Consider the following 144,179-nt stretch of genomic DNA (forward strand, 5'->3'; position numbering starts at 1 on the left):
ACTTTCCCCGACTGCACTCGGTCCACTCCTTCACTCTGAGTGGTGACAGGTGTTAGTAGGATTGTGAAGTAGAGACAAGTATCTGAAAAATCTATTTTCTGTGTATATTTTAGTTAAAAACACTCAATCATGTATAATCACTACAAGTGGTTATAGAGATGTGTTGCAAAGGGCTCAGTACTCATGAGGATGCTTTAGAGCAGGGGTGTCAAACTCAAGGCCCGTGGGCCAAATCCGGCCCCCGACTCCATTTTATGTGGCCCACAAGAGCTTGCAAAGAATATCATACGTTCATTATACAGTTACATGCCACTTTACAGAAGCAGGTTGCCCATAAACTACATGTCCCACAATGCACCTCGTTATGTGACATGTGCACTGAAGAGACTTGCAATTATTTGCCCTAGACTTCTGCTTTCAGACGTATAGTTAATTATGGAGTTATTACAATTATATATAATAGTTATTTTATATTATATATATGTCTATTTATATAGTCTTAAAGTTACAACCGGCCCTTTGAGTGCAACCATAATGCTGATGTGGCCCGCGATGACATTTTGTTTGACACCCCTGCTTTAGAGATTATAAAGCCCTTTGAGACAAACTTGGATTTGTTTGAAAAATGGACATCTCCCCCCTAAGATAGACACAAGCAGAATGCAAAGGACTCTACAGGGATTTCGGTAAGCACATCTTGGGACAGAGTATAAAGTAAACCACGCACAATCCAAAAGATGCACACGCTTAATGCACTTTTTTATGTTTTAAAGGTCCCCTATTGTACTGTTTTTCATCAATATGTAATAGTTCTCAGATATATACAAAAGATGTCTTGGAAGTGTTTGGCTCCAAATACCAAACAGATCATTGCAGCATCCCATAATCCCCTCTGTTTCAGCCCTGTTTCAAAAGTTCTGATTCTCTGTCTGTTACTTCAGATGAAAATAAGGAGCCACTCCCCACGCCCCTCTGAGAGATATTTGGTTAAAAAGAACTAGGAGGAGATGCAGGTGATAAGGGGGGGGGGGGGGGGGGGGGGTTACCTTGGTTGGTGATTTAATGGTTACACAAGACAAAAATGTATGACATCATAAAGTGGCCAAAATCTGATCAGCTAATTTTCAGGTTTTTATATAAATGGATCAGGACAAAACGTGAGCAAATCTTTTTTCCTGAAACTTTTAGAATCTCTTCACACAGAGGGGGTCACATGTTTTTGTATAAAAGACATGAAAAAGTGGATTTTGCATAATAGGTCCCCTTTAAATAAACATGTAAGAATGAAATTAATACAAATCTAAATCCAGAAGAGAAGAAGTTAGTAGACCATTTCAAGCTTTGCAGGGTTTGAAATTCTCTTTTTTGTCCTCCTGCCATTTTGGAGGTGGATTCCAAATCTACCAGGCTCTGCCATTGTTTATTTTGGCTGGTGAGTGAAGCAACTCCAGCAGCAGCTTTAATATTTTACCAGCATTTGGCTGGTGGTTTGTTTTAATTTTCAACCTTCTGCTGTCGCTAAATTAATGAGCGTATCCTTAACTTTAAGTAGAAAAAAGCACATGTTGTAAAAACACTTTTAGAACATTTCTGGCTACTTTTAATATGGTAAATCATTTTATTTTTTATAAAGAACATTATCTCTAATTTAAATTGCTTCACTGTTCAAATAATAAGTTAATATGTGCCCTTGATTTCATACACATCGTCATATACATCCTTGGTAGTAGATACAACTATGACAATGTTTTTGGTGTTTAATAAACATTACTTTATAATGTTTATTAAAAGAGTGTTGTTTATTAAAATGGGTTTTGACTTTATTGTTGTGGGTAGAATCTGTTTCGGAGAAAATGTCAAATTATTTAGATGGAAAATATATTCGTAGCCATATTGCAGCGAACAATAAACCAGCACAAATATTTTCTTTTGATCACTTTAATATAAAACAATTGAACATATGTAGCTGTAATCTATATCAAATTGTAACATGTATCCTGTACAATTCAATAAATGTAACCATTTGTGTGGCTATATATAATAAACAAGAGCTTGACATTAAGTCAATGGTCATATTGCTGAGTCATTGTTAACATGTTGTTCATTACAATGACCCGATTATCATGGGCAGGGCCGTCCCTGGCCAACACGAGGCCCCACGCAAAGTTATATGATGAGGCCCTCTGTTTCACGAGCGTCGACGGGGGGGGGGGGGGGGGGGTTTGCTAGTGGAGCGCCGCATGCATAGTTGCGCCGTATTTTTGGTAGTTGAGGCACACTCCGCAAGATGAGGCCCCACACAGTCTGCATGATCGGCTTGTAGGGAGGGACGGCCCCTGGTCATGGGCACAAGAGATATAAAGTTCTGGAAGACAATATGGGAACTGTGCAATTAGACGACTTCAACCAATTAAATCTGCTGCCTGGATCAAGCTGCTATAAGCTTTAATCTGCCGCTAACTTTATCCAGCAGCTGTCTGACATGTAAAGGCCGTGAGAACTTGTATTTGATTAAATTGCACGTATTGTGTGCAGTTATCTATCCACTGGGTGGGAGTTGGGCCACCCTCCTCCCCTCACTGCTCGCCAAGATAAGAGCTGAAAAACCACAAATGTTTCATCTAACACCCGATCCACTCTCAACTTGTTCACAACAGAAACTTGTTGTACAGACGAGAGTAGGTGAAATTACATTCAATATTCAAGAAAGTCTGCATGACAATGTCTTTGAGTGATAAGCAACCGACAGAGAACGAGAGTCTAAAACGGAGCAAAGAGAAGCAAAAGAAGGAAGATGCCTGGAAACCAGATGGACCCTTTTTCTATGGTTTGTGTCTTAGTATAAGTGTGAATGCATTTGTGTATTTTAATATGTGTGCTAGTTTGTGTTTGTGACTATTTGAACTCTCGCAAACATGCTTATTGTTGTATTGTATCATGAAACAGGTAAATGTGTCTATCATAACAACCAGTTTTGGCTGCAGGAACAAAGATGACGCCTGCTGCTGTGTGCCGGTCAAAGATCAATCTTCTTGAAAAGATTATAATGTAACTTGTCCTTGCCTGTCTTGTTCTGCCCTAAAGCTGGACTCTCTTCCTGAGTCGAAGCAGCAGGAGATCCAGAAAGCCCTCCACCTCTTCTCCTTGGGCCCAACTCTGCCCTAGACCCTGCAGCAGGCCAAACAACACACTTACCACTTCTGGGAAACACAGCCTGTCCCCAGACTGGGTGAGAAGAGATAACTGTTCCAGCTATTGTTTGTTGGTGTCCTCTGAAATGAAAGCATTGGCTCAAATGTATAACAAAGGCAAAAGTAATATGCTTTTTTGCTTTCTGTGACAGAATAAGAAGAGAACGTTGATCCCAGTCAAACATTTGTTAGCTAAATATAAGGCAATAGCCAGCAGCTTTTCCGGGGACAGTCCCCGTTTGAAACTGTCCCCGGAAATGTCCCCGTTTTTTAATATACGTTAAAATACATAGCATGGTGAAATAAAAACGTTTCATGTCAGGAAACACTGGGTAAACAGACTGTGGTCAAGCCAGCCCCTACTTCGGAAAAATCAGTCAAGCCAGCCCGCACGTTGTATTGCGGTGCGCGAATACAATGCATTACGGTAGAGGCCTGTAAAAACTGCCTTCAAAATAAAAGCGTTTACTCGGTCAATAACAAATATACCTAAAAAACACACCAAACATATTCGTATATAGGCTACTGGATCTTAAATTAAGAAATATGTACAATATAATGTGATCAATAATACTTTAAAAACAAACTACGTATAACTACCACATTATAACTGAGTGAATGTAAAATGTAAGTATGCAGTTATGAAGACATATCTGACATTTCCACTGGATGACTAATTTCAATTGATGTTGACACCATCTCAGAACACTCCTAAAATAACATTACTTTCTGAAGCGCAATTTAAAATGTATGCTGTTTAAAATCTCAAATTAGTTCTATTGTCCATCTATATTTTGATTATTATTTAATGGAAACTGTCCAAAATCAAAGAGTCATTCGTTAAATACTTATTTCACTTCAGGGTGATAGCAGGAGACCCCATCTAGTCAATCAGAGAAAATCAGGACAATCTGATGTAGAGTTTCAAAATAAAATACTTTTGAAATCTCATATATGGGCTATCGTCCTTCTGTTTTTATACAAGAATAAATAAAAAACTGTCAAATGATCAAAGACTTATTTCACTCCAGGGTGATAGCAGGACACCCCATCTAGTCACTCAGAGAGAATCAGGACATTATGATGTAGAGTTTCAAAATAAAAGACCTTTGTAGTCTCATATATGAGCTATCATCCCTCTATTTTTAGATAAGAATAAAACAAAAACTATCCAGTATCAAAGACTTATTTCACTTCACGGTGATAGCAGGACACCCCATCTAGTCAATCAGAGAGAATCAGGACAATCTGATGTACAGTTTCAAAATAAAATACCTCTGAAGTCTCATATATGAGCTATGGTCCTTCTGTTTGTATCCCACAGTTAAAATGTTCGAATTACATTGAACCAGAATTGTCCCCCTTTATTCTTTAACAGTGAAGAAAATTGGATATGTTAATGATATATTGACCGCAAAACTCAAAATGTCCCCGGTTTTCATTTTGAAAATCTGGTCACCTTAACATAACCCTTAAACCGTAAACATTTATTTTTCTATACTTTACGATTTTGTTGTCAGGCTAGCTGTTTATCTTTATTCCAGTGTTTATGTTGGCCTACTAGCTGCCGTCAAAAGCTTTAAAAGACAGATTTAAAGGTGGGACCTTCTTTTTGTTCTAACTCTCCTTCAACAAGCACATTCATATTTGTAAAAGGCTAAAACGAGCTTTACAATATAAGAATATTTGACATTTACTGAGAGAAAAAAGAATAATGCAAACCCTTCCAAGCTACTTCTATCAATTTATTGGACACACAGTCTTACTTTTTTACAATCACATTAGAATAAACATCTGTGAGCAGACATGGTCTCATATTCTTCCCAGTAGTGCATGTGTATAGTAAGGACCATTAGACACAAAAAATACAAGAGGCACTCCTCAAACATTGCTCTGCCCTTAACTCTACTTCTGATTACAGCCGTTGCATACTAATTATTACAGAGCATCCATTTAAAAAAAAGCCATTACCAAAAGTTGATAAATCATTCACTGTAATTACAACATTGAGAATTAAGTTATGATTTACTTCAATTGTTTTTCTTCATACTTGTGTCCTCAGGTGACAGTGTTGAGACTCATGGTCCAATAGTAGAGGGTGAAGCCAGTGTGCGTATGGAGCCCTACTCTCTACCTCAAGGTTTATCCTGGGACACTTTGGACCTGAGCAACCCCTCTGTGGTAACTTACTGTTATAGTAGTTATTGTTACAACATTAGAAACTTGATCACACATATCTGTCTGATTTGGGTCTTTAAGATGTAAGGAACTGTATTTTTCTTAGTATGAGGTAAAAAAAAAAAAGACTGAAATCTTGGAAAATTCATATCATTTCAGTTGAAAGAGCTATGCACTCTGCTCGATGAGAACTACAGGGAGGAGGATGACAACACTATGAGATTTGAGTTCTCTTCGGATTACCTTCAATGGTAAACTTCAATGTATATCAGCAAAAATGTGTGTGTGTAACAGTGTGTGAGCCTTTATGTGCAAGAGTGTTTGAGTATGTATATCTCCCACATTACAGAACCCATCAGCCTAATATTTTTTTGTGCTCATTTATGACAGTAGCCTATGCTAAAATAACACTTGTGGTTGTTGTTGTTATTCACACATATTTTATTGACTGTTTTATCTTATCGAAAAACAAGTCTGTTGTCAGGGCTCAAAAACTGACAAACATGGAAAAGTTTGGTCTTATTTTCTACTAAAGTTAGGCACGATAGAAGATTATTAAACCCTGTTTTAGTTATCTTCACCACCATCTTGACTTAAAGGTTGCCGTGATTGACAATTAAGGTCATCTAGTGAAAATGACCATACTCTGTTTGAGCCTGGTCTTGAATTAAAACACCTGAAACCTCTCATTACAACTGCAACACGACTGTGTGAGTTGCACTAACGTATTTAATTTGTTTTGAGTCTAACAACATCCTTTTTCCCCACTCCACATTCCAGTCTGACCACCTGACATGCCGTTATCAGTTACAAGCCGGCTACTCTAGTCCCACCGCTGCCTTTTGCCTCTGTGATCTGCATAAACGGTATCTCTGCCTTCAGGAAACACTTACTTCAAAACATAATTTAGTTTGATACGAATAATTAACATTCGTATGGCAGGAACTGGCACAGGTATTTGGCCCTAAGGTTAAAGAAAGCTGCTGTGCTTATTCAGTTGAGTCATCTCGAGCTCAATTATTTTATTAGAAATGATCTCTAATCAGAGTTTGTTGAACTTCCCCTGCATGTTTTCACAGATTCATGTTGCAGACAATGTGATTCTCTTTCTCAGGGCTTTACAACCTCCTAACTGGCTGGCTCAGTGGCACTGCGGTGTGCGAGTAGACTCAAATAAAAAGTTAGTCGGCTTCATTGCTGCTCTTCCCGCAGATGTCCGCATTTATGAGACGTGAGTAGCTCATGAATATATGGAACGAAATGTGAAATATGAGCAGTATTAGTATTCAGAGCACTTTCTGACAAAAAATTAAGCAATTTTAACTGCAAGTGTCTCAATGCAAATGCTTATAATGTGGTGTCCTGCAGGGAGAAGCGGATGGTGCACGTCACATTTCTGTGTGTTCATAAGAAGCTGCGCCTCAAGCGGATGACTCCTGTTCTGATCCGAGAGCTCACCAGACGAGTCAACCAGCAGGGCGTCTTCCAGGCTGTCTACACAGCTGCCTTAGTGCTACCCACACCCCTGAGCTCCTGCAGGTAGTAGCTGATGCACAGGGTGGATTCACATTGATCTGAATCCACCCTGTGCGTGAAGCCACGATTAGCACTTTTAAAGACGCTGAAAAAACGTTTTAATATGGGGGATATATTCTCTGCCAAAGGTCACAAGAAGTTTGGTTATTTCAAAGGGCAGACTTTTGTTTATGTATTTGCTTTGTTTACTTGTTTAAAACAGCACAGTGCATTTGGAGGAAGGTGATGTAACATTTTAAAGCTGATCTAATCACACCAATAAGCAGATATGCATATAGAGTTAGAGAGCTAGAGTTTCTTTGAAACCCAAAATGTTTCTATGGTAATGGCACGGTGGAATGTCACTAAGTACATTACTCAAGTACTTTAGTATGATAGATTATAATATGTTATGATGCATAGCAGTATATACAGTATTTACAATTGGTTCCTTCTTTACCTGCTGCAGCATTAAAGCAATGAACACAAGAACAATTATAATACAATCATTCACTTGGTACTTTTGTAATCTTATTTTGTTGGCAACTTGAGTTTTTCTCTCGTAAGTGTGTTGTTAGTGAGTGTTTTTGAGAGTTTGATTTTAAGCATTGTTCTGCCTTTACTGTTCTAACCAAATAACAAAATGTTATCCTTTAGGTACTGGCATCGCCCTCTGAATCTCCGAAAGCTGGTCTGAAGCAGAACATGAGCCTGCAGAGAGCTGTGAAGTTCAACCGTCTGCCTGATGTGAGTGTGTGCTGCCACCTACAGACAAAACACATCAGTGCCAATACAGTCTGTCATTGGCCTGATATGACTTCAACTGATTGACGAAGAGTCTTAATACACAATGTTAAAGGCAAGACATAACAAGCAAAAAACAAAAGAAAGTTCATGCACTGGTACATTTTGAAGTGTTTGAACAATGTTTGCTTCCTGTTACACATCTTTTTTCATATTATAGGAAAAGAACAACCAAAAATAAAACTTTTCTTACAATTATTTTTTTCTTCTCAGACTCTAAACCAGAAATTACCACTTCAGTGACACACAAACCTTTCATTTTCATTCCTATCAATATTCTAAAGGTTTTCACAGAGACTTTTATACATTCATGGTGAGATTTATATACATTTGTAACCTTGACTATAATATGTCAACAAAATGAAACAAGAATTTTGTAACCTGTCTTTATTTAATGTTGATATTTATGTGCTGGAAATGTATGCAAATAAGCTCATATTTAATAAGAAAATGCCTCAAATAATTTACATTTTTAAACAGAACATTTCAGAAATCATGTAATATGAAAAAGAAAATCTTTATGTAAATGTAATCAACTGGTGGAGGTTTCATTCTGATATACATTAGTTCAAATGAAACCATTTTCTCCTGCAGTTTCTCCAACTAAAGAATTGGTTTTAAAACATCAGGAATTTGTGATGAAAAGCATCCATATACTGAAAGTCTGTTTTGTTTTTCCTCCTCTCTTCCAGGTGACAAAGACCCCAGGTCTGCGCCGTATGACTGAGGAAGATGCTGCGGGGGTTCACTCTCTGCTGCAGGCTAACCTCGGCAAGTTCCACCTCAGCCCCATGTTGTCTTTACGGGAAGTAGAGCACTGGCTGTTGCCGAGGGAGAATGTGATCGACACCTATGTTGCGCAGGTCTGACCTTACAATTTGTCGATTCAAATATTTAATTACTAAACGCTTTCCTTACAAAAAAATCTCTACTGCATTATTTATTAACACATTCCTATCCCTCCTCACACACAGGGTGATGATGGCACACTGACCGACATGGTGAGTTTCGACAGTGTCTCCTACAGGGTGCTGAATCATCCTGTGCACACTGACCTGAGAGCAGCTCATCTCCTTTACGTTACCTCGACCGCCACAGACCCGGTCGGCCTCATGGAGGACACGCTGGTCCTGGCTCAAACTGTGAGTGTCAGAATAATAACCCCCCTCATTTAAAAAGAGCTCAAGGTGTTTGACTTTTAACCTAACCTGGAAACATACGAATAACTTAGCTTACATTCCCTCCAATCTGCATATGTGAAGTTAAATAATCATTTTTAAAAGACACAATTATATGTATTAGCGTTCGTATTTCTGTTTAATAAGTGTATATTTGATTTACTATGATTATTAACAATTAAATGATGTTTTTCGTCACTGACAGAAACGTTTTGACATCTTCTTTGCTCTCAATGTGATGGATAACCAGAGTTTCCTGGAGAACCTCAAGTTCAGCATCAGTGACAAGAGCCTTCATTACTACTTGTACAACTGGATGTGTCCTACTATGAGCCCAGACAAGGTACTGCATAATGTAATATCTCCATCTGCCAAGAAACTTTACTATACATTACTATCATATTGGATTATTGGTCATTTCAAGCACTTCATTTGAGTGCAATTTAAATTACATAACTATCAAATCTCACCATTACTGAAGTGTTGGATCCAAGTAAGGGCCTGATTCAAGCAGGATAAGGTTTGATCAACTGTTTATTATCTTGATGTGTGATATTGTACACTTTCAATACCATAAAGTAAGACTGGTAGAAATTATTTTACTACAGCTTAAAAATCAGTAACCTAAAATAACTAGTGCAAACACAAACACTACTGTAAGTTTAGTGCAGGATAATTGTTGTGTTTAATAGCTGCCAGTCATCAGTAACTCATAATGGTGAAAGTAATGCCTGTATGTTTTTCAGGTGGGCTTGGTGTTGCCCAACTAACCTGCCACTAAAAGGAGACAGAGTGAAGAAGATAAATGGAACACAGTGATTTGCAGGAAATTGGGAATCAAACTGCATGCCCAGCATTGATGACGTCTAAAATGGAGAAACTGTAAAACTGAAACACACTAAAAAGTCAATAAAATAAAAATAATTCCATTTGTTTTCATCACCCGGATGTCAGCAATTTATTGGGTTCAGTGTTATTGTGAACTTCTGCGTGCATGCCACCTAATATCAAAGCTACCAATACTGATTTGATTAAAGAACAAGGTCATTTATCATTCTCACTTAATGCACATATAAGATCACAAACTGGCAGACGTCAACGCAATCATCTTAAGCCACATTAAACATCATGTGAAACAAAAAGCAATATGCATGCTTTTGAAAAATCAGAAAGCATGTTTTTAAAAGTGTAACCCCTTACACGCATTATAAAAAAGCTACCAAGACAAGATGCTTTAGTATTTAATGCTCTTACAAATATAACATCTGTCTCTTCCAAGTCAGCTTGTCACTCTGTCTTTGTGTAACTTTACATGGAGAAGAAGAAGAAAGCTGATCTATTCACATAATTTCAGAGTATCATGCTTATTTCTGACTGAACCCATTTTAGCGTATTTCTCAGAAAGAAAGAGTCATTTTTATCAGCAGGAACTGATTACTAGTCATAAATCCTCGAGGTAACGTTGTCTAAATACAAACAGCAGGGGGCATTGCGACCTTAACATTATTGCGATCCTTTTTAATGGTGTCGATAAACAACAACAGATGGAATGTAGATGTGGGTTTTCTCCGGAAGTTTTTCCTTGTACGATGTGAGGGTCTTAGGACAGAGGGTGTCGTATTGTCATACTGATATTCTGTACAAACTGTGAAGTCCACTGAGACAAATGTAACATTTGTGATATTGGGCTATATACATAAACATTGATTGATTGATTGATTGATTGATTGATTGATCACCTGCTTTGCATGTTATTGATGCGTTTGATAATCACAAACATAAATCCAGTGTGTGTTAGACAGAGAGCAAATAAAGCCATAGAAAGATAGATAACAGGTCGACAAATCTACCTTTACGATGCTTTCAAGGGCTGTGAAATAAATCCTGCTACTACGAATAGCCTGCAAGTCAAGCTAACACAACTAGAATCGTGTTATTGTACATGTAGCTCTCGTGTAGATGATGCAAAACGAAATACTTAACATTTTTACTGTCGATCAGTAGTGCCCACTGCCCACCCAGATTGTCCTTCGCCTATATGGTGCAAAGATACATTTAAGGGGTGAAACATTCTTCATTTGGAAATAAAGAAGAAAAAACGAAATCAATATTTTGTCCTACTTTTTTTGTGTGTAAAACATTGGATATTTTTTTACATTTCATCAAATAAAGCCACTTTTTACATTAACAGAATTCACATTTGAATATCATGCAAATGACTCAAATTATTATATTTTCAAAAGCTCCTTTACGTTTAAATAAGTAAGTACAAGAAGCCTATCTAAAGTTTAAGAATGTGAAAACGTCTCTAGAATGCATTTGAATGTTCACTTACAACTTTTGTTAGGCTGCGTATAGACCAGTCTATGGTATAGACCAGGGGTGTCAAACTCAATTTCATCGCGGGCCACATCAGCATTATGGTTGCACTCAAAGGGCCGGTTGTAACTTTAAGACTATATAAAAATACATATAAATATATCATATATATAAAATAATGTATTATATTACATCATTGCCTCTGCATTGGATTATCATCGGATAGGGTAATAACTTCATAATTAACTACATCTGAAAGCAGAAGTCTAGGGCAAGTCTCTTCAGTGCGTATGTCCCAAAATGATTTAAAAAGAAAAGCCACATTCTGGAGAAAAAATAAATAGAAGTGACATTTTGAAATAAAAATCTAATTCTGAGAAAAAGGAATTCTATCAAAAAATGCATATTTTGAAGAAAAAAAGGCAAATTCTGAGAAAAAAGTCATATTTGAGATGCATTGTGGGACATGTAGTTTATGGGCAACGTGCTTCTGTAGCATGTAACCGTATAATAAACATATTATATTATTTGCAAGCTCTTGTGGGGCCACATAAAATGAAGTCGCGGGCCGAATGTGGCCCCCGGGCCTTGAGTTTGACACCCCATAGACAAAGTCAACATTTGAATACCACATTAACCAGAAGCTCGTGAACGCACCACCTCCCTGAGTTTGGACCAATCAGAAGCGAGTAGTCATTTTAAGTTTGAAGTTACCGGACCTGTCTGCTGCTGCTCTCACTGTCTGCACCCTGCCCGGGCAGGACAGAGCCGTATCTCTTCGGTGAAGGATGGGTAGAGCAAGCTGAACTATTTAAAAAAAAAAAAAAAACAGAAGAAGCAAAGTGTCGATATATATCTATTTGTCTTTCCTTCTCGTCGAGGACTCGCTCGGGCTGAACGTTAGTGACGTGTTGCGGTTAGCTTTGTCAGGAACTTTACAAAACATACGTGCTGTTAAAACCTCAGTGTGCTATTTAGTTTGAACAGCTGTCTAACACGGCTCCAACAGTCTTATCTCCGTGGATGTTGTGTATGCTAACCTCCATGAAGAATTGCAGGTATGTTATGCACGACATGAATTGACAGTTTACGTTGCAACATTGTTATGATTGCATTGTTGCAGCGCATGTTACTATGAGGCACTAAATGCAAGCTTCCTCTGAACATATTTCACAGGTGTATGAGGAAATGCTAATCAGTGCGAGTCATATGTTTCGCTACAAATTGTTAAATTCAAGGTCGAGGAAATGTGTAGTTTTGTGTGGAAACGATGTCACGAAGTCTCAAGTCTGTCATTGCATGTGTCATGGTAGTTTCCAGCATTATTCATCATCCTAGCTCTTAAGAAAACAATGGTCACAAAATAAATGCATGCTTTTTGTCATGCTTGTGCCTTTTCCTAGCTGCAGCCTATGACATATATTAATACTCCATCGAATGCAATTGTTTCTGTCGCTGCTTGTGACATATCAATGGACAGAAAGACCACGCCAGCTGGTTTGATCCATTCACCCACTGTCTTCATTTAGAAAATTGGTCACCAGAGACATTTTCTAACGACTCAGTCCCTTTGCAAACAGTGACAGAGAGGAGTGAGCTGTCGGGGTTGAGTTCTGCAAAACCACCTGTGAAAACAAAGTGATAAGAAAGAGTGTGCGAGCATAAATGACTGTCACTCTATACCCTTATTTTTCAACTCCTACAGCCTACAGTAATGTCACAAGTTGGCACAACATAGTTTGGAATCAGAGTCATGTTTATCGGTGTCAAACTTCCCGAGCTATGCAAATACTTGCAAACTGCTTGGTTAATGTCGGTGTACATGGATGAGGCGTATTTGATTTTCCTTTGAGATGGTGGCGAATGTGAGGTGTAGCCTTTGTTTATTCAGGGTGTATTTCGTTCAGCAGTCATTTAAACTTGGTCTGGCTCTTATCACTTGTAAACAGGCTGCACATTCAAAAGCTTATGTTTAAATGTGCTAAACATAAGCTCACCAACATATGTTTTGGTGAGAAAAATGGTGTAATCTGATCTTCATAACGGTGTGTCTTCAAACTTGAATGTGTAAAAGTGCAACCATTCATTCGAAGAGTACGTGTTACTCTTGTTAAGCTTCATATCCGAGGGCTATGGTATTTGGGGCTTGCTAGACTGTATTTTTCCTCAATGTACGGCATCTTTATGGCCTCTGTCACAACAGGTTCACCTGCCTCAGCCAGTCGGTGTTGAGCAACAAGAAGACTGATGCATACCTTGATAAGACAACTCTATTTGTCAGACACTGAGCAAGATGACACATGTTACACTTTAACTAATTAACAACACCCAGCTTATTTGTGTTACTGTTGTTGTTGAGAAATAACAAAAAGGTAGTATTAACTCAGTACTATCTTGAGCAGAACAAGCAGGGTGTGGCTCCTGTCATGCTAACATACATTCTGCTGCTCTTTACCTGCCTCTCCTTTGGACCGTGTAAAGACCCCAAACAAAGAGACATACGCTCCATTGTTGTTGAACAGAGGTGAGTATTATGTGGTTATCATTCACCTGAACGCCTCGTGCCAGACTGGGGGGGTGGGTTTGTGTTGCCTCTGCAGGGATTGTGTTACCGTCGAGAGGGCTTTTGAGGTGTGGATGTGGGATCCTGCTGCAGTGACTGACTTGTCTTGATCTTCACTGGAACATCAACTTGTTATTCTTTAAAATAGCACATTTAAACTGTACATCATGTGTCAATGCCTGAACTGCTTATATTATGAGAAAGCAAGGAATGCAGGGGTTTTAATGACAGTGGTGTTGTTTTTTAATTCTGAGGACTTTTCCTCCCCCTAAAGCTTCAGATCAGTTAATTCAGAGGTTCCAAAACCTATTCTCCAAATAGCAAACTCCAAACTATAGTACATGCTCCTACATACACACAATTCATTGCTAACAACAGATGTACTCAGAATGTGCCAAGTTATGAAGGTGTGGGTGTGAGATTTTATTTGGTACGCTGAGTGAAGAGAGATCCAAAATATACACTTGTGCCTCAATTTAGTATTAGATGATCAACGATTTACTTTTGTGGACTGGGTATGTCATGCTTTCATTGCTTTTTACATTTTTGTATAGAAGAATTTCCCCCTAATCAGTCGTTCTGCACATTATGTTGTTATATAGATTAGTATATTGCACATTCTTCCACACGTGTTACTTAACAGTTAAATGACAAGATACTTGAGCTGCGAAACTTGGCTGCACAAAGTCAAACACGAGATCCACCACTCAACCCCATCCTTCCCTTCCGACCTATCCTCTCTCCACATCTCTCAGAATGGTTGGATGTCAGCTGCACTGCCAAAAGGTTCTGCCATACAAATATTTATACAAAGCAGAAGCGAAGTGACAATGTGAGCAATAGGAGCTCCACAGGGAAAGTACTGGGGGTTACCCTCAGGCTAATCTCCACTAAGACATGTTTATAAACCTAGCTAGCAGTTAGAGTGGACCGCTTCCAGCTTCGTCACCAAGACGCTAACTGTATTTGGTCAGCCACCGCACAGCGAGGTCCACTTCAATGACGTCGTTAACCCGTGTAATATTTGCATGGCACATAAACACATGGTTGTACTTCAGACTTTCATTTGATTCGCACACGCATAACCGTTTCCATGTGTAGGGGCAGCACAGGGCTTCTCTCCATGCTAGTTTTGACTTTGTTTTAGCTCAGTGCCAGAGCAGAATTTCCTCTGACACCATCATCAACTAAAAAACAAAAAGCCTCTGGGAAAAACACCAGTGTATTCAATCTCAGTCAAAACAAGTACGGTTATGAGCAGCTTTTTCTGTGCATGTCAACCAGGGTTTAGAGCCTTCATGCGCATGCGAGTGACAGATGTTGCCATGAAACCATCCATTAGTAAAACATGCACTTAAGAAACGCATATTTGTAAACTATATGTAGGGATATAGTCAGAGCAGTGTGGTTAAATACAGCAACATTTGAATCTATAAGGGGATGTAAAGGTTGCCTTAAATCTATCCTTAAGGACCAGTTTACCGAGAGTATTTAAATGGTACTGCACTCTTTCTGCCTGTTCTTAGTTTAATTGCCCATACATTGTGGTTTTAAACATGTTTGTGCTTTATCATCATGAATATGAAGCTGGTTAGCTAAACATAAAGACAAGATAAGGAGATAGCTATCCTGGATTTGTCCCAATGCAATACAATGTTCCTACAATGCATCTCAAACCAAATAGATGGCTTTTATTATTTTTTTAATCTAAAAAAGTCAAATGTGAAGCACATTAAGTCCTGATTTATGTGCTGGGAAACCTTTCGGCTGGGAACAGTGACTCAGCGGTTGCTATTCAATGAGCGGAAACGTAAGTCTTAATACTCCGCCACATAATCTCCAGAAACCAAACTTCGACTTTGGTATGGATTTAATAAAGGAGATATAAAGGGTTAATTAATGGGCTTAAGAGGTATTTCACCTTCAGGGTTCCAGCCTTGTGTGCTAAACTAAAGCTAAGCTAACTGGCGGCTGGCTGTACTGTAGCTCCATATACATACATTTAAAAAATAAAAAAAAAGATTTTAACACATGCATTTTCCTTTTCTGATATCATATTATATAAATAAAGGCATTATACATCATCTTTATGTCTTGGATTTCAACGTTTATATCTATTTTTCGCCATTTCATAATACAATTTCAAGGAAAAGCTAACCGCCTCAGTACCGCTTACCATAGTGTTCCTCCATGTGCGTCTTTTCCACTTACAAGAGTTTAGGTGGCATTACATGCTTAATACCCTTACTGTTAATGCTCCATCTCCCAGCCATGACCCATCCCCCTGCTGTAGCAGACCCCCTTCACTCACCCCCTGCCCTGCGGCATTCCAGCTGTCCAGATGGTGTCTGCTCTGCACTGTGGACACCAGCGAGGGAGAGCGAGAGAGAGAGAGAAACCCCACTGGCAGGATTCACCGGATGACAGCCCCCCCTCTCTCTTTATGTCGCCCTCACTTTCTGCTCACTCTTACATGGGGACATTCTGGGGATGAAGTCCATGTTGATAAGTTGTTGGCAGGCGAGAAAATGTCATTAGTTGCTAAGGCGAGACAGCTCAGTATTTACTCTGGAGTGAACTGAAAGAGGGAATCACTCATTTCTGTGTCCAACCCCAAGTGTTTATATAAGGAAGTGCATGCTTTTTACACATAAAGTCATACCACAGGCAAAACATGTGCGAAAAATAAGGATTCAGAGTAGAGTAATTGTTATGAACTTGTCTTCAGTAACTAGTCCAATTTAAAATCAGGAGTACATGGAATAGGAACACATTGAACAAAACATTAGTTCTACTCAAAGTAACACGCCTAGTTCCAGTTTTAAAAATAGTTGAAACGGCTTGCTTTGCGTGTTCGGGTGAATGCCTCGGTCAATTTGCAAATGTTTCACTCTTTCCATCAGAAGTTGGCAAATGTAGTGCACCTGAAGTGTTGCTGGAGTGAGGCAATGCTTTCCGTGTGTTGGAGTGAAACAAAGGGTAGCAATGGGTGTGAGGGTAGGGGCTTTAACTGTAGCTACTACGTGTGTGTGTGTGTGTGTGTGTGTGTGTGTGTGTGTGTGTGTGTGTGTGTGTGTGTGTGTGTGTGTGTGTGTGTGTGTGTGTGTGTGTGTGTGTGTGTGTGTGTGTGTGTGTGTGTGTGTGTGTGTGTGTGTGTGTGTGTGTGTGTGTGTGTGTGTGTGTGTGTCCAGCTAGATAAAGCCCCATAAACCCCACCCTTCCTACTCCACTCTCCAGCCTCCATGATTGCAGCCTTGTTGGAGAGCCAGTGTGTATTCCTGCCTGTTGTCATTCTTCAGCTGTGTGTGTCTGTGTGCACTTCAGTGTGTATTTCTGTGTGCGTTTGCTTGTTTGCCTTCCCATACGTCACATTTAATGGCTCCTTTTGAGTGCCGCAAACAGAAAGCCGGAAGGCATGGACAAAGAACTAGCTTGTAAAAAAAAAAAAAAGAAGAAGAAGAGGAAAACACAGATGCTTCTCTGTGTTAAACTTCATAGCTCTATTGAGTTTGAAGGATGTGTGCTCTTGTCCCCCTTGACAATGATTCCAAGGAGGGAAAGCATCACACTTTCTTCCCCTGGTGACAATGGTAGCTCCGCCTCCAGCAGGTCGGTACAGTTTTTACAGTGTCAGTTACTTCGGTAAAGCAGAGTGCAGGCATGAGTACCCGGGGGGTTGTTATGTCAACTGGCTCTCGGGTGACTGGCTGCAGTCAGCAGGACCTTTGGTAAAAGGGATTTCAGGGAGTTTGTGTCTGTGTGAGTAAGAGGGGAGAGAGAGGGGAGAGAGGGGAGAGAGAGGGGAGAGAGGGGAGAGAGAGATGGATTAGTCTCAGGCCCTGTTTTCGCCCCATTCTCGTCCCTCTGCAGCAGCAGCAGATCTCGCCCTACCCTCCGCCCCGTACCACCAGACTGGGGCCCCTTGGCACCCTGGAGACACTTGCCCCACAAAGCCATCACATCCACCCCCCACAAAAGCCCATTCTCTCCTCGATCCTTTCTAACCTCTGATCTCTGCAGTCCTCTTGTTGTTTCCACCCTTTCCTTTTCTGTATCCTCAACCAACCAAACTCTTCTTTCTGATTTTCCTTCTCCTATCGCCTCGTCCCTTTCTTCCACTTCTTCCCTGTTTTTCTATGCAGCTCCAATCCAGGGGAGAGTTGAATCATGTGAGTGATGGGCTTTAGCCATGTTAGACAGACGCACCCCCACTGTCATCCTTTGATGCTCTTTATTAGTGAAAGCCCGTTTCAACAGGATGAAGTGTTGTGAGCTTCGACAATTGCAATTGAAACGTCACTCTTCCAGAGGTTCCTAGGCAGTGTACTTAAACTGCCTTAAGTGCTCAATGATTGGTTTTAAATGACAAACACATTGGCCACTCAGCATGTGATTGATTGTTGTATGAGGGTAGCTTAAAATAATGTGACACACCCTGGACCCGCCCCCACTCCTTGGCTGGTTTCTGGTGCGTTTGTTTACCCGTATGGATCTGTTTGAAGCCAGTGCTTAATTTAAAAGATGGAGTTATTGGATTAGCGACGGGTGACCCGTACTCAGGCCTACATGCTTTCAGTCGTTGATCCCATGACCTGGTTGTAGTCATGCACACCCATGCACACAGACATGCAATATACACTTCACAAACCGTAGGACACTGAGACCGATGAGACCAAAACTATTACCTCTTTCCCGGACGGTAAAATGTTTATTTATGGTGCAAAGTTGTGCATTTTATCATGAGGATATATGGAGATTGCCATGTGTTTTGGCGCAGTGGTTAGAGCGTTGATCATCAGATCAAGGGCCGTTGGTGAACTCCAGTTCGAAACCCGCCTCGGCCGCCACTGCGTCAGGCCGTTGTGTCCTAGGGCAAGACACTCTACCCGCTTTTGCTCCTGTGGGTAATGTCCACAGTAATGACATTTACATGTCTAATATGTGTAATATGTAATTGTAAAGCGCTTTGAGCACCTGTAAAAGCGCTCTAAATAAAAAAAATGTAATTTATTATTGTTATGAGTTTTGACTATGGCATGTCTCCATGCTTTAATGTTCAAAAAGTTCCTTATTTTCCTCATGCTGCATGTGCTTCAGCATCTCTTTTCACCCTCTGTCTGAAACCATAGCCCAGTCTGCTCCGATTGGTTTGCTGACCGGCTCTGTTATGATTGGTCCACCGCTTAGAGATGTCCCGCCCCTTAGCCTATAACGTAGAATGTGTTGGAGCGCTAGCCAATAGAAGCGCAGTTGTTACGTAGTGATGTCACTAGTGAAGCAAACAAAGGAGTCCAATGGAGGCGTTTCCGGCAGGGGGGAGTGTGTGGGAGAGAAACTGCCTCTGGAGGGAACTTTGGGATCTTAGCCTTTCCGCAAAAGCTTCACTGATCCGCCTGGAGGTTCCAGCTTGGACCAAACCTCAAAGCAAGAAACAATCATTTTTAATTCACCCAGATTTCCTCTGCTTTAAAGATACTACCAGCTTTTGTTTGGCTTTATTGTCCCTGAGATTAGCTGAGAATTCCCCGAAGCTGTACCATCTCAAGAAATATTCTTTGGAAAATGTACTGCCAGTCCTTTTTTCCCTGCTATAGTGTCTTTGCAATCCATGCACTGACACCAGGTTTTCTCTGTGGAGCAAAGTTTCCACCCTCCTCTCTCAGGAAGAATGTGAGTCAGGAGCTCGCTGTGTCTTTAACGGCCTCCTCTCTTTTTGTACAGCCATGTTAAGTCTCTCTGATGTTTGCAGTAACTTTATGTGGATTCCTGAAGGTTTACAGTGGCAACAAGTTGTCCTAACACAAAGGTCCTGAACAAATACCGTACATTTTTTTTTTAGCAGTTTCAGGTGGAAATCTCTGTGTGGATAACTAAGAGTTCAAAGAAAGATAGGAGAAGATAAACTAGTCTAGGGGTAGTTCAAAGAAAGCTCACCACTGTCGAAACATTGGCCAAATATAAGTCCCTAAATGTTCTCTAAACAGAGCTTGCATGCACATTGTTCGGGGTCTCGGTCAATGAGGTGACCACTTTATCCCTCTGTCTGTTTAAGCTTCACTTTGAGGGTTACACACGTAGAGACATCTTCTGCATTTAAAACCCCCTTATACCTTTTCCATGCAAATCCGCTGTTTATGAGAAGCATGTAGACTGCATTCCTGACCTGTCCTCCTGTGTGGTGACGTACAGGTCAGCTTTTGCCTCCGGCGCAGATTTCAGTCTGGCCATTGTCTTGGAATGAATCAGCGAGTTCATGTATTTGTGCTAATCTGTCTGACATGTATTCTTTTCCCATAACAAGCCTCCCTTAGATAACGACATGAGTTGGTTGTGAGTAAAGGCCCTGACACACCTACCCGATTTTGGGAGTCAGAGGCCGTCAGAGGCAGTCGGGCATTCGCGGCGCCCTACTCAGGTTGGTGTGTCCCGCACCGGGAGGTCAGAGAAAGTCGGGAAACTAAATCACTCTGATTGGCTGTTCAGCTTAGCGAGTCTGTGCATGAGAAGCGAAGCGGAAGTGAGGGACCAAAACAAACAATTAAGAAAGCACACACAGACGGTTAATCTTTTTCATTTTCATCTCACCCGGACGCAAGAGTTTATTTTTTATGTTTACATGTTTTCGATCGACGAGAGAGAGTGAAAATGGAACCCAGACGCTATTTGTTGTTTGTTTATATCACGCAGCCTGTTCTTCTTCTCTCGGTCTATAGTCTGTCTTCCGGTTGTTGCCTATTTTGAATGACGAATACACTGCCTGCTGGTAAGGACAGTTATTGGCACTCGTCAACTGAAGTCTTTGCGGTGTGTTCGTAGGCGGGCAGCGCAGGCGACGTAGCGGACGTAAAAGTCGGGACGCCTTCGGTACGCGTTCTTTGGTCTCAGGTTGGTGTGTAGCGGCCTTAACAGTGACATAATTAGGGCTGAACGATTAATCGATTTTAAATCGAAATCGCGATCTGAAATGATGCGATTATCAAATCGCAAAGCCTGCAGTCTTTTAAAAATGTTTTTACTTTTTTGTTTTGTTCTTCTTGTGTGTCAGTCATCCACACCAATCAGCAGTGCTGTGCTCCACATGTACCAGCCATTAACCAATCAGAAGTGGCCCATGGTAGAAGGTGATAGACAGATTGATCCAATCAGCTGCCAAGTATTTTTGAAAGTGCCTGCCTTTTCCAAATGGCTTCCAATGGAGCTTTAGATGGTTTGGTGAAACAACGCATCTGAGTCAGGTTAGTGATGCTCCATCACATGTTTTACATCTATTACAGGGTGAATCTTAAACTGAAGCTTGACTTTAAAGCAACCCAACGGAAGTTTCATGTAAGTTTAGTTCTTTCACTCGTAGCTCGGGCTGCGGGGGTGCTAGAGACGGGAGCATGTTGATGCGACCTTCCTAGTCGGAGATATGGCCGCATTTTACAATAAACTTAAATTCGGTCGCTTAAAAACAAAATATCGCAAATCGAATCGCAATCACAATATTTGTCAGAAAAATCGCAATTAGATTTTTTTTTTTTTTAAATCTTGTAGCCCTAGACATATTAGTGACATTTCAGATGCTACAGTTCAATCGGGTGAAGAAAAAGAGTCCAAATACCATCCATCAACAAATTGTAAGGGATAATAGTTTAATTGTCCAACTACCGGTACTCCAATAGGAAATGCAAATCAGACCAAACAAACATAAGCATTGACAGTTCATGTGTATGACTGCACTACAGTTTATAAAATGATACTGTTAGATACAATTAAGTTTAAACATCCATTAAATTAAACACATTTGGAATAGCGTTGCACCATATTTGATGTTGAACATTGCAATAATGATGTTGCAACAAATACAACGATATTAAACTGACATAAGGTCTGCCTTTCTGATACTGATACAAAGTTACAAACTGCTTGTTCAATAGAAAACTGACATTTACATTTTAATGTTCTTTACTCAATTAGTCTGAAAACTGCGGGTCTAGTCTTTTACAGTGTGAGTGACGATGGCGAATAAATGTTAAAAACTAATTTTGAACCTTAAGTCAGATACTAAACTGACTGGCTGTTGGTTGTGTCAGAAAATATCTACAGGGTTCATTGAATAAAATAAAAAGAGCAAATATTCTCACACATTTGTAATTGTCTTTGGAATGTCTTGGCTTTTGCAACTTCTGCAATTGTGGTATGTTGCATTTGTCAGTCGGCCTAGCACTGCTATTATGCAAAGTAACCGCTTATAATTGCTGAAGGGCTTCACAAAGATGTAAATATTTTAAAAGCGGGCCATCATAGAGTACTTAGGCTTTGGAAAGGAAATGATGACACTAAATCCGATACTGTTTTGAGTGCAGAGGGGATGTCTGGCTGATGAACCCACTCAAAGTGTTCTCACTGCCCTTACCCTTGCAAGAGTTTTGAACATTTGGCAGCCGTATGAGTAACATTTCCTGATTTTAAATGAGTGTTTATGAAGAAGGATACGGGGCACAGCAAGGAAGTGACACTCTTGACCTTTGTTGAGACCGATCTTCCTCTCATCGTAAGTAACAACTCCCAAAGGGCCACAAAAGGTCAGAGAACGCTCCGGCGATTGGAACCAGAGGACGGTTTGTTTACATGCCCTGAGGAGCAGAAATAGTATTGCCCACATGAATTGGCAGGTAGTACCGGTATAACTACATACTCTGCAAGAAATGCGCACTGTTGTTAGAGAAACAAAAGAAATGCATTTCCTTTGTAGTCTTTCTTACACTCCCTCAACAAACCCCTAATTTATGATAAATGTAACTTTCTCACCTCCTTTATTCTGAGCCCCCTATCAAGGTTTAAACGTCTCTCTCCACTTGTTTGTATTTCTAATGTGATAACCATAAATACGTGAAGACACCTCGGGGTGTTTTTTGCAGTGTAAAACGCCTACCAGAACAAATATTCCCCGGCGAGTTCACATTAGCTAATAAAATTGATGATTGTTCATGGATGGCTTCAGCCCCCGTTGTTGCTTAAAATAACAGCCGCAGCTTCCAAACAAAGCAGCCTCGATGTTCTGGGTCTCCACGGACAAGCTTTAGCGTACTCTAACCACTCCTTGTATAGGTAGTGACCTTGGTGAATTATGTAAGTGTGTGCACAGTCCTGAAATCAACATCCAAACTCTTTGCCTTCATAAGGCAATTTAGACTTTGGAGTGACATTCAGTTTTAACCCTAAAACAAGTCAAGTAAGATTTCTGCTTTAGGTTTTGGATGAGGAAAGTTGATTTAAACAGTTCAGGAAGTGTCATAGTTAACTGCTGCCTTAATTGTAGATATATATTTTTGGCGTTTTTACCATGAATTTACAACCAAAACAAACCTTATTTTGAAAATGTTTAGCCTGACAACCCAACAAAGAGTAGAAGTGTTTTGCAACTCCAGGAACAACCTTTTTTCTTGTTTGGCTGCAGAGCGCTTGAAGACTTGAAGCTTCAAGGTTTAAAGGATACACCACTGCCAATACACGATGTATGATATTCATTTGGTTTTCATATTATCCAGTAAATTCCTTTTTAAAATGCTTTAGAGCTGATCCTGGCTTTTTTTTCTAGAATGTTACTCTCCGGCTCAGTTTAGTTGGCTATGGTTACTTGTCGTGGGACTAGCTGCAATCCAAGTGCTGATTTGTTAATTTAACAAACAGATGTTGAATTTATATCTCCATAGTGTTGGAAATCTCCTGGCTTTATAACAGGGAGCAGACGGCATGTAATGGTCCAGCAGAGTTACACTTTATGGGTAGACTACATGTAAACCCACACAAGGGAGCCCCTGTTTAGCTCACCACTGTTGTGTTAGGTGGCGGGGGGACAGCAGAGGTCAAGGTGAAGAAAGACACACAGCAACACATATTCCCCGACATATACACTTATTTCCTGTGTAATCTTTCAAAGCCATATTTTCTTAAGGGGACCAGGTTCTGGTTGGACTTTATAACCCAGCAGGTGGTCCGGGGTCAGGAGGGTACACTGGAGATTGGTTCAAGCTTGTCATCATTACAGGAAAGGCTCTTGGAGTCAGCTCATTTATTTCACCTTATAACCAGACTCGCCTTTCTATTCCCTGTTGCCCTGACACATTCTTCACTTTCCCTCTTTCTTCACTCATTGCTGAGATTGTTCAGACATCAGTCATTTATATGACCTTCCCCCCTTCCCCCAGAACCCATAGGATAAATGCTTAAAAGATACCAAGGGGCTAATTGAACCCCCTGTCCATCTCTAGTATAAATACACTTTCTTTATTCACTTTTTAACAGTTTTGTTCTCCTTAGACAGAAGCATTGTAAGCGCACTTGTGAACATGTGTGCTTGCTGGTGTAGAGTATCTAATACTATGCACACGTACATTTTATCACTCTTGTCAGCTGGCAATGAATTTATGAACGTGCCGTTTTGAAACCTCTGCGTATCCACATGTGTGGTTTTCGGCTGTGTGAATAAATCATGGGGGGAAAATGAGCTCACTCAACTCATGATCTTTTTTTTACCTACATTTTATCCAAAGTTGTTAAATCGTACACGTTGTTATTGGGCTAGATGTGGAGAGGGGTAGATGTTAAAGGGATTATCTTATTCAGAGAAGCTGAAGCCTGCCCCAGCATGCATTAGCTGAGAGGCGTGCGGATAGATCTCAAGACTTTCACAGGGCTAACACATGCAGATATACAAACACATTCACACTTCGGCTTGGATTCAGCTTGTCTCCTGCGCTGTGTTTGTAGTAAATACAGAATCATTACGAGGTGGGAGAATGTTCAAGAGGTGATTGGCCCTGGCACAAAGCTTCTACTTAGTAAGGAATCAAATGGGATGAAGATATTCTTTGATGTGTGAGCTTTACTTGCACTCCTCCCTCTTTCCAAGTGAGTCCATGTAATAGAGGTTATATGAGAGTCTCACTGTGGTGGTCCGCTGTGTTTGAGGCGAGCTGGCTGACATCATCCCCACAGGGGGGGGGGGGGGGGAGATTGGGGGGTGATAGCCGGGGCAGGGCTAGCTTGAGAAGTATATGCCCAACCACATCTAGTTGTACACAGTGTGTAAAGAGATGTACACCCCTGCCTGTCGTCTGAAATTCTACTCAAACATGACACACTAACAATGTCTTCCTTTCTTGTTTGCAGCACTGACATGATTTTAATGGAGTGAGACACTGCTGTCAGAGGGGATCTACAAGAAAGCTGGTCTACAAATCTGGGGTAGGACAATTGAGGAAGCAACTTGGAATCTTCTCACCTGCATTTGACCCCTTAAACTGCATTGAACTCCAACGATGGATGGACTAGACACCTTGCAGAACTCGGCCCTAGAGACTAAGGCTGAGCGCATCGCTCGGTACAAGGCAGAGAGGAGGAGGGAGCTCGCCGAGCGCTATGGCAACGCGGACGAATTCACCTCCAAATATGTCCGTCGGGACCGTAAAATCGGAGACGCATCCGAAACGGGGTCATCCGAAAACAAGGAGAAGGAAAAGTGTGAGGATAACGGATCAGAGCAAACATACACCCGGAGAGGTGTGAGGAGTAAAGCAGCAGAACCGGAGCATACTGAGGATGAGCCAGTCAAAGAGAAAGAGGTCACCACTCGCCTCAAGACGGACACGGTTTCATCCTCTAAAGCAGAAGCTGTCCCCTCCGTGAAGACGTCCTCCCGCTTGAGGTCAGTTTATTCACATTGTCATAGACAAAACACCTATGTTTATACTGTAGTTCAGCCACAGTGTTATTCTTTTTGTGACATACACTTAGCCATAAGACACAAATCTGTTCAGTGCCAAGGCTCACGTCTCAGGAGTTTAATTTATAAAATGATGATATGACAAAAGAGGTGATTACCGTACTTTTCGGACTATAAAGCGCACCTGCATATAAGCCGCAGCAGCTAAATTGTCCGTCTGTCTTGCTCTCGTTCTGTCTCTCTGTTCTCGGTACACTTTTACTTTGGCGCGCGACCTGTCTCACTCTTTTCCGGCCTCCAGCTTTTCCTGCTGGAGCCCGCCGCTTAAAGGTGGCGGGCGCGGACCGGTCATAGAGCCCATAGCGTTAAAGGTGGTTAATTGTACCTGTAAAATCCATAGATTTAGGAGGTTCCCTAGTGGCCGTTAGCTGTACAAAAAAAATGGGGGAAAAAAGTCGCGGCTTATAGTCCGAAAAGTACGGTAGATGTGATTATCCATGTCCCTATCAATGGTTTATCCAGAATCTAGAAATGTTTTCTATCCACCATTTCTTTCCCCCTTTTAGCAGCTAATCATCATTTGCAATGTTATTCTCTGATAGGCTATAGTATTACTTTTTTTTGTATATACATAATTGTTTTCTCTTTTTAGTGAAGTTTTTTTACATAAACCCAAAGTTGTTTTTTACCTCACTTACTGTACACATGTAAATTATTATTTTTCTGACATTTCCTCAATAAATGGTGGAAATGAAACGGATGATATGCTTGTATGCATCTCAAGTAAAGTACAGGTCTTTATTATATATTCTTTAAATTGGAACATAATGTTCAGGTCCCTAGAAATAGCATAGTTTAATTAACTAAATTAGCTCTTCTACTTCATCCCCTGATTTAGACTTTTGCACTATTCGTAGTAAAGGGACTATTAGATTACTGTCAGAGAGCTTGCTGGCTCCTAATGAGTTAGGAGGAGGCAACCAGTCGGCACATTGGGAGAACACTTAGTTCTCTTGTTTGAAGTAAACACGGCCGCCAACATTTCCAAAATTGGCCATGAGTGAAAACCAGCGGACTGCCCCATTTATTTTGCCCTTGTTTTGCTGTGACGTCGTGCAAGCTGCTTCTTCTGGTTCACTTAGCAGTCAGGATCTCACATGTTTAACGTGTGTGTGGGTAACAACCCGGTACTGTCACGGTGACCTCAAAGAGTTTTTCTCATTAAGTACCAAGAATGTTCTTCTTCTGAATGTTGCACATAGATGCACCAAAACATGTTCAGTCGTGGGTTTTTGGGATGTTTGAGCTGTGATCAAGCCGAGGACTCTGATGCGTGAAAACAGCCAGACTTGTCTGTTCTTGAAAAACAGCCTGAGGGAACGAGATCATGTCAGAAAGTGGGGCTTAAAGGGGGGGGGGTGGTGGTTATTAGGCTCTGCTAGATCGTCATGCCCTGCGTCTAATGAAGCACGATGTCTAGATGGATGTAAGCAAAGATTTGATAGATATGTTCGGCCAATTATATGAAAGGATTGGGAAAGGCTTTTCTTGTGTTGTAATAGATTTCTAAAGAAAGTATGTGCAGCACGACATGTGTTAGCAAATCTTCCCTTATCAGGAGTTCTACTTCATTCATCATTGTTTTTATGTTCTTTATCTCCCAAAATCTTATTTCCAAACATTTTTTAACAAAACATTTTTTTTTATAAATTCTTTGTATTTACAAAGGGCTTTCAAATGTACTCAAAAACACTCATATACGGGTTAACATTTATAAAAATAATAAAAACAACTCTATCAATTACACAAAAGCTGCACTGAAACGGTTAGTTTTGATTTATGATTTAATGCAGAATTAAGTATTGAATTTATACAAATCTTTCCAAACATAATAATTATGCCTCATTGTGGATATGGAGCAATCTTTAATTTGTGTCGTTTTTTTGTTGGTTTGTGCCCATAATGCAATGGGGGAAGGAACTGGTTTGAGCCACAACACTAAGAATATTTCGCAAACTACAGAGTGAAGTCACACACAAAGTTATGCACTACATGTTTTAATAACAGAGAACAGGATAGTGGGTTGACGTGTTGACACGTTTGTCCGTCGCGTTAGCTTCTAATCTTGTCGGTTTTGTTATGACGTTCGCTGCGTGCCTCGGTCCAGCAGTGCAGTCTCGTGTTTGACACCCTCGTGCAACACAGAGTTAAACAATGAGGCCAAACACTCGAACATCAACGGTTTATTTACACGTTATGTTTCACCTTCAATAAGGAGAGAAGTGGAGTTCTCTGTTTTTTTTATTTGGCATCCTTATATATACATCTGAAGAGTATATTAATACAATATATTTCACATTCCTGGTAGACTTGCATGTGCTTTAAGATTAGAGGCTCACAAGTATTTAAGAGCACAAAGGAAACTGGATCTCAGCTGCTCTAGAGATAACGAGAGCTGTCGACAAGTGCATCAGCCGTAGACAGGCATCCTTCCCTGTGAGGTTACAGTTGAAGGGTGACATTCCAAAACACTGCGTCTTCATATTGCAATTAACTGTTGCCTAAAATTCACACTTTATACCTTCATATTTTATTTAAGAAAATACATATTATGTCACTACAAAACGTATACCCTAAATGTTAAAGTAAAGTTAAAAAGCTGTTTTCTGGTTTGAATCGCTTTTGATATAATCCAAAAGCGAGATGCTCGGGTTAGGAAGACCTTACATGAATGCATGTTTGTGATACAAAAAATGCAGCTGATTCTTAGAACAAATTTCCATCTATAGTGTGAAGGATTTGTTTTTCTATTTCTGAGTTCAACGCTCGGTGGGTCATTTCGCATGTATCCTAATCACCAGCTACTGGCATGTTGAGGTTAGCCAAACACCAAACGGGACTACATGGGATTGGGATAATTATGGCTTCATGGCTGAAGCGTGATACCGCTGTTCTACCTGCCACAAGAAGAACTGAGCTTCCTTGCAGTTAAGCGCACAAATTAGACACATTTAAAAGGAAATCTTCTAACTATACCACAGTCTTGATTATATCCCTTTGCTGCCTCTCTCACCTGTGGATGACAGGATGTACTACTAGAACATAACAAGGACGTTTACTCTTTTTAATTAATGACTCGCCCGCCTTGATTTCAATGTATGTTTAACTTTTCCCTCTACAACTTCCCTCCCTATTCTGTCTGTGGCTCTTCTGGTCCGCTCTTCTTCTTTGGTTAGTTTGTATGGCAGCATAGGGCCAACTTCTGCAGCCCGCCCCCCTAAAGCCTCAATGTGGGTGGGATTGATTAAGTGTCTCTGAGCCATGTGGTTGCACAGCAGTGTGTTAAAGCTGGATTTTTAAAACTAGGTGGCACCAGTCAGCCTGAGACTCGCCATGGTCCACACTCAGACTGTATTTAGAAGCCGAGCCTTAAATGGGGAAAGTTGTGTAAACTAGAGATGATCCGATCACGTGATCGGGGATCGGATCCGATCACGTGATCGGGGATCGGATCCGATCACGTGATCGGGGATCCGATCACGTGATCGGGGATCGGAGCCGATCACGTGATTTTCAAAAGATCGGAATCGGGAGAAAAAAATCGGGGATTTTCTTTTTTTTTTTATAAAATATTTGTATTTTATTTAATGTTACAAAACAAAAATGACCATGTTCACGTCTTAAAGTCATCCTGAGGCCTTAGTTTTGGTTTAAAATTACACAACATCATGTATGTGTTGCTTATTTTGGGCTTGTTTTCAGACCTGATTTCTTATTTCTCTGAAATCTGGCAACAGAGTGGGCGCAGTGTCTACTAGTAGCAGTAAGCTAACGAGAGGCTACGTTCAGCTGGTGACTCAGGAGTCGGGACGGAGAGAATGTCAGGAGTTTGGAAGTATTATGAAATTGAAAGCGAAGGCAGTGTAACAGCCAGATGCAATGTTTGCAAGGCGGAGGTTCCGCGTGGTGGAAAGAACAGAGCTACGTTCAACACGACCAATCTAATACGCTACCTGAGAAACAAACACCAACAACAACACAGCGAGTACACAGCGGCCACTCAGGTAACGGCACTGAAACAACCGACACTTTCAGAGACTTTTAAAAGGAAAGAGAAACTGCCCCAGAACAGTGAAAAGGCCAACAAAATAACAGCCAAGATAGCTGAATTCATCGCGTTGGATGACCAGCCGTTATCTGTTACCTTTTTGTTCTCTTAATGCATTGCATACAGATCGGATCGGGAAAAATCGGTATCGGCAGATTGTCAAAATCAAATGATCGGAATCGGATCGGGAGCAAAAAAAGGTGATCGGGACATCCCTAGTGTAAACATTTGAAACGTTGTGTTTATTTTGCACAGCCACAGATTGCTGAATATTTCATTACTTTAATCATTGCTCTTCAATTTGTAATCTTCCTTCCCAATTTCCATTCCAACCATATTCACACGCCACAAATACCTTGGGGTGGCAATTTGAGATTTCCCACTGTATATCGTAAAGCTGTACTGAGGCGTGCCAGCCAAAAAACTGACAAAATGTTCCGAGGTATCCAAACCCCAAGCCCAAAATGACTCTTAATAATATGCTGCTCTAAAAATGACTTTTCAACACAGTTTTGGGATTTCAATATAACACCAGTCCAGGAAAAGTCAGACGATACTGAGTCAGATGCAGTACTAAATGACATTGTTTATTCCCTACATCAGCGGTTCCCAACCTGTGTCTGCGAAGGCATTTTTGTTTTTGTACAGGCTAAAGACACAAACATGGACATAACAATAACATATAGGAGATGACATTCCCATCTCAGACAAAAACAAAACAAAAACAGAAGAAATAAAGATACAGTCAGTAGGATCACTTCAACATTTCACAAACACAAATAGGTTGACAACCAAAAACCACCAAAACACAACATGGCCAGCATATTTATTGTTCCTTTAATCCCACTCTTCGTTAGAGCCAATTATTTCCCATTTCATGGCGTGTTGAGCCACCCTTTGATTTTTTGTGGCAATCATTTTTTCCAAAATAAATTGTATTTTTAATCTACTCTTCAAACACCTTAAAGGTGGTGTAGGTATTAGGTAAGTTTGAGAAACCGGCTCGAGATACACTTTTTGTTATATTCCATGGAATGCTCTTAACATCCCGATAACAATGAATATCTCAAGTGCTTTGACAAAAAATCCATAAAAAAATTTCATCTGTGGAAGCCGTGGCGCTGTAAAAAGCACGACCAATCATCTGAGCCGGCCTGGCTAAAGTAACTGGATGGCCTACCTGCCTGTCAGCCTTCCATCTGTGCACAAACTTATCTCGTGCCCTCATTGGTCATGTGCGCGTTCGTGTGTGTTGGAGGAGGGGCTCCGTAAGGAAGTGGCAGATTTTCTACGGCTGTGTATTTTCAAATTCTAGCGCACTCAAGCTGGTTTGTCCAAAATTACCTACCCCACCTTTAGATTAAGATTACTCCTTGATTGACTTTTAAAAATATGTATTTTAGCCTGAAGAATAGTTGTATTTATTAACTGTGTGTGGTCTACATCTCAAAGCCCAAATAAAATATTAAAGGGTGTAAATGTAAATTCAATATTTGCCGCAAATCATTTGCAAAACATTAGGATTTGTGTTTAAACTAGGGATGTGAATTTGTAAGCAAATGTATATTCGACCCCCAAATAAAGGTTAACCGATTAACCGAAATGTACATATCCTATAAAAAAATTAAAAAATGACATGTTCAAATAAGTATAGAAACCAAGTCGAATTTGTCAAATGTATTGAACTGGTGATCACAGTTTGAACAGTTGACAGCTATAGGCCTACAGCTTTCATGCTTAAAACATAACTTGGTTTTTAAATTAAAGAGAGATCATACACGAACGGGTTAGGGTAACGTAACCCTATTACCACAGAGATCAACAACCTATAACAGGGCCTATGCACAGAATGCAGCTATTCAATACTCATTCTTGTTTAAGAATATGAGCATGTCTACATGCTTAGCGGTGAGGCGGGTGCGGAGGCGATTCACAATCAGGCCAGCTGTAGAGAAGACCCTCTCAGCTGGAATTTGGGCATAAGATGAGGTTTGAGTCTGAGTGATCTGCGTGTAGGGAGGGGCAGCAGCCATGTCATTGGCTAGAACGAGCTAGATCTGATGGATTTGGACATAAACGCGAGTGAAGTATAACCGGACGCGAGAGAGATCAGCACCTGCAGCTCTGCCCGCTGTGGGGGACCGGTGAGCGGAGCAACACACACCTTTAGACCTAACACATTTAGCTATTGCACTGTCATATACATTGAATTATTCCATTTGACAATATGTAATCAACTTAGGCACCCCTCCCAAAAAAATAATAATTCATAACTCATATTCCTGAATAATTTAGAATATTCGATTATTCGTTCCGATCCTTAGTGGAAACATTTTCATTATTAAGATTTATTTTAACCTCTTTTCCTTTCTCTTTCTTGATCCTGCTTAGCAATGGCCATTACATTACATGTTGCTTGTTAGACGCTTTTATCCAAAGCGACTTACATACTCAGTACTGTGGGCAATCCCCACAGGAGCAATTTGGGGTGAAGTGTCTTGCCCAGGGACACAACGACATGCTGACTGCAGTGGGGTTTGAACCTGTGGCCCCCTGATCCCAACACCTACGGACAACCCACTACGCCACACGCCTCCGTTTACAGTCCTTGACAGCGGTCTGTTCTACTGTATTTACAACGTGTCACATGTTCTGAATTGACCAACCATAACTTTATTTAGCCTCCGTATTGTTTATGGTTGAATGTGGGCTGCGATTTGATTCTTTAGTGGGCCCTGAGTTGAAAAAGGTTGGGAACCGCTGCCCTATAATATAACTGCACAGTCAACAATAAATGGGCCACTATACACTATACTCTACACTATAGCACAGACAGGAAGTTAACACTAATGGGCACATGGGAACAGACTTGGACAGTAACAGAAAACCTCGATCAGTGCTGTCTTCATGTTAAATTACGTTGCTGCCGCCGCGTCGGGATCCTGGTCACCATGTTGGGGATCTTTTGTCATTATTGACCACCTCTGCAATTATCCCTTACTTAATTTATAAGCAGCATCTGTTGTTACCGCTTTTGGTTCGCCTCCCTGTTTCTCAGTGAATCAATACCACACTAATGGATGTCAGTAGTTCCTCATAGGATGCTGATTGATCCAGACACAAATGCATTACTTAAAGCCTGAGAAGGGGAACCTTTGTGTCGTCTGGTGAGTGCAGGACTTTGCCAGAACCCATCTGCAGCGCGAGGTACATTTATACCCATCTCACAACGTGATTGGTTGAGTGTGTAGGAGAGAAAGCAGGGTTTGAACTTCTCTATCCAGCTCCTTTTTCTTAACATTCTCTACACATGGATCCATCTGTATTCAGCCAACATTGACCCGTTAAAACTGGACCTACAGACTGGCTTGGGGCCAGCTCCCCTTCCTCAATAACCTCTGACCCCTCCCAGATGTCCACTACGACTCTCTATTGTATTAAAAGCGGTCCTCTCCCCTCCTCCCGTTACACCATCGCTGCTTCCCCACAGGCAGCTGCTGTCCCCATCCATATTTAACAGCCATTACTTAGAGATGAATGGCCATCTTCAGAGGCTACACACACAGGCGGCGCGGTTATATCATTGCGAACATGGGACTGTAACAGCAGCATGAATACATGTTAGATCAAACACCGTGGCTTATTGCAGCGCTGTTGACAGTTTGGTTTATACTACAACTTTCTCACGTAAGTAAGACTTAATATCCTCATTATTCGATCTAGTTTGCAAACCTCAATTGCAACAGACGCATCATTTCTGTGTCAACACTTCAGTGTGTTGGAGTGACCTCATTTGTCCCCCTCTCTCTCCCCTAGGCTGCTGGAAACCGATGGCACAGAGGAGCCAAAGGGTAAGACCAACTCTCCACTTGCACTGCTCTCGGATCCTCTTTCCATCCACACACCGCTTTCTCCCCTCACTCATTACAGTTCTCTCTAATACTCAGCTAATTGCTAATGTCAGATCACCTCCCTGGTTTATTGATGTTGGCTTCCTAATACTCTGAAGGGAACCCGATCTACTGAGGTCTCTGCATTGTTCCCTTAACTGTTTAATTTAAAGTGAATGCTCGGCCTCAAGCGATGGTTTTCTCTTTTACAAAATAATGGAGATAATGCTTGGCACGTGTCTTTCGTGAACATGACTCGGTATGTGTGCACTTTCATCTGTGCAAATATTGATCATATTATGTATGTACACTGGAAGCTTTTTCTTTGAAGACAAATAGCATTATGAACCTTTTTTTAATCCTGCTAGTACAGAAAGGAGAACATGGCTGTCCACGCACGGTTCACTTTTCCCACTCGCATGCAGCCACCTGAGCCCACTGCCTTCCGTCGCCTGTCTGTCTGACTCAGTGGCCCGTCTCTATGCGTTTCTCTGCTCATGTATTTGATGTGGCGGTCTCGCTTTGTGTGTGCGTGTGTGAATGCTTGACTGCACAAGAGACAGAAAGGAGGTGATGGTAAGGTCCCTGCTTATTTCAGGAGATGTAAAGCAGTGTTATGTAAACATACCTTTGTTTACCTTTCGAACTAAATTTGGAATTATGGTTGTAAAACCAGATTGTTTTACGATTTGCAAAATAAAAACAATTGATTTTAATATCATGGTATCATGGTACACAGTGCAACACAGTGCTTTACAATTAAGAAAAACACACGTTTAAAAACGACAAAGATGGAAGAGAAAGAGTTAAATTAAAATCATTATTAATCTGCACATTTTTCAATCCAATCATAGAATAGTGTGGCCTTTCACAGTGACTGTCATCGTCTAGTGTACATGTGCACAGTAAGCATTAATGGAAGATGGCGTAGTCATGAGAAGTGCATTTGACTGAAGTGCTTACTCACCGCCATATGTAGAGCTTTTTTTATCCAGCAGTAGTTTCTACCCTATTTTCAGTCAACAGAGTCTGGTGTGATGAGGAGAGGTTGTGATATCCGAACAAAAACAAGAAGTCAGAAACAAACAGTGAATTGCTGCTAATGATTAGCTTCCTGTGGTATATTGCCACTCAGATATACTCATTACATGACTGTATTTGTGTCCTAACTGAATATTTATCAGATCTATTATAGAGTAGATAGATAAAGTCTATCCAGGATTATGTTCTCAGATATTTTAAATCCAATGCCATGATACACTCAACATATTTTAATCACTTTAAACATTTTGGAAAAAATAGTACAGCGTTCTGAGGATTTCCTGTGCATCAACATATTGAGTGTGGAAGATAAGAGTTATCATTGTGAAAGAAAGACCCAAAGCGACAGAGAGAGGAACAAAGAGCAGTCAGTGTTCATCTGTAATTGAGGCGTGCGAGTGGTGTGTGAAAAGCGACAGTGTGTGAGCATTATCGGTCCATTCACAGGCTGATGAGCTTCCTGTGTGAGCGGGCAGAGGAGGCAGGGCCCTGGAGCTTGAACGCCTCTGCTGGACACTTGAGGAAATACCAACATAAACGCATCAAACTGGTTCATAGTGAAGTGGACACACTGTAGAAACCTTCAGTCAGATGTGTGTTTAAACTGCACATTAACCCATGTTCACATGAGCAGAGTAAAGATGCATTGGGACTAATTTAAGCTCACTATGACGAAAAAGGTTATTGCTTTAAATGTCACTTTTGCAGTAAGCATTATTCAGATTCCACCCTGCTCATATTGGCTTCTATTCTCTTGTGTGCAGAGCCTATAGGCATTTGTTCATGGAATTATATTACAGAGGAAAAAGGCCCCGTGTAAACAATTGCAAAAAATGGATTGCCTGAATGTTGATCTAATGACTAAATGCATAAAAGAAGATGAACAAGTAATAGTCTATAAATCAGGAAACTCTCCTTATTACGATATCCAAAATCTAAGACGGTATCGAGTCTCATATCACAATATTAATATCACTTCGATGTAATCCCCAGCCCTGATTATAACCACATGCTTCTCCTATTGTGACGATGCAAGATGTCTGCTATGAGAAATGTCTTTTGGCCGTAACAAGGTCAAAGGCCCTTACAATAAACTCTCAGCGTGACCGAGCACTTCTGATGGATGAAAACACTTATGGAACAGTCCGTAAACTTAAGTGAAGGTTTTTCCATCCCTGGAGTTTTTCTTTTTGTCTCTGTCTCTGGGTTGACCGTTTGATGGATGATGATGATGATGTGAAACAGATTGCATTGCATTCAAAAAGTATGAATGGACAGTCGGTGGGGAATCGCCAGTCTGCAATGTGCGCTGTGTGATGTCATCTGAAGTCAATCATGCCAGGTTCTGGACAGCAGGGGAGCCTGGAAACATACATCTAAAGTATTCAAAATGAAAGTATCAGGCCGCAAAAGAATCGCTTCTTGGGGGTTAAAGGGGAGGGCGTCAGAGACTTTTTGGATTTGTTTGGTCATTTGTTTTCTTTGGAGCGGGAACAATATCGCCACGTCTCATTGTCAATGTCAACTGATTTAAAGTAGATGAGTGGATTTGAGCGTGTTGACTTAAGACATTTGTGTTGGTTAGGAATACCATTCAATGTAATGCTTTCCTTGCGTGCAGAAGATAGGAACACGCACAACAATCAATCTAACAAAAATATGTATTACATAATAATATCTCATCATTAACTCTTGGCAGCGGATAGATGCCGGATGGTTTTGGTGTGTCTGAATACACTCACCCTTGGCTGAGGAATACATCGCTACATTCATTTCCTATGTCAGATCCAAAGACACCTTATTAGCCAATAAGATTTTATCCTGTCAGTTCACCCGTTTATATTTTCCAAACTGTCATCCAGAGCAAGGAACACTTTGATTGGACCTACTGAGAGTCTGGTTTATGTCTGTGTGGGGGAGTTTGTGTTAATATGTGTGTACAGGCATGCACTGACTTACCTGGCTTAAATCTCGCTTGTGTCTTTATGTGCAATTATATTCTGTTTTCCCCAAAGAATTGTGTAGGATTTAGCATGTCTGATCTTACCATATCCCACAACATTAACAGTGTATTATATGTTGGATACCAAACACACTCTGTCCTCCTTAAAACCCTTCATGTGACAAACTGACTAAACATCTGATAATTTGCTGGCAGGAGGCATTAGCAAATGTCTTCTTATTGTTGCATTCATGGTGTGTGTGTTCTTTCTAGTTGACGAGAAACCTGGGGATGCCAAGAGGACTTCCAAGACGTCTATTTTTAAGGTACTTTAAGGCTGTCTCCGTACTCCCTTTGTCCAAATGTTTCATAATCTCTTATTCATTTTGTGTGTGTGCGATTGTCTTGACGGCACACCAAATCCGAGCTTCAAAACTATTTAGAAATGCATGAGGGATGTCACGGATGCTATATCCATATTTTGTTCTGTCTAAGGTTACCATTTTTCATTCCCCTCGCTGAGTTACTCCGAGCCCTTTCCCAACACAGCTGGTGAACGCTTCAACCCCCCTGGATCTTTTGCTCCAGTAATATCATATTGAGCTGTTCCATACAGACTGAGCTGTCCTGCACCTGCATACACACCTCGCCAAAGTTATGACTTCACACACACAGTCAGAGGGAACTGGGAAGCAACGATGGGAAGAAGACGTCTAGAGGTCCAGCCAGGAACAAAAGCTTTATGATGAATCCTTTACAACGGGACATACATACACGCATGCTTAAAAATGAAGACACTGTCCGTCTTTCCCAGGCTGCTTAGGTTTCATCATATTGGATGTAAATAGCTGTTGTAACTTGGCCTTTACAGACCAGGAGGAGTGCCAAGTTTGGCCAAGTGAACCCAGATGGCAGAAAAACCTGCTGGGAAAACAATCTCCCACCAAGAGGCCATCCCACAATCACACCACTTTTTGTTTTCACTTGTATTCTTCTCTCACCGTCCTTTGTCCTGTCTCTTGTTATTCCAATGCGTCTCACATGAAAGTCATCAGCGGGGTTTTTCTTCGCTGTCTTCACTTTCATTCCTTATCAGTCATCGCTGCTCCAAATCCCCCCGCTGAGAGCGAGTGAGTCAGAGCGTCCAGCAGGAGTTAGGTTGCAGCGTGGATTGAGGCAATACATGTGTACACATGCAGGTTTGGAGAAAGATACAGCTCATTTACATTTGTTTCCTGGTTCAATTTCCTTAGTATATTAAAGCCTGTTATTCAGAAGGCGATGTTTTCACGCTGGGTGGAAAATAAGTTCCTGGGTTTGTTATTTTGTGAGAAAGCAGCATTTAATTTCCGTTTTTTTGGCTCACAGCTGGAGACCCACTTGTCTGCAGGTCCAGCCCAGGGTCTCGGTAAAGTGTGAACTGATGCAGGTCTCACACAGCTGCACACTTCAACTTCACACTATACACATGTTTTAAAAAGTCTGATATTAAACCAAAGCATGTATCTACTGCCCTTTTTGCGTATTTGTATGTCACTGTGCTGAAATAAGTATACATCTGTAAAGTATCACACGAGGAGGCTGATTTCACACTCATTCTGCTTAATGTCTGAGCTCAACTTAAAGGGGACCGATCATGCAAAACATACTTTTGTACGTCTTTTATACATGAATATGTGTCCCCGGTGTGTCAGGGAACTCACCAAGTGTCAGAAAACACAACCCTCTCTCTTTTCCTACTTACGCAAATCTCTAAAAACGGGGCTGCAACGGATCTGATACAGACTGATCCAGATTTGAAACTTCTCTGACGTCAGGAACGAGGTGCTCCGCCTATATGGCTAACTCTCCACCTATCAGGGGAATGTGGGGTTGGGCCACTGCTGGCCATTGCCGCTCGAAAGCGCTGGAGACGCTGTAGTACATATGCCAAGCCTGTAAGTGGCGCTGTAGTCTGCCACAAAAGCAGCGAAGAAGACTTCCCGCGCATGGTTGCCATGGTTGCCCTTCTGTTTATTCTCCGCTGTGGCTCTTTTTCTCCCTCCCCGAGGCAAGCGTTTGCTCCTCCTGCTGCTGTAATTCAATGCAATCCCTCCCCGTCGAGGCAAGCGCTGTAATTCTCTCCGGTAGTCCACCAGCAGATGACAAACACCCACCTCTCCGCCTCTTCCAGGGAATGAGGGAAAAAAATTTGAAAAATTAGAAAAGTGCCGGTCAAAGGTCTTCTTTGTTATTTATTGAGCTTTAAAACAAATGAATAAAGACTCCACATAATCATATAAGAATAAAACACGGAGATCTCTTTTTCTCCCCCTCTTCTGAGAGCCCAGCAGCTGATCTCAGAGCACCCTCTCCTGCAGGGGGGCGTGGTCAGCTGCAGCTCATTTGCATTGAAGCTACATCACAGAAACAGCCCTGGCAAAAACAGGGCTGGAAAGAGCAAATAGAGCGAAATGAGGCATGGCTAAAATGCAGGATCTGTTTGGTATTTTGAAAAAAACAACTATATTTATATAGGTATGGCCCTACAATATATTCTTCAAATATAGCATGATAGGTTTGAGTTGTACATCAGAGCATAATTTATGACATTTTGGAGCCAATCATAGTCTGATATGCAAATGACACAGGTGTGAGAATATGCTGGTGGACTTTTCGTTGTATTTTGAAAGTATATATATTTCTATATTCAGACATTCTGGATTTTTAAAAATAATTTTTAACATTTTATTCCTTTTTATTCTAATTGAAAGACAATATTAGACATACATGCATTATTATTTATTATTCACGGGGGTGTATTTTTTTTATTGGTCATATAATATGTCTGGAAGAGATCTTTTAGCCTTTAATGATGGGATGAAAAGAGTAAAAACAAACCCTAATGTCTCCCCTTAGGCCACTTTACTTTAATGTGGAAAATACCGTACAGGCTGCGCTCATCTCTCTATTTTTTCTGTATGTACTCGTGGTGGTAGGTTACTACTGCACTGCCTTGAGCAACTCCACTGGAGCTTTTAAAGGGTTAACTGCTCCATGGGTGGAGCTTTTACTCATTCATGCACTCCCATTATAAAGCTTTACAGCTAGTGTAGGAAGTAAGCAAAGTATTACCTAACCTTTAGACTTTTTGCCGCCCTTCTCTCTGCCTGTAGGACCAGGAGGGGATGGAGGATGGAAGCAGCCGCCAACACACCAACAACAAGAGAAAGAGTCCAATAATGAGCAGCAACGAGGAAGAGTCCTCCGCCAGGTAGGCAGGTTCAAAGTTGATTTTAATCACAGCAACTCCTGAATCAATCTGTAACTGAAAGCTGTATATCCTCTGCTGGGATGGTGTTAGTTGTGTCGGACTAGTTGCATTCACACTTTGAATAGAGTCTTCATAATTAGAGTAATAAATCTTGTGGTCTGCGGTTCATTACATTATGCCACAACACGAGCAGCTAGAACAGATTCACCGTGACACAAACACACTGAGGCCGAGCAGGCAGAGAGCAGCGGTAATTACAGCCAAATTGAAAGGATCTCTTGTGATGTGAACAGCTGCACAGATAAACCAGATAAACCTGCAGGGCTTGCCACACACTCTCTTGCACATGCATTAATACACGGGCCTCAGTGCTGCGTGGTAGCCATGGTGATGCAAACCAGGCTGAAGTTAAAAGCTGGAGCAGTGAAACTGTACCCAGCACGGTGACCACTGGAGTCTGGACTGAGCCGGAGTGTGTATGTATTGTGTCTATCTATAAAATCCCCCACATGCAGGTTGTGTGTAGATACTTTTCAGAGTTCACTCCTGTTTGTTTTTGTTCACATGAAGTTTGAACTGACCGATAAACTGCTTTCAGTTTCTACCAAAGTCAGAAGTGAGATCAGGATATTTGAACTTAATGTTTTCAGCAAAGCTTTATTTCACTGCATCAAATAAACCAAACATTTTTGTATACATAAATCAAGCTGATGACAACAACTAATGTAGACTAAATAAAATATTGCTTGAAAGCAAAAGTGAATGTGTCCAAGCATCACTGCCTTCCAAAGGTCAAAAACACTCAATTATAAGTTGAGTTCACTTTCAGTATCATTACGCTGGCCCAGAGCCTACGTTGGTTACTAAGTGTTATATCAATGACTGGTTATTGATTTTTGGAAATGCCCTTAGCGTTGGTGAAAATAAGAACGTCTGCAGAAAAAACTACTTCAACGCACTTTACTCATTGATTTAGTAACGTTCAGTTGAGGTTGTTTATTAACTACTGTGTTGGAAGTACATTAAGTATACACAAATAATTGATTATACCCCTAACTGTTAGTCATGTTTAAAACGAGATGGATTCATGACGTTTCTTAGTTTGTGGTTTAAATTCACCTTGCAGCTCTTTCCATTATGTGATGGATAGAATTACTAACAAAGAACTGCTAACAGAGCACTTATATACTAATAAAGGACTGGCTTATCTAAAGCCAGTTGAGTGGCACTTGAAATGTTTGGCTCTATGAAACCTGATTCTGTTTTCTTCAAGGTTGTGTCTTCCTGGTCGAATGTACTTATTGTAAGTCGCTTTGGATAAAAGCGTCATCTAAATGCAATGTAATGTAATGCCTGAATCACTTTTACCTCTAATGTATGAAATATGTTTTTTGTCCTCTTTCTGTCGGTTTCCACCATCTTCGCCTGTTTTCCGCTCATATTTCAGCCTTTCCGAAACGGATGGGAGCAAGGTAATGGATGAAAAAGAGGCCCCAGATGACCCGTCATGGAAGCAGCATGAAAACGCTTCCACTGAGGAAGAAAAGGTCTCATTTCTTTTTCCAGTTTATGCATTACAACATGGTTTCCATAACTCAAGAGTCTGAAATATAAGAGTCATCTCTCTGGATTGTATTGTGGGGGGAAAAAAAATCATATTTTGTGGCTCTGCATGCGGGCCAATTCCAAAATGCTTACTCACCTTTACTCTGGCTCTCCGAACCCCTGGGTCTGCTTTGGTTTACTTTTCTGTTTAGCAGACTGTAATTCATGTCACCAATGTACTGATGCAATGCGAGCAATCTCACACACACACTCACACACTCTTAAACGTGTTCTACGCTCTGGTGTTTTTCATTGAAGAGGACCACCTGGTTAGCGTTGCACTTTCACACCCAGCTGGTCTCACGATTTGCTGCGTCCTTCAGCTCCTCCTGAATCAGCGCTCCCCCGTCAACTCTGACCTGTCAGGAGGACGTCTGCTGTTGCTCCAGCTGCTGCTTTATCGCCTGAGCAACAGCAGACAGTATCACACTCAAAAGGGTGTGTTTACATGTGTCATTTCATGCTCCTCCTGGCTATTCAATCAAGTGTATTTATAAAGCGTAATTAAAAACAACAGTGGACCAGTGCTGTTCAATGACTATAGAGCAAATGCCATAGAAACAAAACCGCAAAATCACTGTCTTTTGCATTTAAAAATGACTACTTAAATTACTTTCCTGATCACATCCTTAAAGCAGTTCACATTTCATACTCGCTCAGACCACACAAAGCTTTAGTCTCACAATAAAACTTACTTGACACAACATGTGTTTTCTTTTAACGCTATTCTCTCTGACGTCCCAAACAAGTCTTGCACATTGTTTATTTCTTTTGATTTCACCCATTAACTGCTGGATGTTCACTTAATCCCGTGTTATAATCACCTTTGATGCAGCTTTCTAAAGCTTTTTTTTTTTACTTATGTGCATTTGTCTTTTCTTGGCAACACCAGTAGTTCAATAAAAGCAGCAAAATAGTTAGAAAAGGAGTATAACTTCATGCTTTGGGAAAAAGGGAGAAAGAAAAATGGTTTCCCACTGTTCATGTGGAAAATGCAAATGAGCGCTATTGGAAACTGCCCGGTCAAATAGCATTACACGCCACAATCACAGACCATAGAATACACTTAAAGTAGTAGTAGAACTTTAATGGTTATTTCCAGATTTTATAAATGTTATTGCTGGTAGAAAATAAAAGCATTCTCTCTCTTTCTCCCTCTCTTCACCAGCCTTCCAGTCTCCTCTCCGACGGATCTCTCCACCTCAGCAGGAACCGAGACGCCTCCCCCCCGCCTTCTCCTCCCTCCCCTCCCTGCCAGCCGTCCTCTCTGCAGCGCCAGGACTCTGAGCCTCGGGGCATCAAGGGAATCTTGAAGAAATGCCGCTCCACCAGCGTGGAATCGGACCACAGCGAGGGCTCGGCGGCCGATTGCACACCGGCCCGACAGAGCAGCGTCACGCTCAGCCACGCCGAAAGCGAGGAGGAGGAGGAGGAGGAGGAAGAGGAGGAGATGGAGGATGAAGAAGAAGAGGAGGAGATCGAGGAGGAGGAGATCGAGGAGGAGGAGGAGGAGATCGAGGAAGAGGTCAACGGGGAAAATGACAGAGAATATGAGTCATTTACCGAGAATATCACAGACGGAGGGTGCGTCAGCAGCGGCAGGCAGCAGGCGGGGGGGAGCTCTGAGGACATGAGAAGCCCGTCACCCCTCGAGAGCCTGGAGGCGTCCACAGTGTCCGAGGATGCTGAGGAGCCCGAGAGCAGCCTTGATGGAAGCCAGAGCGGCTCACTACAGAGGTCAATGGATGCACACAACCACAGCATGCATTCATCTGATCAGGGATAAGGCCTAGACGCGCATATGTGTGTCTGTGCAAAGAAAAGGGGGTTCAAGTGTCCCCGAGTTCATTCCATTTGAGTTATATGATCTCAAATGGTTGCCAGGAGTAGCATAACATGGGGATATCCTGGTAAAATAAAGGTAAAATTGAATCGAATGTAATTAAAGCTCCCAGAAGACAGTAAGTTTGAATGTGACAGATTCTTATATATACAGTAGTTAAAATAAATAATAACTATAAACCTTTGATTAAGTAATATACAAAAGAAAGGTCAGGGAGTAAAACAAACATACAACCTTCAACATCAAAAAAAAGTTAATGTATACAGAAGCTGCAGTGTAAAGAAAAAATCAATTGAACATGAGAAATTAAGTTTATGCAAATGTCATAATAACAACTTTTTAATAACATATTTAACACAAGACATTGTGACTTTATTCTCTGCTCAGGAAGCCATTACTCCACTATATGTTAGTGCACTGCCATATTATATTACATAACACCTTTAAGGCTTTCCAAAATGCATAGTGAATGTATTTTCAACTATGTTTTTTCATAGAGAAAAACATACGTGTCTTTGCCTTTATTTCAGACTGACGGAGGACACTGGTGAAGGAGAGAAGAAGGATAGAGGGAAGAAACCCAAAGCCTCCGACCGGATCGAGACCAAACTGTCTGATCGCTTCGGCCAGCTCCAAGATGCTGAAAACGCCTGGAAGAAAAAGGTAGGTTTTTACTTGAGCACGCCTGTTTTTTTTGTGTCATTGGGTTTAGTATTTGGTCAGTGAGCAAGTTTGGGGAGGGTGCACAGGCAGGAACTAGTAACTACTGCCACATGTCCAGGCTTCCTCTCAGCTTTGTGTGCAGGGAAAGAAGGATTTAGCTGTGGACGCATTTCTTCCTCTGCCGAATCAGCTTATTTCCCCTGAATTGCTGCCAAAAGGGTGTGAGGTTAAGAGGGCTTGGGGTTGCAGCAGATTTGGGAGTGGTGACGCCAAAGCCCAGAGATCCAGGGCTTAACTGGCCACCGAAAGAGAAAGAGAGACAAGCCCCGTCCCCTTGTGAAAATAAAATCCAACACCATGACCAAACACCTGAAACCTTACAAGCTAAAGCCCGCTTCCCTTTGTTGGTTTTTGTACTCTCCCGTCTTCTCCTGCTCTCAAGAGCTTCACAATAATACCCTCCATGAGCGAGCTGTTCTGTTCTTTATAGACTTCCCCGTCTCAGAAAATATAAACATCCAGGTGACACAGTCTTCCACAGGTCAGCGTGGAGGGTTTAATGTTTAACACATGCTAAGATAACTGGCGTGTTTTGGAAGCGGTGCATGCAGGTTTATACACGCTCTTCAGTTTTCAAGAGGAAAAACAACCCGACGCTCTCTGGTGATAACCATTTCACGGACAGAGAAAGAACTACAGCAGTGGAACAACTCTTCGAGCGCCACATGGAAATCCTTAAATTGGACACTGAGATGAAAGTGATGTCATGTTAATTTAAATGGACCATCTCCTGGCAGGCTGTCTGTCCGAATCAATGATCCTCCAGGGGGATTTCTGCTTTTTGGCTCATCCTTCATCCGTAGGAAAAAAAAGTAAATCCACTCCCCAGTCTGGAAAAGCTACTTAATAAGTAGGTACAGCCAGCCAAAAACCTACTAATCCCCCAATCAATTAAACACTAACAACTGATGTCATTTTATATTTGTGTGGTCTGTCTTCCTTATGATAAGTCAAAACAAAGTCCATGAGAAGGAATGTCTCATCATCAACACAAAACACATGCATGGAAGGGGAAGTCCAAAAGTCTGCGGATTTCTTCCTTTGAGTCTGTCTGAGGTTAGTGCTTGTGGATGTGTCTAAAACCTGCTGTGGGAACTGACATCACATGTAGATAATACATGGTTTGGCTAAATAATTGGCATTGACGCCATGTCGGCATTAGCTATGGGGCATTTCCTCGCATGTGACCGTTCTTGTTACAGTTCTGCTTCTCTCTCTTGAGGAAAGGCCATTGGTTTTTAGGTTTCGGCATGTGATTTTTACCGTACACACTGCCAACCCGGAGCAGATGTTGTTGCTCTTTGGTTGATATGCGGGGGACCAGGGAATGCAACGTGCACGGTACACAGCATGGTCATCTTCAACCAGCTCCAGATGTTTCCTGCTAAGCCTGCTGAGCTGCTCTCTGCGCCGCAGCTGTGTTGTAAAGTGAGGCCTTGTTGTAAATGTAATTTAAAGGGGGGCATGTCTTCTCCTGAATAATGATTGTTATGATAAGCTACATTCACTGTTTGCAGCATGTCACTAGTTAATTACACATTTTACCAAGATAAAACAAATTGCTGCTTTGTTAATCTCAATTCCGTTTTGCCAGTAAAGTAAACTAAGTGAACTTTACACATGGATATTAAATGAATATTTTGATATCTACGATTTACTTTCAAGTCCCACTGGATATCTAAGTGTGTTCCAGTGATGATTTAATAAAGAATAGTCTGATTTGATTCATTTAAGACTAATGATCATTTGGAAATATAGTCCCTGGTGGGCTGATTCCCAGAAAATGTATCAGAGATAATCCATTGAGGATTATTTAAAAACACAAGCTAATACATTGAGTAAAACACATTTATACCGGATTTAAACAATGAGGTTAGTCTTTTACCCTGCCTGGCTTTTCCTCTCTTTGCATGCACTGTTATGAACAATCTGTTCCCCTTTTCCTTTCTCTTCCATCCTCCCAAACTTTAAATGCTCTTAAATAGTCTTCCATGCCTAAACCCACTCTCTCCAGCTGTAGCAGTTTAGTGTGGCCCTGCTTTACCTTTCCTCCTCCAAGCCCCTCTGATAATTCCCCTTTCTTCTTCTCCTCCTGCTCTTTCTCCTCCTCCCTTCTTTCCAGTTTTCCTTTGTTCTCACCTGCGGACCCCTTTCTTTGTCTTTGCCACCCGCCTGTCAACCTTTCCTCTTCAGGTGAGTGTGTGTGCATACACACATGTGCTATATACACCTCTTTGCACGGACATGTTTTGCTCGTATTGCTCTACCTGTGCTCTGGACAACCTCTCACACACGCTGAGAAATACCAGCGAGAAATCAGAGCTGTCGACACACTTGCTTTTTGGATACTTGAATGTGGTCTGCTGGCTCTTAGTTGGTCCATATCTGTGTCAGTGGTTTATGTTGAGGAGCTGGCTGCACTGCACAGCAAGGCAGGGCTGAGAATAATGGTTTCCTGTGGGGGCTTTGAGGCCCTGGGCCTTTCCTCTCCTCCCCTTCCTCCAGGGTCCTGTCAGGCCAATGTATTTCCCCTCTCTGATCCGCTCCAGAGATGGGCTGCTGGCTGCACTGAGAACGCTTTAGGACTGCGTGAGATAATGGGTATCGTCGTTCATGTGCCCTAGTGCTGTACTAAAAGACTGCATGTGATGTACTGTGCACTAAATTAAGAGTGGCATTTGTGAGCAGTAATAGTTTAAAGGTACAACAAACAGGATTTTCCTATGAAAGTGTGCAGGAACGGCTCACATTGTTTCATTTGATAAAGTCAGCGTTCACTTTGATGTTCGGCCGCAGTGTGTCGTCTGTGTGTGCATGCCAGTGTGATTAAATGCATTTCTTTGAACTTGTGTCTTTGAATATTTGACCAGGCCATGCAACATGTTTGACATTAAAGTACAAAGTGTGTGTGCACTGCTGTGTGAGAGCAACAGAAAAAGAGAAAGGGGGAGGTTGTTATGTGTTTTGGTTGTGTGGAAGATGTGTGAGGGAAATGTGTGTTTCCATTGTTACCACATGCCTTCTTGAATATTGTAGCATGTGTCACATTAAGTCAGGACAAATGGCACATTGCATTACTCAGACTTGTTATTCAATATTTTAGTTAAATGGCAGTTTAATGTCCACCTCCTTCCTTGCCAGGATGTCAACAATGATTGGTTAAGCATGGATGAAGCGTCTTGCTGAGGGACATGTCAACAGATAACATGTATTGTTAAACACAGGATGATGGTGTGAGGAGTAAACGTTTGATCCTCCTGTCAGTCGTTTTTTGGGAAAGACTCTGTATGAATTATAAACATCATGCAAAAGTGGCTGATGCTTGTGTGTGTGTATATATATGTAAGTTAAATATAATAGATGGTAGCTGTCTACATTGAGTAAATCATTAACTCAAATTAGCCTTTGGATATAACAAACTCTAATGTGTTTATAATGTATGCAATCAATCTTTAGGCGAGAGTAAACCCAGGAGTAAATTGAACTTTCAGTTGTTAGCCATTTACCTTTTAGCTCCTAATACAACTAGAAGTTCTTGTTAGCTGTTGCCAAAAATCATGAAATGTGTAAGTAAACAATCCTACAAAATGAAGCTACAGTCGGTTACAGTCTATTTATTTTTATTTTCATGCAGAAGTTATTATGATAATGATTTGTACACATTTATCTTGTAGACAACTAATACAGGTCCGGAGGTTAATTTAGAGAAACAACGTTTAAAGTTGGTTAGACTGCTGATCACGATTAGACATTTTTCGTGCCGCCTATAATTTCACATCAACAACATTGTAATGATATCAGTGTGGCAGCAGCTCACCACTTTAACGTCCTTTTAAACTCTGAAGCTGCTGACATCTGTGACTGTTTAAAGTTGACTCCTCAGAGCTTACCGTGCAGATGATGCTGTGAAATATAGAATGACTGCCAGCGGTTCACACGGATTCCTCTATGACTGTAACAAGGTGTTGAGTTTTAGTAATCCTGATCATTTGTTTGTCATTTACTTTCTTCTCCTGCAGAAAAAACGTCCCAGCTGTGAAGCCAAACAGGCAAAAGTACTTAAAAGACTATTCAATATAAACAGAAATGCATACAATCACCGACCACTTTGTATAATCACTTTGCCTAATGCTGATAATCTGCTTGGAATTTGTTTTCTGTGCGTTTCTCCTTCCTTTTTTTCTGTTGGTATTATCTGTAGAAAGGGTGTGAACTCATGCTACATCCCATGCAGTGGAGTGCTCATTATTAGAGAAGGAATATGGGGTGGCAGCCAGTAAAAAGCTGAAGCAGGGCCATAAAACGCTTCAAATATTTCAGAGTGGAATATCATTAATTACTATAAAACAGCTCAGGGGTTCAGTGGGACCAGAAGTGCAGTAAAAACGCTGCTAACTCAGTTTTAATGATGGAGTTCAGGTGCAAAAATGGCAGCAGGAATAAATCACATAAAGAAAGCTGTAATGCATAGCAGCAATTTGAAGGTTTCTGGACACTTTTGGTGTTTTATTGTCAGGACTCCACATTCTTCATATTTTCTTTGCATAAAATCAAGTATGGAATAACACAGTAAGACCTTTTGGGGGTAGTTGTTTTTGGCAGAAGCCACACTCCCACAGAAATAAGGTTGGGATCTGTCATAATTTGCCCTTAAATTCACTTCTGGTGGCTTCACTGTCTTACTCCGCCTATCCTCATGCAAGCCGGCTTGCTCATTCATGGTGATTCCACTGTGTCTTCATAACTGTCTGTTCATGTGTGATATGAATGGACAGTAATGATCTCAAGTCTTCATGCTGAATCTAAAGTTGCATTTGAATAAATGTTTCAACAGAAATCCAGTGTGGATTTGGGGCCCAAGGTGTCGCTGGCAGACAGGATGAAGGTGCTGAGAGACAAAGAGGAGCAGTGGAAGAGCCGAGGCAAAGGAGCAGCCAACGACTCGGTCCAGTTCACTGTGGCTGGACGCATGGCCAAGAGAGGTAACTGCAGTGTGTGTTTACTCAGTGTGGTGAGATGAGAGCGTGCTTATTGTTCTACTGCGGGAGGCCGGGCCAATCGTGCAAACTCTCTGTGACCTCTGCATTCTTTCAGGTGTCTTTACAGTTGGCTTAACAATATTGTTTGTTTTATATTACACACATACAAAAAGACAATTGAAAGTTGACATAACCTTTTCCTCCTCGGAAAACGACAGCTAATTAAAAAATGTGATTTTATTTTTTATTTTTTTGTAAAGAATGGCAAACAGCCCCCTAAAAAAAACATATACTGTATACCAATTTTGCAGCGTCATATCCAGCCCACAATTAGACTTTATGTTGGACCCAATAACGTTGGGTTACGTATTGTAACCCTTGTCATATTAGCACAGGCGGAGCCCTCTACTGGACTCTATGGGTACTACCTTACCCTGCGAGCATTCTCCCACTGAGACTTCTATAGACGTAGCCGGCCTTGGGCGGGCCTACCTGAATGTGCGCGCATCACACCGTATAAAAGGAGGCCTCACCTCCTGACTATCATCCTACACCTCTCTTCAGCGAGCGGAATAGCACAGACAGTGCCCTGAGTAGAGGGCTCCGCCTGTGCTAATATGACAAGGGTTACAATACGTAACCCAACGCTATATCTCTCACAGGCTCCGCCCTCTACTGGACTCTATGGGTACAGTGGGTGGAGCCCCGATGTATACGTGCACTGTCGTCCAACAACATTCCACCCTACTGCCCCTGACCGGCTTTTCTGGTCAGCAGCTGCTGCCCCACATTCTCCTTTAACCCGGGTGTAACCGAGGAGAAATCTGGGCTGTAGCTGACAGAGCACACCCTGCTGCGCTTACCTCGCAGAAAGTGTGCTAAAAAAAACAGTGCCGGGGGACCCCCCCCCCCCCCCGCCCATAGACGGATGGGGAGAGCCCCCTCGGCCCCGATTGGGCTTACTACACGCCTGCCTCCCTGAATCCCTAAGGATAACGGGGAGAGCACCAGAGCCCATGCCCCACACTCAAACACTGACCCCGTGCAGAGTGTGTGGACAAAAGTGTGGAGGGCTCTAAGGGCCCAGCGCGCCCCTCGCCCATCCCGGGACCCTCAGAGGGCCCGAGAACAGCGAAGGCGCATTACGTCCGGGGAAGGGGTCAGATGCCAACTGACCCACAACCCCCCCCCCCCCTACCAGTCCTGTGTTGCCCTCGCAAGCACAGACGAGGAGAAAGAGCCTGACATGTCCAAGAGATAAAACCTTATGAAGGGGCCTGGTGTCGACCAAGACGCCGCTGTGCATATATCCTCCACACTCACACCGTTGAATAAGGCTGTTGACACAGCTACAGCCCGTGTGGAGTGCGCACAAGCCCCCGTGGGGCAGGCTCTCCCTGCCTGTCCGTAGGCATGTGCAATGCTCTCGCAGAGCCAGCCTGCCAGGCGTTTCTTGGACAGAGCTTTCCCGATCACCCCGCCCCCGAAGCACACGAACAGCTGTTCGGTGCGTCTAAGGGAAGCCGTGCGCTCCACATAACATGCTAGCGCACGCATCGGGCAGAGGAGGTGCAGTTTAGCTTCCCTGTCCCCACCATGGGGGGGAGACTAAAACCCCCTAACTGAATAGCCCTCAACCTGAACGCACTCCTTAGGCTCTTGGGCACAAAGGAGGGGTTCGGTCTGAGTGTCGTGCCGCTCCGGTCACCCCGAATCCGTAAACGGCTCGGGTGCACCGACAGAGCGGTTAATTCGGACACTCTTTTGGCTGACGTTAAGGTCCCACAGGGTGGCGCGTAGCGCGCCTGCATCGAGCACCACTCCCAACTACAACGCCTGTTGGTGAGGTATGGGGGTGCTGTGGCCACACATTTACTGAATGTGCGTGGGGATAGGGAATAGCCCAACGGTAGTCTGTTGTATTCGTAGGCTATCCCCTGGAAGGCACAACGCACTTTCTGTGCTCTGGAGCAATTTCTACATGAAAGTACGCGTCTTTCAGGTCGATGGTGGTGAACCAATCGCCTGGCTGCACAAGCCCCAGTAACTGTTTCATAGTTAACATGCGGAATTTCCTGCAGGAAATGTGACGATTCAGGCTGCGGAGATCTAGAATAGGTCTGAATTCCCCTGTCTTCCTGAGAACCAGGAAGTACATGGAATAAAGATCATTTTCTCTGTGCTGAGGGTGCACAACAGACACAGCCTGTTTCTGCACCAGAGCCTGAATCTCTGCTGAGAGGAAACAGATATCCTCCTGGGAGGACAGATTTACCTCTTGCATGCCCATAAAAGAGTTGGGTGTGGGACACTCACAAGACAGTGGTACAGTGTATAGACATGTGGTACAGTGGGACGCTGCAAAACTGGAGTGAATAGCCCCGTTCACACTGCGGTACTTTTCCCACAAAGGTTCATGCGAACTTAGTTCATGCGAACTCTTTAGTTCGCATGAACTAAGTACAGATCGCGTTCACACCAGAAAAAGTCCCTGGGGGTGGATTAGGCAAATGAAGCCGCTGACGTCACTTCTTCTTCTTCTGCTTTGGGTTTACTGGCAGGCTGCAAACCACTTCACGGCGTATACTGCCGCCAAAAGTCCCCGGCCGGAAGTCCCCGGAGTTGGGGACTGGCTTCCGAGTAAATCGCCAGAACGCCGACACGTCCTCATCTCCACCGCTCCCATGTTTTATTTTGTGTTGCCATAAGTTAGTCTCTCTGCGTTTCTGCGCTGGGCTAATGCTAATGCTAATGCGAGGATAATAAAATGGCAGCTTAACAAAACTTTTTGGGAGTTTTACGGGGTGTGGTTTGCAATTCGCCCAGCCAATCAGGAATATAGCTCTTTTCTCAAAAAAGAGCCGCTCGAAAGTCCCTGCTCTCTAGCAGGGACTTTCGAGGGGGTAAAAATGTTCGCATGAACTACTTTTAGTACCGGCTCTTTTTGGTGTGAACGCGATCATGAACTAAGTTCGCATGAACCTTTGTGGGAAAAGTACCGCAGTGTGAACGCGGCTAATGGCCCCGTTTCAGCGTCCTGTCCCTCCACCTTGTTAGCACACAGCTGGGTTTCCATTCCCCAGAACATTGTGTTAATGGACAAGCCCTCAGCTGTGGGGCCGCAGCTATAAAGCTGTGATACTCCCTGGTGACCCGTTCCGCCGCAAAACCCCCCGCGAAGGGAAGATTTGCCCATGGAGGGTTGACACAGAAAGGGCCGATTATTTACTGAGGATCCTGAACGCACCGCCGCATGCTCTTGTGTGTGAACCACCCTAATGCTGTTCTCACCACTACAGTAAACAGCATTAATCTGAGTCTTTCGTGAAATCACTTCCACTGCTGAAGAGAAAAGGATGATAGTCAGGAGGCGAGGCCTCGGTTGCGTTCCGATAATCCAAAAATCAGCTCCTAAATTCTAACCCTATCTCCTAATCCTTGACCTCTGAGTGAAACGTCACGGGGTTAAGGGATAGTGGACAGGAGAATTCCAAAGGACTTAGGAGAAGAGACTGCGGTACTTTAGAGAATCCGAATGCACTTTCACTATCCGACGTGTTTATGATGCGCCAGCGGATGTCATGAATGTGCGTCTGCTGCTGTGGGGAAACTACAGTTTTCTACAGCGGACTACAACATGGATGTTTAATAAGAAGGAGGGACTACTGTAAAGTCATCTAGAGACTCTGCACCGTGCTCTGATGCTGTTGTTTTATGCTTTATGAACGTGGACAACAGAGAAACATATTCTTCATGACCAAAGTTGGAATTGAAATAAAAAAGGAAAGTGGAACTTATGATCGTCACCCTCTCCCTCCGGTCCACATTAATACAAATGATCCCAATACGTATGATTATGAACTATGAAAATATCTTAATCAATACAAATGTATTTATTATAAACGTTAGTCCTTAACATCTATCACTGTGTATATCACCATTCAAACATCTTTTAAAAGTTGAACAAACCCCACACAGCTCAGTAAACACTGTGAAATGTTGACTTTATTTGATAATTTCAGTGAAAACTAACGTTCATATTTCTCTTTTTGATTATAATATTGATGAACGTTCAAAACAAAGCACTTTGGCATCTTACCACCTATGTTTTAAAATGCGTAATAAGCACCGTAACGTTCATGATATCATTTCTCGGTCATAATCGGTTGTTTCCGTGAACGGCCGACTGTTGAGTGACGGCAAATGCTGCGGCTGCAATGCATTGTGGGGCAGCATTTTCTCCTCTCCTTTCGGTTAGGGAGGTCCAGTGGTTCCTAAGCTAAAGGAGGTTATAAAGGAAGTTTGAAACCTCCTTTCCTTTAATTTGGAGAATTGGAACAGCACTTATCATGGCTGCCACTGACGTACTTCCGGGTCATTTCACTCCGTTAGGAAGGTTCCTAAGCTAAATGGACTATTGGAACGCAACCCTCGTTTTATACGGTGTGATGCGCGCGCATTCAGGTAGGCCCGCCCAAGGCCGGCTACGTCTATAGAAGTCTCAGTGGGAGAATGCTCGCAGGGTAAAGTAGTACCCATAGAGTCCAGTAGAGGGCGTAGCCTGTGAGAGATATAACATGAAAATGATTAGTCAATTTATTTTCTATTATATGGCAAAATGTCTTTAAATAAAAATATCTATGAGTTAATCTACTCATTTGACGCTTGTCTTTCTCATATATTCACCAAATGTATATCTTTGAAAATGTTGGAATATTACTGTGCATTTTTTTTATTATGTTCTGGCTATTTTAGACAAAACAATAAATCAAGAAAATATTTGACACTTCATTAATAATGTAAATATGTTGTTATTGCAGCCCTAATTTCCCCCTTTGTCTTCCTCCAGGTCTTGTGACAGACACCGGAAAGGATGAGTCTCCTCTTATTGCCCTCAAGAAGTGCAACGCCACGCCTGTCAAGCCGCTTGAAGGTCAGTCAGTCAGTGTGTGAATCATTTGGTTAATCAGGGAAGTCATTAACCCGATGCGTTTGTTAGGGCAGCAGATGGTCTGAATATTTAACATAGAATTATAGTCATGGTCATTTGTGTCATCAGGTGCAGATGACACGGAACAAATGTAAATGTTGGTAGTAGTTCTAACAGGATTTGATGCCTTTTATACAAAAAGATGAATGCCAAAGATTGATGTTGGATTGTAATACTGAGTATATTCAGCCTTTGTTCCTTTTTTGCTGAACAGAAATCTCCAGTAGAACAGATGTCAAGGTGGAAGGAGACAAAAGGCTCGACAAGCTTGAGTCTTTCCTCGACAAGCTACACAGTAAAGGTACATTCCCCCTGGTTTCTTCCATATGAGATGATGGTTTATCACACATTGTGTTATTGTGTACATGTAGGTAAACAACTTTGTTATTCCATATTTGTTTAATTTCAATCTCAACTCTCCTTTACCAATACAGGATATCCAACACATTTTGTGCATATGTGTTCACTAAAATCATTAGCAAGAGAACATATCTGTATAACACTTCCTTTTCTATCCTCTTTCTTTCCTTCCATGGTGGGCGGTCAGGTGTGAGCAAAAACAAGATATCCACAGTCGAGGTGACGGCAGAGACGGAGAAAGAAGTGATGACTCTGGACGATGACGAGACATTCGGCAACTTTTACAAAACTGTCTCACCGACATCGCTCCATGATTCAAGTATGGTTTTAACAGAGGAGGACTTCAGCCAGATCCATACCAATACACCAAAGTTAGTGTGCAATAATAATATTTTTGACCATTTAAATGACTTATGAGTCCCTTTTTTTCTTCTCAGGTAGGTGGCTTACATTAAAACTGACCACTGTCACTGTGTTTGTATGTTTTCAGGCTCACGTCAGCCGTAACGGAACACAAGAGAGCGGTCCGCCCCCCCAGGAGGAACCAGGGCTCCAGGAACCCTCTGCGGGCCCTCGCTGCTCGCAACGACATCCGACAGGTCTACACCGAGCAGAGGCTCAACGTCGCCTCCCTGGAGACCAAGAGGATCCAAGTGGAGAGGAGTAAGACTACTAAACTGACTAAAGTGATATTGAGGTTCTCAGCATAGCTAGGATAAAGTCTCCAATATGGCAAGAGCTTTCAAGCACAAATGTTTCATCTACAACAGTTTGGTATTATGCCTCTATAAAGATATGTTGTGTTGTTCATGATAAACTGACATGGTCACAGTGGCCTTTAGGGGTTTCTGTGGGTCGCAGGGTGCTCTACTGGTGTATGAAACGTATCCTTATAAGAGATTACAATTGTAATACCGGTATGGAATCTCATAATAGCCCAAAAAATATAAAACAAATTCAATTTCCCATAAAACATTGACATTCTTTGGTTATAATTGGTTGTTTTTTGTACTTATTATTTTGCATACAAAGGGCAATATTAACCTTTATGACCCCAAAAGAAACGTTGCAGTGGCTACATATTTCTCAGACATTAATTAAGACACATTTTTAATACAGAACATGAATGAATAACTTCATCTCCTGTCCAGCAGTCTACAAATAAAATGTGCACTTCCGTAAACACAGCTGTTTAATTTGTTTATTATCCGTAAACGCATTGCATGAAAGCTACAGTTAAATTAAATTAAATTAAATTAGTGGCCAATAAGCTGTACTCTATGACTGAAGCTGTTCTGAAAGTGCAAGCAGCTGTATATACTGTACTTATCTAATGCATATATTCAATTCCTTTTTTTGAATAGTTTTCACAGACTAATCTGACCTCAGTGACGTTTTCACAGAGATGGAGAAGGAAGTAAGATCTGCAGCCGTGTGCAGCCCGCTAAGTATAGCTCACACAAAGCAGACATTTGAAAATGTCTCTTACGATCTATGATATAAATCTGATCTTGGTCTTTATTTGTTATAATGAGAGAGATGGCTAGAGTAGATCAGGGAATCAGGGAATACCTACTGTACGCTCAAGTGTGTCAACTGAACTGTGTTCATTTCTAATGTCTCTGATCCTTTTCTTCGCTCTTTTAAAGTGGCAAAGCACTCCAAATCAAATCTCGCTGATGTGGCCTTGGCGGGTCTCGCCAGCAAAGAGAACTTTCGCAAAATCAACCTGCGAAGCGTGAAGTCCACCGATGTTGTGACCAACAACAGCACGCTGCCTTTCAACAAGCTCATGCTCATTCGCATCAAAGGTCAGAAACTCAAGAAGGTGAACTGTGTTTTCTGTCAACATGTGTTGAATGGAGGTGTCAGGTATCTTCTTGTGTTATCGCTTAATGATGTTCAGTTAATAAACCACAACAAAAGGATGCTCAATACCAGATCAGTGATGTATGTTTCAGATTTCAACTGCTGAAGTCAAAGTATTGAATGCTTTGTCATGTCTGCAGGTCGGAGGCACATCCAGGTGCGTCTGGTGGAGCCCACATCCCACTCTCTGAACAGCGGAGACTGCTTCCTCCTCATCACGCCAAAACAATGTTACATGTGGAGTGGAGAGTTTGCCAACGTCATAGAGAAAGCCAAGGTAGAGAGGAATGAAGAAACTGCTTTGGATTTTAATTTTTTGATAATTGTTGACTGTACAGAATAGTTTTGAAGCTTCATTTTCACATTGACGTTCAAATAATAAATCAATCTATTCATTCTTTTTAAACTCAACTTCCTAGTTGCACATAAAGAATAGGCTACAATAATTATACTCATTTGTAGATTTCTGGATTGTTCCCAACTCATGTGAACTTTTTAAAGGTTGTGATTATTCTGTAGTCAAATGTATATTGGAAAATTCACAGATTTGTTTTCAATTTGTTGGAATCAAGCAACCAAAAAGGAAAGTCTAAATTCACTGCTAACAAATCCATTAAATAAAGTTGATTTTAAAATAAAAAGGATGAATACCTCAAATACAGGCGTGACATGTACTGTACCACATGTTTTCTGTCACCAGGCGTCGGACATGGCAGCGTTCGTTCAGGCGAAGAGGGACATGGGGTGTAAAGCCTCCCAGGTGACGGTGCTGGAGGAGGGCATCAACACGGACACTAGATGGGCCAAAGAGTTCTGGACCCTGCTGGGAGGACAGACCCCGTACAGAGGTTCATACACATATACAAGAAACAGAATAAAATATATCTATATATACTATAATTACCCAAAAGTACAACAAAAATAACACTTTATATTCATTATTCATCTTATTTTTACATATATTTCTTTTAAACCTACTGGGTGTATTTCAAATGTTCGTTTGCCCTTCAAAACTATTCCACAAAGAAACTAATTTGACTATCAGACATCTTTGTTTTGCATTTTTTGTAACTCTTCACAGTTGTAACATCTTTTGGGAACAGTAACAAAAATGACCTAACACATAACCTTTCACCGTTTTGATTCAGAGAAAAGTGCTTTGTCTTTGTTTCATAGGATATTTAAAAGGTAAAGTAAAACATTAGATCTGTTTGGTTTCCTTAAGAACACACATGCTTACCCTGCTTTTTGTTCTGTGTGTGTTATAGGAGCGGGGGAGCCAGAGGAGGACGAGCTGTATGAGACAGGAGTGTTGGACTCTAACGGGGTGTACCGGCTCCTGGGAGACAAACTGATTCCTCATGAAGAAGCCTGGGCCTCCATCCCGAGTGTCTCCCTGCTCGACTCCAAAGAGGTAACACTGCGACTATATAGACGAATAATGACCATATTTATGTAACAAACTATTTTGTTCGATTTTAAGCCTGAAAAAGAGTTGGACTGGCGTAGAAAGTATGAAAAGTGACGTTATTATATCTTTAAAAAGAGTCCATAATAGTCCAGACAGACATTTCAGTACACAGTGTTTGTTTGTTTTGCTTGTTGTAACAACTGCAATCCATCTTCCCCCGCTGCCAACACCCTACAACAGGTCTTGGTGTTTGATTTTGGCAGTGAAGTGTACGTGTGGCACGGGAAAGATGTGCCCCTGGGTGACAGAAAAGTTGCTGTGAAACTGGGCAAACAGCTTTACAGCGGCAGCTACGACTACAGCAGCTGCAGAGTTAACCCTTTAGACGCCTCCTGCTTGAATACAGATGTGCCTCAGTGAGTATCACGTGTTAATACTACCACTTTTTATTGCTGTTTTACACATTTGTAAAATAACAGTGTTGCACTTTTTGCATGCAGAAGGTTAGTTAGACTACTGGTTGTGTTATTGTAGCCCCTAGTGGTTTCATTTTGCCGGTACAGTTGTACACAGGATTTATTTATTTTTCTTGTATATTTAATTTCCAGGCAGGGGGAGGGTCGCCCCAGCTGGGCTCTGTTTGGCCGGCTGTCGGAGCACAATGAGACGTCGCTGTTCAGAGAGAAGTTCTTGGACTGGGCCGAGAGGAAGAAAGAGGAAGCTGCTCAAGCAGAGGAAATCAAGGTAGACGAGATTAGACTCAGGATGTGTTCATTTTTGGAATTAGCAATGACTCAGTGTTTGTGTTTTAGATGAATCAGTAACGGATTGGATTATTATTAAAGGAATTTAGAATAAACCCTGCTTGCCATTTATTCATGAAAATCCTGACCAAAGTAACCAAATGTAAACTTACTGAAACTTTATTTTGTCTTCTCAGAGCCCAGTCCACTCCATTGACCGCCCCACTCTTGACCTGGAGCTGCAGCCATGTGACGCCAAGGCCCTGCTGGACAACGAGCCGGCCTCGGTGAAGACCCTCCTGGAGGGGGTGAACGTGCAGCGGGGCCGCGGCCTGGTGAGAGCGGACGACGGGAGGCAGGCGGAGTTGGCTACAATAGCTGTTGATTCCTGGCACATCAAAGAGCACGGCGAGGAGGAGCTGCCTGAAGAGAGCCTGGGCCAACTGCACGAAGGCGACACCTACATCATCCGCTGGAAATACTCCATCACCACTCTCGGTGAGTCATGTGTTTTGGCACAGAGGTAGCCTGAAGTATAAACAGTGGAGGTTTAAATATCATGACAAAGTGGTAAGACCTTGGAGAAGATTAATGGCATTCGTATCTGCCCAACTTCACTTGTTAGTTTTAATGGATTGCAACTGGGAAAAAACACATCTGTGAGGCAAATGTAAGTGTGGTTAACAATGTTTGACAGATGAAGAGGCTATAGTGTTACATTTTAGGGTTACAGCTGTCCAGAAGTGAAAGCAGAAGTCTTTCATTTATCCACTTGTCCGGTTTTCACAGTGGGTAAGCGACAGAAGCCCGGGGAGCTGAGTGCCGGCACTCCTGGGAGAGAGAGGACAGCTTGTTTTTTCTGGCAAGGCAGTAAGTCCAGCGTCAGTGAGAAGGGCACCTCGGCTCTGATGACGGTGGAGCTGGGCAGCCACAGAGGATCACAAGTGGGTATCAGTTCATCACAGCCACACACATCCAATCAAATCTATTCTCTTTTTCATGTTAAGTTTCCGATTAGGACTCTAAAAAGGCCAGTTTTTCGAGTACTGTCATGATTAAAACTTCTACTGGACGATACATTGTTTAAGAAATAGTTGTGATAAACAACATTTATTGCATTTAAGACCGTTTTATGCCACATACTATACACATTGTGTGTGTGTGTGTGTGTGTGTGTGTGTGTGTGTGTGTGTGTGTGTGTGTGTGTGTGTGTGTGTGTGTGTGTGTGTGTGTGTGTGTGTGTGTGTGTGTGTGTGTGTGTGTGTGTGTGTGTGTGTGTGTGTGTGTGTGTGTGTGTGTGTGTGTGTGTGTGTGTGTGTGTGTGTGTGTGTGTGTGTGTGTGTGTGTGTGTGTGTGTGTGTGTGTGTGTGTGTGTGTGTGTGTGTGTGTGTGTGTGTGTGTGTGTGTGTGTGTGTGTGTGTGTGTGTGTGTGTGTGGATTGGTCCATTAATATGGGAGGTATACCAAGCTGTTTATTCTGTTGGTGACATTCTTCCTTCCACACACACGTTACACATTTAAACACATTGAACAATATTGAGGTCAGTACAAATGATCAGGGTTATGTTCATGTATCGTCATAAGGTTATCATCAGGCCTTTTATTAACAGAATATGAACACATGAATGTTGGATACAATCTGTATATATAAAAGTGTGTTTTTCATCTGTTTGTTGTCTTATTTGTTCACCAGGTGTTGGTGAGTGCAGGGAAAGAGCCTCCGTGCTTCCTCCAGCTCTTCCAGGGAGGTTTGATCATCTACAAGGGCAGTAGAGAAAACAGTGCCAACAGCACAGGTACAAAAATATACATTTTTTTAATTTATTTTAAGTGTTGCCCTATATTCCAGCCAATGTACTTATAGGCGTTGGATCACTGCATACAATACTGGATCAAACTCAGTGTTGCCAAAAGGTGGCTTGGGACTAACATGCTTTGTCAAATAAACACAGTGAATAATGTGGCATTATTCTTTCATCTGTGGTTCATCTCTGCAGGCGGCTGGAGGTTGTTCTGTGTCCGTGGAGAGGCGGAGGTGGAGGCGTCGCTGGTGGAGGTGGATTGCCAGCGTGCCAGTCTGCGCTCTCGTGCCAGCCTGGTGCTTCTGAACGCTCAGACAGCCGTTCTCTTCTTGTGGCACGGCTGCAAAGCACATGCTGGAGCCAGGCAGGTGGCCAAAAGAGCTGCAGACAAACTCACCCAGAGGTAAGGAGCGAGCAGATGGACATTAATATGCTTAGTGGACGAGCATATGTGGACTGACATTGTTTCTGTGTTGGCGTCTTCAAGGTGTCCATCAGAGTTAGGTCTGAGCAGCAGTGTGAAGGTGGAGGAGGTGGAGGAAGGGTCTGAACCCACAGAGTTTGTGAAGGCTCTGGGCCCGCTGGACAAGAAGGCCTACGACTGCATGCTGCAAGGTGCGACCTCACATTGCATACTATGCCTTGTGCCTTACTTTGTTAAAAGCAGCTCTCATATCTTTAGAGGTGTGTGGTGCAGTGGGTTGTGCGTTGGTGTTGGGATCAGGGGGTCACAGGTTCAAACCCCACTGCAGTCAGCAGGTCGTTGTGTCCCTGAGACACTTCACCCCAAATTGCTCTTGTGAGGATTGCCCACAGTATTGAGTATGTAAGTCGCTTTGGATAAAAGCGTCTAACAAGTGACATGTAATGTGATGTTTAGAGGCTGAACATGTCAAAAGAATATCAATTACAACTAATATTTATATTGTTTTCCAGTGCGGAAATAATTTCTGATAATAAATACTAATAATCGTTTTCAGAATTGTAGTTATTTTATATAGCAATTTGTAAAACAAACAATTATTGTATACTTAAAGTTTAGACTTTTTTTCACAGTCTGGGATATGTCAAAAGATTAGAACAACATTGATGTTGATGCATGTCATCTAAAACATAATACAGCACCAATCCCCCCCCTAGTGGAAATCAGGAAAATGAAAATGTATTTTCCACTAAGGACACACATGAGACAACGGCACAATCTGGTTGAAAAATGTTAGCCAGGGCCCTAGATTAAATATCTGATATCCTTTTTATATATTTTTTTAATTAAATGCTCTAATTGCCATGGGATCAAAAACATTTTATTGAATTTTCAATGGACTTTAATAGGGAAATTGTTGTCCTTAAGGGCCTGAGTTTCTGTATTTTGGCTGCATTATTTAATATTGACTTATTGAGGCTGATTTTAAAGATACAAATTCAGGAGAAAAAAACATACTTAGAAATTGTATGAAATATGCATCAATGCTGCCCTAATGATTGAACATTGAAGTAGGCCAAAAGTATCCCAAGTGAGGGGAAAACCATGCCGTAACTTACCAGCAGAAATAAGAGCACAGCTTGTGTTCAGCGTGTGAGCTGATGAGACGTGCGTGTGTGTGTGTGTGTTCCTCCAGATCCAGGGAAGTACAACTACACACCGCGTCTGTTCCGCCTCAGCGCCAGCTCCGGGGTGTTCGAAGGGGAGGAGCGTCTGTATCCAGCCAGGGTGTCGGAGGGAGTCATGGCGATGCCCTTCCTGCAGGAGAACCTCTACTCTGCACATCAGCCAGGTACCAAACACCCGTAACAATGTTATAATCCAGTGAAGTAGGTGTTGATAATTTGTCCTCTATGGTATCCTAAAAAAAGGTGAAATAGCCAGTTGCAGTCCGTTAAATTCTAACAGTTTAATGGTCTGTACAATCTGTAAAATGTCTCTGTCCTTGCCTGACAAAGAGGAAAACATAACTAAATGTATCAACCAGCAACTGTATATATTTACTAATGAATACGTATCTTTGTTATCTTAGTTATCAGTGGATTGACTGAGTCATTTAGTTACATTAATTGTTATTTGTGTTTTTGAGATTGATCATGAAAAATACAGCGTTTATTCTGTTCTTGTTAGTCACCTTTTAATGTGAATCAGAAATTCTGTTAAAAGAGAGTCTTGGCAGGTTTCTTTTCATATAAAGGACAAAACTAAAATCACAAAACAACTCAGTTACTCAATGTTCCCTGTTTGAACCTTGAAAACGACACAATCAGACGCTGGTTTTGAAAAAGCCTTTCACAGCTGTTGATGAATGTGTTTTATTGTTACTGTCAGCCTAACAATACCTGGGCTGTAGTGCCTCTTCCTGCTGCTGGGTGTTCATGTCCTTGCTCTGCCTCACCTCTCCAGCCCTGTTCCTGCTGGATAACCGAATGGAGGTGTACCTGTGGCAGGGCTGGCAGCCGGACGACACTCAGTGCACCGGCTCTGCCAAGATGCGCTGGAACAGTGAGAGGAAGTGTGCCATGGAGACTGTGCTGCAGTACTGCAAAGGTCAGAGGTCACATACATCTACTGTAGCTAAAATATCTGGGGTCTGTTTGAAATCACATACTAACATACTACCAACAGTTATAGGTATGACATTTTTTTGTATTGGATAAATGCTTGGATGTAAAGTAGATTAACAAGAACTGCTAAGTACGCAATAGTAGGTTAATGGACAAACTGACCTGCCCCCATATTGCATTGTGGGTCTTCAGACTATCCAATGGAGGACTGCCAGGGAAAATGATTACCTGTTTGATAAGATAAATACTATAGTATAATGACAGCGAGACGTTAGGGTTTATTCAAGAGTAATAAAGGCGGGAGATAGACATATAATGCACAATAGAAAATATATTAATAACTAATACTAATTGCCTTAAAATCCTGGAAAACATTCAATTAAGTGCTATAAAACAGTCTGCTCGTGATGTCATACCTAATCGTTAATATGTATGCATTATGTTAGCATGAGATTTCGAACATAGCCTGGATCTACAGTAATTGATTAGCAGCCAAACACTTCCCTAAGCACTCTCAAAAAATAATGCTATTGCTTTTTATATTCACACCATCAGTATTGTGAGCACACATTATGTGTCCCGATACAGTATATGAATTATGAAATGTAAAGCATGTTTTACTCATCTTCTACACTGGTATGATTTACAGAGAAGAACCCTCGGCGCCCCCCTCAGGCTTATCTGGTCCTAGCAGGCTGTGAACCTCTCACCTTCACCAACATCTTCCCATACTGGGAGAAGGACACCACGATCACTTCAAAGGTGTGTTACTTTTGATACACATTACATTTTTATTTCTGATGTTTTACTTTACGAGTCTGTGTCGGCGTGAGTGGGGCTATCACAGTTGCTTGAGCTTCATGTAGTTGACGCAAGAATCCAAATCATCTCACTCAACCAGATCTGTTTTGTCAAAGTGCCAGCTCCAAACTATTTCTGAATGGGGTTTTTATCTGCCAAATGACTTGCCTGTTCTATTTTGCTGCCTTTGTTAAACCCTTTTTCAAAAAGTGCTTTATATATAAAGAGTTTGATTATATCCTCACATCATTTTTAAATAAAAAGTTGAAGAAATGTAATGTAACGTTGATTCTTTCTTGCAGCAATTATCAATTTGGAAAACCTGTTTTTTAGGATGTAAACCCTAGCTTACACACAAAGAGGAATGGCTCCATTTCTTTGCATTTATTTACCTGTTTTCAATGATATGTGTTTGCAGACTGAGGGCCCCAAGAACAAGGTGATGTTGGTAAAGGAGGCGCTGTCTCGCCTCAGTAAGCAGCAGTACTCCATCGAGGAGCTGACCGGGAAGCAGCTCCCAGAGGGAGTGGACCCTCTGCGCCTGGAGGACTACCTGTCCGACCAGGACTTCAAGGTAGGGCACTTAGCTGATCTCAAATAGGATTTGAAATAGCTTAAAGTTGATATATTGTTAGATCGGATTATTTATAAGCAGAATACATAGATATTCTTCGCATGAGAGTTTTGCGACAGGAAAGAAGAGCCAATAAAATAGCTTAAATGTTGAAAATAATGATTAGTCAGTCTCGTGTCATATTTCTATAATGCAGCAAATTACAGATTTGAAATGCCAAATATGTTGAGGATACAGAAAGATGCATACAGTAAAAAGCACTTATATATACACATATTATGTATTATTATATAAGGCCTTGTGTAACCTTTGTCCTCTCACTCTGATGTTTTGCAGACACTTCTTGAAATGAGTCGAGTTGAGTTCAACGCTCTGCCAAACTGGAAGCAAAAGAATCTGAAGAAAAGCAAGGGCCTGTTTTAAAACAAATATTTGTGTACACTCGCTGCCTGTTTTTTCATTCTCTCAGAAGCTTTTCTATCTTTTTTTTATTCCAAGAAAAAAATGATGTCCTCATTTTGTAAAGGATATAGAAAAGCAAATGTACAATTTAGTTCAAATTTTTAATACCAATGCCATGTTTTCTTGTGTCACTAAAATATTTTAGCCGATCATTATGTGCAATTGTTAATCTTTTTGATGGCAAGATGTTTTCCTTGTATGGTAAAAATAGTTACCCTTGCATTATAAATATGTAATATACTATACAGGAGTGTGTTTTATATGTTACACTAGAAGGTGTCGATTTTCATGTAAGAATGTGTGTGCATGTTGTTATAAAACTGAGGGAGTTATTCATTGATTTTGCTATTTCACAGAGAAAGGCTGCTCTGTGTAATGGGATCAAATGTCATCAAAATGTCCTCACTTGATGACAAACAAAAGAAAGCAAAACAAATCGAAGTTCAGAGAACAATCCCTATGATTTGTGAACATTTGAAAGAAACGTGGTGATTGAAAACCAAGATTGTATTCAATACGCCTGACTTGTGTAATTGTAACAGAAATATATATTCAGTTTTCTGTTTTTGTACACGTATGTGGATGAGTAAAATCCCATTGAGAATTTAAACAAAAAAAATGAACTGAAATTGATGCGACAGACCATAAGCATCACTAAAACTCAACCATAACATTTGTTCATGTTTGGTACTGAATACTTCCTGGATCTCATGAATGACTGCCTTTGTGCCAGTGGTGGCAGCCCTTTGATCAACTGCTTGTTATGGACCAAATTGAATCTGTTTGTCTTGTTATACATGTTTCTGTTTTTCTATGTGTGTCTGAATGTGTAAATGTGCAACTTTAAAAGTATTATGTGTGTGGATATGTAAGAGAGAGTACCATGCAGTATAAACTGCCTTTATAGCTGTAGCTGACACCACAAATGAATACTGCAAATGTGATGTCATATATTATATTATGTGTAAACCATACTGCCAATACTGTAATGTCTGAATTAGAACATTTCTGCATGATGTTCACAAAAAAATATTTTTCTCAGAAAACTTGTTATTTTTTTGTGAGATGTAAGATCTGCATTACATGTGGAGAAAGCTTCCAAGACACTTTTGTATTTCATGGCACATAACAATAAACATTGGTGGTAGGGAAATGAGATATTAATGCTCAAGGTTCCCTTTTTAAATAAAGTATTTTTAAAAAGGGTTTTGTTAGGATTGTCTTTTAAGTAGCACAAACAAATACAATCTTTTGGTCTTTTCAGTCAAGACATGTCGTAGTAGATGACGCACAGGTGTAAATAATTAAATTAATAATAGCTTAGACTGGGCATATTCCTTAACGGTTATTAGTAACACCTGTGTTTTTCCTACTATGCGAGTCAAAAATGCTTGTTGTAAAAACATATTATTAGAAACGTTATAATGGACACCTGGTTTTAGTAGATTTGTGTGCAGTTTTAGATGGAAAAGCCTGTGTTTTCAGTGGAACAGTAAAGCATCACAGTAGCCTACAGAGACACTATCTAAACATCTTCATGGGGCTTAGCAGGCAAAGCACTGGTGGAACTAATAACATAAATAATGGCTCGATTGTATTACCAGTCTCAGCTAACTCTGCCAGTGAGCAAGCACAATACCAATCTGAACTGAACACATCCTATATTCTTTAGCGACATGGAGTAGGCTAACACACACATACAGTAGGCTATGTGTCAGACTAAGTCAGCAAATTCAAAATGAGAAAATGGCTTTTTTTATTTCATTAGATGCTTGAAAAGCAGAAGTTCAAGCAGATCATGTTAAAAAAAAAATACACTTTTACACACCCAGCAGGTGTGGATCCGAGCAACAATAGCATTCGTTTGGAGTCGTGTTTGCTTCTGATTCACTAAATGTAAGTCAAAAATCAGTCTGTAATGTGCTTTTAGTTTCCACCAGCTCCTAACAGAAATAGGCGAACGTTAGCGGCTAACAGTTAGCTAGTAGCCACTACCAGTCGTTAACTGTTAGCATATGGGTAGGTAGCATAACATACAACAGGGTACATAACAGATTTATAAATAATTAATGCTCTGGGCTGGAAAAACACATTCTGAAACATTTAATAGAACTAAAGATGGCGTGATATTGTGTTTTGTTACAAAGAATGACCCCATAACACCCACGAATAGCCACTTTAACAGTTTATCTAAGTAAATGCTCATTCATCTGAAGACAGCACTGGGGCCTGGCTACAAAGTAGTAACTGGATTAGTATTCATGTTTTGCCTTAAAATATTCTCAGTGTTACTTTTTAATTAAAGAATGACTGCTCCTCTAGGTTTCTGAAACCGTCAACAATTTACCTCCAAAAAGTTAGATTTAAAAGACATGACCTTGGTCCTCTCAATATCTAACTATTAATTGTGCTGCTTTGTTGAGAGGGAGGAAGCGGGTTGTATTAATTAAATGTTTGATTAACCTCCAGAAGCCCATTAAAAGTAACTCTTTCCTGTAAGCTTATTAAGTTAAAATTAATATATTGACAGTCTTGTTTTTATTTAACCACCAGAGGGCGTTGTCTGTCCAGGCTTTACACTACTGCTCTCAATTTAAATCCATGCAGTCTTGGGCCCTACATAAACAATAATTTATGAGTAAAACATCAATATCAGAGTCTAAAAGATACAAACTAAACTATCTCCTTAAAATAATCATTTGTTGTTGCTGGAGGTCTTTGAAAGTCTCTCCAACACTGTCAAAAGCAGAATGATCATCTGTTATGTTCTGCCTGACTCATTGCTTTTTTCGAGCACATCTGTGAATCACTCACCCATGGGCCAGTGGCTTACTGTAAACACACAGTGAGTACCACGTAGAGACTCATATTTAAGCAAACTAGCTCTACATCAATCCCTTATGGATCCTAGTTCCGAAAAACATGCAGCATCAGAGTTAATTCCACAACAGATGGCAGGAGGCAGCCGCCCCTTCCTCAGGTTTGTTTATGTATCATCTACTCAGTCCGGCGAGAATTAATCACCTGCGTCGCTCAGCCTTCTGGCTCAGGTGCCACAGCAGCCCACAATGCAGCTGACAATATAGCTGCTAATACAAGGCAGATGAGTTTGAGCAAGCTGTATATGAAATGATGGAGCTGAAAGGGCAGCTCTGCAAGGGAAAATAGTCAAGAGCTTTGATCAGGATACACATTTTGACTGAGTGTGAGCCTGAAGAACTGGTAAACTCAGTTTGAACTCATGCTTGAACAATATTTTAGTAAACTCAAGACTTTCCAATTCCTCTCTTTCTACATAACTCTATTATACTGTCATACTGTTTTATATTCCAAGCTTACAGCATACGCTTGAATAAGTGAAAGGCTGCATATTCCAAATAAAAAGCTCATGCGTTCAGGTTCACTGAAACAGCTTTCAGTGTTGTTCTCTTTTAATTATTTTTTCAAAGCTACCTAGAGTAAACCTTGAAAACATGAAACAAAAAAAGTGTATTCACCAGAGTTGACCGTAGGCAGTTCTAGTCTGTACTTTTTGGAGCATATTACATCATCAATTTGTTGACAAAACTTTCATTGCCAACATCTTCCCTTGTGAATAGGAGCTGTGTTTTGTGCCGACTTCAAAACTTAAAAAGATAGAAGGCAGTTTAATTAGATTTCTTTTGTGTGTGTTCTTACTTTTCAAGCTGAAAGACGTGATGGGGTCATAATTGCGGAGCTGAAAACATCAACAAAACAGCAGGATAAGAAAAGAAACACACATCCAAATAACATGTTTTAAGAAAATGGACTACCTCGGAGAGAGAAAGCCAATAAATTCCCTGTTTTCAAGGAACCTTCTTTCACTGTATTTAATTAGCTGGCGAACCTGGCTGTGAGGAGGAAAAGCAAGCCCTTCAGATTCTCATAACCCACAAAGCAATAGAACCTGGCTCGCTTAGAAAGGGAGAAAAAAACACTTTTTATGTGGGAAATCAAAAGCCTTGAAAATGTAATTGAACGCTTGGAGAGCGGCAGACAATATTGAACTGAAATAAACCTTCAATAACCTTGGATCCTTTTGTCTGTGTGTGTGTGCACTGAATCAGAGGGTATAAAGGCGCTAATGTTACTAATCAATGGTGCTCTCTGGCTCTCCTCCAAGCAGCGCTCTGGCGGACGATCCCTGCTGCTGAGATGAACTCGCCAACTTCTCCCAGAATGCTTACGAACCACAGCGGGATTACCTCTGGAAGCTGAGTAATATGTGCACTTCAGAATATAGGCTGATCCATAAGGTATGATTTCACATCTTAGATACCTGGGTGTACCATCTGAAAATCCTAATATTTTCTTTATATCTTTGTATTATATAGATGTTGCCTTTAAAGGGACACACCACTCCTAAATAGCAGTAATATATACTAGATAATAATATTCTTCTCTGACAAAACAACAACTTAAATGGTTTTCTGAGCTCACAACTGCACCAAATGTGCAAAAATAATTCTGTACCGGTTGTACTACACTAATAGGCAATTAGTTTAAAATGGCCACAACGCAGTGCCCTAATAACAAATGAGGAGTGGGTGTAAACCCTGACAAAGCTAGTCTGTGGAGCTATGAGGTAAGATTATTTTTCATTCACGCTGTTTTTCATTCAACAGCATATCAGTGACAAGGAGGCAGGACCTGCAACTAATCCTCAAATGACATGAAGGATTTCTCAAAACTAATGGTGCGTCAAGGCTCTCCTCATCAACTACAGAATGTGAGGTGGGTGCAGATTACTTCTTCAGCAGTGAGTCGAAAAAATCCTTTAAGTACGTGGAGCACCCACTGTACAAGGTTAGCTACCAGGACATCCCAACATAGAACATATAGTCAAATACCTTTTAAATTCTTCTGATCAGCAGGATTGCTGGTGTCTTCTTAGTTTGCTCTTAAATCAAAACCTAAGTAGACTTTATACCAGGACTAACACTGACGTTAATGGGTAAATATGTATATAAAATATTTTTACAACAGACATTTTGGCAACAACATTAACGTTGGCTCTTTTCCATTGTAGTGTCTCAGTAAATCATGGCATTACTAAACCAGGACACTGATACCAGCGTTATCACTATATTACATGTACACCTGTGTGTCCTACTGTGAAATATCTAAATATCTTGTGCTACAAATGCCTATCAAATGTCGTTTACTTGTTTCCCTTTAATAGAGTCTTCTGGGAGGGGATGTTGATGGAATCAAAGTCAAATAAATAAATAAAATAAGATCAAACAAGCAAACACTTGCGTAGCCCAAATGCTGTGGATTAGCAGCGCTGCTCCCGCTGAGCCAGATGCTGAGCATTTACATTGTCGGATGTGTAATGTCAGCGGCTATTTCCAGACAGCACACGGTGACAATGTGCCCACCCACCTTCTGCACAACACATTCAAACACACACATCTCAACAACAACAAACAAACTAGTTCATTCCCAAACCTGCACCACCCGCTGACCAAAAGCAGGTACTATACACCACACACATGCATGAACACACGCACATCTTCCAGTGACAAAAGCCTGCCTGTATCGACCATGACATCAGTCCCGTTTCCTGCGGATGAGAGGGGAACTGCGGATGACAGATTGATTGAAAGATCTTCACGACTCTCACATCCATCATTTCAGCCTGTTTATAATCCTCTTGCTGTTCAATCCATCTGCTGGAAAGAGGGAGAAAAGCATTTAGGCCAGCCTTGGACCGAACATCGAGTCACCCAGAGGGGTTTCAGACAACGTACAGCTGGGGCTCAGGGACAAGACTGGAGGACCACAATTACTTTTGGCTAAAATGAATAGAAAGTGACATTCAGTTGAATGTATTGTCCAGATAGCAGACCCTTTTTCATTGTTGCAGAGCTACTTGATATCTAATGTTGAAAGTTCTGTACCTAAGTGAGTTTGTGAGAAGCCCAAAATGTAATCCCAAAACATGAAGGGATTTGTCTAAACTCCGCTAAAATATGTCTGAGCTGACGGTGGGGGACATTTTGAATTCTTGCCAATATGTTTTGCAACTACAGTACAAGAGGTAAATGGAAGGCGAGGAACAACTGTAATGTAGAGTATGTACCATAAACTGTATGTGTGTGAGGCACCACCGTCTGTTTACTCCCATATTTTGGCTGACTTGTTTCTGCTATTGTGTCTCCTCCGTTGTTGCACAGTGCGCCAAACACAACAATTAACAACCGAACAGATCTACACACAGATGGACTTTTTCGAGTTGATGGGAATGAAACACCTACACAGTCTTCTTGTGGGCAAACAAACACGGACTGACTCATCAGACAAAAGTAAACTAAATTCATGAATTCAGTGTGTTTGCATTGGCAACAGTGCACTCAGAAGAAGAGTGACTCACAAACAGGGGTTCTTCTGAAGTGGATATATTGTGGAGCGCTCAAGTTATTTCAAACTGTGAAATTCTGATTAAAATGTTCGTAATTTTGTGTAGGAGAAACAAATGAACATCCAGGAATGGTTTTAAATGTGTAAGTGGTAAGATATTTTGTTCTTTACCATCACAATAACCACAGGGATGCAAACTTGTCACCTTTCGGCGAAATTCGCCGTTTTGAATCCAAAATAGGTCGTTTGTGTTATTCATGTAGATCTGCAATACAAATATTTTTGGGGCGGCGGGTCTGGGACCCGGAGTAATCTGCGGCCGCAAGCTGCTATGTGCCATCAGCATGGTGTTCTTTTTTTATATATTATAATGAAGCGCGAGCTGTGTGCTCGAGTCTTCTTGCCTGTCGGCTCTGCTTATGGATGAATAATCACCTCAAGCTCAACCTTGACAAGACTGAACTGCTTTTCCTTCCGGGAAAAGATTGTCCCACTCTTGACCTGACTATCAACATCGGCACCTCTGTTGTTTCCCCGACCCAGACTGCAAGGAATCTGGGTGTGATCCAAGATAACAACCTGTCCTTCACTGCAAACATCGCTGCTACAACCCGTTGCTGCAGATACACGCTGTACAACATCAGGAAGATACGTCCCCAGCTGACCCAGAAAGCGACGCAGGTTCTGGTCCAGGCTCTCGTCACCTCACGCCTAGACTACTGCAACTCCCTCCTGGCTGGTCTACCTGCATGTGCCACCCGACCTCTGCAGCTCATCCAGAATGCAGCTGCTCGTCTGGTCTTCAACCTTCCTAAATGTTCCCACACCACGCCGCTCCTCCGCTCCCTTCACTGGCTTCCGGTAACTGCTAGAATTCACTTCAAGACACTGGTACTTGCGTACCATGCTGCGAATGGATCTGGCCCTTCCTACATCCAGGACATGGTTAAACCGTACACCCCAGCACGTGCACTCCGCTCTGCATCAGCCAAACGACTCGCTGCACCCTCGCTGCGAAGGGGACCCAAGTTCCCATCAGCAAAAACACGTGGGTTTGCTATCCTGGCTACAAGATGGTGGAATGAGCTCCCCATTGACATCAGGACAGCAGATAGCTTACACACCTTCCGGTGCAGACTGAAAACTCATCTCTTTCGACTCCACCTCGAGCGATAGAATTACTAACAAAGAACTGCTAACAGAGCACTTATATACTAATAAAGGACTGGCTTATCTAAAGCCAGTTGAGTAGCACTTGAAATGTTTGGCTCTTTGAAACCTGATGTACTTATATGATTCTGTTTTCTTCAAGGTTGTGTCTTCCTGGTCGAATGTACTTATTGTAAGTCGCTTTGGATAAAAGCGTCAGCTAAATGCAATGTAATAATAAGGCTCTGCTGCTCCACGATGAGTGTCTAGCTTCAGCAGCTACATTACCTACGGGTGCGTTCGTTAATATTAACTGTGTTGTCTGGAGTCACTGTGTTGGACCGCTGGTGAACAGCTGTTAGAACGGGCCGTTCAGGTGTTCAGAGCAGAGCTCCCTGTCGGAGCGGCAGAGCGTGATGTGCACTGAAAGGTTTTTCTGTCGCAATATTATCGTTGAGCAAACTTAACTAGCAAACTAGCATCACCATCTGCTAACGTTAGCTTTAGCCTTCATTTTCTATTAGTTTTTTTCATAGGCTATAAACGGAGGTGGTATAAGTATATATCTTGTACTTGAGTAAAAGTAGAAGTACCCAGGTCTTGTACTTGAGTTAAAGAAGTACCAGAATGTAGGAACAATCCTGCAATCAAAATGTTCCTCAAATAAAAGTACAAAAGTATTATCATCAAAATATAGTTAAAGTAGCGACAGTAACAGTAGAAGTACTCAGGTCTTGTACTAGAAGCACCAGAGTGTAGGAATACTCTGTTACAGTAAAAGTACTGCATTCAAAATGTTCCTCAAGTAAAAGTATTAAAGTAGCGACAGTAAAAGTAGTCATTGTGCAGATTGGTCCATTTCAGAATGATATATATGATATGTTTTATAATGATAGATCATGAAAGTGTTCTCAAAGCTGGTAAAGGTGCAGCTAGTTTGAATGACTTTGTATACTGCAGGGTAGCTTGTGAATTTACTCCAGGTGGAACTAAAGTCTGATTTAACACTCCCCCCAGGGAGTGAACGCTGGCACGACTGGCTGCCGCTGCTCTCTGGGAGAGCACTACGGAGTATTACTCCAATTATCTCGTTTCTTTGTCACTATTTTTACTGTTTTCTCAGCAATTAGAACAGCAGCCTACCTTCCCGACAATATCAGTGACTTGATCCCTTGTTTTAACTTGCAATCGTGTGTGTTTTGGACTACCGATTTACCGGCTTCCTACCTGGCTAGCTCCCCTGCCTCGCCTAGCCGCCGCTGCTATCATACCGGGACCTGTATCTGGTAGCTTCACCATCCAGGTAACGATGTGGATCAACAGGCTGCTGGTATGGAGTATCCTCGCATGGATTATATCCTTCATAGTCCTTCCAGTAACACCGATACTTCAATACTCAGCAGTCAAACTTTTCCAACTGCGATTCCACCTGTCAGAGCCCCCACCGACATTGCATCACCTGGACATCGCTCATCATGCTCGTCGGAAATACATCCACCGCGGATCCCATCGGAGCTTCAACTTCGATGACACAAAACCAATTCCATCCTTCTGTTCCTCAAATCCTCGTCCCGCAAGAAGATCCACCGGACGGTCTATTGACCACAGCTCGCTAGCAAACCTGGCCAGGTGTGCTAGTGCTGGCGTCAAACCTGACAGAAATGATCTCGCCATCGGGCTATTCAACATCCGCTCGCTCAACAACAAGGGACTTCTCCTTCATGATCTACTGGAAGATCATAAGTTTGATTTTATATGTCTGACTGAGACGTGGCAACAGCCCAATGACTTTACACAGCTTAATCAAACTATCCCACCTGGTTTTGTTTACACCAGCAAATCCCGTCCCTCTGGCAGGGGCGGTGGTCTTGCGATACTTTACAACGAGAAGTGGAAAGTATCTGCACTGACAGTTCCTGTGAATACTTCCTTTGAATCCATTGCTCTGCAAATCAATGGGCCAATTCCAACAATTCTTGCCACTGTCTATCGTCCACCCAAGGCCAATAAGGACTTTTTAAATGAAGTCTCTGCTTTTTTTACTTCCCTATCTTCTCTCTCCCCTAATATAATAGTGCTAGGTGATTTTAATATTCACATGGACAATGTCAACAGACATAGTCTCACAAAGGACTTTAACATCATGCCTGGACAGTTTTGGACTACAGCAATATATTGACTTTCCCACACACTCCAAAGGACATATACTTGATCTGATCTGCTGCTCTGGTGTAACTCCTCTGAACTACTCTGCATTCGATTTGCCCATTTCTGACCACAAGTTTGTAACCTTCAATGTCAAGTTAACATTACCCAAAACAAATATGTCACGTTCCATCTCATTCCGTAACGTCAAGAATATTAACACGTCTGCTTTTTCTAATGGAATTAACAACCTCCCCTACAAAGACTGCCTATCAACCACAGATGAGCTGGTCTCCCATTACAATGACGGACTCCAGAAGCTTTTAAACATACATGCACCTCTGAAAACCCGGTCTGTCTCTTTCACCCGCTCTGCCCCCTGGTATACACCTGAGCTACGCCAGCTCAAAGCTAAAGGTCGTCGTCTTGAACGCCTGTACACCAAAACTGGCCTTGTAGTCCATAAGGACATCTACAACAGCCACATACTCGCCTACAAGGATGCTCTTTCCTCTGCTAAATCAGCATACTATGCAAATTAATTAGGTTAGGTGAAGGAAACACCAGAACTCTGTTCTCTACAGTCAACAGCATTCTGCAGCCACCGGCCTCTCTTGCACCCCACCTGTACTCAACCTCTCAATGTAACACCTTCATGACCTTTTTCAATGCCAAAATCAAAAATATTCACCAGCAACTGACCTCCTCCAGCTATACATCACTTCACTCAACTCCGTATGCTCCCCTCTCCTCCCCACTATCCAGCTTCGAACTTCCCACTGTCGCTGAAATATCAAATCTCATTCGGAAATCAAAATCATCCACCTGCCAGCTTGACCCCCTTCCTACCCACCTAGTTAAAGCATGTCTACCTTCTCTCTCCGCTTTAATTACCAACATAATTCACTCCTTGCTTACCTCTGGTCTCGTCCCCTCATCCCTCAAAACAGGTGCAATAACCCCTATTCTCAAGAAACCTGGTGCGGACCCCAACAACATGAATAATTTCCGCCCAATCTCAAATTTACCATTTGTCTCCAAGATACTCGAAAAAACAGTTGCAGCCCAAGTCCATACTCATCTGAACAACAATAATCTTTTTGAAGAATTTCAGTCTGGCTTCCGCTCCTCACACAGTACAGAGACGGCCATGGTTAAAATCACAAACGATCTCCTAGTAGCAGCTGACTCTGGGCTCTTATCCATACTCATCCTCCTTGACCTGACTGCAGCCTTTGACACCATCTCACACCAAATCCTCCTTGACAAGATTATCTTCCATTGGTATCACTGACACATCCCAAACCTGGTTTAGATCTTTCCTCTCCGGCCGTACTCACTTTGTCCAACTCAAACACTTCAAATCACAGTCCCATCCAGTCTTCACTGGTGTTCCTCAGGGTTCTGTCTTGGGCCCCCTCCTATTTATCATCTACCTCCTACCTCTCGGCCATATCTTCAGAAAATACGCAATCCAATTTCACTGCTACGCGGATGACACCCAGCTCTATTTTTCCACCAAATCCACTTCCACTCTCCCCCCCACTGCCCTTTCCGACTGCTTACTGGAAATCAAATCCTGGTTGTCATCCAACTTCTTAAAACTCAACAGTGATAAAACCGAGTTTCTCCTAGTTGGCTCCAAGTCCACTCTGGCTAAAACTGACAAATTCTTCCTCACTATTGCCAATTCCACAGTCTCACCCTCCCCCCAAGTTAAGAGTCTGGGTGTCATCCTTGACAGCACCTTATCATTTGAAGCTCACATCAACAACATCACTCGATCTGCCTACTTCCACCTCCGCAATATTAACCGCCTCTGCCCGTCACTCACACCCAACAGCACCGCCATCCTCGTCCACGCCCTGGTTACGTCCCGTATCGATTATTGCAACTCCATCCTCTCTGGTCTTCCTCAGAAATCCCTACGTAAGCTCCAACAGGTCCAAAACTCAGCCGCCCGTATCATCACCAGAACTCCTTTCATTAATCATATCACTCCGGTTCTCCAACAACTCCATTGGCACCCCGTTAAGCAGCGCATAGACTTCAAAGTGCTGCTCCTCACCTTCAAGGCCCTTCACACTCTTGCACCTCCATATCTCTCTGAGCTCCTTCACATCTACACTCCCTCTCGTACTCTCCGATCCTCCTCTGCCTTCCAACTCATTGTACCTTGTGCCCGCCTGATCACCATGGGGTCACGAGCCTTCAGCCACTCTGCCCCCCGACTCTGGAACTCTCTCCCACAAGACATCCGCAATATGGACTCACTCCCAACCTTCAAATCCAGCCTGAAAACACACCTTTTTAAACTGGCGTATTCCATTTCTTAATCTCTGCTTAACTGATTGTTGTTTTTAAGTATTTTTTAAGTCTTGTATTACTGTGTGCTCTTCTCTAATTATGCTCTGTAAGGTGTCCTTGAGAGCTTTGAAAGGCGCCCATAAATAAAATGCATTATTATTATTATTATTATTATTATATTTCACATCATTCATCCACATCTGTGAAGTAACTAAAGGGATTAATACATGTAGTGGAGTAAATGTACACCATGTACCTCTGAACTGTAGTGGATTAGAAGTACAAAGTAGCAAAAGAAACATTGAAATACTTAAATAAAGTACAAGTATCTCAAAATTGTACCCAAGTAGTACTTGAGTTTATGAACTTAGTTACTTTACACCAGTGGCTATAAAGATAGAAAGACTAAGCCTTGCACAGAGGCATGAAAATACATTTTCAAAATGCTCAACAGTGCTGCCAAAATGTTAAACTCACTGCTACACAATTCAAATAAATGCTTTTATATATATTTATATTAGATGTGACTCTTTGGCGTTTCTGTAGTAACACTGCTGCTTTAGTTGTTCTGACTGCTAAAATCATCTGTTATTCCTAATTTTAAAGCCGATATTCCGTGGAGTCAGGGGGCTCGGATCCTTGTCACCTTTTTCATACCTGATGAGTTTGCATCCCTGAACCAGTAAGCAACCAGTACAGCACAGTACAACTAACCTGAGCCAGCAGAGCCACATGTTTTGGATACAATTTAAGTTATTTCATTAGTTTCAATGTTTTTTAATCAACAAGCAACTGAAGTTCAATTACCCAACACAAAAAGTTTGTGTTCTGCCTTTTCTGTCCATTATAAGTCTTAGAAATATTTGTATATATATAGTGCCCAGATGTAATTGTAAAACCCTGTTGACAGTCAAACTGCCCTGGGTGTCTGAACAGTGAACTTTTTTTTATGTAAACAGCACTTGTGAGGAGAAACTTAAAGGGGACCTGTCATGCAAAATCAATCAATCAATCAATGTTTATTTATATAGCCCAAATGTTACATTTGTCTCAGTGGTCTTCACAGTGTGTACAGAATATCAGTATGACAATACGACACCCTCTGTCCTTAGACCCTCACATCGTACAAGGAAAAACTTCCAAAGAAAACCCAGTTTAAAGGGAAAAATGGGAGAAACCTCAGGGAGAGCAACAGAGGAGGGATCCCTCTCCCAGGACGGACAGACGTGCAATAGATGCCGTGTGTAAATTGAAAAGATAATACATTTGCAACATTTGCAACAAAATGCACTTTTGTACGTCTTTTATACATGAATATGTTTCCCCGGTGTGTCAGGGAACTCACCAAGTGTCAGAAAACACAACACTCTCTCTTTTCGTCCATACCCAAATCTCTAAAAACGGGGCTGCAACGGATATGATACAGACTGATACAGAATTGAAATTGTTCTGAAGTCAGAAACGGGGAGCTCCGCCTATATGGGCAACTCTCCACCTATCAGGGGAATGGGGGGTTGCGTGGCATGGTAACAGCATGGTAACAGCATGGTAACAGCATGGTAACAGCATGGTAACATGACGCTCGTGCCTCGCCCCCCTCCTTTGCAGGGGGGCGTGGTCAGCTGCAGCTCATTTGCCACAGAATCAGCCCTTGTGAAGACAGGGCTGGAATAGAGCAAATAGAGCAAAATGAGGCATGGCTAAAATGCATGATCTGTTTGGTATTTTGAAAAAAAAACTTCACAGACATGTTTTATAGAGGTATGGCCCTACAATATATGTTTCAAATATAGCATGATACATCCACTTTAAGTTAAGAACAACAACATAAACGCCACTCTTCTAGATCACTGATACAGACTGCCTTTAGAACGCAATGTCAGTGTCATATCTGCAGAGCGCCCTGATGACAGGAGCAAATGCATTTTCCTTTAAGGGTAAGGCAATATGTTAGTCGTGAAAAAGCCAAGATAAAAGTGTTCAGAAAGAGCTTAGAGATAAATATGTAAAATATAACTGCAGAAAAGTGTTGGGAAATTCATGTCAATGTTGCTTCCTAAAAAGAAAACATTGCTTATTAAATATGAGGCGGTAGAAAGAATTGTATGGTTTTGCCAAAAAAAAGGAAAGGATTTAATGTGACTCATTTCTAAAGCCAGACTTTTTCAAAAACTATTGAATATAGAATTAGTTTTTGGTTTACAGAAGATAGAAAGCGAACAGATAAGACAGGACAGTGATGCACACATAATGAATAGAAAGAAAGTCAAGGTTAAAACTTTTCAGAGATGATGGATTCTCTATTGTCAGGTGTTTTATCATATTCTGTTATAAATATAATCACGACTTCTTGCAGATCAGTTTATCCACTTTATTCTGTGGGTCCAGCATGTTTGTCCAGACTAAGATATATTTATAACAAGTAGATGGACAGTTGGCATTTGTTGTTCAGGGTTAAATATTTGGACAACTATTGAATAGAAAGTCCTGAAATTTGCTACATCAGAATAAAGATCCATAGAAGATAAATCCTAATTTCCACATCATTCTGGTCATTTCGCGCTAAAATTCTCACTTAGTTAGTTAAATGTCTCAACACCTACATGAGTTCAGTTGACACAATTTCTTTACATTCATTTATCATTCCTAGGTCATATTTTATAATGCCTTTACCTGTAGTTTCACTATACAGATTACTTTTGTATTCAGCATTGAAATATCTCTGTAACACCTGATGCATTGTAATCACATTTAGTACAGTTCTTGATGTTTGCACTACACTTTTGATGGATTTATGATTATGATATTAATTGCTGCCTCTGTGTAAATCCCTATGGTCAGAATAAAGTGCCTCAGTTACAGTATTATAGGTGGGCCTTGCTTTCATGTGACGTTGGCGGGAGGAGACGTCTTTGTAATTGAGCTATCCTTTCTATATCATGATGGGACTCTCATGAAGGCTTACCCTGTTCTGTCTGTACTTATTACAGCCACTGAGCTTTTTGTGCTATCCGTCTAATCCTTGCTAAGCCCATCGGGTTTTATGGCACCAGCTAAATGGGGTTGTCCACTCTTTGATTTGGAGTGACCTTCTCTGTTGCATAAGAAGCTGAGTTAAGTCTGTGAGGCACGGAGTCAGTCCTGCTTTTGTTTTACACTCTTTTCTATCTCACCTCCACTCTTCTTATAAAACCTCCTCCACTCTTTTATATACATTAATTTGCTCCAAAATGGCACTTCCACCATTGTCTCTGCAGGTAGGCTACTAAATATGTCAAGGGGTGGGCGATATGACGATATATATCGTCGAGACGATATTAGGTCTCCACGATATGCCTTTTCAGAGATATCATATCTATCGTGATAGTGCACCAGGGTAGGATTTTCACGGCGGCCATGACGGCCGGTCTGGCCGTGAAGCCCCGAAAATAATTGTACGACCTACGGCCACCATGGCCTGCGTGCCCCTGATACTGTTAAAATCTCGAAGTTGCTTTAAAAGCATCATAACAGTGGTTTCTGAACTGCGTTATGCTGTGTTCACAACGGACGCAATGCGAATATTCTCACTATCTCACTATTACTATTACTATACGGCGAATATTCTCACCCTAACCGCTGGAGTTTCACCGCGGCTGTCAGCTGTGTTTACCCCAGACTGTATATATAAAGGTGTACCCATTGACTGTATATGGGTTTACCCCTGTAATTCAAACAGGACGCGCTGGAGAGGGGGCGGGGCTTATATCCATGTAAATACTGTGGTGGAAACCAACTACGACAAAATTAACATATTTTACCGTGATTTAATTGTAATACACATTTCAAAATGATGCCGAAGTAACTAAATACTGATAACGGTTAGTAAAAACCAAGCTGTCTTGTCAGGATTCAGACAGTATTGCACTTCATTTATTGTCTTGGTTGATTATGTTGGCTTATATTTTATTTAATCAATAAGGTATTTATTGTTTTTCCCTTTTGAAACAGATGTTCAGTTATGTTAAAGTCTTTGATTGCACTTCAAGTCTAAAGTTTACACTTTAATTGTTTGGCACTGACTTTTCCTCATTGATGTTTTATGTTTTACTCTCCTTTTCATGTGTATTGATGTTACATCACTGCTAGTGCTACCTAAAACAGAAAGTGAATTTTTATACTGAGAAACTGTGCCTTGAATATTTTTATTTAGCAAGAGAGTGCACTTTACTTGGTGAAGAAACCAGTGTTAACGTTTGTTGTAGGGTGTAGGCCTACCACTTGAACACTGAGCCATATCAAAATTCCTGTTGAATTGTTCATTCAGGGATTCACTGCAGAATTAAAACCAGCTTGAAATGGTATTTTGGTCTGTTACTCCTTTTTATTTTAGTTTTTGTTACCTTGTAGGTGGTTGTACTGTTAAGTAACTTGAAAAATAACCATAATAACCGACATGAAAAAATATTGTGATAAATATCGTCTATCGTGATACTGCTTGAAAAATATATATTTTTCAATATCGCCCACCCCTAATAAGAACATTTTAGCAATTTTATATTGATTTGTTTCTTTCTGTTTAGAGCCCCCCCCACCCATTTTCCTCCTCTTTCTCCTTATTCTTTATTTTTATGATTTAATGTCAATTTCATCCTGCAGTTTTCATCCTTAAATTGATCCTTCTTTGGCGTTTATTTTTGTAACCTTATATAACTGTTTCCTATTCAATAACCTTTTGCTATTTTATTCTCTTATTTTTGTAACCTTTAAAAACATTTTGTATCCCTTTGTCCCTTGCCTGAGGTAACTAGAGTGATATTATTCCTAACAAGTTTGCAACTAGTAATGCAGTATTCAGTACTGTAGTACGTCCAACCGATCTATTGTCCCGTCTTCGTTGTACTATATGTTTTTACCTTGTGGCATTTAAGGTGGAAGCCGTTACTAAAACAGTCCATAACCTTTATTCCACCCTTTTCTCGGAAAACACTAATCCTATCTGAATCGAAACCCTTCAAATTCAATTCCTCCCAACCTCGCCGAAAACAAATGTCCAGCTGAGAGGTTTGACAAAGGACTCGTACTGTAGCTGGATTCCACCAAGGTCAGTTCACCCATACAGTGCACGGTAGCATGTGAGTGGAAAGAGGATACTGAGTGGTGTACTAAAGCTTTCACAGTGTGTGTTTATTAGAATGAGGCGGGGCTCTGTTCTCTTCCACCAAGCTTTGATATATTTCCCCAGATCAGATATTTACCTCCTAGTATCTGCAGAGGTATTATTCTCTATCACTACAGCATGCAGTCTTCACTATCATTTATTTCTACTGTATATTTGCCTCCTGGGGTTATATACAAACTCATTCTCTTACGCAGATGCTGTGAAATTGCTTTCATAGGGGTGTTTACATTTGCCTGTTAAGCTAACTGCACACACACACACACACACACACACACACACACACACACACACACACACACACACACACACACACACACACACACACACACACACACACACACACACACACACACACACACACACACACACACACACACATACATTTATCATTTGATATATTTGCATGTGGCTTTAGTGTCACTTCAGGTGTTTAGCAGTACAGCCGCTCTGTATACGTATCATCTTCAAACTGTTTTTCCTTTTTCCCCATTTTCCCTCCATCTCCTTTTCCTCCCACAATGTATTCACTCCATGTCGACTTCGTCTTCCATTCATTCTCTCTCTCTCTCTCTCTCTCTCTCTCTCTCTCTCTCTCTCTCTCTCTCTCTCTCTCTCTCTCTCGTAATATGCCAGCCTCCATTCTTCTGCCTCCCTCCCCTCCACCCTGCTCTTCTTCACCATCTCTTTTTAAATCTCCAACAATCCGCCGCAGTGGAAAAGCTATTTCCCAGCTACATGCAGACGCCGGTATCTGCAATTTCGAGTCAGAGGAGCTGTTGTGTACACCTCAAAGCACCAATGTGACAAAACAAATGAGGGTGCTGTGAATTGGTTTTCAGACTGACCTGAATATTTATCAGGAGAATTTGGGTTTATTCTTTTGGAACGGGGATGTATCTCTTTCACGCTCTTCTTGATCCCTTGAGAATCTAGACCTTTTTGTCCATCTAGACCTTTTTGTCCATTGATCTAATTTCTCCGTTTACAAAAATGCTGTGTATAAAAATGCTGCAAGCTTGCTTCTAGAAATATATGCGACGCTAGGGATGATCTCGCGCGCGATCTTGTGACGATTCTCTCTGACCAATCAGCAGTCGAGAGTGTTGACGTCACTAGTTCATCCCTGGCCTGATAGAACCACGATTTTATGGGGCCGGAAAAAGAGGTAAAAAGTACCCGCTAGCCGGTGCTACGCTATATGGAAAGGCCACCAAAAACTAGCCTGGCCGCTTGAGGACGATTTAAGGACGCTTAAACGGGGCTACCCGCTGCAGTGGAAATGCGCCATAATTGTCTCAAATGGTTTCCTTTAACAGCCCATTTGTGAAAGGAGTGTTTCAGGTAGGGCGGCTCGATTATGGCAAAAATCATAATCTCGATTATTTGGGTCAATAATTGATATCACGATTATTAAAAACGATTATCCATTTACTTTGAAAACATCCATTTATTGAAAAATAAATGTTTAGCAGTTGATTACCCTGAACTTTAAGTATAATTCAACTGAAAAACCAATAAAAAAATATATAAAAATAATCGTTTTATTTCAATTATGTTGTTTTCATAATCGTTGCAAGCCAAAATCGTAATTGCGATTAAAATACGATAAATTGAGCAGCCCTAGTTTCAGGCCATAAATGTGAGAAAAAAAATCACGGTTTAATTGCAGACTTCTTTTACAGTCTGGATAAAAGTGCTATTAAAAATAATGGTGACAGAGTAATTGTGATGAATGTTCTGACGGTGTGTAGCACTGATAGAAACACTAGTCCCTGTGGAAAGTGACCAGCTGACCCTCCTCCCTGCCCCCCGAGGAGATAATGAACTCAAGCTGCTGACTCAATTCCCAGCATGTGTCAGTGCACACACGTCGCGTGCACTGTCACAAAGCATTTATATATTACATACATTGTGATCGCTGTGCAGCCTTACAAAGTGTAGGCACTCCTGCAGTTTCCCGCTGACATGCACATGATAAAAAAAAAAAAATGAATATCCTTAATCTTCACATATCTGCAGAGTGGAGAGAGACAAGTGTTTTCTTGGCCAGGGTAACACAAGGTTTTAGTTTTACAACATCAAAGAGCCGTCTCTCCCTCTCAGTCCCAAACCGCCTGTTTATTTACTCCACAGAACTTCAATCTCTCCTCAGGAGTGTCATTTTCTGTGAGCAACACAATGTCTCGCCTTTCATGTCTGTGTTAATGGTAGTGTTTATGTAGAAACATGTCACCATGAAAGGTCCAGACGATGAGTTAGATTTTTCATTATTCACGTTCTGCTTGATATCTACAAATGTTCAGAGGGATTTGTTTTAGCTGGGTCCTCTGTGGTATATATATCGGAGTGATGTAATACAATGTGAAACAACATCAGCAATCTTCCATGAAAATTCAATTTCAGCAGCAGCCGAAGAGTTCCTCTGGGCTGCTCGCTATCGCTGCAGTCACTATGACCCCTCCATTTCCACCTGCAATGTTACCGATAATGGCACCTGCACACGTTGATATGTGTGCAAAGTAATCAGCACTGTGACCCCTCCTGATGAAGGGTTATGAGCAAACCTTTTCCCTGCTGTTTTATAGCCCCCCCCCCCCTCCCCCCGATATTTTGCTCTCCTGCTGGCTAGGCGCATTTGTTGTGTGCCCCGATCCATCTCAGTGTGGCCCCGGAGTCCTGAAATGCCACCGCAGCGTTTCCATCCACAGAAAACAAGTCCAATGTGTGTGTTTGCTCTGATCAGGTTCCTTTGGTGGATGGCTCACACAGCCTGAAGTAAGCTGTCAGACCTGTAATGTCGTGAAACACGTGCTGCACAAGTGTGTCCTCACTTTCTGCACAACCCGCAAATAAAATGCCAGATTGATGAAGTTAGATTTTTTTTTCTTTTGATCTGCTCCATTAATCTTTGATCTTCAATTCGCAAAGGTCTACCTTGTTTTAAAAGATGAACCTTAAAATGACTGAACTCAAAGTTAAATTGACTTTTTTTTTCATAAAACCTTGATTTGCAAAATATCAGGGCATTTGAAAAGGACTGCAGGCTACCCATTCAGGGAGCAACACAGACCTTCAAAATTCAATTAGGAGCCAGCCGCTGTACAAAGGCCCTCTTTCTACTACACAATTATCGGACCTGAGATATTTTAATTGTTTTTACTTGGAAAACGTACTTTACATCCTTCTAGTCCCCGGTCATCATGTTGCGTTTTTATTGAAGGACTTCCACATGTTGGGAAACATACTTCTTCGGTTTCTTGTAGGGAGTTAAAGAGCCTGTGACACGGTTTTCCCCCATCATCCAAACCCATCAATTTGAGTACATATTGTCCCCTTGAAAACCGTTACTGAACTGATTTTGGATATTTGTACTTTGATAACCATTAATCTGCCTTCAATGTTGACAATTTTCTGGATCTTCTCGCGGATTCTTCAAGTCCCGCCAAATGATGGGTGACGTCATTGCGGGCACAGCGCTCCAGCTGCACCGTCCAGGATCCCAGCATCTGCATGTAAACCTTTATATATATACAGTCAGATGTAAACGCACGACGGCGCACACAGCAGCAAGCTCAGACAGCGATGACAGGTTAATGTTGAACGTGTCTGAGAGCTCATATGAGGCTGAAGGATCGGTTTATGTTGTATCTGTTAGAAGTTTAGGAATGAGGTGCGTCAATATGGGCGATCATATGGTCATGTAGCCAGTGGTGGAATGGGACTACAAATCATCCTGGGACTCTCGACCGGCCCACTTCGGTACCGCTAGTAAATTGTCAACGGGGGGAGCGGGGGATGTAAAATACAAATATAATGTATAATGTCTGTGTCTTTGACATTAGCGCTGCTAGCCACCTGTGCCCTGTACTACGAAGCCAGTTCAACAGACCCTGGATATGTTTGAGTAACAAACAAACTAACAAACGAGATCTCGCTAAGCGGTCCTACGACGCTGGTTATCAACTCGGTAAATCAAGCCAGGGTTTCTCTCTCCAGCTGAGAGCGCGTTCACGTCTAAGACACGAGTGGATCTGACTTTAATTACATTTGTCTCGAGTGTTTCGTCAACATAATGTGTTAAATAATACTTCTGCATACAGTCTGTGACACTGTGAGTGTTGCAGGGCCAGATGAGGCTGGAGAAGCTGACTCAGATAAGGAAATATATGATATATTATGATATTATATGATCGATGATCTGATTGATGATGTAATATAAATGATAAGTGCGACACGTCGGCGTCTTCTCTGCATACGGCAGTTTAAACTGTATTTCCTTTATCCTGTAATATGACTTGAGAGATTTAAACTCCGCACACTGAGTTCATCTCTTTTCTATAGACGCCGGAGGCGTGCAGCGTCAGGTAAAATAAGTTATTTAGCCTTCTCAAACCTGAGCCTCACGCGCCGCCTATGGGGGATGTGCTAGTTACTTATCCGACCGGCCCACTTCGGTACCGGCCCATCGGGATTCGTCCCGATGGCCAGTCCGCCACTGCACCCAGCCCACGTAAACTGTCAACGGGGGGAGCCTCGCTGCGGGGAAACGGTGGACCTAGTGTCCCGATCGGAGTGGGAATAATAATAATAATCCGTGCATTTTATCCATTAATTTCCCCAACATTGTGGTAAAAAACCACACATTTAATCCACGTGGGTGTACTACAACTACAAAAAGCATCGGTTTGTTTTCTCATCAGTAAATGCAGACCGGCTCAAACAAACGATTTTTAATCATCATCCTCACTCATCATTTAATGTATCATATGTTCGCCGAATTGACATGAAAGCACTAATAAATGTAGTTTCATCCACTTGAGTTTATAACCACAAAAATAATCGATTTGTTTTTATATCACATCCGACGGGAGGAAATTCAGCAGCTCTCACTCCCGATTTTTAATCCTCATGTAATCATCATCTTCACCATGATCATTTATGTTTATGTCGCCGAATTGACATGAAAGCACTGACAAATATGAATATACTGTAGTCAACTTCATTAAAACGTTATCAACGTGCCTAAACTCAGTAATTCACCATTTCTACGCATGACACAACACACTTTGTCCGTGTTTGGCTCTCGAAGCGTTCCCGCATTGACGTCACTTCCGGCTTCCCCCAAAACTTCAAAATGAGTGAAGGAATTTCCCCGCGATGTTCGAAATTATTAATATTTAACGAAACGGTATCGCTTTTTCTTTTTTAAACTGACGGTTCGAGATTACTAGTAGCCCAATATTTCATTGCACAACAGTTGTTGGGATGGTGTCACAGGCTCTTTAAATGGAGGAAACCTGAAGTGCAAAAACTAACAATTTTACACAGTCATGTGCAGGACTATTTCTTACAAAATTAAGAAACTAAATTGAACATTTGAATTATTATGCTTTAGAGGTAGGTTATTCTGTTTTACCCTGTTTCCAAACTTTAATCAAAGCTAAGATAACTGGTTGCTGGACTGAATCTTTATTTCACTAGTTAGCTGTTGTTGGCTTGGCTTTATTTACATTCTCCATGTTTTATTGTTATAAATATCCTCCGTCTGTCTTAAAAATCTGGCTGTGAAATCTCCTTAGCAGCATACCAAATGTCCCTCTCTCTTTAACTAATATGTCATATGTTCCTTCTGTGTTAACGGAGCCGATCCATCCAATGTCACCTGCTCATGTGTAAAATGTGGTCATGCTGGATTTCACTGACAGCTCTCAAAGACACCTCATCCCCTGTGGTTAGCCACTGATCCATCCATGGGGGGGGGGGTTCAGTCCTCCCACAGTACACGTCACAGCACGCGCACGCACACACACACCTACACCCACACACAACACACTTCGCTGAACACTTCACCTCCTGTGTGGTTCTCCGCTGAGACTTCTGCTATCCTCTCCATGCTGAGATGCACACAGACACACCAACACACACACACACACACACACAGGGAGATGTACTCTACACTCACACAACTGCACCTATATCATACAGGCACACATACTGCACACGCACAAAACACACATATACTGCACTTGAAAGGAAAAAGGCTCCCATATATATTACACTATGCATACATACACAAAAAATGAATACACGTTTCCCCTTCACTTCTGGGGCTCTGGGTCCACACTCCAGTAGCCCCGCAGACTCTGAGGGGGAGCAATGGTTGGAGTTTTAAAGAAACACACCACCTTTTTAAAGGATTGGCCCGTTTCTTCAGCTTACTGTGAAAGTGAGAGGACAGAGGCACGCAGTCATGCATGTGTTCCCTGGTAGCTTGTGTTTGTAGCCATGCTAGCAGCTCTAGGGGTTTTGATATTGCTCCGTTCATTGGACAGTCGTTCGATCACTTTGGTCCAGATGGAAATGTCTCAACAACTGATGATTACTGGACTGCTAGAAATTGAGTACATACATTCATGGACTCCATAGGGAGGGGAGCTACTTACTGCTAAACACGATGTACCGTGTAACTTAAACATGGCAGAATTGTTATTGTTGGCATGTTAGCATGCTGACGTTAGCGTCCAGCTCAATATAGCTTCAAGATCACTACAAGAAGCTTGCACAAATTGAATCATTCAACTTGGATGTTAAAGACAGTGTCACATGTAGTTTATATCTTCCTTGATAGTATTGAATTGTGGATTACATAGTTTCTGCTCTTTAACTAACACAGAAAACGAAATAGTGACTAACAATGGCTAATTACAATTCCTGTAACAAATAACTTGTTAGTCAGAATGTTAAGTAGATCCAAATCAATCTTCTTTCAAATGGTATTTACCATTGAGTTGTACATAAAACAAAGAACCTCTTCTGTGGACACATAGATGAACTATTCTAATCACTTCGAGTCTTTTTTGGAGCTTCATTTATGTATCTATAATCAAATGGAGTGTTAATGTCTAAGAAAGTTAAGTGGGTGGGTGGGTGGGTGTGTGTCAGAGCTGGCTTGATGGACCCCTGCACAAACAGTAACATGGGCAGAATGTCAGAGCCATATGGTGGCAATGAAGGAGCTGATTAACGCTCGGATGTGTGAAACGGAGAAGCTTTTTTTGTTTTGAACTACTGACTCAGTGAGAGAGCAGGCAGTACGTGTGGTGTCCATGCGGATTCTGAAGAGCTGTATGTGTATGGGACCTGTGTGTGTGTGTGCGTGTGTCATGTGTCTACCAGATGGAGCCCTTGACAGGGAAATGTATCGTGGGGGGGTTGTAAGAGGCGACATTGAAATGATGGAACTCAGTCCTCTTCCTGTCTCCCCCTAATTAAGTTAACTCTCTCTCTCTCCCTGTATCCCTCTACCCTCTAATTCCATCAGATCCAGATCCCCTTGCGTACATTGCAGAGGCAGGTGGTGTGTGTGTGTGTGTGTGTGTGTGTGTGTGTGTGTGTGTGTGTGTGTGTGTGTGTGTGTGTGTGTGTGTGTGTGTGTGTGTGTGTGTGTGTGTGTGTGTGTGTGTGTGTGTGTGTGTGTGTGTGTGTGTGTGTGTGTGTGTGTGTGTGTGCGTGTGTGTGTGTGTGTGTGTGTGTGTGTGTGTGTGTGTGTGTGTGTGTGTGTGTGTGTGTGTGTGTGTGTGTGTGTGTGTGTGTGTGTGTTAGGAGAGCAGGGGGTTAAACATGCGGATAAGACAGTGGGTGCAGTAAATTCATGGCCTTTTCCTTTTGACAAATGACTCTGTCAGCCTCTCGAAGGGCAGCGGCCCTCCATCGACCTTCAAGGTGCCCTTCTGCACACTCAACTGCTACTGAGAGGATCAAAATCACAAGTGCAATGAACTTAATGAACAAATATCCAGCTGGTGCCTCCGGAGAGCACACTTAACACATTTTATTGTGTCCCACAGTGCAGTATATAAATACAAATAGAGAGCACTGAGTCTAGGCAGAAGCCTCTGTGGCAGGGATTAAACTGGTTACCACCCTCAATTAATAACAATGATTTATTGTGAACGCTAATGTGTGACTTGTTAGAATGATCATTTTACTTTTAAATGATTTGTATCGGTCTGAAGCTGGAATTTGCTTCTCAATAAATACATAATAACATCTCTGTGAAATGATACAAAGAAGGGTGTTGTGATTATAGGAGCCAAATCGCTACACCTGCCAATACGGCAGCAAGGCGCTGTGCAGACCTACGTGTCAAGAAAGCTGTTGGATTATTAAATTGCTGTCTGGAGGCAGGTTTTAGGTAGAAGGGAAAAGAAAATACAAGTTGTAGTGCAAGTCTAAAACACTAAGGGCAACGCTCTAAATTACGCCCATGTATATTCGCTAACAGCAGCCCAAAAAAGCTTCACCCTCAAAATGTAGAATTTTTGTACTCAACCTTTATTTTATTTTAATCTGAGATTGAAAAATGGCCAAATTTGCAGTTGTGGGTAAATAGGGGCATTTAAAAAGCATTTTCTTTTGCTAATCTGCTTAATATTTTGATGTAATTCACAATAAACTTGGTTGTAAAATAAGCTATAGAGAAGCGTGAGTGCACAATTAGAAGTTTAGTTTTTTTTTGTTTTATTATTTTAGATGTAAAAGTTTCTCACCTCCAAACAGCTGGTCTGTAATGGTGTGAATTTAAGAATATCGGTTTTGGAAAATTACACAAGTAGCTAGACAATACGCCCACAATTCTGACGTCAAAAAGGTACTTGTTTTGTTTGAGGTATAAATCCTTTCAATTTCTTTAAATATTGCCAATAATTATTATGGGCAAATATAGTGAAACTGGTTGTAAAATGTCGGTGTATGTGTTGAACACTACACTGACATCAGTATTTTCTTGTTTTCCTTACACAACTACTGACAGAGAGAAGTGTACTCTCAATTTTGAATAATTACTGAATGATTAGTTTGTTCTTCTCCTGGGCTGCTGTTCAAAATGAATCGCTTTCATTTCCCAAACATTATTAAAGATTGTGTTTCAATTGATGACATTTGGGAATGAGATCTAATCAATGTCATCAAACTTCTCAACTCTCTCATATTGACTTTTTAAACCCATCACAGAAAAAGAGTGGATTGAATTTTCAAAGCAATTTTCCACTGCTCCACAACAACATGTGGTTGAGCTTGGCCTGAGTGTGAGCAAAACTAAATTCCATTAGATGCCGTGTGACAGCGGGGGAAACTGAGAGCTGGTTGCGAGTGGGCGGGCGGGATGTGACTCCCCGTGTTGGAGAGGAATAAGGGGCTTGGTTCGATAGAGTTTGGTCAAAGTGGGCCGGTGGAGTTGAGCTTTACGGTTATGAAAGCCGCTCTGAAATGGAAGCGTGTGGGTGCCAAGTGCCTTGTCGAACACTCTCTTATCTAATTGCATGTTGGCAAGTAGGGAGGGGGATAAGAGAAGATGAGCTCAGTGCATATGTGCGAGTCCCATGCCTATTGTAATCCCATCATATGAAATCCATATTATTGCCTGTGTGTTTTGTGCTTCACAGTGCCAGCTCGTTGATTTGTTGTCACTCGCTTTGAGGATGTAATTAGGCGTCTTATTCATGTAGTTCCGGTATGTTTGCACTGTGTGTGTTTGCCTCAGCTCACACTGTACTTTCATGTGGATGAGCTCGCTCTCCCTCCACTCATAAATGTAACTGACTCGGTTGAAGCTCCGGATAATTGCTGAGGGGATTCATCAAAACAGCTCCCCTGATGGAGGGTCCCAGGTCAGCATCACACAAGTGCTGACTCATGTTTCACACAGCGATGAAAATGCTCTGACATCGCCAAACAGGAACAGACGCTCACACTTGATGTTTAATGCATTAAATGGATGGTCCAACAATGTGCCTCAAATGACATTTAACCTCAAAATATTTCTGAACATTTCCTTCCATTGTGCTTATGAAAATTGCTTTGAATCACTTTTACAAAATGAGTCATGTTTTCTGATCTTCTTGTAATGATTTAGTTAAAAGTTATGAACCAGTGCAGTATACTGTCAAATGAATTACTAAAATGAATGCAGCATTGGGGTGAGTTCATGCAGATTCACGCTGCATAATTCCTGATTTACAAGATAAACAAAGCTAAAGATTAATAGGTGGTATTTGTTGAATCTGAGTTAATCATGTTACAGTCTCTCACGGTTGTAGTGAAAATACACTGCCAGTCAAATTTGAACAAAAGTTTGTTTTGCGACAATTTCCAGTTTTAAAATGTTGTTTTTTGCAAGTCTTGAAGACGCATACAGCAGATCTGTAAATGAAATAACAGTGTGTGTGTGTGTGTGTGTGTGTGTGTGTGTGTGTGTGTGTGTGTGTGTGTGTGTGTGTGTGTGTGTGTGTGTGTGTGTGTGTGTGTGTGTGTGTGTGTGTGTGTGTGTGTGTGGTACTCTCATACTTCTATCGTTGTTAGGGCCAATTTCGATTTTAGTAGAGTGAGGGTGCTTTTGGACTTCTTTAGAGGCTGTTTAAGGGTTAAGACTAGGGCTGAACGATTAATCGATTTTAAATCGAAATCGCGATTTTAAATGATGCGATTATTAAATCGCAAAGCCTGAGATTTTTTTTTCCTTTTTTTTTTTTTTACAATTTTTTTTTTTTTCTTCTTGTGTGTCAGTCATCCACACCTATCAGAAGTGGTGTGCTCCACATGTACCAGCCATTGTTAATCAATCAGAAGTGGCCCATGATAGAAGGTGATAGACAGATTGATCCAATCACCTGCCAAGTATTTTTGAAAGTGCCTGCCCTTTCCAAATGGCTTCCAATGGAGCTTTCCTAGATGCTTTGGTGAAACAACGCATCTGAGTCAGGTTAGTAATGCTCCATCACATGTTCTACATCTATTACAGGGTGAATCTTAAACTGAAGCTTGACTTTAAAGCAATCCAACGGAAGTTTCATGTAAGTTTAGTTCTTTCACTCGTAGCTCGGGCTGCGGGGGTGCTAGAGACGGGAGTACATTGATACGACCTTCCTAGCCGGAGTTATGGCCGCATTTTACAATAAACTTCCATTGGGTCGCTTACAAATAAATATCGCAAATCGCAATATTTGTCAGAAAAATTGCAATTAGATTTTTTCCCAAAATCGTGCAGCCCTAGAGACTTGGCTTTAGAGGCATTGCATTTGAAAGCCAACGTTTTTTGTTTATTTAGCTAATGCATTATGTCATTGCCAAGTATCAAAATGGATGGCGTGTGAATGGGGTTCATGTGTATATATTTAAGGTCCTCTGCTGTGATCAGTATGTATGGCACACTGTGCACCTGCTGCATTATTAACCAGCAGTGTGCGTATGTGGATACGCATGAAACAGATTAAAGTGAATTTCCTACACGTCTCCTTCCATTTTTTCATTTTCTCCCCCTTACCTAACCCCAGTAAAGACACATTGAGGAGCGAAGGTCAGCTGGAGTCCAGTTCAGCTGACGGTGACTTCTCAGACCTGGAATCGTTGTCAATTATGTAAGTTGTAAAATAAAACGTGGGACGTGTGAGCAGAAAGAGGGGGGGTCGTGGCTGTTTCCATCAAAGATATAAACGATGTGCTGGTGGGAGAGTGTGGCGTTCATGTTTCATTCATTACTGTAACCAGGGGCGAAGAGGAAGAGCATGAGATCAGGTGTGCATCTCTGTGCTCTGTATGTGTTTAGAGTTGAAGATGATGTATGTGCGCTGTGCCTCGGAGAAAACTGTGTGTTATCTATGCGCTTGAATGAGCAGTGGTCGACAGGAGCTAAACCCCCTGAGAGGAACGCTTGTATGCATGTATGTGGTTTTGCATCAGTGCACATTTGTCTGTGTGTGTAGATTTTGTTCATTTGCTTGTTGTCTTAAGGCTTGTGATTGTCGTCGTACTGCTGAGTGCTTGGATCAGTCATCGTATGGAAGACTCAAGACTTGATTCCTTTGTTTGATTAACCACTGAAGGATGCATCTTGGACAAATACAAAACTGTTAGTTCTTCTTAAAATCCTCAGAATAAAACTACAGCACCACATGTAAAGGCATACGCATAATCTGTCTTTTTAAAGGCTAAAAGAAGGCTTAGTTTTCCTGAAGAGTCTTAAAGGTGACATGTCATGCTTTTCCGGTTATTACCCGTCCCCTTGTGTGTTATGAAGGTTTGTATGCATGTAAACGGTGTGCAGAGTCAAAAACCTCAAAGTACACCATGTAGCGAGTAAAGCTCTAACACCTCCCCAAAACGCCTCGTTGGAGATACGTCACTGTCCATTTGATTCTTCCGGGTACATCATGATGTCATGTCGTCCCCGGAACTAAATGGACCAATCCGTGGAGCCGTTACATTAAGCCCCCGCTGATTGGTCCAAATTGACCAATCCACGGACTTCCTCACACACTCAGTGCAGGCAGCTCAGCTGATTTCTCCTCCCTGGCTGCAGGCTGATAACAGACAGTTGGGATCTTGGGGAAATTCTCTCTGCAGACCCATTCTCACAGCGTTTATCAACCTTTTTCTTACTCAATATCAAGCCACACTTATTGTTTTTACTTCGGCTGTGACTTTGTGTGTGCTCAGGGTGAGTTTGGCTGTGTTTCTCTGTGTATCGCTAAACAAGGAAATCACAACTCCACGGAGCTCAGCGCGATTCACAACGTCCCGACTGGTCCCGACCAATCGGAGCACACTGGGCTCACAGGGAGGGGGGGGGCAAGAGCTGCAACGAGCCGTTTAGTGGAGAGAGTGAATACACATACTTCACAGAGATGCTGTATGCGAAACCAATGTGAGTTTGGAAAATTGCACAGTATAAATCTATTCTAGTAGACCACAACAATGGAATTATGATCAGTGGAAATGGCCATGACATGGGACCTTTAAGAGGCTGGCAGTGTCAAATAAAATCCCCATCAGTTCAGAACATTTAGCTGTACTCTTTTATAATTGACCTCCTTAGTGTTCTCACTGGTTAATATCACATGAAGAAGTGAATATCTGCATCACTATAGAACGCTCTTTGCACATGTTCATTTCTTCCATGAGTCACTGCAGGGCATTATGTTTTGGGGTCATCTCCTTTATTTGACTACCAAACTAATGGAGCCTTTAAATGTGAGTAAACTGCTTTAAATCCGCATGATGAGCATTCCTCAGGCTATTAGCTTTCTCTGCAGCTGACTGTGGGACACCCTTAACTAAGATTGCATCTCATCAACACAATTAAGTCTTTATGTGTGTGTTCACATTAATTTTTTCACTCTCTCTTTGAAGGATTCATTACGTCCAATAAAACAAGCAATTGAGCTTAAAGTATCAGTTTATTCAAATTGCCAACTCACCAAAACATATGAGATCTCCCTGAGTACAATGATAGTAAAAGGTGTGCAGTAATGGAAAAAAAAATGTTTAAAGAATGTTTTGAGGCTATTGCATTTGTTTGTTGACTTGGAGACAGCCAGGCAGAAGAGATGAAATGCTCATTCCCGCATTGCGTTGATTACAATCTTAGTATCTGCACAAATTTCCCCAAACAATACTTGAGAAAGTTGCCTCAGGGAATTGGGAATTACCTCAGGTTTGAGCAGCCAAAACCAACCAATATGTTGGTATATGCCTTACACCACTATTCCACAGGAGCCCTCTTAAAAAACTGAAGTCTTAAACAATTATGCCTCGTTATATAAGTGTCCCAGTTAGTTTGGATAATCCTCAGAACTCACTGTGAGAGACTTCCACTGAAACTATCATACAGTTCATTCATCACTGTTTCTGGAAAAATATGTTGAATGTTTTAATTAAACGTCATTTTCAAAACCAGTAACCGTTCATACAAATCCATTTAATTCCGGTGGATGCAGGGGTCAAAAGATCTTTAAATGGCACCAAAATGATCAGCAGTGCTAGAAACAAAGGATAGAATCAATGTGAGGTTTATTACTGTTCTGGTTTAACCGTCTATTCAATATGTCTCTACCACTCAATAGGTTTCAGCCTGTAGGCAACATAACACACAGAGCGGTTGTTGTGTAACAATCCTGTTATGATCAGTCACCTTCACCTGAAGAAGACATTCAGTAAATGTATCTATCTTTTTGTTCCAACTGATAATCTTCAATCAAGTTACATCTTTTAGAAATGACAAATTACCTCAAATGTTGACTTGTTTATCAGTTCAACCCGTTTCTGTTCCAGTTTGCTTACATTATCAATCAGAAGCTTTGTCCCCTCTCATTACTCACTACTCCGACATACTCAGTGTTTTACTTTACCATCCTTCAGAACCCAACAGGCAGCTCACAAAAAGATGTTCTCGAGTGTCAGCTGAAAATCTGCTGGAGCCGATGCTTCGCTTGGGCGATCATCTGTTATCTCCTACAGGACCCGGGCAGCGCTATAACCTCGAAGCAAAACACATTTCTTTCTCAAGGCTGGAGAGAGAATATGTTTTACTTTAATGGCTTATGCATTTTTAAACAACATATCTGTATATAAGCTGAGTGCAAGAGTCTCTGCATGTATTTGTTTTGTTTCATATCTCGAGTCTCATCTGTGTCCTGCAGTCCAGTTCAGTCAAGATTTAAAAATGCGGGAAAGGGGCCGAAACTTTGATATACAAAGTTCTAGGAGAAAGCTGTCCATTACATAAACTATGCTCCAAGCTTTTTGTAAGGAGTGTGTGCTTTATATAGTCACAAGCTAAATGTCAACCTGCTCTGCTTGTCCTCTCTGGTTTTATCTTATCACTCATATCCTTCTTTTTCCTCTTCTCAGTGTTTGGTGATTCAGGGGCATCAGTACATCACTTTGAATTCAATCCTACTGTCTTGCGTGATCCATGATTTCAAAAAGCACCAACATGAAGTTCACAATTTTTGTTTTGATTGAAATACTCCAAATTTTTGTTTTATTTTGTTTAATACTGTGATGTATGACCAAATACCCGCAAACATTCCTTATGACTTTCCCATTAGCCATGACTGTTAGCATGCTGCCTTTAGCATACATCTCGATTGCGCTTGTTAAAGCCCCTGTCACACTGTCCTGAAATTGACACCAGATGGACACACAAATATGGAATTGTGAATTTCGCACGAAGATGGCCCCGAACTTGGTCAACAGCCAAGCAACAGCCGAAGCAAGTACGATGCCTACAGAAGGCCACACGATGGCACCCGAACCACACACGAAAATATGGTCGTAGACTTTACTGATGATTTTGAATGTATCTAGACTCAACGTAAGAGCTTGTGCCTCTTCGGGGGGTGCTAACATTTAAACATACACTTTATTCTTTACTTTCTCCGTCTTTATATGTAGATTAGAAGATAATACTTATCTCTGTCGTTGTTTCCATAGCAACAACAACTTCCTGTAAACAGCGTAAACTCGCCTTCAAAATAAAAGCATCTAAATAAAACAGAAAGTTAACCTAAATTACATTTAAGACATACAACTGCAACAAAAGTAACAAAAACAATGTAATATCCTTTTCAGTTTCACAGAACACAAATTGGGTTATTTACATAATATGTTTACATGATTTTGTTGTGCAATAAATGCAATCTCGATGTCATTGTACTATAATACGATGGCTACACGACGGCATTGCGAGGGCTTCACGTAGTCGTGTTGCTTTCCTAAGACAATCGGGCTGCTTCTTGTTTCCTTCGTATTGTCTTCTTGAGGCGAAAAATGCCCGATGGCAACGATGATCACACGAAGTAAAGACGAAGATGACACGATTTGACAAGATGCCCTCACGATGGCCTTACGAAGGGCAAAATTGACACACAAATTCAACACGAAAATGAACCTTCGCAAGGTCTTTCTGCAATTTGTTGGCATGCCAAAGATTTTGCCACCGCTCACGAAGTTGCTGCCGGAGCCTGAGAAACTCCACCGGCGGTCATACGATGGCTTAAGATGCCCTCACGAATGGCCCGATGTTGTTACGATCAGAGCCGAATTTGAACATTTCCTTTATCGTATGTCCATCGGGTTGTTTTATCACACAACAAAATCATGTAAACATATTATGTAAATAACCCAATTTGTGTTCTGTGAAACTGAAAAGGATATAATATATTATTTTGAAGGCGAGTTGACAGGAAGTTGTTGTTGCTATGGAAACAACAACATGACGGAGAAAATGTAATATCTTCTACATATAAAGACGGAGAAAGTAAAGAACAAAATCTGAAAATATCAGTACAGTATCATAGTACTTTAACATAATTGTTTGTGTTACTTTCGTTGCAGTTGTATGTCTTAAATGTAATGTAAATGTTGCCTTCGTGTGTGGTTCATGGCCATCTTCGTGCGAAATTCACAATTCCATATTCGTGTGTCCATCGGGTGTCAACTTCGGGACAGTGTGACAGGGCCTTTAAAGCCTCGTGGAGCTGCTAACATGGCTGTAGACTCTTAATTGTTTACCTTGAATCTCTGCAGTGAAATGCATTTTTTTTTTTTAAACCACTGTACTTTTCTAATCTTCTGCCTCGATGATATAATGTGAATGGGTGCAAACCTATTATAAAATAAATGTTCAATATATTTGATTAGCAATATCTCCTCAAAATGAAATATAGTATTTTGTTTCTTTATTTTAGCCTCTTTGTGTCTTCTCTTGCCCGTTCTCACTCTGTCTTTCCAGCAGCTTTCCTCAAGGATGTCACGAGGTCTCAGTCCTCTATAGCGATTACAATATTAGCACGCTGCAGCATATTGGGATTAGACTGGAGAAATTAACAGTGGACAGAAACCACAAACTGTCTTCAGGCCCTGAGGAAAGAATCATGACCTTTCACTCTTTTAGCTGAACCAGGGGATTCTTACCTTGAAACAATAACAGAGATATGCTATGACAGCACCTCTCAAAGGTCACAAACATGCTGCAGGCAAATTGTGCAATGTCCTCAAACAATGTGCACTGTGGTTTTAGTCAGAAATGTCTCTGTTACGAAATGAGACAGCAAGGACACCTGGGGATACACAACATGAAAACACTGATGCAATGAGTCACTCTGTCTTTGAACTTGACAGAAATTCTAAAGACATTACTCAGGTTAACGATGTTCTGTTCCTAAATACAGTATATAACGCTGCATAACGATGAGGCATGATAGAAAAAGGACGAAGCCCACACGAGTGCTCATGATGCAACCAACCAGAATCATTTCTGTTCATAAGAGAAAGGACTGAATTTCACGCAGTCCAAAAGTAGAAAAGCCTTTAGTGTTAGTGGCGACATGATTAAAGACATTTGTGTGGTTGTTTGACCCTCTTTGAAGATAAGAACTTAAACTGAGCGATATAAAACAGTGTGGCTTGATTTTTGGAGGGAATTCATTTCCTTTCTTGTTTTAAGTTGTTTGACCTCATATCTGACCTCATCATACTTCAGTGGTTGGCTCCGAGAGCAATTGTGGTTCCATTCTTTTCAAATCTTTGTGGCGATCAGACCCATTTTTCTTTATGCCATTGTGGTACCAGCGCGTTGGTGAAAGAACGTTTATATTGAAGAGATGATCTTCTCTAATAAGGGTGAAAATCCCAAATGGGCTTATTCCTCCATTCAGTTAACATCAAAGTTGTAGTTATTGCGATTCATTTGTCGAAATAGTTGTTGCATCACTATTGCAACACACGTCAAATAATTCCTGAAAATACATGAATGCTTTTTTGTGCATTTATTTACATTTAAATCAATCCACGTCTTTATATAAAGTATAAAGTACTTTTTATAAAATATTCCGTCTGTAAATAAATGAATTTTTAATAGATGGTTGTATTATTAATAAACTTAAACTAAGATGTGGTTTAACAGATAGTGGCCTCATAACTGGATCTGTTGTGTTTGCGTATGTACAGAAAAAGTGGAAATGACATCCGTTTGATTCTTTTTTTGTTTTGTTTTACAGACACTACATGATTTACAAGAGACTGTAAAGAAGAATAGCCTTACATTTGTTCAGGGGCCTAACAAGTGTTATCATATTACTGGAAATAATTACTATTTGTACAGTAATTTATATGTGTCTATTAATAATTGAGACAAAGGAAATCATATTCACCCTGCAGTGCAACAACTCTCACCTCATTAATTACATGTATTATAAAGGACTTTAGGGCTTATACGGCCCATTAGATTTCAACATTTAATTTACTTTTGGAAAGATTTACAGAGATATTTGCGATTTGTTTTCGGTGCTGTTTTGTTTCCTAACAAAGTGGTACTGAATTTCCTGCACTGTGTTTACTCAATGTGAATGTTTCCCCTGCTGTACTCCGGTATCTTTCAAAGGAGATCTTAATCTCAATAAGACTACTTGATTACATACATTTTATACTTTGTTATCTGTTTTCTGACAAAAAGCACAGTGTGCTCAAGCCGTAAGGTTCATGATAGCAACTATACGGATACACTAAGCTCACACTTTGCCTCCAGTGATAGAAATATTATTCTGATTGTGTCTGTGATATTTTTTCTGGAGAGTGGAGAGAATGCAAAAGGAGTCTGGATATGTGATGCTCTTACAGGCAAGTAAATCCCTTGTACTTCTTCCATACAATAAAGAATACACATACTGTAAATCAGCGATGTTTAGGTCCTAACGAAAAATGTAGTTTGAGTTTTAGATCAGGCAGAAAAAAGAGTAGGAAGATGTAAGTGTTCTCCACACTTTTACAGTTAAAACAGACGCAAGCTATTGACCCCTAAAGACAGAAAATCAATACAATTATCTTGCCGATAAAATACATCCTCAAGGTTTTCTACAGCTCTTCATTGTTCATTGGCCTTTTCTGCTTAGAGCTTTTCATTCAAGTTCCTCTTATATATATTTGATGAATATTTCTCGTATAATGAATTATTAAACTTTAGTTCACGGCTTGCCAATGTACATTTGAGAATACATATGAATTATGAAAAGGGTAATGAATATATGATTGTATTTAAACATGTAGGTGTGTGCATATAGAGCGAAATAGGATAGTTTTTCATACTGATCTACATACATTTGTATTGATTTGAAATAAAGCAGAGTCTTGACAAGATGATCAATTGTGGTAGTTTCTTTGTAGGTACCCTGTTTATTAAATCATCGAGTAATCAAATCAATCAACTAATCAAATCTGGAAATTCTCCCAATTGATGGAGCACAAGGTTGCATAAGAGACCGCAGACCTCCACAGAACACGCAATCAGATTAAGCCCCTTCCAAACACAATTTGTCCGCCGTTAATGAAAATGAATGTGACCTGCTTCCACACACTGTTTGGACAGCATGATGGTGAGGAATGGATGCAGGGAAGCATAGTTTGTCCGATCACGTTAAACTCACTGTAAACACATATCCCTGCTGTCAGCGCAACGTGTAAGTGTCAATAAATTGCAATTTTTGTATATTAAAATGATAGCTCTCCAGAGCCGCGTACAGAGACAGACACAAGGAGGATCCAAATAAAATGGCAAGTAGGCTCTATTTTTAGCCATCCAGTAACCTTACAAAATATTGTTGTTACGGCTCTGATAGCTGACAGTTACACGTCTGTCAGGAAAGGGCATGTCTCAACAGCTGTACTGAGAATCATCAAGACTAGATGTGTGATGTTATGAAACTACAGGAAGAAGTCAGTCGGCAATCATCTGGGGACTCGACTGTCACAGATTCTTCTGACGCTCTGCTGAGCTTTGAGGAACACCTAACCCCTCTTGGTTGGAAAACATAAAGTGGAAGCACAGGCCCAATAAGTCCCACTTTATATTCACAGTATAAAGACAACAAAATCAGTTTTTTATTAGACCTGTTACTGGTGTACCTGTCAAGCTTCGGATTCTCGCACGGTACATATGCAATTAACACAGACAGCAGTGGCAGATGTACCACTTGAAATCTGTGTGTGTATTTTTTTAAACATTTAATTGTTGGCTTGCTAGGCAAAAGCAAGAAGCTGTCACACTGGCAGATACAGTATTATCACCTCGAGCCAGCTAGCTATTTAAGCTACCATTACATTACTGAGGTTGCTCTCGGTCACAGTTGGGGGTTGACTGTTCAAAGTTTTCCTTGTTGTAAAAGATAATCATTGTTTTTGAATACTATTATTTTTTACATAGCGGTCTTAAATATGTACTTGATGCTACATACATTGTCCATGCTGAAAGACCCTCCGTGTATTGCTACATGTCCTGAACAGCATCATTCACCAATACATGATCCATATAGATGACAGGAACATTTAAAATAGTTCTTATACTGCATGTATTCTTATGATCAAGAACCATGCTAGATCAGACTGTTATCTCATTGCTTCATAACCATGTTTGACTCTTAAAATATGTTTTTGCTTGTAACCAGTTAAAGGTGGGGTAAGTAAGTTTGAGAAACTGTCTCGAGATATACTTTTTGTTATATTCCATGGAATGCTCTTAACATCCCGATAGCAATATCTCAAGTGTTTTGATAAAAAATCCATAAAAAAATGTCATCTGTGGGTGGAAGCCGTGGTATTGTAAAAAGCACGACCAATCATTTTAGCCGGCCCGGCTAAAATAACTGGATGGCCTACCTGCCTGTCAGCCTTCCATCTGTGCACAAACTTATCTCGTGCCCTCATTGGTCATGTGCGCGTTTGTGTGTGTTGGAGGAGGGGCTCCGTAAGGAAGTGGCAGATTTTCTACGGCTGTGTATTTTCAAATTCTAGCGCACTCGAGCTGGTTTCTCCAAAATTACCTACCCCACCTTTAAGCTGAAGTTAAAACTGTCCTCAAATCAAATGAGGAGTGCTGCTAACGTTAGCCTAAATATTCCAAAAGCATCCAGGACACTTAGTGCTAGTCTTTACTGTATTTTGATAACGTCTTCTTGATTCTTAAGTCGAAAGAGAAAGCGCCTTCTAACCCATATCTATGACGCTGATAACCACTGATAATGTCGATCCAATGGGCTGATACAATTCAAATCAGGTGCCCTTCACCACTTCAGAATAATGAGAAACTGGAAGCTTGACGGCCTGCCTTCCCCAGTTATGGCTGATAAGTTAGGATTGGAAAACTGGAAAACTCAGGGGGAAACAGTCCATTGCAACTGTTCAATCAAAATGATGTGTTTCAACCTTACATAAAGTCACCAGCTTCAATAAGTGGTGGAACTCATAACTCTAACTCTGGATTTTGCTACTGCAGCATTTCCTGATTTCAGCACTTAAAGACCGTTTTAACTGAACAAATACCCTCTGTGACCAAAGTAATTGTTTGCTAAATTCTCCACATGCAGACCCAGCTCTCCCCTTAGAGCTGTGCAAAGGCTCTGTGCAAATAGGCTTTGGAATCAGAGCCATTTGCTAACAGTAGTTCAAAAGGTCAAACTTGGCAAAGAAAAAATCAAACAACCACATTTTTCAGCAGAATATTGATTTGTCATGGGAAGATATTCTGAGGAGCAATTTCATCCGCCTGTCTCTCCTCTGTGGTAAATTAGAGCGTAGCAAGTGCATTTCAGGGCACAGGACTCATTGTGAATTCTGATGAGACAGAGAGGTGCAGCGTCTCCTCCCCAAAACTGGAGCTGAGTCAGTTAACGGGTAAATCCACTTAATGTAGGAAACCATACCAAATACACAGGGCTTTCTCAGCATGTGTAAATGACTAAGATATATCTATGTTAAATAGTTGCCAGGCCATTATTTTAATATTGCTGGATCTTTTTTTGTGCCTTTGTTGCTTCAACCAAATGTGATTATATAATCAGAAAAGTATGCATTTTTTAATTTATGCTTATTAAGTCTTTAAATATGGTCATTGAAAACAGCAAAACATAAATGTATTCATAACATGCATATCTGCACTTGACTGTGTGTGCAAATCTATAAGCTGCAAGCATCTGCAAATCAGTCTGCAGGCAATCAGCTCTGGCTCATTGAAGCCACTCTATGTAAAACACTTCTAACTGGAAAAGTGAATTTCACCCCTCGCTAAATCAGTTACTGTAAGATAAACTCTTTTTTAAATAAGCATCACAATATTAAACTCAAGTTTTTACTTTCACTCCTCTTGGATTGTAGAGGTCGCCCTAAAATACATCTGGTTCAATCCAAAGAATTGCACTAGAAGTTGTACTTTGAATTATTGCTGGAGGTCATGGTTGCACAATGTACGCGTTTCGCAAACCGTGTTCTGCTTGTCCTTAATGCAGGAATTACTTAACGGTTCAATTGAGCCAGATGGCAAAGAACTCTCTGGAAAAGCATTTAGCATGAGAAAGATATTTTTACCCTGACAACGACTCAGCTGCCATATTGTCTTGTTATAAACTCACATGAGCATACGGTGCATGCAGCTATTTTTCTCAAGGGCATTTGAACATGTTCTCTCCTGCTGATAATTACCATGATGTACTGCAGTAACGTTGACACAACATTCAGAAACAGACAAATATTTCCAACAAATCCTGGTGTGAGCAGATCACTCGACCCACTTTACTGCCACTAGATTTCAGTCTTTGTTACACACAGTCTTTAAAGCTCCCTGAGGACATCATTTTAATGCTCTTTAAAGTTGTATTAAGGTCCCTATAAAAATAAACTTGGTTTGACCTCAATAGCAGATATGGGTTGAACAGAAGGACACACGTTATAGCTGCCCCACCCACTGCCTGTGCTTTATAGCTCGTATTTGCTGTGGGGCTTTGTGATTAATATGCCTAAATACATATATTTACCAATAACTACATTAGTGTGTGATATTTTAAGATGTCACGCTGATAAGCTTTAGTAATCATAAAAAAATGAAATATGATCAAAATAATGAGTGTGCCCACAAGTAAAGTAGCGTCAAAACTGTTAAATGCTAGAGGACAGAATAGATGACTTTTTAACCACAGATGGCCGTCTACCTCACCAACTGGGGACTAACGGTATTCCCTTAAGTACACGTGATTTTACTGCATTAGCTGCTTTAGCATTTCCCCCCCTCACTAATCACAGATGGTCAGAGCAAGTGTACGGGAGGATTATGTGAACAACAAGAAGCAGAGACCAGCCCAAGAATTAATAGCTCCATTGTATTCCAAACTCAAAAGGAGTCACATAGCTCTAACACAATGTGGATAAATGTCACATTCGATTGAAATGTCCTGTGTGTGCCTGACATTTTGATTTATTAAAGGCCCCCTATTAAACTGTTTTCCATCAATATATTATAGGTCTTTTTACAAGCATGTCTCTGAAGTGTTTGGCTCTAAATACCCAACAGATTATGCATTGTAGCATTACCCATAATCCCCTCTGTTTCAGCCCTGTTTCCAAAGTGCTGATTCTCTGTCTGTTACTTTAGATGAAAATAAGGAGCCCCTCCCCACGCCCCTCTGAGAGATATTTGGTTAAAAAGAACACAATGGTGCTCTAGGAGGAGATTCAGGTGATAAGGTGGGGGGGGGGGGGGTACCTTGGTTGGTGATTGGCTAATGGTTACACAAGACAACAAATCGTTATGACATCATAAAGTGGCCAACATCTGATCAGCTCATTTTCAGACAGGTTTTTTTATAAATGGATCAGGACAAAAAGTGAGCTAATATTTTGTCCTCAAACGTTCATAATCTCTTTCCACAGAGGGGACACATGTTTAAAAGACATGAACAAGTGGATTTTTCATAATAGGTGACCTTTAAAGCTTATTCTTAATGAAAAGAAGACATTCACTACATTTTCAGGATTAAACTCCTCAACCGGGTAGAGTAAGGGACAAACAATAAATAGTGTATGCCACGCGGGAACCATGTCATAGTCTTGGCAATCAGCTTTCCTGCCAGAGCGCCAGGGAGAAAAAAACAAAGATACAACGATTGCTGCTGTCTGAGTAAATCCCATGGGTACATGCGTGGTAAATAATGCAGAGCTAATTGATTGGAGTTACTTCCAATAGATTGGGATACTGGGGCCAGTGAGAAGTCACTGCTGTAGGAGCGAGAGACATTACGGGAAACGCTCGCATGTTCTTGTACAATTCCCTTTTATTTTATAATCCTTTTTTACACCTGCATGATGTCATATCTGTTTATACTCTTAGCATTATTTATTTTTAAATGCCTGGCGAAGTAGTTAGCTTTGCAATGTCACGGCTGTTCCACCTGCTATTACCCTGATAAGCGAATAATCTGCTTTGCCAAGTTCGACTAGGACTGAAAGGTCAGTAGCCGCGGTACAGATGACTCACTTTCCTGCCTTACCAATTTGTCCCCGTGCCACGAAGTGATTAACCTCGCCCAGAGGCTGTAAATCTGCCTGGCAGGAGTCGGATAAGTAGGAAGGTTCAGGGCACAGATGCAGCTTCTCCACAACTTATGTCCTGGCCAGCACTGCATCATATTCCCAGAAGACAGCCTGGCATTGTGGCCGGTCTGGGACATGTGCACTCAACATTTGTGTGTTAGCCAGATTGAAGAGCTTGTTAGCTCAGCTGCTGTTGCTTCTTGAAACTGGCAAATGTGCTAGACAGCATTTTATTGGTCATTATTCTGATGCAGAAATCTGTTTCTGAGTTTGGCAGGCCAACTCCTTTAGTCATGACTAATATTGTTTTGAAAGATACTCAGAATCAGAATCAGAAACGGATTTATTGCCAGGTAGGTTCACACATACGAGGAATTTGACTTGATGTCATGGTGCATAAACTATAAAACAAAAACTCTACATATGAAACAAAAAATCTAATATAAAACAACAAATCTTTAAGGACACTGTAATAAAATATAGTTGGATAGCAATAAAATAAAGCAGTAATTTACAGCGAAATAGAAATAGAACTGGACTGTTTGTGCTAAATACCATTTTGTCAGGAGTTTTCTTTACTGTCATGGTCATTCAGATACAAACTACCTATTTCAGTTATTCTCAAACATGGGTACTTGTATCGCAGGGGGAACTTCTGCAGTTTTGCCAGGGCGTTACATATAGAAATGTAAGTACCCAAATTAATCGTATTATTTTAAAGGAAGTTACAATTTGATTTGAAAGTATCTGAAATCTTAAGTGGGCCATGGCACCTGGAATATGTTGCACTCACTGAAAGAGTGAAAACTAGTCTACGCAAGGAGAAAAGAAGGTTAATGGCTAAGTGGTTGAAATAGTTGTCAAACAGTAAATGACGAAGCTAAAAGGATTAAAGTATTGGAAACATGACTGAAATAGTTAGCTGAAATGAATGTATGGTTGAAATGGTTTGCTAAAAGTAATGGAGACATGGTTGGAACGTGCACCTCTCGGAAAAAAAAGCATGGCAGTAAGAATGCAGCCAAACGACGGACTTTTCCGAACCACAACTGAATCATTTTGTAACATTTAGCCACTATTATATCCACTAAAATATGCCCAGTTTAAATTGTATTCACAGGTTGTGACAAGGACTGTGGGTTACCTCTGACAAAGAGAGTTGGGAACCACTGGCCCCGTATCATTTTATATTTTCTACACCTTTTGAATTTCCAATGAAACTATGTTATTCCTGCCTGGATCATAACACATTCAAGTCAGTTGTTTCTTTTCACTTCCTTGTAGAAGTTGTAATTGAAGACTCAGATCAACACTAGCAGCTCCCATCTCCTCTCAGCTCTTCTGGGAATTACCTGCTAACATCTGCACAAATTAAAAGTTTGAATTATTTATCAAGTCTAATGTGCAGGAAACATTCACCTCAATCAGCTGTCACAGCACTGCGCTGAATAAGTCTGTGTTCTCAGCTAATTCGATTTATTTGTGTTGGAAGCTATTTAATTTGATCGGATATTGAACAAAGCTTGGAAATGCTGATTGGAGAATATTAAATCCAATTCAATCTACGAACATGCTGTGGGTTGATAGATCTGAGCGAGACTAGAAATGTAATAGAGAATTTCATAAACAATCAGCGGTGTTTGTTGTACTGTGTTCCCAACCCTGTCTCCTAAAAATTACGTTCCCACAGAACTAAACTGCATTCTCAATTACGTTTAGAGAGAAACGTATTTTCTCCCACATTATGTTCGTTATGAACGTATCTCAAATACGTTTATTTTCTACATATCTTTGCCATTTATTGTCTTGCTTATGATAATGATAATAGTCATTTATAAATATCATTTTGGAGCACACATTTGAAATCAGTAGGCGAGGCTGTAATTTCGCCAGCTGTTACTCTCATGAGCGAGGCAGAACATAATAGTTTTAACATGCCAAAAAGCTGCTGTGTCGTTTATTACACCTCAAACATTAAAACAAATCCAGAGTTACGTGTTTCTGTACTTCCTCTAAGAAGAAAGGACAGTAACAGAAGAGCTCTGTGGCTTCAGGCTTGATCGCCGTTCAAATGACAGCGTTGGTTTCCCGAAAACTGGGCGGGGCTGTAAAGTGACGTAGATTTTACTCTCATCTATTATTCAAAACCATTCTATTTATTCTAACGTAAATTACATGCCAGTGTTTTATCTTTTTATTACTTATATTGTTATACTTTATTTGTTATGAGTTATATCTGAAGCAAATTATGTTTCTGAAGATGTGTAGTCAATTCCACCCTTCAATGTAGCATACATGTGAACTCTTATTACATCAGGGGTTCTCAAAGTGCGGCCCGCGGGCCAATATCGGCCCTCGGAAATGTTTCTGGCGGCCCGCGATAGTTAATGTGACACGCTGACATGCATGCGTTATATTTTAATCCTCCATGGTTGTATCTAGTAAGAAATAGAATGGAATTTAATTAAGAATGGTAAAACTACATCCCCTGGGTTGTCATTCCTAAATTATGAATGACAGCTTGTGGAAAGTTTGCTAGACTACTGGTTGCATGGCAACTAGGCATCTCGCGAGTTGCAGTAATTGGTTAGTACAATAAAGAAAGGATTTGTTTTGGAATTATTTTGTGTTCCGTTTTTACTTGGGCAGCCCTCAATCCATTATTGGGTACCTAAATTGGCCCTCACTCATCAAAACTTTGAGAACCCCTGCATTACATGAACAATACCGGAAACAGACGTAGGAAAGATCCTCAGCTCGCTGATTGGATGTTTTATCCGCAATGCACGTTTTTAAAGATATTACTGATTTTCTTTGAATATAAGAATGTAAATACTGAGTTGAGAGAATAGTCAGGGGATTTGGGTGATGAGAGACACATCTATGGAATCACAATTTCAATAGGTTACCATTAAATGACTGATACACCTTTCTGTCTGTGATTTTTTATAAATCAGATATCAATGTGTAGAAGTAAAACATGAGAAATAGTATAGCAATATCCTGTAAAATTATGTAAAAACATGGATAAAACTAAATGTCTTCAGATGTTCTACATACATAAGTGTCCTACACTAATAATACAAAGTTATTATTAGTATGCTGTGTGTACCTTGTGTGCACCGCCTAGTGGTTAAAGCACGTTATTGAATTATTTTTGTTGAATAATGTTATTTTTGTTGAATAATGTTATTTGATGAAAAAAATATTAAGAGTACATACTTTCATAGGGGGAAAGTAGAAGGTCAATGATAGAAATAGAAATATAATCAAGAAGATACTGTAAGAGATCTTTACAATAAAACAGTTTAGTGCACGATGTACAAAGATATTAATATGAGGATGTGCAAAACAGACAAACTAATTAACCTTTATTAACACATTAAAGAGTACTTTAGGTTAATGTCTTCTTTCAAATAAGAAAAAAACTTTGGGGGTATCTACAGATAAATATTAAGCCTGACAAAGTACTTAACGTCTAATATATTGCTTTCCTGCAATGTTAACTATGTTGAAGCACTTATTTTAACTGACATTATACACATTAATTATACTCTTATGTATGTAGATAGAATAAGAAATGTGCAGAATATGACAGTTTAATGGTGGAGGTACACACATATTGATAGATGTCTTGTAATGCACTGTTGAGGAACCTGTGACCCAAGTTTTTCATTCATTGCATAACTACACCGTAGTTGTGTATATGATATGTCAATAAACCTTTGAAAATCTTGAAATCTTGAAAGGGATGTGCAAAATAGCCATAATATACAATCAAACACTGGAGGTTTATTTGGAGTTACGGCCGGAGAATTTACATCACAAGTCACACAGTCACGGTCTGACTGCACAGGTGGTTGCCACGTCAATTCTGGAGAACCTCTCTCTTGTTAGCCCATTTAACTGGTTTCACAGAGAGTAATCAACATATCTTGATAAGATAGTTTAACCAGTTGGGCACACTGAGTCACTTGCGTCCGTCACTTATGGCCTCGAAGATGTCATACCTTGGAGTCCACAAACAACAAAGAAGGAAGTGTCCCAGTGCACCCACAACAACAGACCATCTGTGACCTAGTGTTGACCGGTCACAGAATGGGAACAATAACATTATGGCTGAAGCAGCCTATGTCCTTAAAGGAGATAAACAAACGTCAGGGTTGGTCCTGTACGTCCTATCTAGGAGTTTTTTTTGGATATCATATCGCATTAACACAGTGGTTCTCAAACTTTTTCTGTCAGGCCCCCCCTTTGGAGAAAAAAAAAAGTCGGGCCCCCCCCAACACAAATAGTCAGGCTCAGTGGCGGCGCCAGAGATTTCTTTTGTGGGTGCTGTGGGGTAGCTTGACGTTTCATAGAGGGTGCTCAAACATTTAGGGTTTCCCATTAATGTACCGGTCGCTACAGTGGAATTGTCTACTGCAACACTCCCCACGCATACGTACCCGCAACTGTTACAATGAAGGCTAGATAATCAGCTCACGGCCGCATATAGGTGTAAGCAGGGGTAAAGTGCTATTTTTATAGGTGGTGTGTGGACCTCACATAGGGGGGTCCCGGGGCAAGCTCCCCCGGGAAGATTTTTAAATAGTGAAGTTAAAAGCATCAATCTGGTGCACTTTGAGAGTAAAATGAAGAGATCTATGGATAGCCTACATCTCTCAACACCCATTTGAAACAGAACTGTAAACAGATTTACTATTTCTTTATGGATATTTTACAAATCTCTCCCCTTTTAAACTTTATTCTTTTTTTAATGTCATGTAGTATTTCATACCTGCTTTTAATTTATTCTCTTATTTTTTTATAACTATAATGATCATATAAACGTGTGCCTCGGAAATAATTGTTTACATTAATGGTGACCAAAATATTTGAGACCCACTGAGATAACACTGAGAGAGTGCTTTAGCTCACTGAGTCTCTCAGTCTGACAGCAGAGGACTCTCCCTCCACCTTGTTGTTGAAAAGACTCCGTATATCCGTTAGCGTAGCTCGCTAGCACCAGAAGCTAACATCAACAATCTCCGGTACCGGTGCGCTCTCTCTCTCTCTCTCTCGCTCTCGCATGCACACAAAATGGCTCGTTCCACACACACACACAGAGTCGAGCTTTAATGAAACACAGAGAGCCAGACGTAATAGTACTGTATCATATTATTGTCAATCAATAATTTTTCCAAATATGATCTTTTTTTTTCTTTTCTTTTTTAATAACCATTTTTCCTCCTGGTCTCTCGCGCCCCCCCCCCCCCTGTAATGCCTCTGCGCGCCCCCAACTTTGAGAACCACTGCATTAACAACACCACATCTGGCGTCACAGAGCTCTTCTGTTACTGTCCTTTCTTCTTAGAGGAAGTACAGAAACACGTAACTCTGGATTTGTTTTTATGTTTGAGGTGCAATAAACGACACAGCAGCTTTTTGGCATGTTAAAAACTATTATTTTCTGCCTCGCTGATGAGAGTAACAGCTAGCTAAATTACAGCCTCGCCTACTGATTTCAAATGTGTGATCCAAAATGATATTTATAAATGACTATTATCATTATTATAAGAAAGACAATAAATGGCAAAGATATGTAGAAAATAAACGTATCTAAGATACGTTCATAACGAACGTAACGTGGGAGAAAATACGTTTCTAGCTAAACGTAATTGAGAATGCAGTTTAGTTCTGTGGGAACGTAATTTTTAGGAGACAGGGTTGGTTTTCTGGATTTGCAGATTTGTATGTGCATGTTTTATATCCGTCCAACTAACAATGAAAAGCTGACATCTCAAGTGTCAAAAACATTTGTTACAAACTTGTCAGAATGATGGAAATTAAGCCGAGAGACATCTTCCTGTCCCAGAAAATATGTAAATGTTCTGAAAATATGTAAATGTTCTGGGACAAGGAGAAGTCTTCATTTTGGAGCTTCTCTTTGAAGATTACTAAATTATCCCACATGGTATTGACTGAATGGGTTGCTAAGGTAATCCAGAGAGGGAAGATGCATTCATTTGAGGAAGAGTGAAAACTGTTTGAGCAATGCAAGGTCTCAAAGGAGATCAAAGGTGTTAGTGCGCCATTCTTGTCAAGGACTGCAGCTGAATTTCCTTTTCACGTATCGAAGACAGTGCACTGATGGCTTTGTCACTCACTGAAGGTCTCACCTGAATCAGAGTGGAAGCAGAGCTTGTGTGAGGGAGACAGAAAATAGTGCATTTTATTTGAATGGATGTTGAATAGAATGAGTTTGCCACTTTACAAAGATACCAGTCAAAGAAGTAGAAGATAAAGGATGACCACTCATGTAATCTTTGCACCACGAGCCGCATTACAATATGGCTCTCAGGCATTGCACTTAACCTTAAAATATTCAGGTCATCTTTTCTATCTAGTGGAAGACGGATGAAGTCACACATTTATGCAGGAGTGTCTTCCCCAAGCAGTGCTTTTCACAAGGGACATGAACATACACATTCATTTTCAATCATGTAGTAGTTTGACTCCGACAATAAATGTTTTGGTTGGCTTCACTAACTCCTCGCTAAAATCTCTAAAGGATGGATTCCTTACATTTAAAGCAAATAAAAGCCTCGTGAAGACAATGACTCTTTTCAAGCAGCAGCCACTGCTCCTGCATATCTGCTCATGTGCGCTGAGTGATTTTGTATTCACAGTAGTGGGAAAGTAATTCAGACGTTTGCAAAAGTCTTGGTGGGAAAACCCAATGTAAGGGCATGTAATAATATTCTGTCGCTCTGTAATGGAGTGACAGGGCTGGTAATAAGGCAGCCACATGTTAGCTGAGCCGATTTCAATCAGAGTCGCCCTGGGAAGCATGACCTGCTTCGAAAAGAGGATACAACACCCTCCCCTGCTGGCTAGATGATTGTGTAATGTTACCATATAGATTGTTAAGACATCATTCATTGTAAAGTGTGTACAGTTCACAATAAACATACAATAATAAGCTTAAAGACTTAAACATCTCGTAAAATATATGATGGACTTATAATCATCTTATCTAACGCTGCCACAATTAGTTTTCAGTTGCTCAACAGAAATAAAGAATTAAATGTGTTCACGTGTTTTTGAAACTCTTAGTTTCTTAAAGTTACAGGTAAGTACGTTTTTTTTGTACCCGAAACTTTAACTTTGTTTGTTTTTGTTTTAAGTAATCGATATTCAAACCTGCATTAACACATTGTTTGGCCATCAGTGCAAACAAACGGTAAACACATTACAGACGAATATCCCCTTGTAAAGTTGTTAAACGGACAGTAGTAGTTGCAGACGGTTTCCTTTTTTCACATCTAGCAGATAGCGATCCAGCAAATTCCATCTGTTTCATTCTGTTTCTCCCGAGGGACATATCTGCCTCTTTAGCTGCTACGTTCTCGATTATTTTCACAAAGTTGTCTGCCATTTGGTGCTGAGCAGGTGGTTTTTAGAGATGTTTTCACAGAAAACAGCTGCAAACTGTTCCCAATACAATCCTGCTGAAGTGGTGGAAGTGAACCAAAGAATTAGAGTTAAACTGAGAGATGTGTAAATGCTCCTGAGGGCTGAGGGGAACTGCTGAGTCGGGGGATAATTGTATGTTGGTCTAGTACTTTAAGCGACCCCTTAATGTGAGTCTGATTCAGGTTAACGGTGAGACTGCTGCTGAAATGACTTCCTTATTCCCTCAGGGATAACTGTATTATTTTATTGTTGAGGTTTATCACAACAACATTGTTTTGAAAATAATTTATTTTACTTTAGGTAATAATACTGAGCTTGAAAAGACATCTCAGATTGCTTCCCTTTTAGTGTTTGCACTAAATATGAATACATGCGAGAAATGGATCTTGAAAGAACAATGTTTCAAGTGCTAAATGGTTTACTTTTTAAAAATACTTCCACTTGCACCCTTCAGACTTAAAGAACATCAACGAAATAAAGAGCACTTGAATTGACGCGCAGTGACTCAGGTAGAAAGCAAAGAAAGTAAAGTAATTGAGATTCTGCAGGGGGAGCCGAGCACTATTTACCCAGGCTGCCCAGAGCGAGCCTGTGGGCACAACACAGCTGACACCACAAGCCAGTTATGCTCTCTCCAATCTGTCATGGTGATCCAATGGAAACTTTATACATCTCTCATGACCAACTGTGCATTTTCTGTTGAATACATATCCCTAGGACATTTTTGAATGATCAAAATCAAAGGTTTGTTTTACAGTTACCTGTGATATTATTTTTCAGTTTTTCGTGAAGAAAACCGATCCTTCAGGGAAATGTTCAGAAGTTTGATGGTTGCTTTCTCAGTGAGATCAAACTCATTTTACATTTTCACATATATGAGCTCACAGATACAGATTTGTTCACAGCTTCTGGGACCTGTACACGACTCTATCAATGTCCAAGAGGTACAGAGCTGAAACCTCACGGCCCAGTCATGATAGCCCCGGCTCACAAAGCTAATGGCGCCGTGCTTAAGAGAAGCAACAGTTTCGTGCTCATTGACTATGGATGAGCATCTGGTCAATGTGGATGTGTGATCTGATCTCTGTGCTTCCTCTGAGAGCGCCTCACTCTGTTTCCCTATGCTCACAGGTAAACACGCAGCTTTACAGCTCCCAGTCACGCTCTCGAGCCACATCTGCATCTATGTTGGCATACAAATACATCCTCACACTCCGACTGACTCACAGCCTCGTACACATGAAGGAGAATAACAATCGTAAATCACACTGATTAATTGTTTTGGACTTGTAAATATAAAAGTTGTGAATAAGTCTCTTTAAGTGTAGAAAAGAATAACCAATATTGGAACAAAATCGGGCCGCTTTTGCTGCTGTATCTGATGGACGTTATACAGAAAGGTCAATGCTAAGAGTCTAAGATAAAGAAACAATACCACACTAAAAAAAATGAATATGTGGCACCGTGTTGTGTGAGCTTTTTCAAGTATGTTCACCGTGTAATTATTGTTGTGTGATAATCCACTATCTGCTACCTTCTGTTGTAAAAGTCTGTTCTTATTCGGGTCAGCTTTTGAACGCATAGGATTTCCACATGGTGCTCAAGAAATGAATGTACTTTTTGGTTGTTTACTGTTTGGTTGGATCTCATCCAATTCTGTAGAATATTGTGACGTTAAATCAGACCAGGCTCATTTGCATGTTTATACTATAGATGTAATAACCATTATTGTACCAAGGAAGTGTCTCTGAAGGGAAAATTAGAAGAATGAGCAAAACAGATTTTCCTTTACAGTTGAATCCATCATTATACTGTATTACGTCTGTTTGAAGAATGGCCTGTGATTTATTCTTCCCCCTTACATTCGTCTGAGCTCATTTTATCTTTAGCTGGACAGAGGTCATTTTGCACTGTCAACGAGTAACATAATCAAATGTATGTTTTAAGCTATTGTTTGCAGTATAACTAATTAGTTCTGGACATCCTCTGATGTACAATGTCTGGAAAATTGCCCTCCTCTAATTCCTCATTTCCCCTGCATGGTTCAGCTCCTTTTTGGTATGTACGCAGCATCCTTAGTTAAACGGCATAATAATGTTGTACAAGACTGTCTAGCATCTTCTTCAGCATTGCACTCGTCTAATCATCTGCAAAGAAAAAAAAGGGACGCTCTTCCTTGATTGTACAGTGTGGTGTGTGGATTTGTTTTATAGGCTAAATATGTTGGTTATTGATGACAGTAGCTTCAAAAGAATGGGTTGCTGCAATATGCTACATGTAGCACTAGTGTAGATTGTCTCTGAACAGTCTGTTGTCTGCAGTGTTTTATCTCGGGCAGTGTTTTAACTCCAGGTCGAGTATTGAGTTGCCTGCAACCTCGAGATTGGAACGAATAAAAAGTACCTAGTCACATCTACAACTGTTGCTAATGGAACATCTAGTTAAGTTGAGCCATGTCGTACCATGCAGTGTTCATACGGTGCCACTGACCAGGCTGGTGAACAGCATTCAATCTTTAAGATACCGAACATTTAAATGATTAGCTGAGGTTGCACCCAGATTAAGGCTAAGGGCTTTCATTCTAAGTAAGCAGCGTAAAGCACATTAACAACGATAAATCAGTAATAGTTTGCCACCAGAGAATTTTGTCTGGAGCTACGCTGTACTCTTTCCCTGATAAAACTCACATTCATATTTAAGGCTTTAATATTAAATACAACATTTAAAAAAGACTGAAATACCACAGGGTTTTGAAAGCTGGATTCTGTCCAACAGAGAAGATGAGCATTTCAATTTGGTCAAGAAAATGATATACTCAGTCAGCACTTGTATTTTCAAATAATTTATTATTAAGCATTTGCAATAATTATGAAGTTTTAACTTTCCATTATATGGCAATCATAAGTATCCCCTGATGTCAGCAACCCTGGATTCACAAATATTTGTTTGGGATTTTTATAAATCAGTTCATGATGAAAGAGTTCTAGATTAATCTGGGATTACATTTGTTCAACCATATGTATAACGAGCCAATGTAAAAGCACACACTGCACCAAGGGGTACAAATTGTACAGTAGTAAAGATACAAATAAAATAGGCATTCAAACAAACAAATATTCAGTACAAGTGATAAATAAATAAATAAATATAGTGTATCAACCTAACTTGTTTTAGGGTTTCCCTAAATGTATTACCCATTTCAGTTGGACTGACCATTAGCTAAACCCTGCTTTGTCTTCCAAATTTTTAATCTCTTTATTTACAATGACGGCAGATTGAAATTCTTATTTGTATTTAAACAATGGTCCTTCATTTTACACTTAAGAGGTAGACAAATACAGATGTCTCATTTGTAGCTGGCAAACATCCATTTGTTCAGCTTTACGTAAATTAGCAGCTAATTAAGCTAACATTAGCTCTGTTAGCTGAATACTCGGTCTTCTGCTGATTTTTCAAACTGCTTCTTATTACAATTATTTAAAGAGTTCGTAAATATGCGCCTGGTGTCAACATACATGATATTGTGCTAAAACAGTGAGGGTTAAGCTTATACGTCCCTGTAAAAAATCAGCAACCACACTAGTTAAGCAGGATGGGGTGGTGACGTTAGCATACCCTGCACGTTTCCAGTATCAGCATTCACACAGTGTGGTATGTGCTAGCTGTGAGGGTTTTTTGTTGACCTGTGAACCCCATAAACTACTATTAGGCATTAAAATACATACCGTGCTCCTTAACCTTGGAAGTAACAGTCGTTTAGTTATGCAGGTGGTACATGCTAACGTTTGCACCTCATTTGAGACTAGAGCACATATATGCACGGTTTTCTCAGACGACCAAACTCTTTAAATTCAGAGGTATCACTCTTATATAGAAATGTAATATTGGACTCACTAAATGTGGCCCTTGTTTGAACAAAGTTACAAATGTTTAACTCCTGACCACACCCCTTATCACATCCCTGGTCAGTCGACTGAAAGTCCACACCATCCGGCAAATCTTCCCTTATGAAATAGGGGCACAAAATGCCCAATGTGAAACGCTTGAGGAATAGAAATCCCAAACTTGACAGACTTGCAGTGCCTGGTTACTGATTGGACAATCGCTGTTTGGAGGAGGGGTTTAGCGAATGGTGAATTCCGGATTAGTCTTATTTATTACTGCCACTTTGGTAATTAACGGGTATAGTCTTTTAAGATAATGAATTATTTAATGCATCTCTAAGAACCTAAGTGAAAGAAACAAGGGAAGTGTTTAAAGTCAGTGGGGGGCACAAATGGTGATCCATCAAAAATGACTCACAGTATGAGCGGATGGATGGCTTATTGGCGTTGTCCTTCTATTTGTGGCATTGGACAACTAAGTAGAGAGCCCCGAATTAAATGTAAAATACTGGCCCAAATCTACAGGAAAAAAAAAAACTTGTATCACAGTAGTCTTTGTTTATATGCAATGCCTATCAAGCCTGATTTAATTTCAAAACGTCTGAAAAGTAGTCTGCAGAAGTCAGCGGTCAGCGTTCATTCTGCGCAGTTTGGCGGGCAGGTTGTCCTCTGGCCGACCCCCTTTTGAGGGAATCTGAACCGGGGTTGGAGCATAAATGGTGCTAATGGCTTTAGGCAGTCTGTGTTTATCCATCTCACACTCCTCAACATCTCCATCCAAGGACAGCAGCTGGACTTGCTCATCCAGCTGTTCTTTCTTCACAACGGGGATGGAGCTAGACCTCAGCCTCTGAATACTAAGTGGAAGGTCTCCTGTGCTGGAGGCCTTGCCCCCAGGCAGGACTGACCCTGTCTTCAGTCCCCGCCAGTGGTGCTCATCTTTAGTGGAGTTCATGCGCTGGAGTTTGCTCGGTAGCCTGGATGTTTTGTCATCTATGTGGTCTGCATAGTCGGCTGAAAGGAGCCTTTCTCTGCGACCTCCACGGCTACTGTTTCCCAGCTGGGGAGAGGAGCTGGTCAGTGCGGCAGGGAGCGAGTTTGCTGTCGTCAGAGAGGACTTCTCCTCATGCTCTTTGACGCTGTAGGGAGGGATATTGACCTCAAAGTGGTTGTGGAATTGGGAGTAGTCGACTCTGAAGAAGCCCTCCTCCAGTGACATGACGGGGAGGAAACGATGGCCCCACAAGACTTCATCTTCGGTGTAAGATGTCCTCGCCTGGCATGTCATCCCTAAGATGGAGTAAAGAGACATAGAGAAATAATTTAACTACAGACACGAAAAAGAAAGGACTGAGAAATGTGTAGAAAGTGGGCTATTAAATTAGAATGGACAGACAGCTAGACAGGGAACAGAAATTAAAAGTGCATAATTGCTTTAGGAAAATTGCAGACAGAGATGGGAGGAAAATGTATTATGACAAAGATGTAGAAGTGCTATTAAATAATTTAAGACCATGAAATTAAACATTCCCTTAAATATTTTATTTTTTATTACTGATAAGTGCTCTACTATGCCAAAGGCTAAATGATGATGAAATAAATGTTAAGGGAATGGGAATGGGAAGTTAAGTCAAAGTTATTAGGGAAAATTGTATATTTATGCTCTAACCCAGGGATGGGCAAATGGCTGCCCGCGGGCCGCATGCGGTCCCCACCTCCTCTTTTTGAGGCCCTCAGATTAATTTATAAACAACGTAATTAATAAAAAATATATATATATTATATATATTTTATTTTTTTTACTTGTAGTACTGATACCGTCCACTAGACTCCTAGTTACGTCGCGAGCTGCGTAGATGATAATAATCTGTGACGCATTTATGTGTTTGTTTCCCGGGGAAACCCTCACAAGAAACACCGGCTGTTGTTATGCCTGCTGTGACATTAAGTTGCCTCTTGTAATTATGCCGTCACAAGCTTCAAAGTTGTTTTTATCATCTGAATTTGGCGAAACAAGTTTAGTATTCTTAAAACCAAGACTTTGTTTATTTGAAATCAGATGAAAACAAACTGTCACGGACCCTGCCGTGTTATCTATGATTACTACGCTTTTCATTCATAATTTCAGCGGGAGGGAGGGGGAGCGGCGCTGAGGAACAGCAGAGTGCGGGCTGACGGGTGTCTGTGTTGACGTTCCCCTTATTGTGGAATAAGGGGAATGCAGAGACTGGCTACAAGTGTTTTAGGTTCAAGTTAGACAACTAATGGCTGGGTTAGTGTTCATGACTTCATGTGTATGTCATCTTAATGGTTAATCTCAATACACACACATTTTCTGTGCTTTCCAATACTTTAAAATAGTTTTTTTTAATAACCTGTTCAATACAAACATGCCACTTGTAAAAATGAAATAACATTTCTGTGAACTAATATTTGTTTAGTGAGTTTATTAGAGGATGTTCCCTTTGATTGTAAAATGTCAATGAAGATGTCAGACTCAGTATATTTGTTAATAATTACATACAACACATGGAATGTTTGTGTGTGTGTGTGTGTGTTCCAAGTGAATCTGCGGCCCCCTGGTGGCCAGTACATCAATGATGTGGCCCCCACCACCATCAAAGTTGCCCATCCCTGCTCTAACCAGTGGTTTCCACGATGCCTTCGAGGATGACAACGATCTCAAACTCCTCATTCATGAGTGAGCGCTGCGACAGATCAAAGAACGGGCTCTTGGTGTTGATCTCATGGCAGATGGTTAAAGGCGACACCAGAAAGAGTTGGTCCGCCCCCGTCCCGAAACCCACATCCAGCTCGCACTGGTCCAGGGGAAGGAACTCGCCCTCTGGGGTTTGCCGAGACTGGAAAACAAATAATGATGACATTTAACATTTCATTTCTTATTACAAGAGAACATTGAGAATCATTCTGCAACCTTTTCTCTAAATTGTGTAATTAAACCACCACTGAAAGTGTTTGATCTGTTCTTAATGGTTGTAGTTAGAAGTCTTAGATTATATTATTAACTTTCTTGGGGAAAATTTAAAAAATAAAGATCAATATCACTTTCATAGAGTAGTATCAATCTACCCAACACTTGATAGGAAAGGGAAAGAGGGCATTTCCCCAAAATCTATGTTTTCTTTTAAATCAATATTGTGGTTTTAATGAAACCGTCTGTTCGACAAAGCAGCTGATATTAGCCTATACAAGATGGCAAATAGAAAACCTCCAATATTCAAGTCACGTCTTTGTTGTAATGAAATAACAATAATTGAAGGCTTCATCCATTTTGCTTCAGGATGACTGGTGTGCAGCTATGAGACAGTTTTGTTGAATATTATTTTCTACTTTAGAGGACATTTTCCAACCATAACCCTTTAGAACTACTGTATGCATGTATTTTTTGCAGGTGTATAACCCTGATGGGAATGAAATATGTTACAGCATTACTGCGTCTAAAACGGTTCCAATAGAAATATTTCATATATCAATATTTTAATAAGGTAGGACACTGGTTTAATATTGTAGCGTGTTCAAGTAACCAAGGGATATAGTAGTTATCAAATAAGTATAAGATGTGCACAGTTATGATAAGTTTGCACTGTTGTTGGGGGGAGAGACGCTCCTTCCATATGAGTGTGTGTGTACGGCGGGCATGAGGTGTGCATGACGGGACGTGTTGTATGTGGAAAAGTCATACTCAGTGCGGTGAACGCTGGCTTTATTGCTACTGTATCCGTAGCACCCCACGCAATAGTTGGGACTGTGTACTGACGTCAGTAAAAAACTGTTGCCCCCCCCAAGCGCAAATGTCAAACTCCGCCTATATGGTTAAAGGTCCCATGAAATAGCTTTGAGAAGCAATTTTCCTGTGTGATTAGACGTAGTCCCACATGAAATAGTACGTTTGGGGTGGCAGCTAAAGTAAGGCGGGAGTTAAAAGCACAAAAGCAGGCAGCACAAAGCCTGCAAACTAAAATTGTTCAGGATCAATTCCATCATCCAAGCCTCAGGATTTATTTTGATGTTCCTGCAAATTGATGGCACTTAAATGCAACCCTCTGACCTTCTGCTTTAGTGCTGGATTGACTCACTAGACCTGGACGTTGTGTAAAATGGGAAATTGTATTGGATGGGATTTCTATATTTGAGTTGAATGAGTCAACAAAAAAAACTTGACCCTTTTTGCCGACACGAGGATGGATGGCTTTTGATGTAAAAATACAAAGAAATACACATGAGAAAACAACATTCAAAAGGTGTTCTCAGGACCTTGATCTTGTTTACTGGCAGACATGGGTAAAGGTGAGAATAAGGGTGTAAAGCTATTCAGTTTGACTACATGAACATTGGTAACACTTGTAGTTTAAGACAATAATCTTTTACTATCATTAGAGAACTTAAAAACTCTCTGTGGAAGCCTCACCTCTAAGTATCATTTGAAAAAGGAGAAAACACTAATGAAGTACTTTTTTAAGTGTTAAATTATACCATGGAATGAGGGAGAATGCTTAAACTTCTCTGAGCTTATATACATAAAACGTGCCTGTATTGCAAGCCTCTTACTGCAGTTGATACAAAGAAAACTGTGTTTGTTTTAGGAAGAAGGACACAAATAACTGCAAATGTCTAATCCAAACTAAGTAACATTCTGCTATGGCTCAATTTGAATATTTCTCCCTGCTGCCTCATGCTAACTTGTATGCAGAGCCGCCTCCCTGGTCCTTTGAGTGAGGAGCCACTTGGTCCGCAGATGGCAAACAAATTGTCATTTGTATTCACAGTGATGTTGAGGAGTGAAGGGTGTGACATTTCACAGGAAGACGTCTGGGCCTACGGATCCCTGGCGTGGTGAGGGAGAGTGTCACCCATCATGCTGTATCAGTGATGGCCGCTCACTAAATATGCAGTCAGGACGCCTATGTTCCATGTCGACTGAAGTTAAATCAGAATGAAACCCTGAAATCTAGAAGTGTGGGTGTTTTGAAAACAAAAGTTGTTAAGTGTGGATGCCTGGGGGTGAAAAAACAAGAAGGGAAAAGCTGTAAAAAAAAACACACACACCAACTCCTTGTCCTTAAACCAACCACTCTGTATACTCTTCTACTTGATACACTTCTTCATGGCTTTTCTCGTCGTAAAAGGTGTAATAGATGCAGTGTAAATACCAAGGAAGGGATTATTGGTTTGAAAGTTATATAAATAGTTTGACATTTTAGATAATATATGTATTTGCTTTCTTGCTAAGAGTCGGAGAAGATCAATTAAACTTATTTTGTTTGAATGTAGTATCACTCTAATCTAATGATTACTTTAAATGCAAATAAAAATCGGTGTCATTTCCAGCAGCGTATGGTTTATTGTTATGAATTGTCGATGTGTGAAATATCTGTTGAATGAATAGATGTGCTAATTGTTGCTGCTTCCCTTTGATATTTTCATATAATTGCACTTTGTGTAGTTAATTAACCCACTTCGTGCTACATCCTCCTGCATCTATTAGAGATAAGGTGAAACAAACAGGCAAACGTAACATTTAAATACAAGTGTAATGGTTGTGGTTTTTTCCATATTGCTTTTGATCACCGTTTCTTGAAAAGATTCCTCCCACACCTTTAAGTGGGAGAAGCACATGACATCATTTTTAAAAGCCTGTTTATGATTATATATTAATTTATTTATTTCTCCAAATCATTAAAAAATGTAAATTGTCGTTGATATATTGCAGGCAGGTGTCCCATTTTTCAGTAATGCTCGTTCAAGGATATGATTTTGGAAACCAATTTCCGGGGAAATCATATTTAAGCTAATTCTAGTCGTGAGAGTTGAAGCTGCTATTTTTCAGACACTGTTCATAACTCCATCGCAACAAAATTATACCTCCACCAAGGAAGGCGGCTTGACACTAAATGGTTTTAACGAGGTGAAAGCTTTGTGTTCGCTAACCGTCGCTAAACAGTCAGTGTCACAGGGGGGGAATTAATGGCCTTTAGAACGGACCTGATAGAGAAGGAGTGCTTAATTTACAGAGCCACCTGAGGTTCAGGTTGAGTGAGCGCAGGCCCTCTCACTTCCTCCTCAGGGGCAGAGTGTGTGTGAGTCCGATGCAAAGACACACTGACAGTGAAAGTTAGAAAGAAGAGAGTGTGTGTGTGTGTGTGTGTGTGTGTGTGTGTGTGTGTGCGTGCGTGCGTGCGTGCGTGCGTGCGTGCGTGTGTGTGCGTGCACCTTGTTTGTCTTTAATGCATCTGTGTGTGTGTGTGTGTGTGTGTGTGTGTGTGTGTGTGTGTGTGTGTGTGTGTGTGTGTGTGTGTGTGTGTGTGTGTGTGTGTGTGTGTGTGTGTGTGTGTGTGTGTGTGTGTGTATGTTCAGCTGGAACCTTTGAGCTGGACATCAAACATAATGCTCACACAGGCTGCCATTCCCAATCTCTCGACAGCACCATTAGTCTTTCTCTCAGGTCTTCTACTCTCTTCATCACTTTCCGCTTGTCCTTCAGAGTAAGACAGTGGCAGATGTGGCGAGTCACGCTTGTGTGTCTGCCTGCCGAGCTAAACGCCTGCCTGTCTGCTACTGTCTGTTTGAACTAGCCCTCATCACTTATCTCCTGCTGTGGACCGACCCACTGAGACGAGTGTCTGTTGACATTGACGACCACCAACTGTCGCTCTATTGCTCAGTCTCTTTTTTAGGCCGGTTGCGTTCCTTGTTAGAACTCAGGCACGGAGGTAGGACCCAATTGCACGACCCGGGAGACAGAGGTAAAGTATTGGTAGGATACTTTATTTTCCAAAATACAGCAAAAAATGGTCAATAACTAATCTAAGGATGAGATGACAAAAATTGAGAACAAAATGATAATCGCTCACGTGGTGAGGAAAAAAACTTTTCTAGAGCACAAAAGAGCATAGACCTGACCATGACCATAGAAAAAAAATGAACTGAACACTGGGAGACAGGAGAATTTAAACACAGGGTAACAAGACACAGGTGGGACAACGTGGTCAAAAATAATTTTCTTCATTTATTGGAAACATTTTCATGATCGCTTTTTTCGTTTATACATTTTAAGAATGGCATTTATCTTTTTTGAGAATGAGTTCTTATTTTATTTAATGTATTTGGGTCTACAACAGATGATACAAATGTGTGTGCCAGTAAATGTGTACTAACAGAGGCGGGGGTGTGTGTGGAAATAACGGGGACAGAGCTGGCTGCTGTCAGACAATCAGCTGTGCAGCGTCATCACAAACAGACGTCTCTTCACGTGACGCTCCGGAGGAAAGGACGTCCCATTGCTCTTAAAACTAATTTTCCTGCTTCTCGTGGTTTCCTTAGAGGCTTCTCAATTCTTAAATTTCCCCTCCTCGACTCCCCTCCTCGAGACTTACCGCCCGTCTACACTACAACGTCGACAGCGTCGAAAGCTCCAATCTGCTCCAATATGCCCATTCACTTTCAATGGGGTGACGTCACGTAGCCGCGCTTTTTCGCCGAACTGAATTGTGGGTAGCAGAGCGAGGCGTCTCAGGCGTCTCAGGCGACAGAAGTTGAACAATGTTCAACTTCTGTCGCCTGAGACGCCGGAGTAGCCAGCGCCAGCCAATCAAATCCCGTTTCCCAAAATCTGACAGCTGAAGCCGTAGCCAATCAAACCGCGTCTAAGCTGGGAGAGATATCCCGCCGTTCATTTCTATATTTCAAAAAAAGTCGGAGGAGAAACTAACTATCGCCGTAGCGAATCTCCCGGTTTTGTATGACCAGACCCTCTTCACCTACCGGGATACAAACCGGAGGAACCAGGCATGGAGGGAGGTGGCAGAGACAGTGGGGGAAACTGGTAGGTTTTCGCCTGTTTGGGGAGTTTATATATATATTGCTCGCATAAAATCCCCGGGGGTTTTTGCTTTGTATGTCGGGGGCGGGAGATTCATGTGATTGGTTGTTGGTCGTGTTGCTTGAATAAAATCCCCAAGCTCCAGACACGCCCAGCTCCAAGCTATTTTTGGAGCTGTAGTGTGGACGCTCCGTTACGGCCCGTCTACACTACAGCGTCGAAAGCTCCAATCTGCCCATTCACTTTCAATGGGGTGACGTCACGTAGCCGCGCTTTTTCGCCGAACTGAATTGTGGGTAGCAGAGCGGTCCGTCTCAGGCGTCTCCGGCGTCAGAAGTTGAACGTAGCCAGCGCCAGCCAATCAAATCCCGTTTCCCAAAATCTGACAGCTGAAGCCGTAGCCAATCAAACCGCGTCTAAGCTGGGAGAGATATCCCGCCGTTCATTTCTATATTTCAAAAAAAGTCGGAGGAGAAACTAACTATCGCCATAGCAAATCACCCGGTTTTGTATGACCAGACCCTCTTCACCTACCGGGATACAAACCGGAGGAACCAGGCATGGAGGGAGGTGGCAGAGACAGTGGGGGAAAGTGGTAGGTTTTCGCCTGTTTGGGGAGTTTATATATATATTGCTCCCATAAAATCCCCGGGGGTTTTTGCTTTGTATGTCGGGGGCGGGAGATTCATGTGATTGGTTGTTGGTCGTGTTGCTTGAATAAAATCCCCAAGCTCCAGACACGCCCAGCTCCAAGCTATTTTTGAAGCTGTAGTGTGGACGCTCCGTTAGTCCCGCCCACAGGAGATGCGAGCGGAGGACCGAGGAGAGAGGAGGGGAAGCAGCAGGCGGTTAGAGAAATGAGAACTCCTCTCCTCTGGGCGGTAAAGCGACGTCCGTTCATTATGACGTGGCAACAGCTGCATCAGCTGTCGAGTGTTTTGTCATATTTTATAATCTCTGTTAGATCAGCTGAACATTGTTCCCCCACATATTTACTTTGAATTCATTGAGAGTGCGGTATAATGAGACAATAACAGGCTACAGATGCGGACACACACACACAAATATATGTATATAAATATATGCAATTTAAAGTATGAGAGCACTCTCATAATAACGTAACACAATCAGAGACTGGATATATCCCCCCCCCCCCCCCCCTCTCTGGTCGCTGAAATGGGGAATTGAAATTACGGGCCAAAAGTTGTATTTGCAAGTAATAAAGTAAGCAGAGGACACCAAACCAACTGAGACCTGTCTGTCCGCCGCATCTGCGCACTGTACAACACACACCTACACACTGTACAACACACACATACACACTGTACAACACGCACCTACACACTGTACCACACACACCTACAGCTCCTAAAGCATAATCAGGCTACAGCCGTTGTGTATTTTATTATGTGAAGCACTAAATGGTCTTAGAAAAATATCGACTCTTTGTTTGTAGATATCTACTAAACTACAGCAAATAAAGAGAATAATGTATGCCTGTTATACTGAGTGATATATATTTTACACACTGCTCTGCTTTCTGCACCTCACAGCTGTTCTCACTGTAAACATCGCGTCGCGATGAGAGCAGGTTCTAAAATAATATCCAGGGGATGCTTGCAGAGCTGTCATTGGCTGAGATAAGTCCGGCCGTGCGTCACGCCTCCACCGTTCCCGGAAATGCATCCGCGGAGGAGCCGTGGAGGAACCATCAGTGTATCCTCGGTTATAGCTCCTCCAGAGAGCTTCCTCGACGCTCGATCCTCGGTCCTCGGTGTGCATTTAGAGAAATGAGACGTCCTTCAAAATGGCGCGCTGAAATTCATTTCCGGGTCACTACCGGAGGACCGAGGAGTCGAGGAGGGGAAATTTGAGTATTGAGAAGCCTCTCTTGCGTCTCTCCATGCTTCCCTGGTGGGAGGGACTAGTCGCAGGGAAACGACCAAGTGAGGGACGCAAGGAATCCATTTAACCGAAGTGAGAAGGACCCAGTGTATCCTCGGTTAGAGCTCCTCCAGAGAGCCTCCTCGACGCTCGATCCTCAGTCCTCGGTGTGCATTTAGAGAAATGAGATGTCCTTCAAAATGGCGCGCTGAAATTCATTTCCGGGTCACTACCGGAGGACCGAGGAGTCGAGGAGGGGAAATTTGAGTATTGAGAAGCCTCTCTTGCGTCTCTCCATGCTTCCCTGGTGGGAGGGACTAGTCGCAGGGAAACGACCAAGTGAGGGACGCAAGGAATCCATTTAACCGAAGTGAGAAGGACCCAGTGTATCCTCGGTTAGAGCTCCTCCAGAGAGCCTCCTCGACGCTCGATCCTCAGTCCTCTGTGTGCATTTAGAGAAATGAGATGTCCTTCAAAATGGCGCGCTGAAATTCATTTCCGGGTCACTACCGGAGGACCGAGGAGTCGAGGAGGGGAAATTTGAGTATTGAGAAGCAAAACACCCACTACCAGACACACAAAACTAAAAACGTGACACAACACAATAATCGTGACATTCCTACATGCACTGCTGGCTCTACTACCTATATATTAAAATAATATTCCGCCAGTGCACCACTGCATTGTATTGATTTATTAATGAAAGCTGCATTAATATTAATGTAAATTCAAGGATAGTTATCTTTTAAAGTTAATATGCATTATGAATCGAGAGAAAAGCACAGTGCTGCTAAGGAATAATGTTTGCATTAATAATTAAATGAGTTCAAACTGCAAAAAGACCCAAAAAATACATATATATATATATCTAATGAAATAAATGTGTCACTGAAAAGAGTATTCACTGTTACTTTGACAATTAGTTGTGTGCCTTTAATTGTATTTTCTATGAAATATTGTAATGCCGGTATCAATAACTTTTTTGCACACCAAAAAGTCACAAATAGTAAGAAATGTATAACATTATAGACTTCCACCCAAAACCCGTCCAGAATTGGTGAAAACACTTCCAGGACCATTGGCCCCTCCCACTTTGCAACTGTATGTATGACACGTTAAGCCTCAGCTCAGGCCTTCAAATGGTTCAGAAAAGCAAACAGCCCTGGCATTATATATTGATGTACTATAGCCAGGGAAAGAAAACACCAATCAGATTGCACTAGCAACACCATCTACACTCAGCATGTAGACACTGCAGGATTTCCATTCAAAACTGCTATTTATTTTGCTGTTAAATTCCATTAAACATTTCAAGAATGTAACTGTTAAAAACATCGAATTAAAGCAAGATGTTCCCAAAGTATATTATTAGTCAATATTTGTGTTGAACAATCGTAATCCCTATATTGACCTCATTGTGATTTATAAATGTCGTTGCCATAATAGCAGTCCTCTCCAATGTGAGGATGAGGACAATAGTCTTACATCAAATTCTGAATCAATATAAAAAAGTGTGCAAATAATAAAGCTGAAAAACTTAAATGACTGCCCCAAAATATGCTTACTTGGTTTAAAGCAGATTCCCTGACAGCTCTGCTTGTTTGTTTTATTCAGTGTTGAAAAGTTAGAGATGCATGTCCTGCGTAATAAATACATGACATTGCACTGTAAATAGCATGCCTGCTAATCAGGAATGTGACCAACTTTATCTAAGTATCCAGGTCCCGTAAGAATTTACAGCCCATGCCATTCCCTGAAAATTGATTGCAGTTGCCACGTCACCGTGCGTTTACACAGCTCCATCACTTGAATTTACTGTGGCATGTAGTATCTCCAGTCAGCTTTGTTAGGAGCCCACCTAACAGTGACCTTGAGAAGTGCATTGCTGGAACCAACACATCCTCACTCCCAGGTCGGCCTATGTTGACGTTATGTCAAGTCCCCTGCCGGCTTTTTCCAACGCAAGGGGGGGGGCCTTAGCGTCCATTTTCAACGCAAGGGGGGGTCCCTTAGCGTCCATTTTCAGCTTTCCGGGATGTCCATGTGCTTCTATGGACGCTCATGGAAGCACGGCATTCGTTTGTGTCAACTGCCCTTAAAGGCAATGAAGACACTACACTACCCAGAATCCCCAGCTATCGTTTGGACACCATGTGCTCTGTTTGACAAACCCCGTGATAGTCCTCAAGCTCTGTGATTGGAGAGTGTGCTCCGAGGGTTACCGAGCCTCGAACAGCACTTGAAATGGGATGGAACCACGGCAGACTGTTCAAAACTGGATTTGAACGGGTCCACCGCGTCCCCCCCCCCTCCCCCACCCCGTCCCCAGAACTACACATGCTGGCTATTCTGTTTCGCAACATGTTCTCTATGGCACGTCTCTACTGGGAGTTGTAGTTTTAAAAGACGTTTTCGTATTTCCCATAATAAGAAGTTGCCAGTATTAAACTGTGTACATCCCTGGAGGTTTAGGGGACAGGAAACACTCACATTTAAAACATATAATTAATAAATGGGTGAAAATTGCTGGTGCCCATAATGGGCAGTATTAATATATATACCCACACGCCAGCTAAGGTCAGAAGAGCTTTATTTAACAGCTGGACTTATGTTTGTGACCCCTCCTGTTGTTAATTGATAACATTACATTACATTACATTAATTGATAAGCCTGAAACATGCACTTGTCAAGGTTCAGAGGCACATTTTGCAAATATGGCAGTAGCCATCGATCAGCTTAAGATAAGATATACTTTATTGATCCCAAGTTGGAACATTTGCGTTACATCAGCATGTGTAACAGTTAAATATGCAGTGGTGTTTATTTGAAAATAATTTAGTATAATCACACAAATTCTGTGTTTTATATTTAACAATTCTGTGTTCTTTATTTATTGATTGTTCAATACCTGACAAGGCCGGAGATGAAATATCTGCATACATCATAAGAGTATAATACATTATGTATAATATCAGTTAAAATAAGTGCTTCAACATAGTTAACATTGCTGGAGATATGCACACATATTGATAGATGTCTTGTAATGCACTGTTGAGGAACCTGCGACCCAAGTTTTTCATTCAATGCAGAACTACACCATAGTTGTGTTAGGCCTATATGATATGTCAATAAACCTTAGAACATCTTGAAATCTTGAACGGGATGTGCAAAATAGTCATTATATACAGTCTTTAATTAACTATTAGTAGAGAATAACGAGTAATGAATATACTTTATAGGGATCCTATTAATATCTAATAATAAAAATAATGAAATTCAATAACATGCTTTAACCACCAGGTGTCTCTTTATATCATCTGTGCACCTTTATGGTGTAAATACAGCCTATCTACCAATTGGATCAAATATAAAAGTGAGCCGAATTAGTGTTGATACGGCAAGGAGACGTATTGTGTGAAAAGAAATGTAAGATGTTGTTTAATGGCTGATATATTTATGATCCACGTCACGTTTTCAGTTCCTCATGTTTGTCTTCTCATCAGGGCTATAAATACAGAAGTACGGCAGATATGTAATATTTAATGCAGCCGAACCGTGTACTACAATGCCGTTATGTGATGACTTTCAAAGAGAAAAGCAAGCACACTCGGAATAAGGTATTATTTTATTTTTTTTAAATGTTTTCGGTCTGTTTCCGGTATTTGTTAATGACGATGTGCTGTGAGATGTGAGACTGGAATTGCACAAGGGGAAATAACGTATCTTTAGATGCGGATTTTGTTAAACTAATATGTTTGCGCTGTGGACCAACACTATACATTGACGGGGAAGGGGGTAGCAATAAAGATAACACCATTAAACAGTTACACAACATAACATAAATAATATCGATAGCAGCGTCCCTAGCAACCACCTTGGTAACAATGAAAACGTTGGACGCAATTTCCTGAAGTAATCTTCGTAATAACTAGCAAACTAAAGATCATGTACATCCACTGCACACATAATCTGAAATAACAACTCATATTTCTCGCATCAAATGACATCAAAACGCATTTTAATGGCCAAACTAACTTTAAAATAGGCATTTTACACCCAGAATAAAACGAAGTTCGGCCATGTTTTCTTTTTCTGCAGGGAGAAATGATAGCTGGGGATTCTGGGTAGTGTAGTGTCTTCTGCCATCCTTTACTCCGAAAAAAGATTAGTTTCTCCGAATCGAAGGGGAAAAATACAAAAGCATTGCACACAATTTAAACCAATCAATGTTGTGTAATTAACAAGGATAATCTGGTGTTTTTTAGTCGATGAGTAGTGCAGATATCACTGTAAAATCAATCGTCAGTAAGGGGAATATTTACTTCCGGGTGTACAATTCTCCGCTATCCAATGAGAATGGACGCTCACATTGCCTTTAAGGGCAGTCGACACAAACGAATGCCGTGCTTCCATGAGCGTCCATAGAAGCACATGGACATCCCGGAAAGCTGAAAATGGACGCTAAGGCCCCCCCCCTTGCGTTGAAAATGGACGCTAAGGCCCCCCCCCCTTGCGTTGAAAATGGACGCTAAGGCCCCCCCCCTTGCGTTGGAAAAAGCCGGCAGGGGACTTGACATAACGTCAATATAGGCCGACCTGGGAGTGAGGATGTGTTGCTGGAACACAAGCCAGGTAGAGCACAACGAGGTGTTGTCGAGTCACTTTACTGTAGCCCAATGCTTTATGGGCTCTTAAACATCACTGAAACAGTTTACACACACTTTGAAAGACACATTATAACACCATATATTCAGCAACAATGTTTCCTGCACAATGCAACCCTTTCAACAACACATTTCATCTAGAAGCCAAAGAAAGTAGAGGTTTGACCTTATAATAGGGTATTATATAATTGTAGAAGCAGATAAATAAAATACAAATGAAACTGCACTGTACAAAGTTAGTTGTCTGTTGGTCCTCGCGGCACGAATGATTGCACACGGACGTGACGCTTTTTAGCGGATACTTAGCAAAGTCCTGGATGCCTGACCGTCCACTAACATTTAATGAAAGCTCGTCATTTACTGGCAGGAATCCCAAAGTAACATCATCACATAAATCTGATCAACCGATGTCTGTTGAACTACCAAATCACAGAGACAGAAGGTGAGACGTTGAACACTTTAATAAACAAACTTTCCCTATTGCCCTAATTATATTACACTCAGGCAGGTTCATTTACTTAAAGAAAAATACCTAAGGGAAGATTAAGTATGGTGCAGTGTAGCTTAAGTACTTGTAATCTACTTGTAATCACACTACAGCACTTAGTTCTGCTTTAAATATTGTGTGCAAGTTTCAGACTTATCCAATAGGCCTTAAGGTATCAAAAAATAACTAAATTCTCAACTGTGTGGAAGATCCCTGTGCCAAACAGGGTCATTCTACTAAGGAGATATCTTTATTATTGGCACAGATTATTCAGAGGTCAAACATGAAAGCATGGTCCTTGGGAAAATATCCCAATATTCTGTTTGAAATAACTGATTTAATGTGTCATGGACGATTATTACAGAATATTAAACGCTCTAAATGTGACTCCTATATAGCCTTCGTAGAACAAGAAGAAATTATGATTTGTGACTTGATGATGCTCCGTTGATTCATTGCAATTAACACACCATATTTTTCTATGCCTTTTGTCGGCTGTTAATTAAATAGTTAATGATAACAGAAGGAAAAAAACGAATTGAAGTGAAAGCTGGAGCATATAGCCTTTATACATTGTTCAGGCATAGCTTTTGATGTGTTAAACTGGGTGACTTGTATTGCCCTACTGGATACTTTTACTCTAAGAAAATGTAAAATGACTGAACAGAAAACCTTATTTCAAATGATATCATATGCCTGGATAAAATCACAGAAGACATAAGTATATATATATAAGTATAACCACATTAATACCAACATACTGGGAGCTTTCTGGAGACTTTCCCTCGAGGTTCAGAAAGTAAACTGTCACTTGAGATCATCACGCTACTCCGCAGAGAAGACAAAACCATGACTAACTCTCCCTGTCACAACAAAGCATCGCTCTCCTTTAGATATCGGCTAGTATTTGGACAGGAAAAAAATAGAATACATTTAAAAGACATTCCTGCTACGGAGAGAAAACGCAGAGCTTGCAGATTAGACACACAACTGTCAAGAAAAATCTGCTTGTGGCAGTGCATGTGGACATCATGTGTAGAAAATAAGTGCTGTCCAGCTGTTGGTCATACATTCTGCAGAGAACAAAAAGTATTATTGGTACTTCAGAAACCTAATTTAACGATTCAATCTTAAAATGCGGTAATCATCGCTGCAGTTTCTTGTAGTTTTGAAATTGACAAAATGTTATCCTCTTCTCTTTTACAGCCAGAAGCTCCTTCCATCCTCAGAATACCTTCAGCACTGAAACCAGCCCTCACGTCATGCAAAGGTAAATCTCTTCCTACTATCAGTGCTTCAGATTAGTGGCATTTTGTCTTTTGGCAAGACTGACCTTAAGAAAAATACTTTACTACATTGCAGCCCACTCGGGAAAAGAATCGCTCTGATTGATCGTTTAGTCAATAAGCGTGTTGTTCCCTGAGGACCCATTCATCTCATCTTAGCACAGTTGAAGGCACACTGAGGGGGGGGGGGGGTGGCAACTGTATGCTACATCCTGTGCAGAAACACAACACAGTGTCCAGGACAAACCCAGTTACTGAAGTATAGTTGCTGCAGGGTGTGAATGGTAACTCATTCAAATACATCTTATGTTGGAGCCTCGTGTTAAACCCATAGCTCTCTACAAATCATAAAGGCCCTCAGGGAGCGCAATCAATTCTGGAGATGAATGGGAATGCAACGCGTGATTTGGAAAGCACTCATAAAACACAATGAGCAATTTCAAAACAAATTAAGTGACTGCCAATTGGTCTTAGCCTGGATAATGACTCTCCAAGAGGCAAATGCCCACTGCGCAAAAGTGTGCCTATACTTTTTGAGTGATTTGGAATAAACTACGTGTTTAACTTATAGCTTACCTTGATGAGTTTGCACCTGATTTGCGCGGACACCATATGGCTGTTCCGCAGGTTCCCCACTCGGAACATGAGGCACAACTTCCCGTCCCGCTGCGAAATGACTGCTTCCTGGCTGAACATCAGCGTCTCTGCGCGCTTCTTCGGCTGCGACATCTTGATGAACATGCATCCGATGAGGAAGGCGTCCACGATGGAGCCCAGCAGCGACTGGAAGAGGAAGAGGATGATACCCTCCGGGCACTTTTCAGTGATGTAGCGGTAGCCGTAGCCGATCGTCGCTTCGGTCTCGATGAAAAACAGGAACGCGGAGGGAAAGTTGTACACGTTGGCGACGCACGGGATGTGGGATTCTTCGTGGCCGCCGTTGCTCAGGTCGCCCCGGATAAAGGCGATCACCCACCACATTGAAGCCATGACCAGCCACGCGACTGTGTAAGTGAGGATGAAGATGAGTAGGTTCCAGCGCCACTTAAGATCCACTAGAGTGGTGAACAGATCGGAGATGTACCGGCTGGTTTCCCCGCCAAGGTTACCGTGCTGGACATTGCAGCGGCCGTTCTTCTCCACGAACCGCTGCCTCTTCTTCTTCACCTGTGCGGAAAAAGTAATGCCCTGGTTTGTGTTAACCACCTGGTAGTCCTCGCCAAATTTCTTCCGTAAGGCTGCCATTGTGTCAATCCCCTACTTGTGACAAGTGATCGATACTTGTGCAGAATCAGGCTCTTTGCGCAAGTTTGTTCCCCCCCTGCCCAAAATCCATTCAGCGCGCGTCTCGCATCCTGTGAGGTTGAGATGCGCCTCTCTCCTGTAAATTAATCCTAAATGAGCTGAGATTCTGCGCAATACATGATTCAGATTCGGTCCTTTACGCAAAAGAGTCAGCTGCAAGTGCCAACTTTTTCTTCAGTTTTCATCCATGCAGGAAAAATAAACCACCTTCAAAACGTTACGTTTAAAACTAAAGCTGCATCCAAACAGCTCGATTCAGAGGCTTTGTCCTCGCTGTAACCAATGCTTCAATAGACCGGTGAATGTGAATAGCAGGCTACAGTGCGCACTTCTGCCTCAGGGAACACGCTCTTGTAGGAGTGACTTCTAATTAACGATTGAAGGCGAATTGCAGCACGGGTGGTGTATTCCTCTTCCTCTGGGGGTGGGGCAGCTGATGTGAAGGTACAGAGAGAGATATTGATGTCTGTGCACAATCAGGTAGATGGAAAACAATGCAGCTCTTTAATTTAATTTGTTTCCACATTACTTTTAAATACATTTCCTGATGTCTGATAAGGTGGCTCTTATGGGAAGCACTGTACTATTAAATTGGTTAGTCTAAGCCTTGGGTCGTTGGTGGCTATTTAGTTCCCCCTAGTGTTACTGTAGTGGTAGTAAACCTGAGTCAATTACTGTAAATATGGACCGCATAATTATTTAAAGAAAACTAAATGTAATGTAAGTCAGTCTGCCAGATTGTGGAGAAATGTATCCATAAATACACACAATTAACAACAATGGGTTATAGCCTATAAACACCAAGTCCCTATGAGAATATGATCAACTTTGATATGATGTATCGCCGGTACAGCTATGCTCTTTTCTTTCCAATGAGAGCCTTAATGTGATCACGATTGTGTCTCTTCAATGTATTAGTAAGATATGTCCATGCCCCTGTAAAAGCAGGTGCTGTAATGGCACTCTAGTCCTAAAAGGAATATCAAGTTTGTAATTTCCTCTGTCACCATTGTCAATACAATAATCTTACAATGACCTTGCTGTGTTGATTAACTGAAAATAAAGGAGTATGGGGCTGGTAGGAAGAACAGACAGAGTGAGACATTTAGTTGGACTAACTCCAAGGGCAGCAGGAAATGAGTTGTTCAGTTCTAGAAGTGAATACAATATAAGTGGCAATGAAAACCAATAGGAAAAAAAACTTTTTACTGGATGATTTTGGATTTGGACGTAATTAATATGTTGATGTTTTATCAGCCTATAGGATACATGCAAATTGAACTGTGCACAAAAAAACTGAATCTCAGCTATTCACTATTTTAAACCTTCATACAATAATATGTTTCTAATTGTGTTGTGCTTCCCCTATCAAAAACACTTTACATGACATGCCTTTATACTTGATACCTACAGTATTTCGTAAAGGGTTGCATGATGAGTCAATAATGTTAACCGCCACAGTCATTTTTAAGTGATATTTTATCTTTTAATTGTTTTGCTTTTAGCTCCCTCAAATCGCATGAACTCTTGACTGTAAGGCATTAATCTGATATCTGTCAATAACAGGTTGATAACAAAAACTCTTTCTTTTGTTAATGAGACATGTTTTGCTTTTAGCAGAAGAACATGTAAAGTGTGGTAAACACTGCACAAACTGCAGGAGAAACACACACAGTGTCCTCATTTTCCTAATTCTAGCTGATATAAAATGTCAAATAAAAATGCATCAGTGGAGAAACGAAAGCTCCCAAGGATTATTATATTAGCATTCGAAATAACCATTTCTACGAAGCCACAAATGTAGTGCCTGAACAATAAAGGAAAAGGAGACACTCATCATGGTGAATGCATCACACAACAACAGAACATGTTCTCAATCTAAGGAAGACAACAGAATAAGGTCAAAATATGAGCCCTGTTCACCCCCATCATCAGTTATTCATGAACATTCACTTTGTGGAGACAACACAACAAATGTGATTTTATAATTACATTTTGAAACAGGGATTTTCTCATTCATAGTGCAGATTACCCCTGAACTGATCAATACTATCGTGGAGCCAATTCCCTAATGAAATTAGTCATTAATCAATATCGAAATAAATCAATTCACTGTGAAGATGGTGATATATATATTGGAATCATACACGTAAAAAGCAATACAGTCTTAATTTTTTAACAAAGTTCAACATTTGTGGCAGTTTGCATTGGCATTTTTTATTTATCAGCATCCATATTCTTATGAGGTGTTATTATTTTATTATGAATGGAAATGTCCTTTACTTAATTGATTTAATGAATTTACTTTTGCTCTCTGTTTGTAATGTATGTGTTAATAGTATTTATTTATTTATGGTTTTCTAGCTTTTTTCATCTACATTTTCATGATTTTCACTTGAAAATCGGAAAAAATCAAATGTTATCATTTAAGTACCTTATATGTACCTAAATTACATGTGTATTATATAAACCTGACAATTATTGCAACAAAGTAAATGTTACTCTATGTATAGACAACAAAGGATCCATTGTGAACGATATTTTCATCATATGTTATCCTCTTTTATATTTTGCCAAAATCCTTTCAGTAGGCCTACTGCACATTCCCAAATATACATCCAACCGTTCATCACATATTTCATTCAACATTAAAGTGATATTGAACCTTTATCTAACATTGAATCTTTCAAACGAACCCTGAAAAATACATTGTTTTATCTTCCAATTAAACTATTTCCATAAATTAATGTGTGTGGCATATCATATCCTCCAGTGTAATTTTCTGAATAATTACATTACGTTTAATGTAGGTGTTTTCTGTCATGTCAGCTGTTAACAATCTGTATGTCTGGGAGATATGTGTTTTACTTGGGACGTTTTCTGAATCCTGAATTAAAAAAGATAAAGACTTTCACGACGCCATGTCTCTCCACATTACATGATGTGTTCATGTTAATGTGTCCAAGTTGTTTACATTACTATAGTTCTCACTCTGTGCTGTCCAGCCTCTCTCTTCCCTCAGCAGACTCCACCAGCCTGTCTCCTCTCACGACCCGTCCCTACTACACCCATAATTCCCCGCGCCAGGACAAGATGGATGAAAGCAGCGACCGCCGGAGAACAATGTTTTGGCAATAAACCCCCAAAGCGGCGAATACGGAGAGAATACAGGCACGTTTTAACCAACTGCGGTCATGTGTAGGTGAGTGGGAAACGAAATAGTATTTTATTTGTGGTGAATGCTTAAGCTTTGTCGAGATTTTACCCGACGGAATTGTGAGACGGTGAGATGCACCGAGAGCCAGCATCATTGTTTCTGTTGCATGGGCCGTAATGCGGGTTTTCATTCGGGGCAAGCTAGCAGCTAACTAGCTAGCTCATGGCAGCTTGATTGTTATAAACACAGCTGCTTCAAAGCGTACAGTTTTGTTTAGCACTGGATATCAAGTCCACGTGTACAGCAGTCGCCGAGGAATGTGTTTGGTAGCTAAATGTGCTGGTAAGGCTTATCCGGGAGCAATTACAGCTAAAGTTAGCTAACAATAAATAGAGCGCCAGCGTTGCTCGAAGCCAGACAGATTTGATTTCACGAGCGTCATCAAAGCTTGGGAATTGGAGAATGAGTAATTTATACCGATGACCTTATTTGTCTAAAACTTGCTGTTAAAATGTACATGTCCCACTGTTTTGTATTTGCTTCTATGGAATTGATTCATGCCTTTGTTTGTGTTATGTTTCCCCTCATATATGTACCTTCTTTTTTTTTTAAATAGCCAATATGCGTTAATGGCATCAAATCATGGATCCTGTTTTAGCATTAGCTAGCTTGATAGCAACACTAGGTAACATGCTAAACGTTGCGTTACATCGATAATATAGGATAAAAATACACATTTATCAAAGACATACATGGCTGATTGAGTCAACATAACTTTGATTGTTGGTTTGACTTTATGTGAATGGCCGATCTTTGGTTTTAGTTTGTCTTAGCCTATTGTTTTGATTGAGGACGTAAAGGTGCGTTGATTGTGTCTCATTGTGGTAAACCGGCTAGCTTGCTATGCTAACTAGCTAACTATTATGCATCACAAAAGCTCGTCCGCTTTCTGTTGAATTCAGTGTGGAGGAGCCAAATGGTCGGCTAGTGTAGACTAAACAATACATTCTCACTCCAGTCTTCTGTGCTCCTTTCGATACACGTAGTAACAAATCAAGCCTGCCTATTTTGACTGTTACGTCTAGCTGTATTTGACCTAAATATCGTTTGTTTTAGACAAGTGTAGTGGACCGAGTAATGTGCCTGTATTGAAATCAATGCCCCCCAGCTTTTTTATTCGTGATGGTTTATTAACCAAACATGGCCAGCGGTGTGCTTCAGTATACATCAAAGTGTAAAAACAATAGGGATGTCTGTCTGAAGGCGTTCAAGCTTTTGCACACATTTTATGTTGGCTACATTCCAAAACACATGTGGTGCTAAATGCCACAAGCAGAACAATACAGGGTTCAGACGCAGGTTTTTGCTCTTTTCTCCATTTACTATTAAACTAATTCGATAGAACCGATTTAGTTCCAAAGCTTGTATTTTATTAAGTATAGAGCTTCATTTTTTTTTACTTTATACCCTCACACAACATATATCATTCATATAATTCACAATCTTAGTGTCTCTGTTTTTTATTAACCAGAGATCTGTATTTCAATAATACAGTGTTATACATTTCTCTTAATGTGTATTAATATCTTTATTTTGTGTTTGTTATAGAGAATACTAAGTTATTTCATGATGGTTGACCTATTTATTATTTCATTTGGGGATTGATGTGGAATTTGGGCCATTGCGACGGTACGGTCTCTTTGAAGTATTGAACATACTAATTGTAAAAGAATATAAATGTTGGCTTGAAGCTGTGCCAAAAGTAGATTGCTGGGTTTGAGATAAAAGAAAAAGTCCACTAACTGCTTTTATATTTTACATTCATGTAGTATAAACAGTATTTACAATTTATTGCTTCACTGTTGTGTTGACAGTTTCACAAAGTGAGCTGTTTATTTTAATTCAGAGGTTTCTCACGACTATTTACGTAAAGCCTAATAAATCCAATTACGTAATTAATGGGCCACAGGGGAAATTGAGAGAACATTGTCATGCACACACTGAAGGCTAACGACAAGTGAGAAGTACTTTAGGTTGAGTGGCCTTAGACATTAGGTGTTTTTAAATACATTAATTACAAAACCTGACAAATATTTGTAATTGTATTATACGTATCAATGTCTAAAATCACCAATAATTAACATGATTCTTCTCTCTCTTTCAGGAAACCCTTCTCCTGCATTCTTCTTTAGACCTATTGCCCTTCTTCTTCCCTGCACAAAGCAACACCTCCACCATGAGTATTATCCAAGACAAATTAGGCAATGAGTTTTTGCGCAATGGTGGCATGGATCCCAATTTTGCACCAGGTATGCTTATGTTCAGCCACCTGCCGCCGGTCACCAGCTTTACGCGGCTCGCCACCCAGTCGGTTATGGGCGAGCTTCCTCAGGAGATGATCCTGAAGAAAGAACGCGACTCGCCCCCAGACCACCAGGGCAATTTGAACACAGGGGGCTTCCTCCACAGTATGGGAATTAAGCAGGAGCGACTAAGCGAGCTGGATTACCGCATGCCCCTCTACAGTGGGGGTGGAGGAGTAGGGGTAAACTGTGCTGGAGGGGGCGCGGGGAAAAGTAATAATGACATGCCGGACATGTCTTTCGGCAACCATCACCACCAAAATCACCAGAATATGCTCCTTCATGACCTCAGCCTCAGCAACGTCCGTTCCCTTGGAGAACAGGTGAGAAGGGGTTGTGGTTCTTAATATTGTTTAGTGATATCTAGTTCAACTTGCATTTGTACACCCTTTTAACTTTCAATTGATGTCCCTTTTCTGCCATTTACTGAATTTACCCTGTTGTTGTTGTTGTTGTGTGTCCTCAGATGCCTGTAAGACCGGGTAAAGAGCCAAAAGAGTCTGCAGGTAGAAGAGGGCGAAGGAACAACGGGGACGGGCAGGGAGGCAAGGCAAGAAGGAAACGCAACGATGCTAAGGTTAATCCCTTATCTGTGGTCCCCGTCAATACACCAGCAAAATGTGCTATTTGCCTGAAGAATATCTCAGTATCTAACATGTTCTGATGTGTTTTCTCTTTGTAGGCCATGATGTTGGATGGAGAAGGAGCCTGCATGTCCCCCAACTCAAAACCACATATCTGTGAGCACTGTAACGCGGCCTTTCGCAGCTCCTACCACTTACGCAGACATGTGCTCATACACACAGGTGAGAGGCTTTCGCTGCTTGCCAATGCCTTTTACTTCTTATCCTATATATTTATATTAAATGATGTGTTGATTGATGTTAAATTCAACCAGCTATGTCCACTCCTCCTTTCACTATGCACCATTGCTGATTAGATCTCCCAATAAGAGACGCCTGGTTGAGACTGTATTAGAGCTAACAACATTATAATGAAACTATGCTTGTACTAAACTATACTTCCCGTGATCAATTTGCATGTTACCTGCTCTTAAGCTATGTCAGCAGGATTGCACTAAAACACAATTAGGCAATAATAAAAACAGCGCTCTTGGAAAAAATAATATTACACTCTTCACTACCCTCCGGTCTAACTAATCTCCCCTTCCCCATGAGTGCTTGGGGCCATAGTTAAAACCAGGAAATCACAGAAGCCACAGATGACTCAATGACTACTCGTGTATTTCTGGAAGTCTTAGTCATCCTCTTTGCTGGGAATACCTCATTTTGCTCTTAGAACTTAAACACATAAAAGATTTGGAGGAAAGCTTTTTTTCAGTTTATTTGAAATCACTTGCCTTGTTTCCTGATTACTTCTTCCAAGCGTACCGGCATGTCACAATTTAAACATGGGAAATAAGTTGTTTTCGTATAGTTCTTTATCTTATGTGTCACACTAAATACACAATATAACACCATTTCTCTAGGAGATGTCTATATGACGTGTTTAGCACGTGAGTCTCATACGTCTTTGAGACGCCACAGCTTTAACTGTCATTGTGACCATATGGTCGGGTGACGGGCTAGGAGATAATTAATGTGGTGAGCGGATTGTTGTACTCTTGATCGCACAGGTGAGAGGCCTTTCCGGTGCAGTCAGTGTAACATGAGCTTCATCCAGAAATATCTTCTCCAGCGGCACGAGAAGATCCACAGTGGTGAGTTTCTGCCCTTGGATATAAGGTCTTGTGTTTTTGGAACACATCCCTTTGCTTATCTGCATAATCAGATTGCATAAGCGATGTTGTAGTTACACAAACTCTAACACCGTCATCTGTCTTTCTCAGGAGAGAAGCCTTTTAGCTGTGACCAGTGTAACATGCGCTTTATCCAGAAGTACCATATGGAGCGACACAAAAGGACACACAGTGGCGAGAAGCCATATCGCTGCGATACATGTCAACAAGTAGGTTATTTGTGGTCTCTTTGATTTGATGTCTTCTGCAATTTGGCTTTTATATATGTTTTTGATGCTGTTTTTGAAGTGATCCTTTATTGAATTATGTGTATCAGTAACATGCATTATTATCATTTTGTCTGCAAATCTAAAAAACATTTATTTCTGTGCATTCCACACTTAAATCCATCTTTAAATCCCTGTCTCAAATGGGATTGGTGAAGTTAAAAGATGTCATTGAGAGCAATATTTTAGAACGGTTTTGGTTTTTCTCCCTTATCCTTATCCATGTTCTCCTTTTTCCAATTTTAGTTTTTCTCAAGAACAGACCGGTTACTGAAGCACAAACGGACTTGTGGAGAAGCCATAAAGAAGGGCCTGGACCCGAGCATGCTGGAGCTCAGCGATGCGGAGCTAGGCCAGGGCAGCTATTCGCTCACTCAGGGAAACTCGACCACCTCCGGACGCAAGAGGGCCAAGTCCAAAAACGGAGAGGGCGGCAAGCGGAAGAAGAACGCCTCGGCATCAGCAGCTTCTTCCTCTGGGGGGATGAGTATGCAGGACTTCGACATGGAGCACCCCTCGGGCTCCGACCCCAACATGCAGGGACGTACTCCTAAATTGGTATTTAAAAAAGCCAGCCGCAAGGATCTGGACAAGGGCCTCCTCGCTCTGGAAGACACCGCCGACGGACAGAAACGGTTGGGGCAGAAGCACGACTCCATGGATCACGTGGAGGTTTCGGGCCTCGATAACATGGGTCTGCTCCAGGGGCCCGGGCTCAACAAGCAGGGGCCCACCACCAGCAGCAACTACGATGATGCAATGCAGTTTGTGAAAAAGCGGCGCTACCTCCAAGCTGTAAACAATGACTATGGAGCAGGCTCACTGCACATGGCATCCCAGGGCAACAGCGTCATCCACGGCTCCCTGGGGCCCGAGCCCACGCTGGCCATGCTGGACACCTCGCCTCTGGATCTCAAGCACGACAAGTCAGGCATTCCCGACGAGGTGCTGCAGACCCTGCTCGAGCATTATAGCCATAAGCCAGAGGGGCAACACCACCACGACGTGACTTTCGACCTGTCGGACCACCCGCACCACGTCGACCTCCAGCCGGCGGCCCCCGTCACCCCTGAGCTGGAGGACGACTCCCCCAACGGTGGCGACAAGCATGCAGTGATGAGCGAGTACTCGAAGTTCCTCCTGCAGGCCCTGGAGCGCACCAGCCACAGCGGGCCCTTCCCCAGCCTTGGCCAAACGGGGCCCTTTCCACTCCTGTCCAGCAGCTCCAGCCCCACGGGGCCCCTCTTCTCAGACAAACACGGGTACGCCACATCTCCGCTGGACTGTGGCTACCCGCCTTCTGTGTCCTCCCCGCTTCCCATTGTCGCCCCTTCGTCAAACTCCTCGTCGTCGTCCTCCAAGTCCCACTACGGCATGCTGGTCAGCTCCCCCTCCCAGGCGGGCTACCACCTCAGCTTGGAGCCCACCAGCCACCAGCAGCTGACCCCCTCTCAGGAGCTGACGGAGCAGCTGGAGAAGCAGCACTCCCCGGGCACCTTCAACCTACCTCCCCAGGACCTGACTGCCTCGGCAGACGGATCCAAGGGGCCGCAGCCCAAGTCCGGAGTGGGCATTGCACCCACCAACGGCTCCAGCTACCCAGACCTGTCCCCACTGAACACCCCAAAAGAAACCATGTACCAGATCGAGAACTTCGCCCAGGCCTTTGGCTCCCAGTTCAAGTCAGGGCGGCGGACCCCTCTGGGCTACGGCAGCGATCCTGGGGTGGAGGTGGACCACCGAATACGGACTCCAGTGTCAGAATTCTCAGGGTATACCAGTTTGTTAGCTGACGTCGGCGAGCCAGTGAGTACAGGATCAAAAACCCAGACAAGCCAAAGTTTCAGATAAGGGTCAAACGAGGTGAATCCAGCAGGGGGCTCCTGTTACTGTCCACGCAGCCCCCACACCCATCCGAATTTTTGTTTTTTAAAACACTGCCATTAATTGTTAATACAAAATGACCAGGGAGGGTCTTTCATGGCCTCAAATGCAATTTTTTAAAATATTCTCATTTTTATTATGTATTTAGTCGCTTCATTTTTGTTTAAGAGTAGTGATTTCGATATGAACGTACCGTAGATTT

The 144,179-nt window shown here is 41.3% G+C and overlaps 3 protein-coding genes and 1 pseudogene across 5 annotated transcripts in view; 3 read left to right on the forward strand and 1 right to left on the reverse strand.

The window, feature by feature from the left end:
* Positions 1-2,660: 2,660 nt before the first annotated feature.
* On the forward strand, positions 2,661-10,920 carry LOC117464504 (glycylpeptide N-tetradecanoyltransferase 2-like; annotated as a pseudogene).
* A 998-nt stretch (positions 10,921-11,918) lies between these two features.
* Positions 11,919-65,609, forward strand: svild (supervillin d). 2 transcript variants are annotated; one of them, XM_034106839.2, is made up of 30 exons: positions 11,919-12,243; positions 24,906-25,440; positions 33,383-33,417; positions 36,713-36,765; positions 39,595-39,692; positions 41,140-41,239; positions 42,466-43,034; positions 43,671-43,803; positions 47,883-47,918; positions 48,698-48,845; positions 53,692-53,775; positions 54,047-54,133; positions 54,380-54,563; positions 54,683-54,855; positions 55,842-56,003; positions 56,202-56,338; positions 56,762-56,909; positions 57,330-57,475; positions 57,713-57,888; positions 58,081-58,216; positions 58,413-58,713; positions 59,005-59,159; positions 59,909-60,011; positions 60,213-60,420; positions 60,505-60,632; positions 61,637-61,792; positions 62,407-62,550; positions 63,217-63,329; positions 63,787-63,942; positions 64,279-65,609. In XM_034106839.2, the coding sequence occupies exons 2-30, from the start codon at positions 25,055-25,057 to the stop codon at positions 64,363-64,365; spliced, it is 4,542 nt and encodes a 1,513-aa protein (XP_033962730.1). In that variant the 5' UTR covers positions 11,919-12,243; positions 24,906-25,054; the 3' UTR covers positions 64,366-65,609. The 2 variants fall into 2 exon arrangements, with proteins under 2 accessions (XP_033962730.1, XP_033962731.1); XM_034106840.2 differs by lacking the exon at positions 47,883-47,918.
* Positions 65,610-116,101: 50,492 nt separating this feature from the next.
* On the reverse strand, positions 116,102-134,894 carry LOC117464359 (G protein-activated inward rectifier potassium channel 1-like). Its single transcript, XM_034106737.2, has 3 exons — positions 133,820-134,894; positions 119,726-119,942; positions 116,102-118,371 (listed from the first exon to the last, which is right to left on the reverse strand). Exons 1-3 carry the CDS (start codon positions 134,486-134,488, stop codon positions 117,704-117,706), a joined length of 1,554 nt encoding a protein of 517 aa, XP_033962628.1. The 5' UTR covers positions 134,489-134,894; the 3' UTR covers positions 116,102-117,703.
* Positions 134,895-137,566: 2,672 nt separating this feature from the next.
* The window catches only part of znf281b (zinc finger protein 281b), an 8,749-nt gene continuing 2,136 nt past the window's right edge, over positions 137,567-144,179 (forward strand). The window contains exons 1-7 of one of the 2 annotated variants that reach the window (XM_034107646.1): positions 137,567-137,750; positions 139,870-140,391; positions 140,535-140,645; positions 140,751-140,874; positions 141,705-141,788; positions 141,918-142,036; positions 142,340-144,179. The exon at positions 142,340-144,179 is cut by the window's right edge and continues 2,136 nt beyond it. In XM_034107646.1, the coding sequence (XP_033963537.1) occupies positions 139,942-140,391; positions 140,535-140,645; positions 140,751-140,874; positions 141,705-141,788; positions 141,918-142,036; positions 142,340-143,944 (2,493 nt within the window). In that variant the 5' untranslated portion in view covers positions 137,567-137,750; positions 139,870-139,941 and the 3' untranslated portion in view covers positions 143,945-144,179. Of the gene's footprint in view, positions 137,751-139,869; positions 140,392-140,534; positions 140,646-140,750; positions 140,875-141,694; positions 141,789-141,917; positions 142,037-142,339 lie in introns of both variants that reach the window. The other variant, XM_071206765.1, reaches the window with a different exon arrangement.

This window comes from Pseudochaenichthys georgianus, chromosome 19, assembly GCF_902827115.2.
Source record: "Pseudochaenichthys georgianus chromosome 19, fPseGeo1.2, whole genome shotgun sequence".
Lineage (NCBI taxonomy): Eukaryota > Metazoa > Chordata > Actinopteri > Perciformes > Channichthyidae > Pseudochaenichthys > Pseudochaenichthys georgianus.

What these genes read in the sequence shown, in the direction of transcription:
- svild (XM_034106839.2), top strand. Translation starts at nt 25,055, where the DNA reads ATGGATGGACTAGACACCTTGCAGAACTCGGCCCTAGAGACTAAGGCT. An exon ending in CAGAGCGGCTCACTACAGAG is followed by an intron (nt 43,035 to 43,670) that starts GTCAATGGATGC and finishes CCTTTATTTCAG; the next exon opens with ACTGACGGAGGACACTGGTG. An exon ending in TGGACGCATGGCCAAGAGAG is followed by an intron (nt 48,846 to 53,691) that starts GTAACTGCAGTG and finishes GTCTTCCTCCAG; the next exon opens with GTCTTGTGACAGACACCGGA.
- LOC117464359 (XM_034106737.2), bottom strand. Translation starts at nt 134,488, where the DNA reads ATGGCAGCCTTACGGAAGAAATTTGGCGAGGACTACCAGGTGGTTAAC. An exon ending in TCAGGTGCAAACTCATCAAG is followed by an intron (nt 119,943 to 133,819) that starts GTAAGCTATAAG and finishes TTTGTTTTCCAG; the next exon opens with TCTCGGCAAACCCCAGAGGG. An exon ending in AGGCATCGTGGAAACCACTG is followed by an intron (nt 118,372 to 119,725) that starts GTTAGAGCAGGG and finishes ACTCCATCTTAG; the next exon opens with GGATGACATGCCAGGCGAGG.